Raw genomic sequence first — 142,833 nt, 5'->3', positions numbered from 1 at the left:
TATGCAAAATCTGAATTGTTGTTCTCTTTTCATTTCTAGACATTTCCCTCATCATCTTGTTGGAGTTTTTCTGTGGAGTTTCTTGCAGAAGAAAAATTGGTACTGCGTTTCATGAACGTTGTATAAGTTATCTTTAATCGAATATATTGTCCTCTTATTCACGTTGTATCAAGTTATCTTTAATCTATTAATGTTTTCACTATGTAAATGTGCTTTAGCAAAAGAGTACTTTAAAACTAATACAAGCTAGATGTCATTAATTTATAAAACTTTACTTTCCAGTTGTTTACTTAATATCAAATTGTAATGAGTCATGGTCACTAAGAAAAAATCTTCCCGTGACAAACTCAACATATTGTGTTTTTTGAAAATCACTATATCGGTTTTTTTTTTTTTTTTTTTTTTTTTTTTTTTTTTTTTTTTTTCAACCAAACATTACTTAAATTAAAAGATGACTCCCAGATTGGTTGCCCAAACCGGAGGAAAAGAGTATACAAAAGAAATTTCAGAAAATAAAGTTCTTGAAGAACGGGCTAAACAATCTGCCCTTACGTTGAGCTCGCGAGAAATCCTGGTCAGGGAGAAGGATGGAAAGCATGATCTGAGCAAAAATAATTCCTCCAACAGATTCGAAAAAGCTGGCCAATCGTCAGGGTTCTGCACCATCGCCACCAATTCTGCACAATCTGTCTCGAAGCTCTGACATACAACTCCAGCCGCCAAAAGTGACTCCATAGCCCAAATCAAGGCTTGCAGCTCGGCATGTAAAGATGTGGGACCACGCCTCTAACTCCGGGCTCCCAGAAGAAGTGTCGAATTTTCGTCACTACAGCACCACCACCCCAGACCCTGCAGAGGATCTGAACCTTTCCATGAACCATCAATCTTACAATGAGGAAACGCCCCCCTATCCTCCAAAAGGGGCGTAGAATGCAAATAACTGTTCGAATAAGATTTAGCCTCTTCCCACAGTATTTTATCATTATTCGCCTGAAGGAGAATCTCTGTCGGCTCAGCCTCAAACCCCTGAAAAACTTTTTTATTCCTGTCTTTCCATAGTGACCAAAGTATCCAGGGAAGGTGAAGAGTTACGTTAGGTTCCCCCGACTGAGAAGCTGCCCGCCAGAAAATAAAATCTAGATTTGCATAGATTGAAGCATATGGAAAACCATCTGTAACTAACGAAACCGGTGACAACTCCCATACATCGCGCGAGCGAGGGCACTCGAAAAGAGCATGATTGATAGTCTCTAGAGCAGACTCACACCGTTTGCAAAGAGTATCACACCGGACACCCCTATACGCAAGTCGTTCTAACACTGGGAGAGTGCCTGAAGCAATCTGCCAGAAAAAATGTTGGACCTTCGGAGAAACATCAAGTTTCCATGACTGGGCTCTAAGGGCCATACATGACGGTCCGTATTCGACATCCGTCATTAACTCTCTGGCTAATCGACATCTGGGTTTTATTCAGTCTACTTTAATAAAATAAGAATAATAATTCATACCATTAGAACAGATAGCCATTTGATATATAGGGGTCGACTCTGCTACACTACACCAACTATGCTGATTCTTTGATATACACCTTATACTTTTTGCCTCTTTTCTAAACTTCACAAACAATTTTTTTCTCTATCAAACATCACAAACTATACATTATCTTTTAATTGCAATACAACAAATTTAAATTGTGATTAAACTTACTAAACCATTAATCACGTTTTGAAAACCACGATTAAGGTTAATGAACCAAAGAAATGATACCACGCAATCGTCTTCTTCTTCGTAGTATCAAAATCCCAGAAAAATTTGGGTTTCTATTGTATCACCGATAGACAAATTTAACTTATTATAATTATTTTACACCATCCACTTACACTTGCCAACAATTCCACACTTGAATTCAAGCTGTGTCATCTCCCATCTTCCTTAAACAACATTATTTCCAGTGTTTAAAACGTACTGATCAGTGACAACCTCTTTAAACTCAACACCATTGAAGAACAATTATATTGATCTATATAAAATCTATCAACTCTGCTCATTATGATACTTCTATCAGCTCGCAAAACCATAGGATCTTCCTCTTCATTTGAACTGTTAGGAATTTAATTACGACCAACAGACAACTCATCAACGAATTCACTACTGAATTTTCTACTTAAACTCAAATCCGTCCACTCCATCCTCATCATCTTCGGCTTCAGCTTCACTGTCATTTTTATTTTTCTAATTACCCTCTCTTTTTCTTTTTGGTTTTTATCTGTCATTTTTGTTTTTTCATGTCCGGTTGTATCTCATTTTTGTCTTCTTCGTTCATAGCTCTAAAATTGAGCTGCCGAGAGAGAGAAACTAGAAAGGAGAGAGAGAACTACAAAAGGAGAGAGGGAGAAGATCTTACTAGACAAATTGAGAGAAACGACTACTTGTTGCAATGAAATTGATCAAAGAGAGAAACCCTTAAAAATTGGGATTTTTATACTCCGAAGAAGACGTTTGCGTGGTTCATTTCCTTGGTTCACTTAACCTAATCGTGGTTTTCAAAATGTGATTACCGGTTTAGTAAATTTAGTCGGTGTGTTGCAATTAAAAGATAATGTATAGTTTGTGATGTCTGATAGGGAAAAAAAATTGCTTGTGATGTTTAGAAAAGAGGCAAAAAGTATAGGGTGTATATTAAAGAAGCAACATAGTTGGTAGAGTTGACCCGATATATAGACATTAAGTAAATTAATATAATAAAAATTACATGACATGTTGATATATGTTAAATTTAAAGAGGTGATAATAATTGATGAATTATCCTATGATGAGACTCTCTTTGTTTATCATATATTGGATGATTCAACAAAGATCAGATCTTTTATCCACAAGAAAAAGAAAAAAAAAAAAAGAAGCAAAGATTAGATTTAATACACATATGGATGTCTAAACAGTAAATACAAGACGGTTCTTATTTTATTACAAGAGTAACAAGACGGTAAGCAAAGATTAGATTGATTAGCAACACTACTTACAAGGGTTATGAAATCGGGAAGCAAACAAAAGCAGAAAACCACATAGCACACATAAAATGAAAAAAAAAAACGCGCAACGTTCACAATCAGACTTTGACATGTGTCTTCCAACAATCTTTCCTCGATTGGGTACACCGATTACATGATGTTGCATGACGGCTTTGGATCTTGTTCTCTCCTTGTCGCCATGTTTTCCATTATACGCATCATTGCCTCGTGCATATCCAAAGCATTTACTACTTTTCTCTCCACCTGAAAGAGGACGAGAACACATTGTTAAGGACGAAATGTGACAGGAGAAATATCTTAAGCCTCTAGATATTTTAAGTAACACTCTTATAAAAAGTATACGAGTATAGAATAAGTACCATCATTGCCATTTCATCCATCTTAAGTTGAAACGACATCCTTAACTCCTCCTTCTTCTCCCTTTCTTTCTCTGCTTCTTTTCTATACCTAGCTTCGGCTTTCTTTTCCTCGTCCGTAAGCTTCTTGGTCTCTTCCTGAGAAACACAAAGATTTGTAAATAACATATGTTCTGTATAGGCGTTTCAACCAGAAACTGATCACCTTTATCTGACGGTGCATCTCTTCCGTAAACGGTCTCCCTTCGTTTTTCCTTCCAATTGCTGCAACATGGGCGAGAAGCTCCTCGATTTGCTTATCCTTCTTTTTTTCATCCTTGGTCTTATTATTAAACAAAACCTTTCTGTTGCCACTTAATGTGAAAATTCTCTGAAATAAAAAGTACGTAGATAGATTAATAAGCAGAAACGTTTACGTATAACGCAAGTTTATTATAGTAATAGTCTATCAAATCACTGACCGTCAGAAACTCAGGGCTTGTGGATAAATACGTTTTCAATGTCTGGTTGTTTTCTTCTAGCTCATCACCACCAGAGAATACAACGATCAAATAGTCAAGGATTCTACTCCCGAAGAGGCTTTGCAATGTACTAACCACGGACTCTTCCTCTTGCGTAATCCGATTCCTAGCGGATAAAACTAACACCACAGCATGTAATCCTTCCTCAACCAGAGCAAGACATCTAACGATTTCCTTGCTGATAAAGGCAGGTGTCGTTATCAAATCGAATAGACCTGTGTCACGAACCAGAGAGGAAACCAAATCATAGGCAATGGCGCAATGCGGATTATGAAACCGAGGGAGCATTGTTGCAGACAAAGTTATATCATTAAAAGATAATTTTAGGAGAGATAATATGTAAGTAAATTAATTAATTGGAAAACAAATAAAATAAAATATAACAAAAATAACATTGAGAAATCTGGACCTATGGGCTATCACTGAGAGACGAATACCACCACACATTCATTCATTTGTCTTCATAGTATGACCCCATTTCAAGCTATTGTTATTATATGGTTTCACATGCCTACGACTAAAGCATAATGTTGTATCAAATTTATAAACATACCAGGAGTGTCAATCACATTGATGATCGGCCCACTTTTTGTCACAGCTCTAAATGTCTGACATGTCATAGTAACACCTGTTGCTTGTGTTACTGAGGTGAACCTTTGTTGTCTAATGAGTGAGTTCCCTGTGGCGCTTTTTCCGTTGCCTGCACGCCCCACTAGAACTATGTTTTTTATTTGCGCTGACCCAGAAGCCATGGACTGGTCACTCATGTTCTACAAAGAAACGACAACTTTAGATTATTATTCGAACATATGTATAGGTGAGCGTTGTAAAATATTGAAATTAGCACCATAGTGGGGAAACTCACGAGCTTTCTTAGCCTTTCTCAGTACTTGCCAAACAGAGTAGAACAGAAAAAAATTGATAAGCTAATACCCACAATGATCTATTTGAAGTTTCATTAAATAGGAGATCGTTATGTACAATATTATGTGACGACCAAGGCATTTTGGAAATTTACAAGAAACTTCTTTCTATTTTATAGTTGGAGTATAAAATGATATAAATGTAATACTGTAAACTGCTAGCTTTATTAGAATATGTAAAATAAGAAAAGGTGAAGTAACGAGAATCGGCAACAAGACGACTTTATGGGATTGACTCTGTAATCTTTTGCTGGCAATCTTGTCCTCCCTGGAACACCATTCGAGAAGATTCCGTAAGATGAGACTAAGCCTCAATACTTCAATTCGAGAAGATTCCATTTAATTTTATCCAACCTCAATACTTCAACTCTTTATAGAAATCAGAAAGCCTTACAACTTCACAGGAATCACAGATTAGTATTATTTTTTTAAATGAAAACCACCATAAGAAGAATCATGCAAAATAGTATAACACACTAAATGGGGCATAACGAGGAGAACAAATGAAGAAAATAAAAGAATGCACGGCTTTTAGTCCAGAACAAGTTTACAACTATAATTTATAAAATGTCGACTATATTATGTAGCACTACTTTATCGAAACCATTTTTTATATAACTAGTCTAAACCTCTTTTTTCTTTTTTGTTCAGAATCCTTTTCTGAAGTAAACGAAATGTTTATGGAAATCACTTTCCATACCGAGAATGTTCCGCCTTGTGCTGGTCAAAGCACTTATGATATGTAACTATATTTTTTAAGATGGTTGTGTGCTACTAGTTGCATAAACATTTGGAGACCAAGTACAGCTACTACGATATTACGAAATTACCATTCAAAATCTAAGAAAATATATATTATTAACCGATAAACACCGATTTAGTCCAGTTTCTATAGAATTGGACATGTTAAAAGGTTCAATCCGTAAGCTCCATATAGCAATATATATACAGAGTTCCAGTTAACGACGTTTAGAATCTAACATAGCAAAAAAAAATTATAGAAATGGCGAGTAAACGCTATTATATATCTTTTTTTTTACGAGTAAATTTTATAGAAATGACAAAGTAGAACCATGTTTAAAATTAAAGGTGTATCCGTGTTTGTTTTTTTTTTCAAAAAATCTTCTCAATAGCATAACATATGATCCTCCCAATATGGTAAAGAATCCGAAAATAAACTATGCTCGTTGTGACACCCCAACCCTCAAATACACCAAAAGAACTCCGACGACTTGCGTTAAACTCTCTAATCAAACCTGACCTGAAGGAAAGAGAAAAGAGGGGTGAGTAAAACAAGTTTTACTCAGTGAGAGCGATCCTGCCTGTCCACAGGACCGTCAACACAAAACTAAGCACACCAGCAAGCGCATACACAAAGTCTAAGAATAAGCTATCAATAAACCTCCTAATATCTCCAACAATCAAACATGCTTCCTCAACAACATATAACCTATATATTTCACTAAACACAACTCATATTTAAAACATTAAATCATGCCACCACACAATATCATATAATAACTCGTAACATATGCAGGCACCATTGACCATACATCCCTTACTCATGTTGACACAAATGGTCATACATCCACTTTACTCATGCAGACACTAATGGTCATACATCCTTTTTCCTCATGCAGACACTAATGGTCATACATCCACATATCAATATCAAACACTCACGTAACACATATCTGTCCTTAGTATACATATCATCACTAATAAACCTATATCATACAAACAATCAAACAACTTATCCCTAAACCAAGCATAACACGGTCAAAATAGCTTAGTGTTCAAAATCCACAGATCACACCCTCACCTGACTTTGAGCTGGTGAGAACTGATAGGAGAACGCTGGAGTAGCTAGCAACAATCTGAAACTTGCAGCAGAAGAAAAACAATTCAACACGTATTAGGGTTTCTGGGTTTTTGACAGAAGCAGATGATTCTTGACCGACAAGCAACCAACGCAGAAGCTAAGGTTTACCTTTTCCGGTGATAATGATAGCTCAGGTGGCTTCCCTAACACTCCTTCTATCTGTATAAACCGTCGAACTGACTTGAAGTTCTAAGGTAACGCCGGAATTCTTCCACCAAAACCTCAAGTCGAAACTGAAAACTGATTCTGACACAGTTAATTTCTGGGTTCAGAAAACAATGATTTTTCACCAACTTGAAACTTGAACTGCGAATGGAGTTTACCTCGTAATAAAGAACCGAAAGTTGCTACTTCTTCCTTGCAGATCGTGATCTGGGTCCTTCAGATCCGACGGTAAACGGATCACCAAAACCCCTACTTGACAATGTTTCTGAAATCCTCTTCTTCACTAAAACCAATTGTGAAGTCATAAGCTACAAACTCAGTAACCAATAGAGACATAATCAATGGAATAGACCATATCCATGATAGATTTGCCTTACCTAAACAAAGCCGGTGTTAAAAGATGAAACCGAGACGTACGTCCAACTCTTCTCTCCGCTTAACGTGATCCCAAAAGATACGCAACGTCAACTCTTGATCACTAATGATGGCGATGAAGGATTGAAACCAAGGAGATCTGATGCTTTAGGGTTTCGAGTTTGCAAAGCAAAGAAGTGGCTGGAGGTAGAGGAAGATATATACACCCGTACACATACGCATGTAGGTTTGCGACCAAAGTTGCTGGGCCTTTAGTGAGCTGGGTTTCTTTTCAACAAAAATAGGAGTTGGTCCATAGATGGATTGGGGTGTTACAATTCTCCCCCACTTAATTAGAATTCGTCCTCGAATTCATCATTCCTTGATGTACTTTATTTTCTTTCTTAATTAGTTGAGATTTGAATACATAATTCTTGAAAACAATTCTGTTGTCCATTAAAGAATCGAGTAACAGATAATGTCTCAAACTCACTAATTTTAAAGCTAAAAATAAAAAAAAAAAAAAAAAAAAATCAACCTCTTAGAATCCAATAAATGAGCTGGAAAACCGAAAGAAAGCAATTTTTTTTTTATCTGATATGCTTCAACATTTTACGGCCTTAACCCCTCATTTGTTCTTCTTCCATGCCATTAGTGGGTTTTTCGCCCTCTTGATTCCCCATAACAAATACACGAGCCCCTTGTGCTTGCCTCTTTGGTAATGGTAACAGTTCCTCTCCATCTCGATTATTTTGTTTTTGTCCCACCCATGACGTTCTACAGTTCCTTGCAACATGACCAGGACGTCCACATCGATGACAAGTATCTCGTCCTTCCGGACAGTCGGGCCTAATATGTCCGGGTTTTCCACACGTGAAACACACTCCCATGTGTGCCAAGCACTCTCCAGAATGTGTCTTTCCACATGTGTCACACAATGGGGCTTGATTCCACATTCTCTCATCCTTTTGGTTGTTCAAAACTCGCTTTTGTGACTCCCTTCCCTTAGTTTCCCTCAGCTGAGTATTCCTTAGGTCATTAGCTTCCTCCTCAAGTCCCCTCTCCACTGTAGCGGCCTGCTCAACAAGCTCAACCATGCTAGTACAACCTCGAACAGAGCAACGGTTACAAATATCAGCCCTCAATCCCCTCATAAATCTGCGAATCAATTCCTGCTCACTATACTCTCTCCCAATAAACCTCCTTAGACGAGTGAACTCAGCATCATACCCTCTAACAGTCATCATACCCTGACGAAGCTCCAGAAAATCACATTCTAACTGGTCCATAGCTTCCTGAGGAAAATACTTTTTATTAAACTCCTCCAAAAAATCCTCCCAAGTAGGCACATAACCAACAGGTAAGCTCCTCTCAACATTCCTCCACCAATTGTCTGCATCTCCATGCAAGTAATGCACTGCAAGATCCGTCCTAAACTCCACCGGACATCTAGCTGACCTGAGATTCTTCTCCAACATCTGCCTCCAATCATCAGCCCTGACCTGATCATTTCCACCAGTGAAATACTCTGTGTTCATATTACCCATGAGCTTCATTGTCTCAAAATAAGAAAACTGAAATCCTGCTGGTGGCTGAGGTGGAGCAACCGGGGGTGCAGGTGGTGGCTGGCGAGGTGCGGGTGCTGGGGGAGCATAAACTGGTCGATCCAAAATTTCTTGCATCATGTTCCGGAGCTCTTGCATCTCTGCACGAGTTGCAGCAATCTCTTCTGCATTAGCGGCAACGGAATCCTCTTCTGCTGGTGGTTGACCTTGCTCATTAGCTGGTGCATCACCAACTTGGTTTTCTCTGGGGTTTGCAGGACGCCTTCCTCTTCTGTTTGGTGCCATTCTCTGCTTGCATAAGATCAAAATTCAGAACCACTACGCAAACTAAAACTTTACTCAAACAATTCTAAACGCAAGTCTATTTCTTTTGGTGTTTTTTTTTTTTTTTTTGAAAAGTCCCAAACCCCTTTTTCAAATGCTAAAAAAAAAAAGAATTTTTTTTTTTTAAATCGTTTTAAAACTTAGCCTTCCGGGTCAGAACCGGCTTGGCTTTAACCTGGCTATGATACCAAAATGTGACACCCCAACCCTCAAATACACCAAAAGAACTCCGACGACTTGCGTTAAACTCTCTAATCAAACCTGACCTGAAGGAAAGAGAAAAGAGGGGTGTGTAAAACAAGTTTTACTCAGTGAGAGCGATCCCGCCTGTCCACAGGACCGTCAACACAAAACTAAGCACACCAGCAAGCGCATACACAAAGTCTAAGAATAAGCTATCAATAAACCTCCTAATATCTCCAACAATCAAACATGCTTCCTCAACAACATATAACCTATATATTTCACTAAACACAACTCATATTTAAAACATTAAATCATGCCACCACACAATATCATATAATAACTCGTAACATATGCAGGCACCATTGACCATACATCCCTTACTCATGTTGACACAAATGGTCATACATCCACTTTACTCATGCAGACACTAATGGTCATACATCCTTTTTCCTCATGCAGACACTAATGGTCATACATCCACATATCAATATCAAACACTCACGTAACACATATCTGTCCTTAGTATACATATCATCACTAATAAACCTATATCATACAAACAATCAAACAACTTATCCCTAAACCAAGCATAACACGATTACGGTCAAAATAGCTTAGTGTTCAAAATCCACAGATCACACCCTCACCTGACTTTGAGCTGGTGAGAACTGATAGGAAGAAGGCTGGAGCAGCTAGCAACAATCTGAAACTTGCAGCAGAAGAAAAACAATTCAACATGTATTAGGGTTTCTGGGTTTTTGACAGAAGCAGATGATTCTTGACCGACAAGCAACCAACGCAGAAGCTAAGGTTTACCTTTTCCGGTGATAATGATAGCTCAGGTGGCTTCCCTAACACTCCTTCTATCTGTATCAACCGTCGAACTGACTAGATGTTCTAAGGTAACGCCGGAATTCTTCCACCAAAACCTCAAGTCGAAACTGAAAACTGATTCTGACACAGTTAATTTCTAGGTTCAGAAAACAATGATTTTTCACCAACTTGAAACTTGAACTGCGAATGGAGTTTACCTCGTAATAAAGAACCGAAAGTTGCTAATTCTTCCTTGCAGCAGGATCTATCCAACAACACCAAAATCGTGATCTGGGTCCTTCAGATCCGACGGTAAACGGATCACCAAAACCCCTACTTGACAATGTTTCTGAAATCCTCTTCTTCACTAAAACCAATTGTGAAGTCATAAGCTACAAACTCAGTAACCAATAGAGACATAATCAATGGAATAGACCATATCCATGATAGATTTGCCTTACCTAAACAAAGCCGGTGTTAAAAGATGAAACCGAGACGTACGTTCAACTCTTCTCTCCGCTTAACGTGATCCCAAAAGATACGCAACGTCAACTCTTGATCACTAATGATGACGATGAAGGATTGAAACCAAGGAGATCTGATGCTTTAGGGTTTCAAGTTTGCAAAGCAAAGAAGTGGCTGGAGGTAGAGGGAGATATATACACCCGTACACATACGCATGTAGGTTTGCGACCAAAGTTGCTGGGCCCTCAGTGGGCTGGGTTTCTTTTCAACAAAAATAGGAGTTGGTCCATCGATGGATTGGGGTGTTACACTCGTCCCAGTTGTTGTGTTGAACATTTACGTAAAATGGAGATTGCTCGTTATCCTCGCAATCAAGTGTCTTCTCTGCACCAAACATCTCTCAAATCCGTCCTTAGATACACTTCTCCAACTTCGGAGGTGGATCATGTTCTAACTAAACAACATGTTATGTTGTTTCCACGATACAAAACATCGATGACAATCTAACCAACCTGATTTCGTCCACATTTCAGCTAAAATAATACAAAATATACTATTTTGAAACTTGTTCATCATATTTTTTGAATCACCGGAAAACAAAAATATGATTAAATTGCGACTTAAAATATTAAAATATAAGTGACAAATCAATACAATGATACCACTTTTCATATATATCAATTTAAGAGTTACGAAACGAAACTTTTTTGTTTTGCGCAAAACCAATCCAAGGACACGTTGAAAGAATCGATCTGGACTTATTCTGCAAAAACCAAAATATTTCAATTATTAGAATTTCTAAGAAATTATGAAAACAAAGGAAAAACTTGATTTAATTGATAAGATCGAAGCCAACCATAAAACCAGATTATGAAATAATATAAATATAAAAGTCCAAATATATTCTACTAGATTAAAGACAATGATATAACTAATTTTTCTTAAGAGATGCTAACAAATTTGGTTCCTTTGTTATAAAAGTAAGAGCTATAGCTCTAGGTTAGAAACAGAGAGAAGGAGGCTCAAAGATATTTCTTCATTGATAATTTCTACAGATTACATCGATTGTCTTTATATATGAGGAGATCTGATGATCTAATGATTACAAAAGTAGATAGATGACTGACAAGTGTCTCTATCAGTTGCACAAGATTGGTGAGACAAAAGCAGAGAATTGGTTCATTGTTTAGACCATAGTGTGAGCTATGTTTGGCGTCATATCCGTACGTTGCAGAGCACATGGGATGAGCTCATTTTCCTTGTTACCGTTAGTGACCAAGGTGAATAAGCAAACTGCAGTGGGTTTGATCATTTCTTCAAGGTCCAACTTTGTTTGTTGGACTGAGTTTTCAGTGATTCTACTTACATCTCCCCGCAAACTTGGAGTGGGTGGAGAAACCTTACCAAGTTTGAACCTGAGATCAGTGAAGACTTGAAGCGGCAAGGATTTAGTGAATATGTCCGCAAGCTAATGAGTTGCAGGAATGTGATAGACGACCATAGATCCCTCTGCAACCTGTTCTCTCACATAGTGATAGTGAACTTTAAAGTGTTTAGTCTTCTTGTGAAGTGTCGGATTTGCTGAGAGATATACTGCAGACAGGTTGTCGCAATACAATTCAGGAGCATGTTTGAGAGGCATGCCAATGTTCTCCAGCAGATCCTTTAACCAATTCACCTCTGCTACAGTATCTGACAAACAACGATACTCTGCTTCAGTGGAGCTGCGAGAAACTGATGTTTGCCGTTTTGCAGACCAGGAAATGAGATTGTCTCCGAGAAAAGTACAGAACCCTCCGGTAGAGCGACTGGTAGTTTGACAACCGGCGTAGTCACTGTCACTATAAGTTCTTAAGGTGAAATCAGCATTCTTTGAGAAGGAGATACCATAGTCGACAGTACCTTTGATGTAGCGAATTATTCGCTTGAGCAGACTGAAGTCAGCAACAGTAGGAGCGTGCATACGTTGACAAAAAGGGTTGACCGCAAACTGTATATCTAGGCGAGTAAGAGTGAGATATTGCAATTTTTCAGCCAGACTGCAAAAAAGAGTAGGCTGATCAAAAAGGTCTTCCAGCCATTTGACATTTTGGAGTTCGAGAGGTAGTGGTGTGGATGTTGGAGCACAATCAGCCATGCCAGCCGCCAAGATTAAATCCTCTGCATACTTATGTTGATTTAGAAACAAACCTGCAGGGTGATAATGAGTCTGTAGACCAAGGAAGTAGCTGAGCTGTCCCAGATCCTTCATATGAAACTCTTCATTAAGAGACTGTAGAAGCTCAGTAATCAGTTGAGGATTGTTTCCAGTAAGTGCCATATCGTCAACATATAGCAATAGAATGATGATGTTGTTGTCTTTGAGGTATATAAAGAGAGACGGATTTTTGAAGCTGCATTCAAAACCAAATTTTAGAAGAATGAGCTGAATTTATCGAACCATGCTCTCGGAGCCTGCTTTAATCTATAGACGGTTTTGTTGAGTTTCCAAACATGTGATGGATAGCTACTGTCTTTGATACCAAGAGGTTGTTGCATATAGACTATTTCAGTCAAATCGCCATGAAGAAACGCGTTTTTAACGTCGAGCTGCTTGATGTCCCAGTTATAGGCTGTTGCAGCATGAAAGACAAGTTGAATTGTAGCATTCCGAACCACAGGACTATAAGTCTCAAGGAAGTCTACACCCTCCTCTTGATCATATCCCTTTGCGACAAGACGTGCTTTTAATCTGTCCAAACTGCCATCCGCTTTAAGCTTTGACCTGAAAACCCAACGACAGCCCAAAACGTTCATATGTTCCTGATATGGAACCAGGGAGAACGTGTTTGTGTCAACGAAGGACTCGACTTCATCACCCATAGCTGCTGTCCAACCAGGATGTTTTAAAGCAGAGGCCACTATTTTTGGAGCTTTTTCAGTGGTGTGTGTTGCGTGGAAGGCATACTTTGGATTGGGTTTGCGAACTCCATCTTTTCCTCTCGTGACCATGTTGTGAATATTAACAACTGGCGCAGGAAGAGGAGAAAAATCATTCTCTACAAATAAAGGAACATCCTGGGGATCATCGGTGGTGTCATCAGTTTCAGTATCACTCGAAGTAGAAGCAGAACTTGAAGGTTCTGCAGATGTTGTCGAGACAGGAATTGCAGGTGCAGCTGGAGCAACTGTGTCAGTGATTTCAGTGACAAACACCACTGAGTTTTGAGGGATTGGATCAGTGGAAGGAGTTTGAGGAGGTAGAAAACTCTTTTGCCAAGCTGACAGTAATGGTGTAGTTGCAGCAGGAAGAAGACTAGAGTAATCTGATTCAAACGGATAGACACTCTCGTCAAAAATAACATGTATGCTGATGTAGACACGACTTGTAGGGGGATACATGCACATGTAGCCCTTATATTTTTCATTGTACCCAAGGAACACACACTTCATGGACTTAGGATCAAACTTATTTGCACCGTAGGCTCGAAGTGTAGGATAACAAGTGCTGCCAAATATCTTGAGATACGAGTAATCCGGTTTAGCTAAAAAAGAACTTCATAAGAGCTTGCAGAAGCTGGATGAACAGATGTTGGAAGAAGATTTATGATGTGATTGGCAGTGAAGAAAGCCTCAACCCAGTAGCATTGTGGAACTTTACTTTGGAACATCATGCTAAGACCAAGTTCAGACAGATGTCTATGTTTTCTTTCAGCTAGACCGTTTTATTGCGGTGTGTGTGGACATGATATAAGTTGTTTTATGCCATTGTTCGCAAGGTGAGTAACAAATTGAGTGCTAATGAATTCACCTCCTCCATCACACTGAAACATCTTGATTTTCTAATTAAACTGATTCTCAACAAATCTTTGGAAAAGCAAGAAGACTGTGTAGAAATCTGATAATTCTTCAAGGGATAAAACCAACATAGCGAGAATAATTGTCAACAAAGATCACATAATATCTAAAACCTTGAGTTGAAGTGACAGGAGCAGGATCCCACAAATCACAATTCAACCTCTCAAGAGGCCTACTAGCTACAAATGTAGAAGAAGAAAAGGGAAGTTGAGCACTCTTCCCAAACTTGCACGACTCACAAAGCTTGTTGGTGTGTTTATTGACTGATATTGCTGCAGTAGAGGAGAGGTGTTGAAGAATCTCTGCACTAGGATGACCCAACCATTTGTGTCAGACATCATCACTTGCGGCGAGTTGTCTTGTAGAGCAGTGAGCCTGGAATGCAGGATTTTTCAACACAGTGATTGCTACTCATGTTTTCTGTTGTGAGGAGCTGCTTGGTATGCTTGTCCTTTACACGCACACTATCAGAGTCAAACTTAATGGAACAAGGATAGTCTGTACAAAGCTTAGAGACTGAAAGCAAAGATTTTGTAACATTGGGACAAACAAGAACATCATTCAGAGGCAGATATTTACCTGAGAGAGTCTGCAGAGGGACAGTACCAATGTGTGTGATTGGCAAGAAGTGATGCAGACATCGATCCTACCAACCAAACCGTTGAACCAAATCCTGTACCATATCCTGTACCAGAAGTACGAGAAGGCCCTGTGACACGATCAAAGGCTAAACAGCTAAGGAAGAGGTTTAACCTAGCCATTCAAGACATCATAAGCTCTCTAGAGCTGAAGGACGTCAACTGGTCTGTACCATCATCATGCCGCCACAACATATATGATCACATTGCCGAGGAAGAGCTTCCTGAAGCCTTCACCCAAATGAGCCTTGATCAAACCAGTTCCCCAGGTAAGAAACCTCCTTTTTCAGGTCAAGGAACCTCAAGAAGCCAAGAGAAGACATCGGAGCTGCAAGAGACGTGTGATACAAGCTACACCTCTGAAAGCGATCAAGATAGCAAAGATCAAGACCAAGACACAGAGGGCATGGACAAGCATCAAGAGACTGAAAAAGATATTCTAGAAGGATCCCAAGAAGACCCCTACTTCAAGAAACAAGTACAAGACAAGACGCCTGAAGTAGTTCAGCGAGTACAAGAAGTGGTTCAGAGAACATCAACTGGGCCTAGATCGCATCCAGGTAAGTCTTATTCAATATTTTCGATCCTTGCAGGTCCCACCAGCCCCAGCTAGAAGACTTCCTCATCAAGAGAGATCAAGTCTAATTAGCGTTTTCTTTTATTAGCTTATTTACTTTCCAAAAAGACAATGATTTGTGTTTGATTTTATTTTCTTTCCTTGTTGCATTTTCTGCATTTATTTTTCGGCCTTAAGGCTAGCTGAAGGACTCTTATAAAGTCCCCCTGCAGCAGTTGTACGAATTTCACCTTTGATTATCAATAAAATACTGAATTTTCTTATTTTTCTCTTTAAGTGTTCTTAAGAGAATTAAGCTTGTTCTCTGTCTTGTGTGTGAGATTCCACAAGGCTGAGTTCGTGTACTGTATCAGAGACCAATCACATCTCTGTGGTGTACTTCAATCCGCCAGCACTTCCCCCTCTACCGATCCCACACGAGAGAAGCGACCGCCATCGTGTCAGATCTCCACCATCGACCATCTTTCCTTCACAAGAGAGAAGCGACCGCCAGCTTGTGAAGCCATCAACTCTATCCCGGTATAAGACTCACCACCGAGTCTTGTATCATCTGGTATCAGAGCACAGTTCACGCTGTTCCCTTGCCAAGTTTATCTTTTCCATTTACTTTCATTCGATTTGTAGCTTTTGTTTTATTTTTATTTAAAAAAAAAAAATTAAGAACCCTAGTTTGCCGCAGCTTGGTCTCTAGGTTGTTTAGTTTATTTACAAACCATAAATCAAAAAAAAAAAAAAAGAGTTTGTTTCCATAAGTCGTCTGTTTCACTGTTTCAGTCTCTGCATTAGATCTTGAACTAGTTCATCTCGCATTTTTTAAAAAAAAAAAAAAAAAAAAAAAAATTTTGTATCCTTTTCAGCTTTCGTTTCATAGCTTTATTACTGCTATTCATTCGTAAAATTTCAAAAAAAAAAAAAAAAAAAAAAGTTTCCTTTGATTTTCTTTGAAATTTCTTTCTTTTAAACTTCTGTGGTACGTTGATCCTTTGTTGTTTTTGTCTAAGTACAGAACCGTTCTAGACACTCGATATGGGAGAAAACGCAGAAATACCCCAAGACGCCATGATGCAAATGATGAGAACCCTCACAGAGCAGTTGAGAGGACTCGGCGAAAGAATCGGACGTCTGGAGCAACCTCAGGCTAGGGTTAACGTTGGACCAGATCCAGAAAGAATGAATGTCCGCGATGAGGAGAACGAATCCATTGACATGGATGATGAAGATGATCCACCACCAGACCCATTAAGGCGACAACATCAGCGGAGAGAGGATCCTTTGATGCGGAACCGCGCTAGAGAGGTAGAACCACGAGAACAAAACCGAGATGTCAAACTAATACCTCCTACTTTTGCAGGGAAATCTAATCCGGAGGTTTACATGGACTGGGAGAGACGAATGGAGTACATATTCCAATGTTATGGCTATGGAGAAGCTCGAAAGGTAGCCCTTGCATCGGCGCAGCTCACCGACAATGCCTTGTCATGGTGGGATAGGACGGTAGCTGATAGGAGGAGGCAGCGGTTTGCTACCATCAGCAGTTGGGGAGATATGAAGTATCTCTTGAGGTTGAGGTATGTCCCTGATCATTATCAACGAGACTTACAAAAACGTTTTAGAAAATTGTCTCAGGGAACAAGGACCGTGGATGAGTATTTTGAGGAGTTTGAGAAGCTCATGAACTCTTTGGAGCTAGAAGAATCGAGTGAGTCCCTAATGGCTCAATTCATTGATGGCTTACAAGAGCGTATAGCCCGAAAGGTGGAGACATCGAACTACAGCAGCCTGCATGAACTACTTCACAAGGCTGTACAAGTGGAGCAGCAAATCCAGCGTAAGATGTCTTTAAGGAACCGTACTCAAAACAACACGCCTTGGAATGCAAGCAACAACCGGAGCATGGACAAAGGCAAAACTGTAGACAATGACTCTAGGTTCAAGAACAAGTCTAGTGAGGCACCTAAAACCTCTAAACCCGAACCAGGTAAGTTTCCTAACACTAGTCAATCCCGTAGCCGTGACATTACTTGTTTTAAATGTCAAGGCAGGGGACACATGGCGAGAGAATGTCCGAACCAAAGGGTGATGATTGTCACCCCTAGTGGAGATTATGAGTCTCAAGATGAGCAAGACGATGACCAGACTGATCTGGAGAATGACGTGGAGTATCCCGATGTAGGAGAACTCCTTGTGATCCGGCGTATGCTGAGCGTGCTTGTCGACCCCGAGGAGAAAGTTCAAAGAGAAAATATATTCCACACTCGATGCACAATCAAGAACAAGGTATGTAATTTGATTATTGATGGAGGTTCTTGTACTAATGTTGCTAGCAAGTATATGGTGGACAGGTTAGGTCTTCAGAAAACAAAGCACCCGAGGCCATACAAACTTAGGTGGCTTAATGATGACACCGAGCTGAAAATTGCTGAACAAGTCACTGTATCATTCAGCGTTGGGAAATACCAGGATCAAGTCGTTTGTGATGTAGTTCCAATGAGGGCCGGACATCTTCTTCTTGGAAGACCATGGCAGTTTGATCGAGCTACAACTCACGACGGTCGAACAAACCATTACACTTTCACGCACAATGACCGTAAGTTCAACCTTGCCCCTCTAAGTCCCTCTGAAGTTCATGAATTGCAAAAACACATGAACAAAGAGGTCGAGGTAAGGACTTCTAATCTTTATTTGAGATCCAATGAGATTTGTAAAACCATGAGTGCCCAGGGCACCGTGCTACTAATGTTGTTCAAAGAATGTTTAAGTACAGGTACAAGAGAGCTTGAACTACCCGCTAAAGTACAAGCTGTGCTAGATCAATACAAAGACGTGTTTCCAGAGGAGATACCCCCAGGATTACCTCCTATTCGTGGCATTGAACATCAGATCGATCTTGTACCAGGTTCTGCTTTACCTAACAAACCAGCTTACAGAATGAATCCAGAGGAATCTAAGGAGCTAGAGAAACAAGTGCGTGATCTCATGGATAAGGGATACATAAGAGAGAGCCTCAGCCCGTGTGCAGTACCAGTTCTGTTAGTTCCAAAGAAGGATGGAACATGGAGGATGTGTGTAGACTGTCGAGCAATCAACAACATAACTATCAAGTATCGACATCCCATTCCAAGACTAGATGACATGTTGGACGAGTTAAGTGGTGCAATCGTCTTCTCCAAAATTGACTTGAGGAGCGGCTATCACCAGGTCCGAATGAGGGAAGGAGATGAGTGGAAGACCGTGTCAAAACCAAGCAAGGTCTCTATGAGTGGCTTGTCATGCCATTTGGGTTAACCAACGCCCCAAGCACTTTCATGCGACTAATGAACCAGGTTCTAAGGTCATTTATTGGTAAATTTGTTGTTGTTTATTTTGATGACATACTTATTTACAGTAAGTGCCATTCTGATCACATTAAACACCTTGGGTTAATTTTAAAAACGCTTCGGAAGGAAGGCCTTTATGCTAACCTAAAGAAGTGCTCCTTTTGTACTGATCAGTGTGTGTTCTTAGGCTTTGTAGTGAGTAAACAGGGCCTACAGGTGGATGAGGAGAAAATCAAGGCAATAAGAGAATGGCCTACTCCCACTTCGATTGGACATGTTCGCAGCTTCCATGGTCTCGCAAGCTTCTACAGGAGGTTTGTCAGGGATTTCAGTACAGTGGCTGCACCAATGACTGCCGTGATCAAGAAAAACGTGCCTTTCTCATGGGGAGAAGCCCAAGAAAAGTCCTTCAACACCTTGAAGGAGAGGCTCACGCAAGCACCAGTCTTAGCCCTTCCAGATTTTGAAGTCATGTTTGAAGTAGAATGTGATGCATCAGGTTTGGGAATTGGAGCTGTACTACATCAGAGGAAAAGACCTGTGGCTTTCTTCAGTGAGAAGTTGAGTGGAGCTACGTTGAACTATCCGACCTATGACAAGGAGCTTTATGCCTTAGTTCGAGCACTGAAAACATGGCAACATTACTTGTTATCCAAGGAATTCATCATTCACACCGATCATGAAACCCTCAAGCATCTCAAGGGTTAGACTTCACTTAAGAGGAGACATGCTAAGTGGTTGGAGTTCATTGAGACGTTCCCATATGTGATAAAGTATAAGAAAGGCAAGGAGAACGTGGTTGCTGATGCTTTGTCAAGGAGGCATGCTCTTATAGCTACTATGGAGGCTAAGGTAATGGGTTTTGAGCATATCAAGGAGCTGTACAAAGATGATCCAGAACTAGGAGAGTGCTACAAGGAGTATGGCAAAGGAGCATATCAAGCATTCTACTTGCAAGATGGGTTTCTATTTAGAGACAAGCGGTTGTGTATTCCTCAAGGTTCCATGCGAGAATTGATACTTACCAAAGCACACGGTGGAGGTTTGATGGGTCACTTTGGTGTCGACAAGACCTTGGCCGTGGTAATGGAACATTTCTTTTGGCCCCATCTCAAGAAAGATGTTGAGAGATTTTGTGCTCGATGCATTGTCTGTCACAAAGCCAAATCCAGGTTACATCCTCATGGTCTTTACTTACCATTACCTATTCCTAATGCCCCTTGGGTAGATATTTCTATGGACTTTGTCTTAGGATTACCAAAGATCAAACACAAGGATTCAATCTTTGTTGTTGTGGACCGGTTCTCCAAGATGGCACACTTCATTCCGTGTGACAAGACCAATGACGCGACTCAAACCGCAAATCTGTTCTTCAAGGAAGTGGTGCGCCTCCATGGAATTCCAAGGACTATAGTCTCTGATCGTGACACCAAGTTTTTGAGCCACTTTTGGAAGACACTTTGGAGAAAGTTAGGTACCAAGCTTCTATTCTCAACAACTTGTCATCCCCAAACGGATGGACAAACGGAAGTGGTAAACCGAACTCTCTCTACTTTACTTAGAGCCACTCTTGGTAAAAATATGGTAACATGGGTTGATTGTATTCCTTTTATCGAGTTTGCTTATAATCGTGCTGTCCACTCGGCTACAAAACTATCTCCTTTCGAGATAGTCTATGGAATTAACCCTTTGTCTCCATTAGATTTAGCACCATTGCCTCAGATAGAACAGGTTTGCCAAGATGGACTAAGAAGAGGAGAAATCATCAAGAAGTTACATGACAAGGCCAAAGCAAATTTGGAAAAGAAGTATGCCGACAACAAACGCAAGGCTGATCGGGGAAGAAAGGAGATGTTGTTCAAACCAGGAGATTGGGTTTGGTTGCATATGAGGCCTGAAAGATTTCCAACACAACGAGCCTCTAAGTTATCACCAAGAGGCGACGGTCCATTTAAAGTTCTTGAGAAGATCAATGATAACGCTTACCGTTTGGAGCTGCCAAATGAGGTAAAAATTTCTCACACTTTTAATGTAGCTGACTTGTCTGCTTATGATCCAGGAGATTCAGTTTTGAGGACAAAACATTCTGAAGAGGGAGGGAATGATGCGGACATCGATCCTACCAACCAAACCGTTGAACCAAATCCTGTACCATATCCTGTACCAGAAGTACGAGAAGGCCCTGTGACACGATCAAAGGCTAAACAGCTAAGGAAGAGGTTTAACCTAGCCGTTCAAGACATCATAAGCTCTCTAGAGCTGAAGGACGTCAACTGGTCTGTACCATCATCATGCCGCCACAATATATATGATCACATTGCCGAGGAAGAGCTTGCTGAAGCCTTCACCCAAATGAGCCTTGATCAAACCAGTTCCCCAGGTAAGAAACCTCCTTTTTCAGGTCAACGAACCTCAAGAAGCCAAGAGAAGACATCGGAGCTGCAAGAGACGTGTGATACAAGCTACACCTCTGAAAGCGATCAAGATAGCAAAGATCAAGACCAAGACACAGAGGGCATGGACGAGCATCAAGAGACTGAACAAGATATTCTAGAAGGATCCCAAGAAGACCCCTACTTCAAGAAACAAGTACAAGACAAGACGCCTGAAGTAGTTCAGCGAGTACAAGAAGTGGTTCAGAGAACATCAACTGGGCCTAGATCGCATCCAGGTAAGTCTTATTCAATATTTTCGATCCTTGCAGGTCCCACCAGCCCCAGCAACGGCTAGAAGACTTCCTCATCAAGAGAGATCAAGTCTAATTAGCGTTTTCTTTTATTAGCTTATTTACTTTCCAAAAAGACAATGATTTGTGTTTGATTTTATTTTCTTTCCTTGTTGCATTTTCTGCATTTATTTTTCGGCCTTAAGGCTAGCTGAAGGACTCTTATAAAGTCCCCCTGCAGCAGTTGTACGAATTTCACCTTTGATTATCAATAAAATACTGAATTTTCTTATTTTTCTCTTTAAGTGTTCTTAAGAGAATTAAGCTTGTTCTCTGTCTTGTGTGTGAGATTCCACAAGGCTGAGTTCGTGTACTGTATCAGAGACCAATCACATCTCTGTGGTGTACTTCAATCCGCCAGCACTTCCCCCTCTACCGATCCCACACGAGAGAAGCGACCGCCATCGTGTCAGATCTCCACCATCGACCATCTTTCCTTCACAAGAGAGAAGCGACCGCCAGCTTGTGAAGCCATCAACTCTATCCCGGTATAAGACTCACCACCGAGTCTTGTATCAAGAAGTCACCATTTTCAACCATGACCATGTTGTTACCACGATAGGATTGTGAGTGTTGCAGGTTTGCAGTGGAGTTGGTGATGTGAGAGGTGGATCCACTGTCAAGTAGCCACTCAGTTCCGTTGCTGTGACAGTCACCATCAGAGATACGCATGGCAGCTAAAGCAGTGGTTTGTTGCTGAACATAATCCTCATTGAAGCTATTGTAGCAATCATACACACTGTGACCATACTTGCCGCAGATTTGACAGGTTGGTCTAGCGGATCCTGATGTCTTATTGTGATTGTCTTGTCCTTGTGAACCACGACCATGTTGCTGAAAGCCACGACCACGAGTGGAGTAGTTGCCTCGACCTTTGTAACCTCCACCAGATCAACCACCTCTGTTGCCTGAACCCCCTCTATCAAAGTAACTTTTCTCAGCCTGAAAGGCTAGATGAGGAGTGACAACCGAAGCAGAGGAGTAGGTCTTGAGATTTTCGTTAAAGGCGGTGACTTTAAACACCACGTCCTCATAGTAATGACCAGGAACAGAGTCCATAGAGTGCTCAACAACAGTGGAAACAGACTCATATTCTTTTCCCAAGCCAGACAGTAAACCGTGAATCTTTTCCAAATCAGTCATAGGAAACCCGATGGAGTCAAGCTGATCAAAGAGTTTCTTAAGTTCACTAAGATATTCCTCCATGGTTCAGCCTAACTTAAGACAAGCACGCAGACGGTTCTGAAGTTCAAACTTCCTAGTGGTTGAAACCCGATTAAACTTTTTAGCAAGAGCGGTCCATACCTCTTGTACAGATTGCATACCATAGACCACCCTCAAAGCAGGTTCAGACAGAGAACCAAAGATCCATGCCATGACAAGCTGGCCGTTGCGAATCCACTTGGTAAACTCCGGATTTGGCTATGTGGTGACTCCAGCAGCACCGGTGACAGAGCGAGTAGATTCCGAACGAGTGAATGAACCATTGACATAGCCAAACAGCAGTTGCGGTGAGAGAAAGGACTAAAACTGAGTCTTCTATAGCAGATAGTTGGACTATATTAGTGATATGCCATGGTTTTTGTGGTTTTTAACCATGATATAAGGAGTCTTTTAGTGTCTTTTCATTTGTTTCTAGATTTTTTTTGAGTCTTTACAGGTTTTTAGCATGAAAGAAGCAAAATAGAGCAATTTGGATGATTCTGGAGCATTTAACCGGACGAATTTAATTTGGAGTCTGATCCTATGAGGAGCATCGACCAACACCACACAAGAGGGCATCGATCGACACCCCTCTCTGCCGACTCCAAGCCAAGTTTTGGAAAATTTACAAAAGTTGCCCAAAGTCTTCCATAATTGCAACATAAGTCCCTGGCGTGTTTTAGGACATATATATATAGTTTTTAGGTTTTTAAAACCTTTAAGTTGTATTCTAGCAAGTTTTATTTTTCCTGCAACCCTGTGAGATTTTGAGAGCTTTTTAGGAGAGAGAGATCTGCTTTGTAGAGAAGAATTCTTGAACTCCCTCTTTACTCTTTTAATTTCAATTGCTTATTATTCAAAAATCATGTCTTGTTCTTCATTGATTATGTCTGAGTAGTTTGCTTGTTAGGTTTAGGGTTTTTCACAGGGATTTTATGAATTATTAGATCTGTTTATTTAGGATTCTTTATCTTTCTAGATCTTCATCATAGGTTGTTCTTCATATTAAACATTGATTGGCCATCTAGAATTAATACCCTAGGAAAATAAATTGATATGAGAATATAATTGATTTTCCTGATAAAACCTTTTGATGAGCAAAATTATTTCTTGCAAAGAGATTTGATTTAATAATTTTGTGAACAATCTAAACCTGATTTATTGCTGATTTTTAACCTAGAATTTTACAAAGAGATTTGGATTTTCTGGTTTTAAATTTAGATATTATTTGCAGTGAGAACTGATTTAATTTACAAAAGTGTTTAGAGTTCTAGATCTGTTATTAATTGTTTGAATCCTATTTATTTCTTGATTTAATATTTCATAATTTCCTGAGAAATTCCCTAGGCCTAGCTTTTTTATCTTCTGAATTTACAATAATTTTTATTTAATATTTTGCATTGCTTTTATTTTAATTCAATTTAATCTGTTTAGCATAATTATAAAACTCTATAATTTATTGTGTAGACTTGAGTTCTTGTGGAATTCGACCCCTAAGTATTACAGTGATCTCTTAATTTGAGAGAGTAGCTCAGGGTTAAATTTGAGCATATCAATTAGTTTAAGATTCTGTTGTAGCCATTGCGGCGTACTACTAGAGCTCTGATACCATAAAAGCAAGAGCTATAGCTCTAGGTTAGAAACAGAGAGAAGGATGCTCAAAGATATTTCTTCATTGATAATTTCTACAGATTACATTGATTGTCTTTATATATGAGGAGACATGATGACCTAATGATTACAAGGGTAGGTAGATGACTGACAAGTGTCTCTATCAGTTGCACAAGATTGGTGAGGCAAGAGCAGAGAATTGGTTCATTGTTTGGATCATAGTGTGAGCTGTGTTTGGCGTCATATCCCTACGTTGCAGAGCACATGGGATGAGCTCCTTTTCCTTGTTACCGTTAGTGACCAAGGTGAGTAAGCAAACTGCAGTGGGCTTGATCATTTCTTCAAGGTCCAACTTTGTTTGCTGGACTGAGTTTTCAGTGATTCTACTTACATGTTATTGTCCTTGGCAACTCTAGATTTGTCTCCGGAATAATTCTCTTTAAGGCATATGATTACCCAAACATGCAAAAGTACAAATATATCTTGTTATATATTGCATGTATCTCTCAACTAAATGTTTGTATAGTTCTAAACTTTAGTGGTATTTACATCAATAATTGTAACATTGTGCGTGTGTTAACTCTTGTACTATATGTATTTAAGAACTCATATACATTTATACATGTATGCTCTTATATGTAGAAGATGAATCTTGTATTATACAGAAGACTTTACACAGCTATATATACTGGTACATGGAATACCCTAGAATACAACTATAAACAGAATGTTCTATAAGTGACATGATACGAGAATGATACGAGAATATTGAGCTATTGAATAGTGTATCATTGCGTATCTCTTACACGCCCCCTCAAGATAGAGGGGCTGGAAGCACTCCAATCTTGTTACGCAAATGTAGAAAGTGTGTTCGGGGAAGCGGTTTGGTTAGTGCATCAGCTAACTGATCTTTGGTGTGGACATGAGAGACACGAAGAAGGCCTTGTTGAATCTGCCCTCGTACAAAATGATAGTCTAGCGCAATGTGCTTCATTCTGGAGTGAAAAATGGGGTTTGCACATAGAAACGTCGCGCCAACATTATCGCAGTATATAAGCGGCACCACTCGAAGAGGTATCCCAAGCTCCGTCAAGAGATTGCTTATCCAGCGAAGTTCTGCGGAGGTGTTGGCAACTGCACGGTATTCAGCTTCGGTGGAGGAGCGAGCAACACTCTTCTGTTTCTTTGCAGTCCATGACACCGGATTTGTACCCATATAAACAATGTATGCATTTGTGGAGATATAGTCGTGAGTATCACCTGCCCAATCGGCATCAGAGAAGGCGTGGAGAGTATGATCATTTTTGGCCGAGAAGAAAATCCCATGAGTAGTTGTGCCAGCGAGGTAATGTAAGATGCGTTTGGCGGCTTGCCAGTGGTCTTGAGTAGGGCGATGCATGAACTGAGACAAACGGTTCACCGCAAAACTGATATCGGGACGAGTAAAGCTGAGATATTGTAAGCTGCCAACGAGTTGACGGTACTCCTTGCCATCAGGAAGAGCAACGCCGGATTGAAGATTGAGTTTAGGAGAGGAGGCCATCGGCGTGGCAACAGGCTTCGCATTGAGTATATTGTGACGATGAAGAAGATCAAGAATGTACTTGCGTTGAGAGAGATGGAGACCGGTATTGGTACGATGAGCTTCGATCCCTAAGAAGTAGTTAAGGTCCTCTGGGTCCTTGACAGAGAAACGATCTGCCAAGAGCTGAAGAATGTGACGAATGCTGGACTTATCATTGCCTGTAACAAGTATATCATCAACATAGACTAGGAGATAGACATAAGTTGTTCCACGACGCAGGATAAACAGAGAGGTATCAGCAAGTGAGTTGAGGAACCCGAGACTGAGTAGATAGGATTTTAATTCAGTATACCAGGCACGGGGAGCTTGTTTCAAGCCATATATCGCTTTGCGGAGACGACATACATACGACGGATGATCAGAATCAACAAACCCCGGTGGTTGCTCCATGTATACTTCCTCGTTTAGGGTGCCTTGAAGGAACGCATTGTTAACATCTAACTGAAGAATCGGCCAAGAGCGGCTTACCGCAACATCAAGAACTAAGCGGAGGGTAGTAGCTTTGATCACTGGGCTAAAGGTCTCGGTGTAGTCACGACCATATTCCTGGTTGTAGCCTTTGGCGACAAGCCTTGCTTTACACCTGCTAAGAGTGCCGTTAGGCAAAAATTTGTTTTTGTAAACCCACTTACAGCCAACAATGTTATGATTCAGTGGTCGGGGAACAAGGTCCATTGTCCGATTGCGCGCAAAGGCATCAATCTCACCCGACATCGCATCACGCCATACCTTATCCTTCATAGCTTGGTTCACGGTTAAAGGTTCAGTCGGGATGTTGGGAGATAAAGCTGCGGAGAGATTTAGTTTCCGTTTGGGTTTCACAATATTATTCTTACGTCGGGTTTGCATGGGGTGTATATTTTCAACGGGAGGTTGTGGAGGTTGTGGAGGTTGAAGATGTGGAGAGGGAGTATCGGGGATAGAGGAGGAAGGTTGTGATGAAGATGATTGGTTAGACGGGCTTGGTTATTGAGAGGTTATTGGGCTTTGATCAGTATGGGCCGGAGAGTTGATTGGGTTTATTATAGGAGAAGCTGGGTTTGTGGTAGCTGGGCTAGTGGATCGAGAAGGAGAAGAAGAGGAGACATCTGACATCGGATCTGCAATGTTACAATTCGGAGAAGAATCACTTACCGGTGTGTGGGAAGGAGTCTCCGACGGTGCAGTCTGGTGAGAATCAGAGCTCGTGTGTCCCGGTAACGGAGGCGACGGCGAGGCGAGTGGCGACGGCAGGACAGGCGGTGGTGTGGATGAGTGAGTTGTTACTGTCGGGTAGAAGGAATGAGAGGATGGTGGAGCAGAGTCGGAGGGTGACGGTGGTGTTGCAGGAGGCGAACGAAGAGAGGCAAAAGGAAAGGTTGTTTCGTCAAACTTGACATGGCGGGAGACGTAGACACGGCCTGTGCTCGGTTGAAGACAGAGGTATGCACTTTGAGTGAGAGAGTATCCCAAGAAAACACACGGAGTCGATCGTTGTTCAAGCTTGTGAGCAGCATAAGGACGCAACCAAGGAAAGCAGAGACAACCAAAGATTCGAAGTTTAGAGTAGTTGGGCTGAGTGCGAAAGAGCTTCAGGAAGGGAGACTCCATGTCAATGACCGGTGTAGGTAAACGATTGATGAGATATGCGGCGGTGGCAAAGGCATAGGTCCAGTATGTGGTAGGAAGACCACCTTTGGTGAGGAGCGAGAGGCCAGTTTCAATAACATGTCTGTGTTTGCGTTCGGAGATACCATAATGCCCCGGCGTGTGAGGCGGTGAAGTGAAGTGTGATATTCCAGCGGTGGAGAGAAAGGACTTAAGAGGAACGAATTCACCACCATTATCCGAGAATAAGGTACCAATACGAGTGGTGAATTTGTTTTCCACAAGGGCTTTAAATGCAACAAAGGTGTCATGGACTTGAGATTTTGCTTTTAGAGGATATAGCCAAGTGTAGCGAGAGTAATGATCAACAAGGACTAAGTAATACTTGTAGTTGTCAACTGATAGAACTGGGAATGTCCAGACATCTGTAAAAATATATTCAAGAGGACGGGTTGAGGTAATGGACGTTTGTGAAAATGGTAGTTTGTGATTTTTATTAATAGAACAATCAGAACAAAACAAAGTTTGAGAAGGAGATGTAGAATAAGGAAGAGAGTATTTGGATAATAGAGTTTTGAGGATAGGAGAATTAGGGTGGCCTAAGCGATGATGCCAGTTCACTAATGTTGGTGTTGATGACGATGAAGCAAAGAAGGCAGATACAGTAGACGCCGGCCACTCATAAACCTCGTCTTTAGGTCGGCCTTGGAGTAACGGGACACCCGAGCTCAGATCCTTCACCTGAAAGGCAGCAGGAGCAAATTCAACAGACACTTTGTTATCATTGCATAACCGATAGACAGATATTAGGTTTTTGTGAATATTAGGGACACATAGGACATGATTAAGATTGAGGTGACGAGAAGAAGAGGGTAGAGATAGTGAACCAGTATGAGTGATAGGGAGAGCGGAACCATCACCAATGAGAACAGAGTCAGCACCGTGATATGGGCGAGGCGAGGTGAGGCTGTGGAGATCACTAGTCATGTGATGAGTAGCTCCACTGTCCAAAAGCCACGAGTTTGTAGAAGGCGGAGCAGTGAGAGCATGATTAGCACTCGGCTGCCATGGACGAACAGGTGTTGGAAGCAGACCACCGTGGGGAGAGCCGTGAGATTGGTATAGTTGGGAACAACGTTTTGCGCTGTGACGAAAGACACCACACAACTGACACTTGCCTTGATAGCCGCGAGTGTCTTGACGTTGAGAGTTGTAGGTGTGATTGTTTTTGTTGTTCCATTGTTGTTGTGGGCGCTGGGTGTGTCGCTGTTGATGCTGACGAGGACGAGACGTAGCAACGTTGGCAGAGACATGAGTAGAGGAAGACACCATAAGAGCAGCGGTGAGTAATTGAGCCTCTTTGTTGAAAAGCTTTTCATGGACTTCGGTGAGCTTAGGAGATACTTCACGTCCTTCAACTTGATCAGCAACGGATTTGTAGTCGTCTGGAAGACCACGAAGAACAGCTTCAATTTGCTCATCAAGATCGAGAGGCTTACCAAGAAGTGCAAGTTTGTCGAAACGAGTTGTTAACCCTTGCATATACTCGTCGACGGTCTTGTCACCTTTGGAGAATTGTTGTAGTTGAAGACGCAGCTGCTGAATATGGCCTTTGCTTGGTTTGGCGAAGATGTCTGCAACAGTACGCCACATCTCCGCAGCAGATTTGGTGGTGGTGACAAGAGGTTGAACGGAGGGAGAGAGAGTTCCGAGAAGACCGCTGTAGATCAGCTTGTCTTGACGGCGCCACTTGGTGTAGTCAGGGTTGGGAGAGGTGACACCAGCGGAGACCACCGTCGGAGCCGGAGGAGGAGTAGATCCATCGATATACCCGGCTAGATCGTAACCATCGAGCAGAGAGTGGACTTGGAGACTCCAAGTGATGTAGTTGAGAGAGGTGAGCTTAATAACATTACTCATATTGATGTTAAGATAGGATTGAGTGGTATCAATGACCTCAGCAGTATTAGTCATGGAGAAAATAGAAGGAGAAAGACGAAACAGAGAAGAAGGGAAAAAAAAAACAGAGTAAAAGCGAAGACGGAGAAGAAAGGAGACTGAAATTTTTTTCTCTTTTTTTTTTTTTTTTTTTTTTAGATCTTGTACTGCTCTGATACCATGTAGAAGATGAATCTTGTATTATACAGAAGACTTTACACAGCTATATATACTGGTACATGGAATACCCTAGAATACAACTATAAACAGAATGTTCTATAAGTGACATGATACGAGAATGATACGAGAATATTGAGCTATTGAATAGTGTATCATTGCGTATCTCTTACATTATATATCAAATATTATATATATCTTATCTTTTTATTATTTTGAAGGATTATGTTATATCTTCTTTTGAATGTGTCATAAGAACTCATTTACATTCACACTTATAACTCTGTAATGCGGGATTTTACCCGAACGGTTTCTGTCTCAGTCTCTGTAACGCGGACTTGTTGATGATTAATTCGATCACTTGCTCCCTTTCCTTTGTTCTTCTGCTCTCTTTTTTTACAACAAGGAGAAATCCATATCCCAAATGCAATTAACAACAGCAGCCCAACAGCACCGAATACTATTCCGACGATACCACCGGTGCTTAGTGACTTGGACTTTCCTACTTCTGAAGCACCTCCAACATCTAAGAAAAAAAAAAGGAAATGCAAATGAGTTATATGGAACAATTATATAGTTGCTTTATTGTGAGTGACCGGTTTCATCATACCCGAGAAGTAACTGTACGGATTGGCTTGAAAAATGTAAGGACCAAATATCTTGGGAGGCTTGTAAGTCTGGTTGCTAAACGCAAAACCAAGAATTGCCATTTCTGTTTGATTAAAACTAATTTTTCCCAATGGGAAGACCAAGAGATCTATTAGAAGCTGACGATCAGTTGTATCCTCTCTTATGTTTCTGATAGCCACCGACTCAACCGGATAAACGAACTTCTTAAAGAACTCTACCATTCCCTGCTGAAGATTCATGAAGTTGGTGGAGTTGAAAAACCCTGAGAATGAAGGAGATCTGAAGAAGAGTGTTCCTGTGATTGGATACACACATTGGCACGTGGGACTCGTTGTCTTGTTCATAACACATGGAGCACAATTCAATGGGAGAGTTGAAAAGGAAGAATTATGTTTGACAATTGAGCAGTAACTCGGTTCGTTCCCCAACTCCATGCACACCGGATTATTTGCTAATCTGTGGGACTATCAAAGAGATATGTAACTGGTTAAAAAGCTTACAAAAAATGTTATTTTAAATTTGTAACCAGTATATACATACAATACTTGGATGCGTTTACTAGATGTTGGTCTATAATGGGTTATGTCATTACTTTGCAAATCCACAAACTCCAACTGCTCGCTATAATTGGTACCAAAGTCCAATGTTTCGTTTATACCATTGCGCTTTAGGTTACTGCAAAAGTGAACAAAAGAAAATTAAAACATCTCAATTACTACAAATTTCACAAGTTCGACTTGATCTACCAATCAAAATTTTAGGTATTACTCACATAGTTTGTAGTTCAGTAGGGCTAAAAAGGAAGATTGGTATTGGACCTTCAAGTTGTATCCCTTCCATCCTTCTGTCAAGGAGAAGACCATTTGTTCTTTATAACTACTACGATATACAAAATATATATCTTATATAATGAGAGAAGGTTTCTTCTAAACTTTGTTTGAGGCGATGACATCTGACGCTTTATATAGTTGACACTTGTCCACTGCTAATTAAATATGGTAATAATTGTCAACTTATTCCCTTGGTAATTAAAAAATTTGCCTTAACAAACAAACAAATGGGATCTGAACATGCAGCCCCTATGTTTCTTTTCCTCTCATACGATATTTAAATTGAAGCTTGAATTTAGTTTTAGTTTTGCATTCTGCTTTTGAAAACGTAACAACTTGCCATCAAAGTAAATTAAGTCATTTGATAATTGCTTTGTTATTTATTTCCAATTAAATATTAGTAATCTATTTTCAAAAAATTATAATCCAATAGAATTCAATTTCTGATTACTTTTATTATTATTATAATCCCTCTCCCTCAATCTACCGGGAATCAACACCCCCACCCCAGGTTTCTTCTAAACTTTGTTTGAGGCGATGACATCTGGCGCTTTATATAATTGACACTTGTCCATTGCTAATTAAATATAGCCACAATTGTCAACTTAATCCCTTGGTAATTAAAAAATTTGCCTTAACAAACAAACAAATAGGATATGAACATGCAGCCCCTGTATTTCTCTTCCTCCCATACGGTATTTAAATTGAAGCTCGAATTTAGTTTTAGTTTTGCATTCTGCTTTTGAAAATGTAACGTATTGCCATCAAAGTAAATTAAGTCATTTGATAATTACTTTCTTATTTATTTTCAATTAAATATTAGTAATCTATTTTCCGTAAAATTATAATCCAATAGAATTCAATTTCTAATTATTATTATTGTTATTATAATCTCTCTCCCTCAATCTACTGGGAATCAACACCCCCACCCCACACACTAACTACGCTTTTAAAAATGTTACAACCTAAAAAAATTGCTCTCTACTCTACTCTAGAGTTACTCTCTAACGATCACCACTGGTAAAAATAGGATTGTTTTTGGGAAGCTCCATACTTTACAAGAAACAATCTCTTACTCAACTTTAAATGTCTCTTTCTAGACGAAAATATAAATCAACTACCTAATCCACACCACACCTATCTCACCTACTGTATATTAAAAACTTCCTCTTTAACTATTTTTTTACTTGCTTTCAGACATGCAACTCGTCTATCTAAGTTCGAAGATCTGTTGATTCGGGGAAAGCAATGTCTCTCTTTGGGAAAAACATGCCATTGAAAACATGCCAAACTTCTTACACTTTGGGCATACTATTTATATTTGAATGCAACATCGTCAACCAATATTTTTTTAACTCCAACAATTCTGCAAAAGATATTATATTTCATATACATCTGGTTAATTATGTATTTTTTCCCCCATTCTCCAACATGTAATATATATTGCTTCCAATTAAATCAGTTTTTGTCTTACTTTTCACATCAGTTTTTCCCAATATTCGTACAATAATATTTTAAAATGAACAACAATCTTATAGTCTTTAATATTTTCCCCAGTAACTATTTCAAGGCAAGTAATGTCCCATCAACTTTAGTTGGCAAAATTTATTAAGATCCAAAAGATTTGTACATGATTGAACAAATAGAGAGTTACGTCAAACAACAAGGATGGAGGCCAGGTAATACGACCAATTTATATTTTATTTTTACTACTATTACTTAAAACATCTTCTTGATATTTTTAAGGAACATTTGTTTTTGGTGTAAAGCAAAAGTGGTTGAAGTTGTGTATTGTGAAATAGGTGGCACTACATTTCATGCACTAACTGTAATTTGAAAATGAAAAATTTTGGTTTGACCTTGACACGTCACACTTTCTCTCCATCCGAAGCTGTGGGAATACTCCGGTGTGTTGTTTTCAATGAGTCCAGAGCGTGGCATCCGTTGTTTCATAGTTCTTTTCATATGTTTTTTTATTTTTATTTTGTGTACTAACTATTTGAAGGTACTATTTAAACTAAAATTGCCAACCCAAGTCACTTTTTTATTCTTAGGCCAACTTAGATGAATTGGAAAACAAGGTGGCTTAGCTCATCAAAGACTTTATAGGGAAGATATTCTATTCCAATGTCAAAGAGTCTACATACAATTTCACGGCTCTATGTACCAGAGTTTCACTGTTAGTCTGTCACAGCTATCAAAGACGATCAACACCACTTACCCTTAGAACTTGAGACACACATGTGGAAAAAATTAAAACAAGGAATCATAAACCATTTACGCTTGAATTTTAACATTTTCAATTTTACATTTTTCCCGTTGTTATTTTAACAGATAATTACTGATGATGTAAACCAAAGCTTAAAACTGAGGTTGAAGTCTCTCCAAGATTTGCAAGGGATAAAGGCATTGATTGGGGTTTTAACATTACTGGTCTATTGTTGACAGGAAATACAACAACAAAAGTAAAGCAACTTCTGATGTTGGGAGAAACCAGCAGGAAAAGGGAATAAAATCACTTGTCGTTTCATCTGCAAAGCAAAGACAAATATGCCACATAAAAAAAAGACAGTACAAATTTCAAATTTCACCGTACATGTATTACAAATTGGTAGCATCCCAAAACAACACATTCTAATTGTAAAACAGAGAGATATTTTAATCTTTTATACATTTTGTTATTTAATAAATTAAACAAGACTAATAAATTAAATTATACATCAAGGTTTGTTTTTAGTAATGGAGTGTCGGTTGGGGTTGGGTATGGATAAATTATTATTTATGCTATGGATTGTTCAAATTTCCTTGTGATGATGATGTCAAATATCGACAATTAGCCTATCTTTTCATCAGAATTGAATAATTTTAGGTTTTTAGAAATTGATTTGTTGAATTTTATATTAGATATATCTCTTAAGAATAATATATGTACCAAGTTAAATTTAAAAGAACAGGAGGTTTCTATTTTTCTCACTTAAGCTTGTGGGTAACTCTTTTTTTGAAAAAAAAAAAGAGTTTCTTTCAATAATTTAACATATGGGGTTTGATTGTATAATAAAAATAAAAATAAATCCGTGCGTAGCACGGAATAACCTCTAGTATATATATATATATATATATATATATATATAGAGAGAGAGAGAGAGAGAGAGAGAGAGAGAGAGAGAGAGAGAGATGTTCATACAATGTTGATAGGAAGCGTAACGACGAAAGCCATGATGGAATGACTGAGAATTCCAGAGTATTATTGCTCACATATCTGTGACATTACAATCACATAATTAATGTAACTAGATTAATGAAAATAAGGGTTTGAGAAGGGTAGTGATGGTTAATTATGCAGCAAAAGAGAAACTTACAATGTGTAGAGACTGTTATAACTGGCTAAATTTGGAAGACTGCCAGTTAATCTGTTGTTGGCCAAGTATCTGTAAATGATTCAAACTATAAACTCATTTTACTTCTTTCATTAATATATACAAAAAATGATTTAGTTGCTCACTTACAATTCGTTAAGATTTGTCAGATTATTAAGACTCGAAGGAATATCTCCACTTAGTTTATTTCTGTCGAGACGTCTATACGTATGAAAAGACAAAAGAGCGTATGAGATAACTAAAAAAAATTTAGATAACTAAATGTCACACTAAACCAATTAACACTTACAACACTGCCAATGATTTAACAAGGCTGAGGCTGTCCGGGATTTTGCCCGTGAATTGGTTTCCATCAAATAGCCTACCGATAAAACAATCAACAATGCCATCACTTTGTTAGTTACTACTCTCAACTTTTGTGTAAAGAAGAATAGAATGTTTGTGTTCCTATTCATCGGTGATTGTACAAAGTATATATACAACATAGATAAACCCTAACCTAAAGAGTGCTGACCAAGCAACAACTATACAAGTCGGTAACTATATATTGGTAAAACATCGAGGCCCATTGTATATCGGCTCAATACTCCCTCTCAAGATGGAGCGTGTAGGTCACAAACGCCCATCTTGGACATCAAATTAAGAAACTGCGGTTTACCCAACTCCTTAGTTAAAACATCCGCCAATTGCTCTTTAGTACCAACATGTGCTGTAGTGAGAATTCCTCCTTTAATGGCATCACGTACCCGATACAATCAATCTCTATATGCTTCGTTCTTTCATGAAACACGGGATTCGCGGCAATATACAGTGCAGACTTACTATCACAAAACAGCCGAGCCGGTGTCGTTGGTGGAAAACCCAAATCGGTAAAGAGTTGTCGTAACCACAATATCTCACGTGTAGCAGTAGACATAGCACGATACTCAGCTTCACAAAAAGAATGCGACACCACCTTTTGTTTCTTAGTCTTCCAAGATATCAGAGACCCACCAAGCAACGCAACATAGGCTGTTAAAGACCTCCGTGACAATGGACACTTACCCCAATCGGCCTCGCAATAAACTGAGAGTTGTAAATCAGACCGAGAATTGAGCAAGATACCTTGTCCCGCTGTTCCTTTAAGATATGTTACGACTCGTAACGCCGCCGCCATATGCCTTTCACGTGGCTTTTGCATGAACTGCGACAAGATGTGAACAGAGTATGATATATCAGGACGAGTATTAGCCAAATAAATAAGCCGTCCTACTAGCCTTCGATAAGAAGCTGGCTCAGGAATGAGAGGACTCGTATCCGAAACTAAATGATGATTCTGCTCCATTGGTGTATCAGCCGGTCGGGAACCAAGGAGACCAGTTTCACGAACTATATCCAAAGCATATTTTCTCTGTGTCAGCATAAAACATTCCTCATTACGAGCTATTTCAATACCCAACAATATTTAAGCTTGCCCAAATCTTTCATATGGAAACACTCGGCTAGATATGACTTAAATTTGCGGATTGCTTCACTATCATTTCCACAAACAATAAGGTCATCAACGTAAACTAAAACATGAATCTCCACACGTCCACGAGTGTAAGTAAATAAAGAGTAATCAGAGTAGGACTGAACAAATCCGGCTTTAGTAAGGGCTGTCGAAAGTTTTTCATACCAACAACAAGGTGCTTGCCGGAGCCCGTAAAGTGATTTATGAAGACGACACACTTTATTTGGTTCAGGATGTGTAAAACCTTGCGGAAGCTTGATATACACTTCTTCATGAAGATCCCCGTGGAGGAAAGCGTTATGGACGTCCATTTGATGCACTTCCCAATTATTGGCAGCTACAATACGTAACAAACTCCGTACGGTTGTCATTTTTGCCACCGGTGCAAATGTTTCAGCAAAATCTTGACCTTCAACCTGCCAATTTCCTAACACCACAAGACGCGCCTTATACCGCTCTATACTTCCATCAGAGTGATACTTGATTTTATACACCCACATTGTGTCAAGAGCAACTTTTCCGAAGGTAAATCAACGTAACTAAACGTGTTGGTTTCCTCAAGGGCACCAACTTCTTTACCCATAGCATTTGTCCAACGTTTGTCTTTAATAGCCTCTTTATAACTTTGTGGTTCCACCGATGCAGTCACAGCTGCAAGAAAAGCTTTGTGCCGAGTCGAGAAACATGCATCAGTGATAAAATCTGTGAGAGGATATAGTGAAGTACCTTGGACCGTGTCGAGAGAGTTGCTGATGGAGTGATCGGGAAGAACGTGATCAGATGGAGTGCTTGCCACAGCATTATACAACATGTAATCTTGCAAACGAACATATGGTATTTTCGTACGCTTACCCTGTCCCAATTCCGGTTCGGGTGGAACCACAACAGTACCACTATCAACGGTATCAGCCACAACACGAGTAGGAGATGGTGTAGGTGACACAATTGGTCCAACTTCTAGAATCGCATCATCAAGAACAGCAGGACTAACTTCCCTTTCTGCTGTCGCAACAATGTTAGCGGGTAAGTCCTCCTCATTGGAAGAAACAACGACACTCCCCCTGTTTCCAATATTTCCCGATACGTCAAGGAGCCAATAAAAGTCACAATTTTCAACGACACGACTAGAAGCTTCGGAGTCTGACTGAGAGGAGAAAGGAAATTCAGTTTCCATGAATATCACGTCACGAGAAACAAAAAAATCATTTGTGTCCAAGTCGTACAGATGTCATCCTTTCTTACCATATGGGTAACCAACAAAGACGCACTTTCTACTACGGGAGACATATTTGTCCTTGTCCCGTATCTGTTTGTGAGCATAGCACAAAGACCCAAACACCCGCAGTTCATCATACGAAGGCTCTGTTCCAAACAACACCTCATGAGGACATTTGTGATGGAGAAGTTTTGTTGGTGATGTGTGCTGCAGTCAATACAGCTTCTCCCCAAAATTTTGTAGGCATATTGGCTTGAAACAACAACGACCTTGCCACATTCAAAAGATGACGGTGCTTTCTTTCCACTCTACCATTTTACTGCGGGGTTCCCACACAAGTTGTTTGATGGACAATACCTTTTTCCCGAAAGAAGGCCGATAAACAGAGAAATTCTCTTCCATTATCACTTCGAACCATTTTAACTGCCTTGCCAAATTGTTTCTCCGAATAAGCACAAAAATTTTGAAGAACAGTTTTAACTTCTGATTTTTCTAACAACAAATACGTCCACACAGTACGAGAAAAATCATCCAAAATTGTCAAAAAATACGATGCTCTGTTAGAAGCTTTAATACGATATGGACCCCAAACATCAACGTGGATTAAAGAAAAACAGTCGGTTGTTTTATTAATACTCTCCGAAAATGAATCTCTAGTTTGCTTAGCCCAAAAACATGTGTCACACGGACTTGGACTAGCAGAAACAGAAACACCAGAAAACAAAGGCATAGTAGCTAATACTGAAAATGAGGGATGACCTAACCGCTGATGCCACAACTGTTCATCAACCTTCCGAACTGCCTTGTTTACTCGAGCAGCTTTGTCATCCGCAAAATAATAAACTCCATCACGTTCTTTCCTGGCTCCAATCAGCGTCCTCGAAAACCGGTCCTGTAAAACACACACCGCGTCGGTGAGAAACGCAAAACAATTAGAATCTCTCAAAAGCTTTGACATCGAGACTAAAGAGCAATTTAAATCTGGCACATATAAAACATCGTATAAACTAATACGATCCGACAAACGAAACACACCCGTTTGTCGTGACGATGTCGTACTCCCATCTGCAAAACCAATCGTGTAAGGTGAACTATCTTTGAGATTTGAAAGGACCGACAAATTTCCCGTCATGTGATGTGAAGCTCCTGTTTCAAGAATCACATCTTCACATATCTTACCAATTAACTTGTCACCACCACCGCTTGATTTTTCTTTCAACATTTGAGACAGCGCATGTAACATTTGCTCTGGGGTGAGGTCGGAAGGTCCTCCAACGTTTGGATTTGCACTTGTTGCATAAGCAACATTAACTTGTCCTCTTCCTCTGCCACCAGAAAAACCACCACGACCATCGCCTCTGTTTGAACCACGTCCTCCTCTACTGTTTCTCTCGGAGAACCACTCTGGATATCCCACAATCTGCCAACATGAGTTCTTCTTATGACCAGCTCTATCGCAGTTGGAACAGAGCCGATCACGTCCTCTGTTTCCACCAAAACTACCTTCTTCACAAGAATCACGTCGAGCTCCATTTGCTTCACCACTCCCTTGTTCACGACGAGCTACAAATCCAACTGCTTCATGTTCTTGTTCACGTACTTTTGCTGAATTCAGCCTATCTTCTTCTCTGATCACCTTGTTGTACACTTTCCCGAGATCAGGCAACACGTCTGCCTCAATAATTGCAGTCACCACATGTCCGAACCTCAACTCGTCGAGACCCATCACGAACTGATGAACTCTTTCATGTTTTCTCTCCTTTTCATACGTTGCTACCGCAGAACACGTACAAGCCGGTGGTGGCCAATACGTTTGCAGCTCTTCCCACATCTTAGCAAGTCGACCATAGTAGTCAATCACCGCTTGGACATCTTGTCTACATGATGCTAACTTAGCCATTAGTTGATGCACACGAACTTTATTCCCAACTGAGAATCGTTCTCTCAAATTATCCCACAACTTGTGAGCATCGGTGATAAACGTCACGGTTGATCTAACACACGGCTCGATCGACGTTTGCAGCCACCCAACAATCATTGAGTTCACACTAAGCCAAGACTCCAAATCGACATGTCCTTCAGGTGGTTTCGGCAAAGACCCATCAATGAAACCACTCTTCCTCTTGGCTTGAAGTGCGTTTAACATCTCCGTAGCCCACTCGTTGTAGTTATCACCTTTCAGCTGCACCGATGTGATCATCGCCCCTGGATTGTCAGACGCGAACACCGAGTAGGGAGTTACAGCAACCGCTTTCTCCCCATACCCACTGGTCGCAACAGCCTTCTTATCATCTTCTCCCATCTCACCGAACAAGAGAAATACACAAGGAACAAAATAAAAGAAACTAGGAAAATAAAGAAAATCAGAAGCTCAGATCTTTAGAGAGATCGCTGATCTGATACCATGTAAAGAAGAATAGAATGTTTGTGTGCCTATTCATCGGTGATTGTACAAAGTATCAATACAATAAAAACTGAATGTGTTTCTCTCCAGTGTTGACACCTCAGCTTTTTAGTTGAAGGAGGAGTTGACACATCAGTTAAAACAGTTAGCTAATCAAATTATAAGGATTAATACAGCTTAATATTTTTGTCCAATAATAATCTTTCTCTATTCCACATCATTCCTTCTGATTTCTGTTATGGGTCCAGCCCAATTACAATAGTGTCCAAGAAAAACAGTAAAAGAATCCAAATTAACCTTAGTATGGTATGGCAACCGAGGAAGGTGACGATTAAGGGACACAAGGTTCTTTAAACATCTTGATTACATATTATTTGTAATCTAACATCATTTTGGCAGTTTATTTTATTCTAAATAACAATCCGCACTATGTGCAGAATAAAATAGTTAATAAATAATTTTACTGTAATTTATATATACAAAATCTATAATATTTATTGGTAAAATTATTATTTGCAATCTAAAATTTATTTGTGTAGTATATATATATTTTAGTTTTATTTGAATATATAAAATTCTTGTATAATAATTAAGATTTAACTTATGGAAATTATTATAATATAAATTTTATATTATCTCACCATATGAATCAAAAGGTCTTAAAATTTTATGGAAATGTAAGTAAGTGATACAATTAAGTTATAAAAAATAAAAGAATTAAATTTGGGGTGTCATTTTAGAAAAAAACTATACAGTGGTATGTACATAGAAATACTATTAAAAACTGAGGACAAATAAAAAAATCATTTCTCGAGCTTTGTTAGCGCAACATGTCAGTATTTTTTTGTTTCTGTGAGAAAACTTATACATATAAGGGATATAAACCAAACTAGAGTAATCTCTCAAGCGTGATTGGAGGATAAACTCTCTTTCTGAAGCATACATAAACTAGAGTAAATTAGTTACATATTATCAAACAAAAATTCTCATATGTCTATCTTATTGCTTATGCATTTACTATGTGATTCCTTTTCACAGTGATGATTGCAGTGTTTGAATTTTGGCGTGTAATAACAAAGGTTCCTTGCCTCTCGAGATTTACATATAATAACACCAGTGACAAATTAAACAATGTTTAAGATCGAAAACCAAATGTTTTAATTTAAGAAAACTAAATCATCTATAACTTTTAAAATAACTTTGACAATTAACATAATCCTTATAAAATGTTGTATACAGTTTAACATAAGTATAATATTTAAATAATAACACAAAACCAAACTAAAGTAAAAATATGTCTATTTACTTTGACATATGTGGACTTGTTATAAAAAAGAATAGGTAATTTACAAAAGGAGACAAACAAATAATAACATAACAAAAACACAAACTATATACACTTAGATGATTAAATTTGTAAACTACCAAAAATAACACTACACTAATATATCTCCAATAATAATAGGAGAAAAAAACATAGCATATAGTAGAGTTAAGCCAATTATACGAGTAAATGATTGTAATAACGAATACTATGGAGTTACAAACCATTGTAGGTTTTTTTCGGTTCATTTCTATATCTTAGCATGGTGTAAACCATAATTTTCATGATTAATATAATTTCAAAAAATTTTAAATCATACAATAAATATCAAATGTATTTCAAAATATATAGAATAACATCTCGCAGCATCGCGCGGGTCTAACCTAGTATATACAACATAGATAAACCCTAACCTAAAGAGTGCTGACCAAGCAACAACTCTATACAAGTCGGTAACTATATATCGGTAAAACATCGAGGCCCATTGTATATCGGCCCAATATTTTGCAAACTATCAGGTTTCATATGTACTATTAGTGAGACTTACATATGGATCAAAGTCATGTTAGAGCTGAAGAGTTTTTCGGGGATTTCACCTGAAAGCTTGTTTTTTCCGAAATGACTGCCAAAAGAAGTGAAGGACAATTTCATTATTTAGGAAATAGAAAGAGTGAGTGTGTAAAATGTAATAAAAAGATTTGAGGAGTATATATATACAAATGCTTAGTTTCAAGAAGCATGTCAAGGCGATCCTAAAGGCGATCCTAAAGGCGATTTAGGGTTTTCCTTGCGTAAGGCTCACTCCACCGTGCTTGGTGGCTACGGCCGCCAGTCCCTCCGTCATGTCGGTTCCGGAGGATTTGCCTCCAGCCGCAACCTCTTCTCCACCTTCTCCACAGCTTTCGTACTCTGATATTGTTACTAATCGACCATATCTGAAGCAACATGATTTCAATGTCTCTGTTGTGAACGGTGACCATGTTGTTCAAGTGCCTGACGAGATCCTGGATGGATCGACCCCTCTGTGGGATGACTTGATCATTGGGAGATTCCCCTCTACTGCTCCTCACATTGCCAAAGTTCATATTATCGTAAACAAGACTTGGCCGCTGAGAGATAAAAAAGTTAAGATCGATGCGTACGAGGTTAACGCCAATACCATTAAATTCAGAATCAAAGACAGCTCGGTACGGTCTAGGGTTCTACGTCGTGGGATGTGGAACATTGCCAATATGCCTATGCTTGTTTCTAAATGGTCTCCGGTGATTGAGGATGCTCAGCCTGAGATTCGGACTCTGCCTATGTGGGTTACTTTGAAAAACGTACCCCACACAATGTTTTCGTGGGAAGGTATTAGCTTTCTCTCCAGTCCTGTGGGGGTGCCAAAGCGTCTGCATCAGGAAACCGAATTATGTAAAAGTTTTGAAGAGGCTAAGGTGTTTGTGGAGGTCGATTTGACAAAGGAATTACCTACCTCGTTTCGGTTTCAGTCGGCTAAAGGTCTTGATGCGGTGGTTGAATACAAGTATCCCTGGTTACCGCCACGCTGCTCCACATGTTCTAAGTGGGGACATTTGGTAGATGTTTGTTTACAAACCAAAGTTGCAGTGGGAACCTCGGTTCCTGAACCATCAGTCGCTCCACCAGTAATCCCTGTTCTGCCTGTTACGGCTGTGGTTCCCTCTGTGTTGCCAACAAATGTAGCAGTTCCTGTTTTGCAGGCCCCTGCAGCTGATGTGGTGCACTTACCTAATGATCAGACCAATACAGAAGTAGCTTGGCAGGAAGTGTCACCTACAAATATTAGCCGTTCAAGGGTTTCTACACAGGAACAAACTGATCTGATAGTTTCTCCATCTCGGTTTGCAGTACTGATGGAGGAGGACACTGGAGAAACAGAGGAGGGGGAGGAAGAAGGTGAAATTGTTACTGAGTCGACATCTGCGGGAACCTCTGCTGTCTCTGATAATCCGAAGACTGTAGAATCTCAAGGCACTCGTCAATCTCTTCCACGACTCTCTAAGTCTCAGCATAAGGTGATTTCAGACCCTGCTCTTAATACCCGGATTCCGAGTGTTTTGACAAAAAAGGGTACTACTCGAAAGCCTTAAATGACGAGCTTCTCCTGGAATGTTCGTGGTCTCAATAAAACTTCAAAACATTCCGTTATACGTAGTTGGGTAAATAATAGTTCAATGCAGTTTGGTTGCCTATTGGAAACGAGAGTTAAGGATAATAGAGCAACAAAGATAATTTCTTCGGTTTTTCAGGGTTGGTCAACCTTAACCAACTATGAATCACATCCGCTGGGTCGTATCTGGGTGGTCTGGAGAGACACGGTACGGCTCACCCTTGTTTTCAAAAGTAGTCAAGTGGTCACCTGTTCAGTTCTTTTAGAAGGTGGAACAGAGGAGTTCTTCTGTTCTTTTGTTTATGCTTTGAATACTCCAGAGGAAAGGAGGGCTCTCTGGGACGAGCTTCGGTGTCACCATGATTCTCCATTGTTTACAAATAAACCATGGATGATTTGCGGTGATTTTAACGAGATCTTGGAAAGTGGGGAACATTCCTATCATGATACGCGGCAGTTTAGCACATTGGGAATGCGTGAGTTTCAAGATGTGGTACGCCACTGTTCACTGACAGATCTAGGCCATCACGGTCCCCTCTACACTTGGTGTAACAAGCGAGATGAGGGTCTTATTTGCAAGAAACTTGATCGAGTTATGGTGAATGAACATTGGGGAGATCGGTTTCCGCACTCTTACAGTGTGTTTGAGGCTGGTGGTTGCTCTGATCATGTCCGGTGTCGAGTGATTTTTGAGGCTGAAGCAACGGGTGGTCGTAGGCCGTTTAAATTTGCTAATGTTCTATCCAAACTCCCTAAGTTTCAGGAGGTGGTTGAGACTCATTGGAGTGCCACAACGCCGTTGTTTCCGTCCACCTCTGCCTTACATCGCCTCACAAAGAAGCTTAAAGATTTGAAACCAAGTTTACGTTCTTTGGGCAAGGAACACCTTGGTGACTTATCCAAAAGGACACGTGAGGCTCATGACACTCTATGTGCGAAACAAACTGCAACTTTAACGAATCCGACACAGCAGGCGCTGGAGGATGAGGCTACTGCCTATACCTTGTGGCACCATCTTGCTGAGCTCGAGGAAGGCTACCTCAAACAAAAAGCTAAGCTCCATTGGCTAAACGTGGGGGACATGAACAATGCTTATTTTCATAAAGTGGTGACTATTCGGAAAATGCAGAATTCAATCCGTGAGCTTCGAGGACCTAACGGGGAGATTTTGCGAACTAGTACTGAACTCAAAGCTGAGGCAGAGAGGTTTTTTAAGGATTTCCTGAACCAGCAGCCGAGTGATTTTGTTGGAATGTCAGTAGCGGAGCTCCAGGATCTGTTACCTTTCCGCTGTCAGGATGCAGATCGTGATATGCTTACAAAGCAAGTAACTTCTGATGAAATTCAGCAGATACTATTTGCGATGCCAAATAACAAATCTCCAGGTCCTGACGGTTATACCAGTGAATTCTTCAAGGCTTCTTGGTCCATTATAGGTAATGATGTTGTTGCGGCTATTCAGTCTTTTTTCATAAAAGGTTTTCTTCCCAAGGGTTTGAACACCACTATTCTTGCTCTCATTCCAAAAAAGGACGAGGCTACTGACATGAAAGACTACAGGCCAATTTCCTGTTGCAATGTGCTGTATAAGGTAATATCCAAAATTCTGGCTAACCGACTCAAATGCCTCTTACCGAGATTCATTGCCCAAAATCAGTCTGCATTTGTTAAGGAGCGTTTGTTAATGGAGAATGTGCTGCTAGCTACAGAGGTTGTCAAGGATTACCATATGGAGTCTGTGTCTCCTCGATGTGCGATGAAAATTGATATTTCAAAAGCATTTGATTCAGTACAATGGGATTTCTTGTTGAACACTCTTGAGGCTCTGCACTTCCCAGCTCAGTTTATTCACTGGATCCGTTTATGTATATCGACTGCCACTTTCTCTGTCCAAGTGAATGGAGAGTTGGCTGGGTTTTTCAACAGTTCTCGAGGGTTAAGGCAAGGTTGTGCCCTTTCTCCTTATCTCTTCGTTATTTGTATGAACGTTTTATCCCACATGATAGACCGAGCAGCCGCAACGCAACGCATTGGATACCATCCTAAGTGTAAGAATATTGGTCTCACGCATCTCTGTTTTGCTGACGACTTGATGGTCTTTGTGGACGGTCAACAAAGGTCCATAGAAGGAATCATTGAGCTGTTTCAGGAGTTTGCAGGACGGTCGGGTTTACGGATCAGTCTCGAAAAATCGACCCTATACATGGCAGGTTTGGCAGACCACCAGCGTGATCAAATCTCTGCTACTTTCCCCTTCGCCACTGGCTCCTTACCGGTCAGATATTTAGGTCTCCCACTCTTAACAAAGCGAATGACAGCAACTGATTATGCACCGCTTTTAGACAAAATAAGACTGAAGATTAGTTCATGGACGGCTCGTTCATTATCTTATGCTGGTCGACTCACTCTCATCTCCTCTGTTCTTATGAGTATCACTAATTTTTGGATGTCAGCATATCGCCTACCTGCAGGGTGTCTTAGGGAGATTGAAAAACTTTGTGCTGCTTTCTTGTGGTCTGGTCCGGACCTTAACCCCAACAAAGCAAAGATATCTTGGCGAGAAATTTGTAAACCGACAAGAGGGTGGTTTGGGTCTGAAATCTCTGGTTGATGCTAATAAGGTGAGTTGTCTCAAATTACTCTGGAGAGTCCTCTCGAGACAACCTTCTCTGTGGGTTAGTTGGCTCTGGACATATTTACTACCGAAGGGCTCATTATGGTAGGTGAAGACTGGCTCTACTGTGGGATCCTGGATGTGGAAGAAACTTCTCAAATACCGTGAAGTGGGTAAGACAATGTACAGGGTAGAGGTTAACAGTGGTGCCTCAACATCATTCTGGTATGATGTTTGGTCGCCTATGGGTCGATTCATTGATCTTTTGGGTCCAAGAGGCTTCATCGACCTGGGAATATCACAGGAAGCAACTGTCCAAGATGCTCTGCTCACACATAGAAACCGACATCATCGGGTAGCAGTGTTGAATGACATTGAGGGTGCGATTCGGGCTGTTCAACAACGTCCCACTAGGATACAAACTGGTGCTGATGTTCCATTATGGAAAACTCAGGGTGGCCGTTTTTCCAAAAAATTCTCCACTCGACACACTTGGCACAATATTTGTCACCCACAGCCACGGGTAGATTGGTACAGTGGGGTTTGGTACCCTTACTCCACACCCAAGTACTCTTTTTTCCACTGGCTTGCAATTCATAACCGCCTATCCACTGGGGATCGCATCAAAAACTGGTCCTCGGGACAACAGACGAACTGTGTTCTCTGCTCTGCTACGGAAGAAACCAGAGACCACTTGTTTTTCACTTGTCCGTACGCTGCTGCCATCTGGAATGATCTGATGCAACCTCTACTCTTGTCTCAGTACTCCACGGATTGGAACTGTCTGCTACCGCTGCTCACCTCGATATCCTTCAGCTTCATTCAACGCTTTCTGCTCAAATATGTATTCCAAGCAACCCTCTATCACTTGTGGCGCGAGAGGAATGCTCGGCGACATGGCGAACCCCCCTCCCCACAAGCAAGAATCATCAAACTCATCGACAAAAACATCCGCAATAGACTCAGCTCAATCATGGATCACCGCTATGATGAAGGTTTACAACTTTGGTTCTCCACACGAGCTTATGCTCAGTCCCCTATCCTCACCTAAGCTCAAATTTTTTTTTTAGCTTTTCTTTTAAACTCTTCTAAACTAATGAAGCATTTATTGTAACAAAGATTTTTTGGGTTGAATATAATTTTACATTCATTCAAAAAAAACAAGAAGCATGTCAAGTCCAGGTGAAGTCCCATTAGAAATTGGAATGTTTCCTCCAATCTGATTGTCAGCTATATCAAACCAATATAAATTTGATAACAGTCCAACTGACGCCGGAATTGTTCCTTTAAATTGATTTAAATTCAAGGATCTGTATGGAGAGACAAAACTAGTAAGTTTTAGGAGCTTAGAGACTACAAATGGAAAAATATATATGTTATATAGTATATCCCCAATTACCAATATAGGTCAATCGTATGATTGATTTACGGTTTTCAGAGATAGTAAAACAGTAAAAATTGGCAATTTGGAGGGTTTTTGAAAAAACGTAAATCAAATTTTGGTAGTAAAGTTTTAAGAGTATATGTTCTAATGTGTCCAAAAAATCATGGTGTTTTCAAGGTGGAAGGTTAACAGTGGAAATTTCTCAATCTTATCAGAGATAGCTAAGGATTTCTTGGCTAAGCAAGTATCATTTGTTGCATCCGAGAGTGCTTTTAACACTAGTGGCGGAGACTATATCCATATAAGGGTTGTTTGACTCACTATATGATAGAGGTTTTGGAGTGCACAAAATAATGGCTGAAGGATGATCTTCATTTCACCGAAAATTGAGTAGTCACCATTCAACACTAATTGCTAAAGTTGAACTGCGCAATACTCTTGAAAAAAGTAAAAGATTCTTATTCTCTTTAATGTTTTATTTGTTGTATTAAAATGTTGTTAAGTTTTGTTATTCAAACTATATAGAGATTGGAGTTTTTCACATATTGAAGCTTTTGGTTGCTTTGGATAACATGACTCGGCAATCTCGACTTAATGGTAATGGCAAAGCTTTGGTCCAGATACGACTTGGTTTTTATTTTTCTCTTATCTCAGCCTAATGTGTGTGTCTTTTTTACTCTTTATGTTTGATTCATGACTGTTTTGGTGGTCATTTGAAACTTGGTTTTCATTTTCTTGGATCTTGGTCATTACTCATTAGAACTATTTTGTTGTTTTTCTCGTTTTTAGTATTTTGTTTGTAGTTTGCATCGTTGCGAGTTGTGGGTCTGGTGTTGTTGTAACATCCCCATATTCTATAGGTGTTGGCCTCTTTGAATTTCAGTCCATTAACGGCCCAATTGGAGAAAAATCTCAAAATCAACAAAGGGTTTTGTGAGTTTGTATGTACGTATATCTATATCTTCGTCAATTAAGAGGTGTCGCTCGTAAAAGAAAAAAAAAACCCTAAGAGCCTACGATGTGAGAGAGTTGGAAAGAGAAGAGAGGACATGAAAGAGAAGAAGACAATATGGAGCCGGGAGATGGAAGTGGAAGAAGAGATAGAAAAGGGAGAGAAGGGGAGAAGAGGAGAGAGCGGTAGTCGTGAAGGAGAGGGAAGAACGAGACGTTGCGGCGGTAGTGGAAACAACTGGTGGTTTTGTGTAGTCATGAAATAGCTGTGGAAATCCTCGGTGGTGGTGGAGGAGCAAAGCCGGAGTAAATCAGAGGTGGAGAAGAGAAGAACAAGATAGAGTAAGAAGGAAATAAGATCAGTTTGGAGAGACATCTTTGGAGGCTCGTTGGTGCCGGAGGTGACATCGGTTTACGAATCTAAAAACACCGGCGTGATCACCATCAAACCATGAGCTCGTAGAAACTGACGGAAGTCTGATCGGAGTTATATTCAAGAAGTTATGTGGGTTGCTTCATGCGCAAGAAATATCTGAAACAGTCCGTACCTGCAACTCTAGAAATCAGATTCGAGGTTGGTTCCTTGGAACAGCGGTTGGTGGTCCAAAACTTACCCGACGGTACTACGAACTAAATATTCAACGGTGGGATTGTGATTTTAACGGTTAGTTAAAGTTTTACCTGTGTGTTCCAGAGGCATATTTGTATGGAAATAAATGGTGACATTGTAATGTTTGGTTGGCAAACGAGGTTGGATGGAGCTGCTGCTTTGTAGGAGTGTTCATGAATCTTGGGTCTGACATTAAAAGGAAAAGGAGAAATGATCTCCATCATCTAAGTGGCAAAGGTGAGGGTGGTAATCGCGAAAACATAATGATTATTTTCTAAGCATGTTCTTCATGAATTGCTTGTATAGGTTTGGAAACTATGTGATTGGATATGTCTATTGTTTGATATTGCATGATATAATTATAATGTATGATGACATGGTATGATGATATGATGATATGATGCATGATAGAATGAGTTGATGTGTAACATGATAATTGTTAAATGATGATATGAAATGAGATTATGTGATGGGGGGCGTGAACATGAGATTTGTTTCGCGTCTCGTGAGGGTGCGAACATGAGATTTGTTTCGTGACTCGAGATGGGCAAACCTGAGATTGGTTATGTGCCTGGTGATTGGACGAACATGAGATTTGTTTCGTGCTGTGTGATTGGACGAGCCTGAGATTGGTTTCGTGCCATGCTAAGCTGATGAGATTTTGGTTTAGCGATATTGATGATGAATGTGTGTATTGATGAATGCGTTGGTGTTTAAATATGGTTTAAGTAATGTTATGAATATGCTAGGTTAAGTATTATGTGAAACCGTTATGCTGGTTGGATGTATGTCAAGAATGTGGAGTCTAATTCTATGCTATGCATTGATTGGTGAATGTGATTAGAATGTCGTCATTGTGTACACCCTTTTATCTTTTCCCTCAGGTTAAAAAAACAAGATTGAAGAGTTTTATTTTTAAGGAAGAAGGATTTTGGCGGGACCATTTGAATAACACCTTGTCTTGGCCCATAAGGCGGTATGGGTGTTACAGTTGTAAAGAGAAGAGAAGAGAAGAAAGCTATCGTCTCTTTGACTCTATTCTAATAAGGCTCAAACTAGGAAAAGAAAAGACAAGCTCATAAAGGAGCTAAGAAACTAAATCCAAAAATAGAACTGTAAATACAATTTTTTCAATCAAAGCGAGCATTTTCTTATATTTTCTCTCATTACTAGAGTAAGTGAGAGGAACAATACAGAAACAATAGTTATTTCAAAGAAATATAAGTTTAACATAAAGGAAAGAAACACATTATAATAGCCATGTTACATGACATATATGCATTCATAGAGGAGAAAAAGATATCCTTCTCTTCAAAGATTGGCTAGTTCTTGAATGCTCATGGGGTAAGAGTAAGCTCGGGAGTTGAAATTAGATTTCGCAAGCAATATGTTAGCAGTCTCTGTCGGATGAAACGCATCCCAAAAGAGATACTTGGTTCGGTCAGGACACGGGGTCTGCAGCGGCAGACACGTTATTTGACCATTGTTCCTTCCCACCCCACAACAACCTTTGTCCACAACCTCAAATCCTGTAGGATCAACGTAAACAATAATAAGACATTTTATGAAAACATAAGACTAATATACAGTATATACCATGTGTTTAAAGGTGTAACTCACCGTAAGCGGCTCCATTGGCAGCGAGATCATAGGTACTCTTGTAAGAATCAAGGTAAACGAACTTGGCTCCTTTCAACTGACCTTTGTTGAAACGGTCCACTAGGTTCTTGACTTGAGAGTTGAACAACACAATTGCATTGTTGATCCTTTCATTGCATCTTCCGGAACTGTTGTTACGATTATTGTAGCGGGCCAGCTGGTAAGGTATGCAACCGATCTGTCCGACTCCAGTCACAACCACTTTCCGAGCTCCAAATTGGTACAATCGCTATATAAAAAAAAATAGAATCAAGATAAATATAATGTATTGAGACATATTATGCATATTCCTGATCAACCCTTACAGTGAGCTGTTGTGTGTAGTCTTTAATGAGGGAATCTGCAAAGGTTTTGTCGTTGAAAGTGGTACTGGTTGAGTAGAAGTCAGGCATGAAGTAATTGTTGAGATAATCGTTACTTCCCATTCCGGTATAAAAGATACAACGGCTTAAGTATCTTTGCAGCTCATTTGTGTTTCCTCTGAAGTATCTAAGCATCTGCTCAACTGCGCTCGTGTACAGCTCTACCTGCTGGTTCATAGAAGTATGTGCACCCTACAAAAACATTTTGCAGTTTAATTATAGGTTAGTGTTTAATTGTTTATAATAGAATTGATGTTGCTTTTAAACTTTTGATGACAGATAAAAGAAAAAGAAAAGAAAAACTTATAGTTTGTGTACCAAGTTGTCACCGGTCTCATCTCTAATGCCAGCTGCACCAGATGCGAAATTTGCACCTCTTAGCAAAGCCTGGCCACGAATCCTAGAATATGGTGGAATGTAAGTCCGAAATCCAAAAATTTGAGCTACAAAAACAAAGAAAAAAATGTTAACTCATTTAGTAAACAAACTAACAAAATATGAACTTTAAAATGGTTTTAAGTTCCAAAAAGTAGCTTCTTATAATTATTAACTTATAATTCAAATTTTGGGTATATGTAAAATATTTTTACTAGTGTTGAGCCGGCCTTGATATACATATTTGTACGATACTTAATGCAAAACGCTTGGTACATAAGAAATGCAGATAAATACCTAGTGCATCAACGTAGGTGCGACCGTTGGTGAACCGTCCGGTTGAACCTTGGGGAAAGTCAATTCCGTAAGGTCGGTAATTAGCCCTCGCAAGCGAAATCAACCTGCATTTATTCAAATTATTACTATGAATTTGTGTAAAATAAAAATCATAGTATATAATGAAAATGCATAATTGAACCAACCTGTTGTTGTTTCCATTATCGACTAATGAGTCACCGAAAATGAAAAAGCAAGGGACTTGTGCCTGTTGTGGCTGTGACACGGTCGTTTTCAAACCGAACAAAACCAATCCCAAACTAACCAGCAACATAAAACGGAGGATACCCATTAAACTGAAAAATATTGAAATGCTGTCAATGGATCTTAAGAAGAATGAGTTTGAATAGGGTTTGAGTGGAGTTGACAGTTATATACTGAACAAGTGTGATTGGTTGGTTGGTTGGTTGGTTTCTATAATTGGTTTCATGTGCTGATAGATTTGTGACAGTTGGTTTCTATTTTTAATTCTTCTCTCTCTCTCTCTCTCTCTCTCTCTCTCTCTCTCTCTCTCTCTCTCTCTCTCTCTCTCTCTCTCTCTCTCTCACTAACATACTTCTTTTTAGCTGCGGCTATATTCACAGGCGTCTCATGCATGCAATCTCGTGATGGGTCTCAAGAGTCTAATGTGTTGCTTTCCAGTTGTTTGTGTCACAAGTCAATTCATGTAACAGTTGGCACATTACTCATCAAAGACAGAGAAAACTATTTTAGGCAAAAAAACTACGTAAGATATATAATATAATTAATTGTTAGTTACTTGTAAACTTTCAATTGTTTTATAGAATTCCAAAACTTTTCCACAATGGAAAAATAAGAACAACCATATCTGCAATTGTGGAGCAATTTTGTTTTACTAATTTCTTGTAGATAGATTAATCTAGATTATTTATCAAGAAAAGTAAATCTTGAGACAAGTATTAGATCAAACATATTTGGTGAATTTAAGACGTCGCTATGAGATTATCTTTATAGAGCCTGTAATTATAATTACATTAAATTGTCTCTGTATCGACAACGTAGCTGCAGGTTAATTAAAACTGCATGACAGGTTTAAACATTGGGTACCAAATTAGAATGTTAGAACTAGATGGATAGGGAAGGAGCCTCGCCCACTGCCACAAACGATGATGTAGGCCCTCCTCCATTGGGGAGAGTGGAGACCTTAGGCTAAGTACCTTCCTTAGTGTGCAATGGAAGTCACAAACCTAGGCCATGAGTCCTCTTAATCACTTATTGACTCTATCCAAGTAAGTATCCTTCAGCATTACCTCTACCCTACCCTTTATCATCTACCCTCTCACTCTCTGTACTAGACTACTGCCAATGGAGCTATCGATGTGGCATTCTAATATTCTTGGGGAAAATGCCATTTCAGATGGCTTATGCTGGGACTGTTTAGTTATCTATCGACCATTCAATCCCCCCATCTGGTACCTTAGCAACGTGAACTGTCAGCAGAGTAAACAGATGTATCAGATTGTTCCAAACTTTAAACTGTTGGGGCTATCATAGCCCGGCTATGGAACCAAGCTAGGGTTTAAACCAAAGTGGTATATTTTGATGGAAATCAGAAGCCTAATGCTAAAATGGAACTTGGAAATTTCATTGTATTGTGGAGAATTTAAGACAAAACATCTCTTTGAGGACATATTTTAATCATTCTAACAGAGCTGGGTTCATTCACAAGCTTGGATGATGGCCACATCTCAACGAACACGGCGAGCTTTATCTTCCTGCCCCAACCCCAGAGACCTCTGGGCATTTGCAATGCCTTCAGGATCTGCATACCACATCAACCGTTAAAACTACATACCAGCACAATAGATCAAGGGTCATTGACGGGGTCAAGGTAGAAAAACACTGAGATTGTCATCACAACTTTTATCACACGAGTACACGACAAGAAAACATTTGACTTAACAGATGGTATTTGGAAAATCATGCTCACCAAAGAACTGAGTGAAAATGCGGGTGAAGAAGCTCAAGTTGCGAGAGACGTTGAATCCCATGGCAGGAGGAAGAGGCTTCACCAAAGTGTCTATAGTGAATACTCTTTGCAGGAACTGTAATAGAGAGGCAGACTGCACAACTTAGGAAAAGGATTTTGAAGATACAAAGTTTCTAGTCTGAGGTTACTATCTAAAAAAAGAAAATCAAAGCTATCCAGCAAATTGCTTCTTTATGAACACCCTGTAAATGCATAAAATATGTTTTCTGAATGTAAAGATGGTTCGAGATGCATGCAGTGTGTCATGATTCAGATTCTATTAGAAACATACTCATTCATATATAAATAAGCAGAAAGGAATGAAAAAACCATTTGAACAGAAGTAGCGTTAAAGTATCTCCCTAACAATAGAGAGGTTCACAAACCTTACCAAGCAACTATTAAACTCTCCAGAACTACCAAAGATAGTTTTCGTAACGAATTGAAGTATATAGCCAAAGAGAGGAAGGTTTACATCAAAATTACACAGTTTTGTTCCACTAAAGCACACCAACCGCTCTTAACATACAATTAATCCCTTAAAACCAATCTTACATATATGGCAGCTGTTCTTGAAATGTGAATCTGATATATGAGATTCTAACCAAGCGAGAATATGAACCATTTGCACTCAATCCATTAACTTGAATTCGATACAATGTGTAGGAAATCGTAACTTCATGTAACAAAAGAGAGTGAAAAAATCCATTCTTTTCAGCCTTCACATAAGGCTTAGATTGATTGATTGTGTTATCTAATCTTAGACACAAAACTGTATAAGAGAATTGCATAAACGTAAAGGATGAATCTTTTTCGCAATTCTCCAATACCCATTTATCAAAAGATGTGAGAAGATGTAACAGAGGCAAAGATAACACTGTTCACTACTAATTTTCCCCAATTTCCTAAAGGCAGATACAGAGAGGAGCAAATTCACTATACGAAACCTAGAATTACAATAAAGAGAGAGAGAGGGTTTCAGAGACCTGATAGTTGCGATTGAAGCTGTAACGAAGCTGAGGATCAATCTCAAGTAAATCATCATCATCATCGGCGAGACTACCTTTTTTGGCACCGCGGCTAGGGACGTGCATCTTCGACATACCATCAGAATCCTTTGTGACCTTAAGCTTTGCGCCGCTAAACTTGTCAGAGTCATCATCGTCGTCGCCTCTCCACGGGGCTTTTGATAACAGTTCCTTCTTCTTCGCCATTGTTGTCTTTACCCAATCCTTTGAGTTCTTCGTGTGTGTTTGGTTTATGAGTGGGATAAGGCCCTAAAGATGGGTGTTTGGTTGCAGAGTTAAACTTGTTACTAAACAAGATATGAGTTATCAAAATGTCTTGTTTGGTTATATTGTAGGATGTGTTACCAAACGGGATATGAATTTCTCTCCATTAAACTGATTAAAGCTAGGTAAATACCGTAATACGAATTTCAACGCAATACGTATTTTTATAAATCAATACGAATTTCAAGAGGTAATATGTACTGTTTTCCAATCTAAAAACATAAAAATTGATTGTTATCATTTAATAAAATTTTCATAACAAATTGTTCCATTTAAATTTGGACATTTAGTATATAGAATATAATTTGTGCATATTCATATCCAATTACTATAAAGGAAAATATATATTTTCTCAACATCCGCGATTGATATTTAGGAAGATCAGGTGCAGGCAAAAAAATATAAAAAATAAAATATATAGGAAAATCTTGTAATAATAATTAGAGAATGTTTGAAACAGTTTTTGTCCCAAACTAATATTTAAAAACCAAAAAAGCCTTTCTTCATATACGACCTAAATCCCTAGAAAAGCTCTTCTCAATGGACCGATCCGCAACCAAAGTAATTGTTGTTCTCCTTACGGATCTCTTCTTACTCACTCTGTTAACCTCTATTCTTCTCTATTAATTGGTTTCTTCACAAGAACAAAAATATTCGAAGTGTTAAAATTTATGATTAGATCTTTTGTAATTTGTGCCTTTAGGGTCTGGAATGGAACAATAATGATGTAGCATACGTTCCAGAAAACGAGTAAATTTTTTTTATTTTTTAGTTTAAAATTTATGGAGATCGAGTTTGTCATGTTGATAATAAAATAATATCCTAATTATTGCAGTAACATCGGCCGGGTGCAACCAAATTATCACAGTAGCAGTAGCATTGGCTGGGTGCAACCGAATCATCACAGTAGCAGTGGCAGTAGAAGTGGCTGAATCTCTAAGAGTGAAGTAGGAGTAGAGTTTGGATGAGGAGCCTTTCTTTTCCCATTGCTGATTATGTCGGACAGACTTCCAAGTCCATAGGGGTTCCCTTGGCATCTGTTACAGTAGACTAACACATAGAAAGAGTAGCTTGATTAATAAAAAACCAATTTAATGAAAATAAACAGAGATAAGCAAGTATCACTCTTAAGCATAAGTCAAAAGTAATGCAAGTTTCATTCGCAAGACAAACATAATGCAAGAAGAAGAATCATGATTATAAGTTTTATGTCAAAATCTTACACAAAATCACATATACACGTATCACTCAATCAGATTATCAACTCATATAGAATCTTAAGCATTAGTCAAAAGTATATCAATCAAATCAGATACATAAGTTAGCTAAATAAGACAATCAACATAAAACAAAGAAATGTGAGTAGAAGTAATTACCTTCAGGAAAATGTCATCTTTTTCTTGAATGGGAAGGGTTGGGTGAGACGAGGGGTCTGTAGCATCAGAACCATCAACTTCCAGTTGAGAGATGACCTCTTCTATGTTCTTCTCATATTCTTCAACCACTTGTTTTGCCTTTTGATCAACAAAACTTCCATCTGGCTTTGTATGTGTTGCGACAAACACCTCTCCAGCGATACAGGACGTCCCAGTTTTTCTTCCTACAATGGATAAGAAGAATGTTAAGTGTGGAAAATGAAATATTTAAATGAAAGAATTTTAGTTAGTTTAAAGCATTTACCAACTCTTGTTGAATTTGCAAGTAAGATTTCTGGCCGGATAGATGTTTGTGGAGTCCTAGACCGTCACGATCAGAATTACGGGCAAGGGATGCATTAGAACTCTTCTCCTTAGCTTCGGGTGTGTCCCAGTGCTCCCACATTCGTCTCCAAAGCGTTGGTTTGATCCAAATCGGTGGCTCAGTATACGTCTTTGCTTGGCTTACAATTCCTTTCATTCTTTTTTTTGCTATCTTCACAAATCCTTCTCTCACAAGCTCAGCAATCGCAACATCCCAGTTGTATTTCCCCTACACAGCACAACAATGTAAAGTAAGTGTCAATGATAGTTGACAGAAGACAAACTCATTAAGTTAGAATAGTAAAAAAAAAAAAAGAAATTTCAACATATTACCGCAAAGGATCTAAAATATCTCTCGCGTATGTGTAAGGGGGTAACCTTCCAGCTGAAATATGGACCATCAAACTTTCTTCTTAAAATCCCAGAAATAACACGAGATAGCTTTCCTTTATCTCGTCCAAACCTGTTACATAAATATGAGAGTGCTAAGTTATAAAGGAGAAGCCATCAAACATAAACGAATGACTCACAAAACAATAATCACAAAACAGATGATACAAATAATCACAAAACAATAATCTAATGTAAAAGACAAAAACAATAACAATGTTCCATTCGGTAATATAATTCACATTTTATCAAAAAAAAAAGATATTCAAATGATAAAATAAAAGAAAAAAATAATTTACCATATACTGTCAGTGTCGGGGATGGGAACCGGACTCAACAACGGTAGATGCTGTCGACCAGGAAGTGCAAGCAAAGCATCAAGCTGCTGTTGGAAGTCTTGATTCTCCTGATTCTGAGCCGGTGGTGGATGCTCTTGATCCTCCTGATTCTGAGGCGGCGGCGGTTGGAACCCTGGATTCTGAGGAGGAAGCTGTTGATACACCGGATGCTGAGGAGGCGGCGGCTGAAACCCCAGATTCTGAAGCGGTGGTGGATAAGCCGGATGGTGAAGCGGTGGTTGATATCCAAGATGAACCGGCGGTTGGTATCCCGGATTCTGAGTAGCCGGATGTTGATACGGCGGATCATGTGGTTGAGGTGGTGGTGGCTGCTGCATCTGGGAGTGGAGCTGATGTTGAAAGCCTTGGTGTTGGGGCTGAGGAGAAGGTTGTCGAGAGTACTGTTGCATCGTTGCCGGCCTATACTGAGATGGAAGCGAGGGTTGAGAGTGTTGTGAGTGTGTTGAAGTCACGTTGTTGGAGGAAGGGTTAGAGGACTGAGACGACGAAGCAACATCTCGGCTTGGTCTCGAACCGCCGCCAGATTTACCAACGCCGCCAGATTTACCAACGCCGCCAGATCTACCAAGACCGCCAGATCTTCCACCACGACCACCACCGGATTTAGAACCACGACCACCACCGGATTTCATCGCAGAAGATTTCAGAGAGTTAGGGTTTCGGAGATGTGAAAGGGAAATTGAGAAGAGAGGGTGAGTTTAGAGAAATCGAGAAGAAAGAGGGTTTGGGGAAATAATTAAAAGGGTTAGGGATTTAGGGTAATTTGGTTTGAGGGTTTGTGGTTTAATTTGATGGGGGGAATTATTAATGTTGGGGGGGGGGGGGAAATAATTACTGCTCATTATTTCACGAAAATTTTGGAGAATTTTTCAATCCGTCGGGAAAGAGTAACAAAGTAGTGGTACTTAACGACTATTTTGTGACTGAAAAGAATAATTTTTTAAAACTAAACAAAGTGGCTAAACAGTAGCAAATAATACATTAAGTCACACTACAGTCTCAAAATGTGACTTATTTATGACACTGAAATATTAGTATAATTTTGTGTTTGCATTTTATCACCACAAACATATTGGGTATGACTCTCTGATCATGTAAACTCTAATTTAAGAGTTTACTTTTGATAAAATATCAAACAAAATAATTTGTCAATGTTTTTTGTAAAGATATGTCACCTTACCTACTCTTCCTTTATAAAACACATGTAACCCTAAAACATGTTTATGAGGATATGAACATAATTGTAAAATTTGGTGTTTTATTGATTTTGTTTTTAAAATTTAGTAAATAATATATGTCAGGTGTAAGTAGAAATGTATAAGGATACATGTTTTGTATTCATATTAGAAAAATTCTTAAATTAATTTTAAACAGTCGCTAAACAGAAGCAACTCCATCACAGTTTCAGGTTGTAGTCACAAATTAACCCGGATTCAGTCGTATTTCAGACTCACTTTAAGACTTAAACAGGACGAATGCCGTAAATATTGATTATATTTTTTTCCGTATTTTTTAAAAGGAGCAAGACACCGTAGTCGTAAAACAGTTGTACTTTACGACTCAATTGTGACTAAGTGTTATATATGCACAATCAAGAATGTCGTAAAACAGTCGCAAACAATCCCATCGGTCACACTTTAGTCTCAAACTGTGACTTATTTGTGACTCTAAAGTATTAGTATAATTTTATGTCAAGATTTGATCACCGAATACTAATTGGATATGACTCTTTGATCTTGTTAACTCTAATTAAAGAGTTTAATTTTGATAATATATCAAACAAAATAATTTGTATATGATTTTGTAAAGATATAGCACCTTAACTACTCTTCAAGTATAAAACACATGTGACCTTACAACATCTTTTGGAGAATATGAACATAATTGTAAAATTTGGTGTTTTTTTGATCTTGTTTTAAAAATTTAGTAATTAATATATGTCAGGTATAAGTAGAAATGTATAAGATTACATGTTTTGTATTCATATATGAAACATTAATTTTCAGTCGCTAAACAGAAGCAATTCGATCACAGTTTCAGGTTGTGGTCACAAAGTAGTGGTAATTTATGACTCTTTTGTGACAAATAAGTGGAGAAAACAAGTAGGAAATTTCAATAAAACTACAATAACACAAGTGTTTGAGATTTCAATAAAATTACAAAAACACAAATAATGAACATGATAATTATTCATATTCCTCATTTTCAATTTCATCATCTTCATCCTCATCTGAAGACGAAGACGACGATGAGTAGTTGCCACGAAATTCGTCTTCTGGTTCAGCATCGTTGATCTCAAAATCAATTTCTTCATTAGGATGATTACCATCTACAAAACTGTCAATTACGATCTCCTCTATTGTATCTGTCATTCCATCATCAACTGTTTGCTGCAATATAACAACCTCCTTTTGTTTTAAGTTTCCTTGTACAACAAGCCTCTGATTAACTTTGAGAACGTTCAGCCATAGTTTTCGAGGTCGTTTAGTGTGAGGATATGAAAGATAACAAACTTGATCAGCTTGAGATCCTACACATAAAAAAAACAGGTCTCCAATTAGATGTATATATATATATATATATACATATCTATAAATATATATTTAAAATAGAACAATACCTAATATAAACGGTTCATAATGTCGGTATCTCCTTGACGACAACACGTCAACAATGCCTCCATCGCGTATTCGAGTGCCTTTGTCAATTGTAGAGTCATACCATTCACAATAGAAAAGTGTGACCCGTAAATTCAAAAATCCTGGATAGGTAAGCTCTATGATATTTTCAATGGTCCCGTAAAAATCGTCCTCGTCAGATGTATCAGAATAAGTTTGTCCTCGGACACATACCCCATAATTCATTGTTTTTTTAGTGAGACCGTGAGCTTTTGTGTGAAACAGATAACCTCTTGTAAAATATATAGGCCATGACTTGACTTTATTTTCAGGACCGTCCACGATTTCATGGACCCATGGAGGAAAACTTTCAAAACCAGCACGAACCTGTGCAGATCATATATACAAAATTTTAGAAGATAATATTTATCATGTTGATATAGTGAATAGGTGGATAGTAAAACATACATATTGCTTAATCCATTCATGGAAATCTTCTTCTCTTTTCGACCTAACATCTTCATCAGATAGTCCTGGATATTCATATCGAATTTGCGCCTCCAACAATCTATGTTTTATCAACAATAAGTAATATTGTCATGTTTACCAAAAAATATATGGTTATAAATAGCCTTGGTAAATCAAAAATACCTCTCATGTGGCTGGAAATAGGCACAATTGCGCAGAACATATGCATGTGCGCATTTATAATCTTTTTCATTTAACCAAAATTCACTACTTTTACCGCTTGGACGACCCACTTGAGTGAATATATCTGGTACTGGTATAGGATATACAGGTATTTCACCTTCTTCATGCCGAATTTGCCTGTAAAAGTTTATTTTGTAAAATTTTTTCTCAAGTTTAGACGTTGATACAAAAGTTCAATAATTATATTTAGAGTTTTACCTTCTTCTGCTTGCTGTAGAAATGTGTGAAGCGAAATAGTGTTCTGAGAAATAAGATATCTCATCGTTCAAGTCTCTGTCTCGTAGTATGAACCAGTAGCTTGATTACCCTCTGGTAAAACCTCCGTAAACAATTCAGCCCAATCGTCCATGCATACCTCAGACAAATTATTGTCTACCTTGATGTTCATGAACCTAGACGCCAATGATAGTTGCGAATGACCTTCATGACATCCATCATAAAGTGGAGTATTTGCAGCATCTAACATGTCGTAGAACCGTTTCGCCTCTTCAGTGGGTTCTTCATGGATATGATCATATCCATGATCATATCCACTTTCATATTCATGATACTCATTAAAAGGGGTGGTACCATGAAATGCATCATTCACCATCTCAGCATATACATTTCCCTCAAATCCTATTGGTTGACTACCAGGTTGACTACCATGCTGACTACCAGTACTAGTATAATCTGTATTAGGATAATGACTACTGGTTCCTACCCCTAGCACGTCATAATCTTCACCATGTTCAGACCATACATAATAATTTGGCATAAATCCTTTACTATGCAAATGATTAGATATTGTCGTACCATGCAAAAGAACATCGTTCTGACATTTTACGCAAGGACAGTAAAACCTACCTCCACTGTTTTGTGCTATAGGCTGGCTGTTTGCGAAATTCATGAACTGCTCCACCCCCGCCAAAAATTCTTTAGAGATATTATTTGTTCTTCCATCGATCCGATTATACATCCACTCTCGAGATGAATTCCACATATTTTTTTAACACTCTTTTTTTCTTTCCCTCTATAAAAAGACTCTTTTTTCTTTCCCTCTAAAAAACTATTTTTTTATCTTCTCCTCTAAAAAAACTCTTTTTTTTTTCTTCTCCTCTTAAAAAAACTCTTTTTTTTTTCTTCTCCTCTAAAAAACTCTTCTTTCTTATGTCTTTCTACTTATACACTAATGGAAGTGATATGAATGGAAGGGTGAGAGCGTTGTGATATATATACTATAAACTTTGCGACTCTTTTGCGACTTAAAAGAATACGTCGCAAATTACGACTCTTTTGTCACTTTCTAACCACATAATAGAGACATAATACGGGTCGCAAAAGTTCAGTACAAACGCAAACTTAAACATGTACCACGTTTTTTGCCGACATCACTGACTGACTTTTTTGCGACGCCTTTGCGATTACAAACAAAACAGTCACAAACTACGACTGGTTTATCACTCTTTTACCACATAATAGAGACAAAATAAAGGTCGCAAATGTTCAGTACAACCGCAAACTTTCACATTTCCCACGTTTTTTACCGACATCATTGACCGACTGATTTGTGACTACAAATGTTTAAGCAAACTAGAAGTGGCAAATCCATCGTGATTTTCAGACAGTTTTGCGACTCTTATTGCCGACTAAATCTTCAGTCTTTAATTCGTCATAAATTGCGATTATTTTGCGACTAAGGATTTATTGTCGAGACATTGTTCCAAAACAGTCGCATCGTAGTAACGCTTTTGCGACTGAAATTTGGTGTTGTACATTTGCGACTCCTTTACGTCTACTACTTTTGTCGTCGTTAGCCCGTCACAAAATTGTCGTAAAACGGTCACAAAAGTTTGTGACTAAAAATTCAGTCACATAAAGTAGTCACAAATTACATGTTTTCGTGTAGTGGAGGCTCAAACGATCGCCGTGGCAGGTCTGTGTCTGCTATACCTCCACACAACTCTTTAAGTTATTATTAAGTGCTAATCTTTTTTTGTTGATTTTTACAGAGATGCTCTCGTTTACATTCTTGGAGAAGACGCTTTAGAGAAGGCCATGGAACTTGTTGGTGGATGTGACGGGGGAGCATGGAATATTGCAGTTGCTTTGGCTATGCCGCCACCAGGCGCAATGATAGGATATGACCCATCATCATGTACGTAAAGTTGCTCTAGATTATTTGTTCTTTGTAACAAATTAAAAACCTCCTCACCTAAATTTTGTGGTTTATTTTTTTAGCTTTTTCTTTACCTATAAAACTAAGAGGATGAAGAAGAAGACCACTATGGGGTAGAAAGTTTTCTCTTGGAAGAAGATCGAAGCTCTTTGATGTTTCTAGCTTGTGATACAATATACAATGTCTCAGTAAAACATCTTGATTTGGACTTTAGTTATGTTTATTACCCCCATGTTTTAGGTTTAGGTTGGTATAGTTTTTTAGGGTAGTTTATTACCCACGCATATGATGTCAGTTTATTATTATTTTTTTTTTTGTCAAACTATGTCAGTTTATCATTTACTCATGTATTTGTGCTTTGATTTACCTTTTAAACTCTTAACTAGGATTTAACCCACGGTACACCGCGGGACAATATTTTAATTTTAAAAATTAAAAATTTATATTGTATTTATTTGTTATTTTATTATTATTTTATTAATTTTTAAAATATAAAATTTTACAGGTATTTGATATAAATATTCAAAGTATAGAACTTTTGTAGTGTTTTCAAGGTTTTAACCCGTGTGGTATATGTATAGTCTAGTAATACATTTATCTCCTGGTACACATCTAAAAGTGTTTTAAAAAAACAATTCCACTTAACTCCTTACATGGGATTAATGCCAACCCGTCTCACCAAAATCAAAATAAGTTTTTGCGTAAAAAAAAATAATTAAAATAAGTTTTTTTTATCAAGTTTAATTATGTTAATTGTTTTACCAAATTAACATACTTTTATAGTTTATAATTTTTCCATGTCAATATATATAGTTTATGATAATTAATTGAATTTTTTTTTTTTGATAATTCCTCAAAAAATAAAAAATAAACCAAATTATATGGGGGGGTTTTCAACATATTTAATGTGACATTTTATAATTGGATTTTCGGTTTAGGAAATTTATTAATGTTAATATAATTATTGATATTGTAAACTTTTGTTATGGAAAATCTGTTGTATATCATTTAAATTTGAGAGATTCTAGCATCCATAAAAATAGTTTTGGAGATTTAATGGGTTAATACTTTAATGGATAGAGTTATTTTTAGAAAAATCGGAATGTATAAATGTTGTTAAGATTTTATGGCAATAAATGTATTAAATGTTGGTCAATTTAAGAAAGTTTAGTATTTGAGTTTCTCTGCAATGTTATTTATAGAATTGTTTTAGGGGGTTAATATTGTAAAAAATATAAATAAGTAAAACTTAAAGGACATAAACCAAAATATACTTAAAAAATGTTAATATAGATAAGCGAATAAACAAACCATCGAATCCAATTTTGCTTCTGTAAGTGATCAATGACCATTCCGGATAATTCCTTATTTGTATTCATTAATCACAATAATGAAACCACAAATAATTATGCGAATAGTACTAGTCTTTTAATATACCGATTTCAGTAAATGCACTACAATCTTGAAAACCGTATTCAAATCAAGCAAAAACACAACCAAAAATTAATAAATTGCCAACTAAGCAAGTCCCTCAAAGAAAGACCACTAGGTAAATCAATTTACCAGCCCTGAGTCCGTTGACCGACCAACGACGCTGAACTGCATAAATCTCTCGGCACAAAATTAACGGCGGCGATCAACATCCACCGGACAAAAAGGTCGTCCAGCTCGAGCCCGATGGCTAGGAATAGTAAAATGTCTAAGCCTCCCATTTTGCTCCCTCATGTAACCTTTACACAAGAAAGTCGCCGAGAACTCATCTTCCACGGGACGGTTAACGTCGTGAACAAAAACATCAGTTTCACCATCTTCACGGTTACGAGCCAAAAGCCCCGCCGTATAAATAGCACTCATCCTCCCCGGAGCTTCTTCATGGTAACCAGTTGGAGCATCGACCATGATCAGATCCCATTTCGTATCGTAAAAATCCGACGGGAAATCTTTCAACGCAAGGTCACATTTAGAGTTTCTCGGATCAGACACAGATCTACACTCTTCTGATCTTCCTAGCTCCATGAGTTTGTCTGAATCTTTGACTTTTGTGTCGTAAACTACGTGGTAAGATTCCAAGTTTGGGAACTTCTTGGTTACTATAGCAATCCAAGCCTTGTCTTCCTCAATAAACACTGAAAAAATCAAACTTTTTACTAATGAGGGAATCGAAAATTTTCATTAGATCTGTTTGAAACAGAGGAAAAAACAGAGTACTTACAGGTACGACCACCATGGTTGAGAGATGCCCACATTAAGCTGTCGTGACCTAAGCCAAAGACGAGGAAGTTACAAGGAGACTTCTTGTCCAAGACTCTCTTTGAGACAGAGACTTCATCGAATGTTTGCTGTGGAGTGACGTTACTGGTGACGTAGTGAACCAATGCGTCGGATAAAGAAAGTGGCATCTTTGTGCATTGTTGTGATGTTGTTGGACATGCTTCTGGTTTATGGTGATGAGTTGGTTCTTCTTCTTGGGAGAGATTTGTTTTGGAGATTGGCTTTGAAGAGGAGATGTTTGATCTTGCAAAGAAGATGATGAGAAAGATCAAGATTGAGCAGCCTATGAATATGACTTTGAGATTAACGGAAGATGGAGGTTTGGTCCTCATTTTTTCTATTTGGGGTTTTTCGGATCGGTGAATGAGGAAGATGTTTTGATAATGGTTAGAAATGTATGTATATAGAGAGAGAGGTTACGGTTTTAATGATTGAGGAAGTTGAGGAGGACATGAAAGCTACTAAGGTTGCTGTTCTTCCAATACAACAGAAGTTGGTGGTGAATACATATACTAACTAATTTGTTTTTTGTTTTTTCATATTATAATGTGTATATTTATTTATATAATCATGATAACTAGAAGATGTGTAACGTAATGGAGACATTTCTGGTTATAAATTTGATGCTTGAAAGAGAAGAATCTGATGGGCAAATATTGTATAGAGTGATCCAAACGAGACAGGTGTTAAAAAGGAACCAACATGGTGGTTGCAACTTTCTTATTCCTTATTTTTTAAATAACCACCCCATGTTGGTGTTTTAACAACTTTGGTTTTTTGTTTCTTGAACATTAATATTTGTCAAACTAGGAAAAAAAAGGCTTTCATTTGCACAGTTCCAAAGGTGTCCAAATTGTGTCGGTTTAACTAAACCAACAAGTTGCTCCCAAAATTGAGTTGAAATTTAAATTCAGGTTTTCTTTAGCCAAGAAAACATATGTAACCAAACCGAAACCGATTAAACAAAAACTTAACAGATTTTGTGCAAGTCTGGTAATAACTTTCGAGTAAGAAAGTTAATGATTAAGTGTTAAGACTTAAGACAAAGAGAGTCATACATCATCATTAGTCGTTAGTCCACGGGTGGTGATGAGGCAGACAAAAAATGATAATACCTTTTAAATTACATCCTATGAATCCTATTCGTGCAATGTCGTGTCTGCAATATTGTTCAATTCTACACAAAAAAAAACAATTCATATATTTCAGACATTCGTATAAATGACTCGTGACATTATTGATAACTCTCTCATGCATAATCTTTTTTTCCTCAGTCTCTAACTATAATTTATTTTAGTATTCTTCAAAGTGATTTTCATTAATTATACACGTTGTTTTACGTATCTATATTATTATTTTTGCAGCAGTTTCGTCAAAGTAGTCTTGAAGTTTGAAGGTATTTACAACTAATGCCATTATCATTAAAACATTTTTTAAAAAAATTAAAAGATAATATCAAAATATGCAAAAATAAGGTATGTGAATTAAATATCATCATATCAATGAAGTAAAATGTTTCTAAATTATCTCCACCTCCGACCCTAATTTTCTGCAAAACTAAACAAAATTTTTGCCATTCCAATATAGGAAAATCTATATTCGCTCCAATCAATCATATTCAATTACTTCAAATTTTTTAGTTTTGTCTAAAATTTTAATGTTATTATCTATATAGCTAATTAATTTTTATAAAAGGTTTAAAATATATTATTTAATAAATTTAAATTATTATGGGACGGGTTATGATCGATATTCTTATAAATTTAAAATGTCAATAATCCATCGCTACGACAATCAGTTTTATATACTAAAAAGTAATAAATTTTTATAAATATAATTTATATAGAAAATATAGGCATGCGGTGTACCGTTAAAAGAAGGTCCTCACAATTAAGTCTATCGGGATTACAGATTTTAGCAAGGTACGGCTGCGGTTGGCGGGTTATCCCGAAAACTACAAATATATAATTAAATTATAAAATCAAACATAAAAAATATTAATTTTTTTAAAATATTTTTTTTAAATGATACATATTAATATTTGAAATGTTTTTAATTTAAAATAAATTTTATCGTTAGACATTTAGTTTAGTAATCACATTTAACTATTTATTTCATCGTAAAACCATAATTCACTTCTTCATAGATTACAGTTAAAATTTTAATTTTTAAAAAAAAAATATGAGCATCATTTGAGATAATATGTATATTGGTTAGTATTCTAAATTTAACAATAAAAATAATCAGTAAAACAATGAGCTAACATCCACAAAAATTTTGCAAGTCCAAAAATATCCTAAATATTATTCTTCTATATTTCATAACTTCATAAGTAATACTTTTGTCAATTTTCATCAATTAACAAAAATTCATTCGTACAAACTCATTTTTCCAATTTTTTTTTCAGGTTTCTCATATTACTACGTGCATTAAAATCTTTAAAATAAAATATGTAAAACTATACTAATACACATCATGAATTGAAATTTTTTCTTTTTAAGTTCGTTATTCTTTCAAAGTTTTGTGTACTTACTTACAATAAAAATTTATATTACAACGATAAATACATTTATATCCGACTAAAATTATGTTAAATATATTTATTGATTAATATACATGCTTAATATATTAAGGTTTTACTTACACATGTTAAATTTTATTGAGAATACACTTATAATATAATTAGCATAAAATGGTAATTCTATTGATTTTGTTAGTTTTCCTTTTTGATTTAGAAAAATAATTTTTTAAAAATAACATGAAAATTTTTGTGAATATAATTAGATGTCCTATTAAGTTTATATAAAAAAAATTTGATATGTGTCAACATCTAATCAATATATTTGACACTTGTCACGATCTTGGTAAATCTATTAATTTTGTTAGTTTTCTTTTTTTATTTAGAAAAATAAAGTTTTAAAAATATAAACATGGAAAATTCTGTAAATATAATTAGATGTCCTACTACTTTATAAAGAAAGAAATTTTTTGACACTTTTCCATATTATATATCAAAGTCATTGAAGAAAATAAGATATTTTATAATATGTATCAATATTTTATATCACTTGTCACGATCTTATTAATGAGTAATTTTGACATCAAACTTTATATAATGTAACACCCGCAAACCTTTTATTGGTATTTTGGTGAGGGTGTCGATCGACACTAGTTGTAGTCGGTTTGGTCGGTTCGATTTTTAATCGTCCGCTTTGCGTGGTTGGTTTAGGAAATCCATAAAATCAAGTTGTAAAAGGGGAAAAATGACCTAGGGTCGTGTTTTTGTTTTGTTTCGCTGCTTTTAGAGAAAAACAAAAGAGAGAGTTGTTGCTTGAGCTTTTGAGAGAGATTGGTGAGATTCCTTGCTGTTCTTGGGAGATCTAAGGCTGGGAAGGTGCTAGAAGCTTGCTAGGAGTGAGGGAATTCGTTTTTATTGGTCAGAATCTTTATGCAGAGAGGTGACTGCATGACCATGACTAATCTAAGCCTTTGATTCCCTTGTTCTTGCTTGTTTGTTGCTTGTTTATGTGTTTTTCTTGCTGGGATTGGTTGATACAGGTTCCTACGGATGTATAAGGCTTGGGTTTTGAGAATTGGACGATTTGGAGGAGATTTGGGAGTGAGATTCCACTCTCGACTTCGCGCGGATTGCAGTTGCAGAAGGAGTGTCGATCGACACAACTTGGTGTCGGTCGACACCAGCAAATTGGGCATCGATCGACACTGTGGGGTAGTGTCGGTCGACACCAAGGCCAGTGTCGATCGACACTTGACTGGTGTCGGTCGACACCTCCCTTCCAGCGAGACGATGCTTGATTTCCTGCTTTGTGTGTTTTGTGTGATGCTTGTTGGAACTTTGGAATCATTGTTGCTTGTGTATATAGCCCAGTAGATGGGAGGATTGCCTCACTGAGTGTTTATCAAATACTCATGCATCTCAATTTGTGTTTGTGGTGCAGGTAAAGGCAAAGTGTGATCGTGGAATCAAGACAATGAAGAGGAGGATGTTCTAGGGACTCGATTGGATGTTCTCTGGCATTGCTAGGTTGCTAGAATTGAGTCATTAGAAATATTGCTTGGTTGCTGCTTCCTTGTTTCTTGTTGTTTGGTATTTGGATATTGCTTATGCTATGATATTGGATTGTTATTGGATTATTATTGGTTTATTATTGGATGGATATTGGTTTTGTTATTCCGCTGTTGATTGTGAATGTGGTTAGGTGGCTAGTGGGTATGAGACCACTAGTTGTAGTTTATTTATATATATATATATATATATATATTATTTATTATTTATTAAAAAAAAAAAGGTCGGTCGTTTCATTTTGGTATCAGAGCCATTACGGTTCTAGGTTTGGGTTCACTAGGCTTTGTGCTGTAGATGTTTGGGATTGCATGTCTTGATTGATTATGTGAGTTAGTCAATTGTGTGTGGCATGGAGTCTTAGAACATCCTCTTCGAGCCGACAGTGTGATTCCACGGTGAGTTTGTGTTTTTGTGTTATGTTAAGATTGCTTGTTAGCCTATGTTCTTGGAAGTGCAGTGGTTAAAGGTGTTTGAGTTGTTGGTCGTGGACGGGGACATGGTCATGGTCATGTTCGGGTGGGTCCCGAGGCCAGCGAGTGTGGGGTCCAGAGTTCCACGAGGAGGTACGTCAGAGGGTCGCAAGCATATCAGGAGGGACCAGAGGGGGTTAGCCGGTGAGCGTGCCGGGGGTGCTGGGAACCCAGAGGTGGGGTTGCAGCAGGTGTAGCCCAGGGTTGGGATGATCGCTTGGCGGATCTGTTGGCATGCTGGTGGAGCGGTTACCGAGAGGGGTACCAGTGCAGGCTCCAGTTGTACCTCATGTGGCGGGGTGCAGCCAAGGGCTGCGGATGTTGAGGAGTTTTCATCCTATGTTAAGAGGATGGAGCAGTTGTAGATGACCGGTATGAGATTATTCTCAAGAGGTATCGGGCCTAGAGAGGCGGATAGGTGGACGTATGCAGTTGGAGCATATATTTTCTCTGTTTGGTGGGTAATCCAGTGGGATATTATAAGTTGAGTGGGGAGGTGTAATATTGAAATGTTATACTCTGACCACAGGAAGTACTTTTGGTCGGGAGATATTTATAGTGATTAAGGATTGTTTCTCCTGAGGGGATGGTGATTCTCCTGAATACCGATAGCTCGAGGGGCTGGGGGCTCCGAGAGTGGCAGAGGGGATTATGTTCTCCTGAGGGGATGAGTAGTTCCCATGATACCGAGATCTTGAGGATTGTGGTCCAAGAGTGAGACGGTATAACTCGAAGACGCTGGTCTGAGAGTGAAATCGGTATGGCTTGAAGGTTGCGACCTAAGGGTGGTGGATTTGGGAGCAAGCAATACCTAGGACGTGAGTATAAACAACCCGATTGAATGTTGACCTCGAGGGATTGACGGTGGTTTAATCTCGGGCTTTAGATGTGTTGACCAATAAGTCATGTTTTTATAAACCAGAGCGGTTATGAATGTGTGGCTGTTTTGCCAGGATTGTGAGGCCGATAGTGCTGCAGTCCCGGGAAGGGGAGCTACAACAGGTGTGAGCTGGGAAAGGCATGTTTGCCAGATTCATAAGTTCACGAGAAGCCTTCATAGCAGGATAATCTAATCGTTGCGACGATGTTGGATTACGTTCATTCGAGGTGGACAGGGGTGCAAGATTCAAGGTTTTGGTAAGCTTGCTGAGGGAGACAAGGCAAGAGGTTTGAGTTGGCGGCTTGCAAAACATTTGATGCGGTGAATCAGAATGTGCGAACGTATGGTACTTGTTTGTTTTATTACGTTTGTATTGATGATTTGCTGTGGAGAATTGCTAAGCGAAAAGATAACTTTGTAAAAAGCTATCTTGTGGAAGTTTTCCTAAGAAACAAGTTACTAGAGGTTCTTCAATGGACAAGAGATGTTGATATCCGAGTAGTGGTGTGTTGATGTCGGCTTACTTGATTTTTTGTTTAGTAGAACTGAAGACGCAGCTAGAGGATTTGTTGAGCAGGGGACTCTTTTGTCATATCACTTCACTGTGGGGAGCGTCGGTGTTCGTCAAGAAGAAGGACGAGGTATGGGTTTATGATTTTGTGGCGATGTCGTTTAGGTTGACTAACGCACCAGCAGTGTTTATGAGGTTGATGAACAGCGTGTTTCAGGAGTTTCTGGACGTGTCTGTCATCATTTTCATCGACGTTATCCTAGTATTTTCTAAGAGTCTTGAAGAGCATGCAGTGCATTTGAGAGCAGTTCTGGAGAAGCTGCGGGAGCAGAAGTTGTTTGCCAAGTTGAGCAAGTGTAGTTTTTGGCAGCATGAGATGGCTTTCTGGGTCACATTGTTTCTGCTGAGGGGGTTTCTGTTGATCCAGAGAAGATTCAGGCTATCAGAGATTGGCCTAGACCGCAGAATGCCACAGAGATCAGGAGTTTCCTTGGGTTGGCATGTTACTACAGGAGGTTTGTGCAGGGTTTGCGAGCAGAGCACGTCCTATGACTAAGTTGACAGGGAAGGATGTTCCTTTTGTATGGTCACAGGAGTGTGAGGAGGGCTTTGAGAGCCATAAGGAGATGTTGACTACTGCGCCAGTGTTGGCTTTGCCTGAGCAGGAGGAACCCTATGTGGTTTATACAGATGCATCTAGAGTTGGTTTGGGGTGTGTTCTGATGCAGCATGGGGAGGTGATTGCCTACGCTTCGTGGCAGTTATGGGTGCATGAGGGCAACTATCCTACTCATGATTTGGAGATGGGTGCTGTAGTTTTTGCCCTGAAGATTTGGAGATCTTATCTTTATGGTGCAAAGGTACAGGTGTTTACAGATCATAAGAGCCTGAAGTATATATTCACTCAGTCTGAGCTGAATTTGAGACAGAGGCGGTGGATAGAGCTTGTGGCGGATTATGATTTGGAGATAGCCTATCATCCTGGTAAGGCTAACACGGTTGCAGATGCTCTGAGTCGGAAGAGGGTAGCTTCGACTCAAGAGCAGGAGATGGAGTCTCTGGTAGGGGAGATCAGTGCTTTGAGCTTGTGTGCTGTTTCACAGGAATCGTTGGGTTTGGAAGCAGTTGATAGAGCAGATCTTATGAGTAGGGTGCGGTTGGCTCAGGAGAAGGATTTGGGGCTAGTGAATGCCTCTAAGGATGTGGATTCAGAGTATCAGGTCTCAGATAATGGTACTATCTTGGTGTACGGTCGGATTTGTGTGCCCAAGGATGAGGAGTTGAGGCAGGAGATTCTGAGAGAGGCTCATGCGAGCAAGTTATCTATTCATCCAGGAGCGACTAAGATGTACCGTGACCTCAAGAGGTATTATCATTGGGTCGGGATGAAGAAGGATGTGGCTAGTTGGGTTTCGAGGTGCGATGTGTGTCAGCTAGTGAAGGCTGAGCATCAGGTTCCTGGCGGTTTACTGAAGAGTTTACCCATTCCTGAGTCGAAGTGGGATATGATCACCATGGATTTTGTGGTAGGATTGCTAGTGTCACGGACCTTTGATGCTATTTGGGTAATTGTGGACCGGTTGACTAAGTCAATACATTTTCTAGCCATTAAGAAGACTGATGGAGCAGCGGTCTTGGCTAAGAAGTATGTGAGAGAGATAGTCAAATTGCATGGGGTGCCAGTGAGCATTGTGTCTGATAGGGATTCTAAGTTCACTTCGGTGTTCTGGAAGACATTTCAGGCAGAGATGGGCACTAAGGTGCATATGAGTACAGCTTATCATCCCCAGACAGATGGACAATCTGAGAGGACGATCCAGACACTGGAGGATTTGCTGAGGATGTGTGTATTGGATTGGGGTGGCCATTGGGCAGATCACTTGAACCTGGTAGAGTTTGCTTACAACAACAGTTACCAGGCGAGTATTAAGATGGCTCCTTATGAGGCTTTGTATGGGAGACCATGTCGTACACCATTATGCTGGACTCAGGTGGGGGAGAGGAGCATGTTTGGTGCTAGTTTTGTTCAGGAGACCTCATAGAAGATTCGGGTTCTCAAGCTGAACATGAAGGAGGCTCAGGATAGGCAGAGGAGTTATGCCGATAGGAGGAGGAGAGATCTTGAGTTTCAGGTAGGAGACAGAGTGTACCTCAAGATGGCCATGTTGCGGGGTCTGAACAGGTCATTGTCAGAGACTAAGTTGAGTCCAAGGTATATGGGTCCATTCAGAGTGATTGAGCGGGTTGGACCATTGGCATATAGACTGGAGTTACCCGAGGTTATGTGTGCATTCCATAAGGTTTTTCATGTGTCTATGTTGCGGAAGTGTCTCCGTGAGGGTGAGAGAGTGTTGGCTAAGATTCCTGAGGATCTTCAGCCTAACATGACTTTTGAGGCGAGACCAGTGAGGGTTCTCGAGAGGAGGATCAAGGAACTTCGGAAGAAGAAGATTCCTTTGATGAGAGTCCTGTGGGACTGTGATGGTGTTGAGGAGCAGACTTGGGAGCCTGAGGCAAAGATGAAAGCAAGGTTCAAGAAGTGGTATGAGAAGCAAGCCGCGACTTGAGCTTGTTTAGCCTGGTTCCATCTGTAATCCGTGGCTGGAGCGGGAATGGAGTATTCTAGCCCATCTCTCTTGTTTACTCGGTCGCTTGGGGTGGTTGGTTGTGCGACTCAGTAACAAGATGAGGTGGTGCTCGGGGTACAAAGTTTCCGTGAGGCAGGGTTTTTGGAGGAAAGTTTTCTTGAAATAGAAGTTTCCAAAAGTAGAAAGTTTCCAAAAATGGAAAGTGCTAAATATGGAAAGTTTTACGGGAGTTAGAATTTGTCCATTTTAGCGGTGGAGAGCCTTGGAGGGGCTTGTGTGTGGCCTTAGTGGCGGACTTTCGAGTCAGTGTGCCCGTGTGTGGCGGTCTTTTTAGACATTGTGTGGCCTTTGTGGCGGGCTGTTTAGCCGTGTGTGGCCTTTGTGGCGGGCTGTTTAGCCGTGTGTGGCCTTTGTGGCAGGCTGTTTAGCCAATTTCATGGCCTTTGTGGCGGGCTGTTTAGCCAGAGTGTCTTTGTGACAGTCCTTCGAGACATATGGTCTTTGTGACGGTCCTTCGGGACGAGTGGCCTTAGTGGCGGTCCTCTTTAGGATATTTGTTTGGCCTTGTGGCGGTCCTCTTTAGGACATTTGTTTGGCCTTGGTGGCGGTCCTCTTTAGGACATTTGTTTGGCCTTGGTGGCGGTCCTCTTTAGGACATTTTGTTTGGCCTTGGTGGTGGTCCTCTTTAGTGCATTTTGTTTGGCCTTGGTGGCGGCCCTTGTGGCATGTATATGATCCTTGTGTGGTCATGAGGTATTCCAGTGAGGGGATATGTGGTTGGTAGGACATTGAGATGTTTTACGCGAGCCACGAGAAGGAAACCTAGATAGGGATAGGACTCAGACATGTTCAGAATCGTTTGCTCGCGACTCATGGGGGACTTTGGTTCTCCTAGTACTGCCATATTCAGAGACTTTGTGGCTTGGGAGTATGATTGGTATATCGACTTCGGATGAAGGTCTGGAGGCGCGCTGTAGGGTGATGACCCGAGAGACGAGTTTGGATTTTTCCTTATATATTATGGCATGCGGGTTTAGGCCCGATGAGGAGCCAACATTTGGCATGCAGACTTAGGTCTGATGAGGAGCCAATAAGAACTCAAGGTCTAGGCCTATGAGTAAAGGAAAGTCCAAAAGTCGAGAGCAAATGACGCCTGGAGCGTGAGTCTATCACCTACAGGTGACCTTCTGCAGATCGGTCGGAGGAGTGCGGGCCGTGGAGACGGTTGCACGGGAGTCCTTGGCTGATGGTTGTTCGAGATTCGAGGACGAATCTAGATTGGTGGGGGAGAATTGTAACACCCGCAAACCTTTTATTGGTATTTTGGTGAGGGTGTCGATCGACACCACAGGAGGTGTCCATCGACACTAGTTGTAGTCGGTTTCGTCGGTTCAATTTTTAATCGTCCGGTTTGCGTGGTTTATTTAGGAAATCCCTAAAATCAAGTTGTTAGAGGGGGGAAAACGACCTAGGGTCGTGTTTTTGTGTTGTTTCTCCGCTTTTAGAGAAAAACAAAAGAGAGAGTTGGTTCTTGAGCTTTTGAGAGAGATTGGTGAGATTCCTTGCTGTTCTTTGGAGATCTAAGGCTGGGAAGGTGCTAGAAGCTTGCTAGGAGTGAGAGAATTCGTTCTTATTGGTCAGAATCTTTCTGCAGAGATGAGTGCATGACCATGGCTAATCTAAGCCTTTGATTCCCTTGTTCTTGCTTGTTTGTGTGTTTTTCTTGCTGGGATTGGTTGATACAGGTTCCTACGGATGTATAAGGCTTGGGTTTCGAGTATTGGACGATTTGGAGGAGATTTGGGAGTGAGATTCGACTCTCGACTTCGCGCGGATGGCAGTTGCAGAAGGAGTGTCGATCGACACCACTTGGTGTCGGTCGACACCAGCAAATTGGGCATCGATCGACACTGTGGGGTAGTGTCGGTCGACACCAAGGCCAGTGTCGATCGACACTTGACTTGTGTCGGTCGACACCTCCCTTCCAGCGAGATGATGTTTGATTTCCTGCTTTGTGTGTTTTGTGTGATGCTTGTTGGAACTTTGGAATCATTGTTGCTTGTGTGTATAGCCCAGTAGATGGGAGGATTGCCTCACTGAGTGTTTATCAAATACTCATGCATCCCAATTTGTGTTTGTGGTGCAGGTAAAGGCAAAGTGTGATCGTGGAATCAAGGCAATGAAGAGGACGATGTTCTAGGGACTCGATTGGATGTTGTCTAGCATTGTTAGGTTGCTAGAATTGAGTCATTAGAAACATTGCTTGGTTGCTGCTTCCTTGTTTCTTGTTGTTTGGTATTTGGATATTGCTTATGCTATGATATTGGATTATTATTGGATTATTATTGGTTTATTATTGGATATTGGTTTTGTTATTCCGCTGTTGATTGTGAATGTGGTTAGGTGGCTAGTGGATATGGGACCTGATGTTCATATATTTTACCTTGTTTTCCCTTAGTTTTTATTCACATCTTTTGGATCTTTTGCTATCCATTTTAACCATTATTGCATAGCTTTAGGACCAATCATGCATTAGAGTTTAGTTGCATTGCATTTGCATCTTTTCATGCATAAACAGGTGATTTTGGAGCTTAAGGAGCATGGAAGCAATGGAGAAGAGATGTGAAGCAATCATGAGGAGGAAACAAGGGAGTTAAGGCTGAAGAACCAAGGTCCAGAGTCCAACTCGACCGCACACTCGACCAGACACTCGACCGTGTGCTGAGGAGGACTCGACCGAGTGGAGGATGCACGAGAGAAGCCAGCTCGACCAGCCACTCGACCGAGCACTGGTCGAGTTGACCGAGCCGTTGACTACTTTGACTTTTTGTATTTTTAGGGCTTCCACCTCCTCTCCTATATAAAGCCTTGTACCTGCAGCCAAAGGAGTCCAGCTTTTTATATATTCTCTAAACCTAGTTTTTACCCATTTAGGAATTATTCTTTTTGCACTTTTATTTTTTTTCTTAGATCTTGTACTTGAAAAAGACTAAATTCCTCAATATTGTTGGTTTCATAACTTTCTTAATATTGAGAATTTGAGTTTGATCCTTTCATCAATATTGAAGATCTTTGTTTCTTCTTTCTAATAATGCAAGTTTCAATATTTTCTGGGTTTTTGACTTTGTTCATCATGTATTGTTGTGAGTAGTTTGCTTAGGATCTTGAGGATGGGTTAGGATGGATTGATCTTGTGGTTTGTGTGATTTGGTCAAGCTTGATTGTTGTAGATCTCTTCTAGGCTAGATGTTCTTAATGCTGATCCTATATCTGAGAGGGTAGGATCTGATTTCAAGCTTCTTAGCATCACACCAATGTTTAAGAAGCATAGATAAGGCTAGATCTAGAGCTTACCATTAGGCTTGCTAAGAGATTAGAGGTCTTGTTTGGTTTGAGATGTATTGCTTAATGCCTGCTTGTGTAGATTCTTTACTGTGTGAGAACAAGTCTAGAAATGCATAGGTTTGATTGTTTCTTGCCATGAGAGAGGAAGAAACTTGTCTTAGATTTATATGTCTAGAGGTTAACTCAAAGTTTGGTTGAAATTTGTTAACCAAGTTAGATAACCACAATGATTAGTTCATCCCATGAATGGCCTCAGGACCTTCTTTGTTTATTGATATCTAAGTCTTAATCATGCTGCTTGCTTGTTGTTTGATTCGTATTTGCATTGCTCTGTTTTTATTGTGTTGCTCTGTTTCCCGGATTATTCTAGCTCGACCCTGTACTCGACCTACACTCGGTCGAGTGCTTGCTCGAGTTCATCCCCAGAACTCTTGTTTATGATTTGTGATTGTCCTATTTCATTCCTGTTTCATTCCAGTTGCATACATTTAGTTTTCAGTTCATTGATTGTCTTGCATTAGTTCATTAGTAGTAGTTTCTATTTATGTTCTTGCTTCATTACTGTTACAATCATTCAGTTTCATTTGCATTTAGTTCTTAGTTCTTGTAGTTTACTTTCTGTATCTTTACATTTTCATCTTAGGATTGTTAGTGACAAGCAATCTTTACATTTGTCTTAACTTAGATTCATATGCATATCTTAATTGCTCACAAACACTCATTTAGGATTGATACCTCTTATACTGCAACAGCATAAGGGAAATTGAAACACCCATCCATCATTCCATTCATATCTCACCATTGCATACATTCATCATCATCATTCACCCACCATAAAAACCTTGTTTCAATTTGGCGCCGTTGCCCATTTGAGTGTGTTTTTGTGACATTTAGGATCCATATTAGTCTAAGATTAATTTCGTTTATACACTTGAATCTTCTGTTGCTGGGTTGAAGTTCCATTTCAGGTACCACTCGACCAGTCACTCAACCACCACTCGACCGAGCAGTGATCGAGCACTTGATCGAGTCAGACGCCGTGTACGTTTGGACACCACTTCCCAGTCAACTTGACAGCCCAGACGAGCCTGAGCTCAATTGTGAACATGTTCGAGTCTGTACTCGCGTTTGTTGATGCACACAAGGTCTAAGGGGAAAGACAATCTTCAAAGGCCTATTGACAACATCCATAGGAAGCAAAAGGGTTTGGGAAATCAGAGAAAAAGGGTAGTTCAAGTTCAGCAAGAGGATCCAGTGATCATGGAGCAACAAGCTAACCATGAGCAGAGACCTAGGCACATTGGTGCTGGAGATGCACCCAACACCCACAACCAAAGGGCTGGTATTGTGCCTCCAACAGTGCCAAACAACAACTTTGAGATCAACAGTGGATTGATCTCCATGATTCAAGCTAACAAGTTCCATGGGTTGCCAATGGAGGATCCACTAGATCACCTTGATGAGTTTGACAGAATCTGTGGTCTTACAAAGATCAATGGAGTGACTGAAGATGGATTCAAGTTGAGGCTCTTCCCATTCTCACTTGGAGATAAGGCACACCTTTGGGAGAAGACTCTTCCTACTGGAGCAATAACCACATGGGATGCTTGCAAGAAGGCTTTCTTAGCCAAATTCTTCTCCAATGCAAGGATTGCTAGATTGAGGAATGAAATTTATGGATTTGCTCAAAGAAACAATGAAAGCTTTTGTGAAGCATGGGAGAGGTTCAAAGGATTTCAGACTCAATGTCTTCATCATGGCTTCAGCAATGAGTCACTCTTGAGCACATTGTATAGAGGAGTGCTTCCCAAGATTAGGATGCTTCTTGACACAGCTTCTAATGGCAACTTCCTAAACAAGAATGTGGAAGAAAGCTGGGAATTAGTTGAGAATCTTGCTCAGTCAAATGGCAACTATAATGAGGACTATGACAGAACCATAAGGTCAACATCAACTGATCAAGAGGACAAGTATAAGAAGGACTTGAAGATGGTCAATGAGAAGCTTGACAAGATCCTTCTTAGCCAACAAAAGTCTATTCACTTCATTGGTGAAGAAGATGTTCCAGTTCAAGAGGGGGAGACTGAATTTGCTGAGTTGTGCTACATGCAAAATCAGGGAGGATTCAAAGGCTACAACCAAGGGGGTTTCAAGAACAACAATCTCTCTTATAGGAATACCAATGTGGCTAATCCTCAAGACCAAGTCTATCCACCTCAACAGCCTCAACAACAACAAAACTACATCCCCAAACAACAACATCAAGTGTTCCAGCCTCAGTTGTGTCCCCCACCAGGGTTTCAGACTAACCAAGGCCAAGAACAAGACTTAAGAGCAATGATGCAACAATTGTTGATTGGACAAACACAAGGTAAGATTGAGGAAGCCAAACAATTTGCTGAGTTGAACCAAAGGTTAACATCTACAATGATCTGAATATGAAGTTTGAGGGTCTTAATTCAAGAGTGAAGTATATGGAAAGTAATATAGCCTCTACTTCAGCTCCAAAACCCAACCAACTCCCTGGAAAAGTTGTTCAAAATCCAAGGGAGTTCACAGCCAAAGCCATTCAAATTCATGAGGAAGAAGTCACTGAGGACAGTGAAGTCCAATTTTGGGGGAATTCATTAGTTACTGAAGGCCCAAGTGACGTTTGTGCAAAGCAACAGGAGCTTGCACGCGAACTCGACCAGGAACTCGAGCAGCCACCCGACCGAGTGCATGCTCGAGTGGTCGATCGAGCTGGAGACTCCGAAGCTGTCAAGCCTACTAAGTACATTCCTCCTGCTTACAAGCCTCCACTACCATTCCATGGGCGTTTCAAAGCACAGAAGATCAAGGAGTTAAGGGAAATAATTGAGAAAAAGGAGATGTTGGCTAAGCAACAAGAGGAAGAAAGGGTTTTGAAAGAAGAAGCTTTGGTTGAGAAAAAGGAACAAGTGTCAGCCATTCAAGAGATCATCATAGCTTACCAAAAAGAGGAGAGAGGACCTGCCTTGGAACAGTATGAACCATATCCTCTCTATAGGGATTTTCTGCTTGATTTGTCAAAAAAGAAGGCTCAAGCTCAAGATGAGAAGGATCTTGAGAACCTTGGAGGAGTGATCATCCCACTTAAGCTTAAGGATCCAGGGCCATTCTATCTGCCTTGCACAATCAGTTACCTCCACTACAATCAATGCCTTTGTGATTTGGGAGCTTCAACAAGTGTGATGCTATACTCCATAGCTCAAAAGCTTGGGAGAACTGATTTCAAATCCACCAACCTCCATGTTTGCCTAGCTGATGGGACAAACAGAGAAGTAATTGGAAGGTTGGAGAATGTCCCACTCAAGATAGGGAAGGCAAGGGTTCATACAGATTTTGTGGTAATGGAGATGAACAAGGAGCCTGGAGATCCAATCATCCTTGGGAGGCCATTCTTGGCCACTGTTGGAGCAGTTATAGATGTCAAGGAAGATCTTGTGACCTTGAACATTGCTGAAGATGTAGTTATGAAGTTCAACATCTACAATCCAACCAACCTTCCCACCATTTATGACCAGCCTTTTACTATCAAGGACAAAGGTCGTCAAGGAGGCTTAAGTGATAAGGTAACTCCAAAGGCTGAGCTCTCACTTCAAGAGGATTCTTTGGAAAAGCTTAAGAGGTCAGTTCAAGAGCTGACTAGTATGGTTGAGGATCTCCAAGTTAAGCTGAACAAGGGGTCTTTGAGGAAAGCAAGACCAAGGCTCAAAATCAAGAAGAAGTATGGTTTGTGTGCTAAGGGTGAGGTGATCAAGGATCAACTTCACAGTGACCAAGAGGTTCCAGGGAGGATTTCATCACCTCCTTGGTATCTAGATCAAGTCTAAGAAGGAAACCAAAGTCAAGCTTAGTGACTTTAAACAAGCTCACTAGGGAGGAAGTCCCTAAGGTATCCTTTGTAAATATGCTTTAATTTCTTAGTAGTTTTGATGTGTTTTCTTTTATGTTTTTGTTGGACATGCCTTTTAGTGAGAATGTAGTTGGTTAAAGAGAGATGTGGACTTAGAGAAGGAGACTCGCAAGCCCACTCGACCAGGCCATGAGAGGTACTCGGCCGAGCTAGATAAGAATTGAGGCCCATTCGATTCCCATTCTTCTAGAATGATCGAGTGGAGGGAAGAACAAGGAGAAAAATTTTGAAATTTCAAATTTGGTCAAGGTGCTCGACCACGTGCTGGTCGAGTGTGGGGTCGAGTGGCAGCCAAAAGCAAGTCAAAGATTCCCAATTCAAATTTGAATGGTATGGACGCTCCACCCTTGTCTCATTGTCCCCTTAGCTTCTTTATATAGTCCTTGCACGAGATTATACTTCTCATATTCTCTCATTTGCTCAAAACATTTAAATTCAAGCTTTAAAATCTTTTTCAAAGTTCATCTCTTGCTCAAGCTTTGTTCTTTCAAGTTTTTGGGTCACTAACCTATTAACTTTGAGCTTTGAGTCTATTCCCTTCAGTTTCTTTTGAAAATGTCTTCCAAGATAACCAAGAAGTCTCACCAAACCGCTGCAAGCTCCATGGAACGTCGTGATACTGACCTTGAATCAAGAGGTGAAGCTGGGAGAGCCACTCGACGGACCATTCGATCGACCACTCGACCGAGTGGTGGTTCGAGCAGCCGGTCGAGCCAGGTGCCGTGTCCAAGGAGAGAGCCAGTTGAGGAAGATCCTGAGAGGACTGAAAGTGAGGAGGAAAGAGAGCCTACTCTCAATGAGTTTATGAGGAGACACAAGGCCAAAGGGAAGAGACCAGCTGTTGAAGTTGAGCAAGAAGAGAGTGAAAGTGAAAGTGAGGAAGAAAGTGAAGAAGAAGAGTTGATGGATGATGGAGAGGCTGAGTCTTGTGGGCTGTCAAAGAGGCAGCTTTATGATGCTTTCATGAGGATGGAGTTCTTGGGAACTAGGTATCCACATAAGGAGACCATGGAGAAGCTTGCCATTGATGAGGATGTGGAATATCTCTTTGAGAAGAGCAATCTCACCAAGTTTATGGGGCTTTGCATGGAGGGCTACAAAGAAGAGAGTTTTTAGTTCATTGCCACTGTCAAGCTGCATACATATGCAAGGAAGAATCCTGATGTTGGAGCTGGGCACATCTCCTTTACTATCAAAGGGAAGAAGCATGAGCTCTCAATGAAGAATATAGCCAATGTGTTTGGTTTTGAGGTTGGGAGCAAGAGGAGTTTGATGGTTCCAAGAGAAGAGTTGTATGCTGTGTGGGAAACCATTGGGGACAACAAGCTCTACTCATCCTCCAACTCCAAGAGCTCAAGGATAAGGAGCCCAGTCCTAAGGTACTTCCACAAAGCTCTTGCCAACACCTTCTTTGCAAGGAAAGAAACTGGGAACATCAATGAGGGAGAGCTAAAGATGATTGACTTGGCTCTTAATGGAGTGATCTTTCAAGCAAGGAATGGTACCATCATCCTTGGGAGCACAGTGGAGACTGACCTAGGAATGGTGCTCATTGACCACATGATTCAATTGAGAAGTTGGGTAGGAAAGTTGGAGAACAAAGGGTCAAGAGGAGCACTTACCATTGGAGGCATCATCACTCCAATCCTTCAAGCTGCTAAAGTTCCACTTAGAGGAGAAAGTGTCTCACCAAGATGGATTGACTCAAGCTACCTCACTTCTACTCTCATCCTAGCCAAGGAGATGCATCAAGGGAACCACATCTTCAACTTTGAGCTTCCAACACTTGGGAAAAAGCAATTCATATTGCCTAACCAAGAGCTCACCACCATTCAAGAAGGAGCCAACATTGACTTTTGGCCAGCTGAGGAGCATTAGTTTGATGGAGTAGTTCAACCTAGAGTTGAGGAAGCTGGGAATGCACAAGTGGCTGATGGGGATGAGCAGTTCTACTCTGAAGATTATGAGCCCAACCCAAGAGATAGTAGAGGAGTGAGGGAGAATGCCAAGAGGTTAACTCTTTTGCAAAAATGGGGCAAGTGGAATGGGAAGAGGTTTGATAAGCTGAAGAAGAAGGTGACCAACATGGCTAAGTCTATCAAAGGCTTAAAGAAGGAGATTGCTGAGCTGAAGAGTGGAAACTCATCTCCTAGCCATTCAAGCCCTTTGAGGAGAAGTAGCTCAACTAGAGCACTTTCAAGGGTTGCGAATCCTGTGGAACCAGCTAGGGCTTCAATGTATGAGCCAAATCAGAGGAAGAGGAGCTCAAGTACCCGAGAACAACAATTTTCGAGGCACTCGACCGGGTCACTCGAGCACCCACTCGACCGAGCACCTCCAATGCACTCGGCCGAGTACCAGCCTAGATCACCCTATGGTTTCCCACCTCCAGCTGCTTATCCAGGTTATCCATTTTACCCTCCCATCCCACCTCAATACTACATGGATCAAGCTCTCTACCAGCAGTTTTGCCAGCAGCAAGGTCAACATTTTGACACTCGCGGTCCAGCTTGACCCCCCCACTCGGACATGCACTCGACCGAGTCATGGTCGATGGCCATCGTCGAGCTGTCCCAAAGTCCATCTCCAAGTCACCAACAAGACCCCAACTACTCCTATGACAGCATGTAGATGGATGTGGACAACTTCTTCCACAATCCCTAAGGTACCAACATCACCTTACCTTGTAAATACCATTGCATTTGACATTGTGTTTGGTTTTGTTTTTAGTCTTGAATCCTCTTACAAATTTTTTTCACACAGAGGACTGTGTGATTTAAGTTTGGGGGAGGGTTTGAGATAGCATTTGACATTGTGTTTTGTGTTCTTATTTCAAATTTTTATCATCATCATGTTAGCACTTGCATAAGCATCTAAGGCATAGAAAAACCATAAAAATTTGAAAAATTTTGAAAAAATCTTCATAAAAAAAGAGTGTTCATGTAGTTTGCATGCATATTAGGATCTTGTTTAGCATGTTTCATGTAGAATTGTATAATATTTGCATTAGGGATCTATGATGAGTTTGCCCTGTTAGCTAGCTTATTTACTATACTAGGATCAATGCCCAAGTTAATAGTACTTTGATGCTAGTTGAGTAGTTAGAAGCATAAGATTGAACCAAGCCTTGAATTCTTGCATTGCATTTGGTCTAAATTGAAGCATGTTGAGATTTGAAACCATTTCCTATTTATAAGAACCTAATATTGACTTATAATTATCAATGTGTGCATTGCTTTAAACTCATGGATACCATATACATACTTGGATCATCTTTCTCCTTTTTACCACTCTTGTTGATCCAAGTAGCTGATTAAATCATTAAGATCAGTTCCCCTACCCCTAAACCAAACCTTCTTTCAAGCCTTGTTTATTCTTGAGTGTGTGAGGCCTATTTTTGGGATTGAGCTTGGTAGAAAGTGTTAGGTTTGAACTGACAAGAGTAAGACCTTGTGTAGTTCTAGTTTGCATTTTTTCAAACTAGATAGGACTAGGTGGTTCACTTGTTGGATTTGGGACTTGGCTATTATGAAAAGAAAAGAAAGAAAAGAGAAAGAAAAAAAAAAGGGTAGAGTCTTTAAGAGGAGATTGTGTTTAAGCAAAGTCTAGTGAAAGGATGGGAAGTAAAATGTTGTTTAAGATGGTTCTAGTTAATGAAAAGAAAAGGAAGAAAAAAAAAGTTTAGCAAAATGCTTATATGTCTTAAGAATAAGAAGAAAAGAGAACCATAGCAAATAAGTAAGAATCCCCCATCCCACTAGAAAGATCAAATAAGAAAACATCTCCTAAGACTTGAAAACCAAAAGAGAAAAGGGTTAAAGAGAAAAGAAGAAGTAAAGGGTAGCACTAGGATCAATTGAGTTTAGATTGCTAGGATAAACACTTTGGGTGCCTTTGGGTAGACAAGGTTTTGTTCTTGTATGTGTCTAAGTGTTCTTATCTTTAGCATTCTTCTAAAGCTCAATCCATTTTCATGAGAGAACCTTGATATTGACAAGCCCCACTCTAAAAAGAGACCATCATTGTCTCAAAACCCTTTATTACCAAGCCAAATGAGTTTAAGCATTGCATAGGATTGATTCATGTTCTTGTTTAATGAATGTTAAAGGAAATGGTTGATTTGAATGCATGTGGATATCTAAGGCTCAAATCAATAAAGGTTGAGAAATGCTTGTCTAAAGTCTTTAATTCCAGCTCATTCAACTTGCATCATAGTATTAGTAACTTGGACATTGATTCTAGATGGTCTATTTGCAAGCTTTAGGAGCTGAGATCCAACTTTCAAACCTCACTTACCTTCTTATGTCTTGCTTATTTGCTTGAGGGCAAGCAAAGACTAAGTTTGGGGGTGTTGATGTTCATATATTTTACCTTGTTTTCCATTAGTTTATTCACATCTTTTGCATCTTTTGCTATCCATTTTAACCATTATTGCATAGCTTTAGGACCAATCATGCATTAGAGTTTAGTTGCATTGCATTTGCATCTTTTCATGCATAAACAGGTGATTTTGGAGCTTAAGGAGCATGGAAGCAATGGAGAAGAGATGTGAAGCAATCATGAGGAGGAAACAAGGGAGTTAAGGCTGAAGAACCAAGGTCCAGAGTCCAACTCGACCGCACACTCGACCAGACACTCGACCGTGTGCTGAGGAGGACTCGACCGAGTGGAGGATGCACGAGAGAAGCCAGCTCGACCAGCCACTCGACCGAGCACTGGTCGAGTTGACCGAGCCGTTGACTACTTTGACTTTTTGTATTTTTAGGGCTTCCACCTCCTCTCCTATATAAAGCCTTGTACCTGCAGCCACCAAAGGAGTCCAGCTTTTTATATATTCTCTAAACCTAGTTTTTACACATTTAGGAATTATTATTTTTGCACTTTTATTTTTTTTCTTAGATCTTGTACTTGAAAAAGACTAAATTCCTCAATATTGTTGGTTTCATAACTTTCTTAATATTGAGAATTTGAGTTTGATCCTTTCATCAATATTGAAGATCTTTGTTTCATCTTTCTAATAATGCAAGTTTCAATATTTTCTGGGTTTTTGACTTTGTTCATCATGTATTGTTGTGAGTAGTTTGCTTAGGATCTTGAGGATGGGTTAAGATGGATTGATCTTGTGGTTTGTGTGATTTGTCAAGCTTGATTGTTGTAGATCTCTTCTAGGCTAGATGTTCTTAATGCTGATCCTATATCTGAGAGGGTAGGATCTGATTTCAAGCTTCTTAGCATCACACCAATGTTTAAGAAGCATAGATAAGGCTAGATCTAGAGCTTACCATTAGGCTTGCTAAGAGATTAGAGGTCTTGTTTGGTTTGAGATGTATTGCTTAATGCCTGCTTGTGTAGATTCTTTACTGTGTGAGAACAAGTCTAGAAATGCATAGGTTTGATTGTTTCTTGCCATGAGAGTGGAAGAAACTTGTCTTAGATTTATATGTATAGAGGTTAGCTCATAGTTTGCTTGAGATTTGTTGACCAAGTTAGATAACCACAATGATTAGTTCATCCCATGAATCCATCCTCAAGACCTTCTTTGTTTATTGATATCTAAGTCTTAATCATGTTGCTTGCTTGTTGTTTGATTCGTATTTGCATTGCTCTGTTTTTATTGTGTTGCTCTGTTTCCCGGATTATTCTAGCTCGACCCTGTACTCGACCTACACTCGGTCGAGTGCTTGCTCGAGTTTATCCCCAGAACTCTTGTTTATGACTTGTGATTGTCCTATTTCATTCCTGTTTCATTCCAGTTGCATACATTTAGTTTTCAGTTCATTGATTGTCTTGCATTAGTTCATTAGTAGTAGTTTCTATTTCTGTTCTTGCTTCATTACTGTTACAATCATTCAGTTTCATTTGCATTTAGTTCTTAGTTCTTGTAGTTTACTTTCTGCATCTTTACATTTTCATCTTAGGATTGTTAGTGACAAGCAATCTTTACATTTGTCTTAACTTAGATTCATATGCATATCTTAATTGCTCACAAACACTCATTTAGGATTGATACCTCTTATACTACAACAGCATAAGGGGAATTGAAACACCCACCCATCATTCCATTCATATCTCACCATTGCATACATTCATCATCATCATTCACCCACCATAAAAACCTTGTTTCAGGGCCACTAGTTGTAGTTTATTTATATATATATATATTATTTATTATTTATTATAAAAAAGGTCAGTCGTTTCATATAATAAGATCTCACTATTTTTTTAAAAAATAAACAATTATTGCCGGATTATCAATGTAGGTAGATCAACAGCTTTACGTTCTTTCCATTTTTGGAGATTTCTCTATTCGTTGTAGAAGTTGGTTAGAAAGCTTCAATCAGCCTTCAATGTTTGATGCCATGAAAACCATATTTGATTTCACACATCCAAGTTCAAGTTTATCAATGTAACAAGTAACTTTAACTAGATTAAATTCTTGTCAATTTTGTTTTGTTTTTTCCTAGGCTATTTTTATTTATTTGAAGATTAATTCATCATGATTGAAAAAAACTTGTTCACAAAACTAAACTGATAAGATCAAGGGAAGTATTTATCTTTATCGATGGGATCTTGATTGATGAGATCTACATGAGCACAAAGGTAACCAAATACAGACTTTTAAAATCCAAATAGATGTAAACTAGTGATCTGTATAAATATATCTCCGGAAGTTTGTTATGTCTCCTAGATCTGATGGTGTGCGGTTTTTTCATAAACTTACAGCCTAATATTCACAGGCAGAACTGAAATTAGGAGAAAAGGAGATCATTAGAATGTAAACTCAAAACTTTGTAAGAATTTTAATTTTTATTCAAAAAAAAAAAGAAACAAAAAGTGGTATTTTCATTCTTCATGTTCCCTAATATAATGCATATGATTTAGGATAAACACCTCAAATAAAATACTATATTCCCCCTAAAAAAAACTAAAATATACACACCTCAAATAAAATACTATATTCCCCATTTCCCCCTTAAAAAAATATAAAAAAAAACAACATAATAATTTTGTCCTCCACGAAATTGTAAACCAACAAAAATTGGTTATAGGATTTTATTATCAAATGTTCAAATTCAAAACCAAACATATACCAAAAATCAAAATAATAGATTTTGATTTGTAATTTTTAAAAATATTTTGTAATAGTTATTTGTTAATTATGATTAAAAATATTATTAAAATTGTTTTTAATATTTTTGTATACACCACTCCATACTATAGTATAATTTTTACCATTCATAATGGTATGATGTTATGCATACTATTGTATGGTGTTGTGCATACCAATGTTTACTCCATACTACAGTCCACTCTACTCCATACTAAAATGTTAGTATGCACTATATAGTATGGTATGCAACAACCATTCAAAGCCTAGTTCATAATATCGTTATTATAAAATTAAAAAAATAAATCATAATATAGTTGTTGGGTTATATCTGTAACCAATTAAAACCCATGAATTTCTCTAGTAGTAACAAAGCATATTCCCTTTTTTTTATTATTCCACTTTCGTTGTTTCTCTCTCTCTCTTTCTTACAATTTTATTATCAGGTATTATTATAATATACTAGACTTAAATACATCTAACTTTTGCTTTACGGTGGATTCTTATATGTTCTTCTATATATGTTTTCAACAGCTTATGTTGACTTACAGTCAAGACACAACCGACTCCACAACACCTTCATCAAAGCGGTTATATGCGCCTGATGTTGAGTCTTCTGATCAAGCTTCCACCTCAAAAAAGTTGCGTACACCGTTGATTGAATTTGAAACAGGAGACAAGGAGTTTCTTTTGAAAGGTGGGACTCTAGATTTTGAAGAGGGAGACAAGAAAGATAAAGTGATACCTAATCAAGAGAAGGTCGTTATGCCTATCTTGGCTATGCCACCTAATGAAGAGAATGTTACTAAGCCTACAGCAGTGAGGCCTAATGAAGAGAAGGTTACTAAGGCTACAGGAGTGATGCCTAAGAAAGAGAATCCCACTAAGGTTGTCGATGAGAAGAAAACCAAACCTGTGGTTGTTAAGATCGAAAAGAAGGAGTGATCCTACTGTCTACACTATGGATTTCAAGTTTATTATTTCTTTTTAGTTTTATTATGTTGTTTAAGACTATCAAAATGTACACCAATTTAGAGGAGTTGAATGGAAGCTGAAATACCAATTGGTGTACATTTCCTGCTTTCTGAAATAATTTTGGTCATGTACCAAATTCCTTTCGGATTTTAATAAAATTGGTGACAGTTTGGTTTAGTTCAACATATGTCTCATTATTAGCTATCTTATTTTTGTATATTAACTGTCAGAATCCAGTTTACATCAGAATCTAACTTTACCAAATTTAAGCTAAACCAAATTAATATTTTAGACGACGCCTCTATATACTATGACATAGTAATCTTCTGCTTAATATATCTAATACAATTTTCTTATGTATTATTTGAAACTTACTTGAATCTATGAGATGAGGCTGTGCACCGGATTACGTTATTCAAAATCACCCAAATATCTGCAACACCAAATCAAAAATCTCTGTATTTAAAATCATAATCAATAATCTCAGTAAAATCAGTATTATATAACCATATATAAGTGATTTATTTATATAAGTGTTTATAAATAAAATCAGTAATCACAATTTATCTACTTTACCATATATATAAGTGATTTGTGTTTTAACATTCTATTCTAGGGTTCTACACCACTATCTTCCCATAGCCGTCTTGGTCTTCAGACATTAGTAAACCTACCATTAGTAAACCTACCACTCAATCATGAAAAACTAGGATCACATAGCCTTCAAAGAGCATAGAGTCAAAATGCCACCTAAAAGATTGAGGGAAGAAGCAACATCTACACCTAAACGATGGAAACCGAAACATGGATCATCAAATATTGTTCCTTCTGTTCCTTTAAAGTCAGTTTTCAAAAGAATCATTGAAGATCTATCCAAAACAAAGAACAAATGTTTAACCTCTGCAAATGCACACAGTGAGGGGATCATTCATCAATCAAGTCAAATCCTCTCACCACAAGGTTAGAACAACCAAATTTCTACTTTCGATGTCAGACAATAAAAATTCTTTATAAATGTTGGCTTTCTCTAACATAATATGTCCATAACATTATTGTAGCAATCACACCTACTAATAGATCTACGAAACGCAAAGCAGACCAAGTTGTGCTGAATGACATAACTAACATACAAGTGGTGGCATCAAGAAGATCTTCACCATATGTGGGTATTGATTCATCGCAAAGTATAGGTACAAAACCAAAAAAAATGAAATTACACTAAGCTCACATTGCACATCTCTAATATTAAAAGAATGAAATTTGCAACAGGTTTATTGGGAACATTACCTAAATCATAGACCAAGGTCAACCAGAATGTTTTGTACTCCCCCATAAGTCCTATACAGAGTATAAATTGTCATTAGTTCTTAAAATAATATACACAGTACGTGAATACTTAATTAGTATTTCAAAATTTTGCTACCTCTTTTGCAGACAATAAATGTACACCAATTCCATCTCAGCTTCCATTCAACTCCTCTAAACTGGTCATAAGGGACATCACCAATATTCATTCGAACTATCAAACGCAAGAACACATTCAAAGAAGAGAAACTCCATCTGAAAAGAAATTATCCAAAGGTTAGTGATAGCATATACTATATTAATTACGAATGAATAAAGATATTAAGGGGCTGTTATTGAATAATGGATTTTAAAAGAATTTAATGTATTTTGGAATCCAGTGTTATTCAATTAGGTATTTAAAAAAGTACATTAAAATCTGCTGTTATTGGATTATGGATTTATTTGATGGATTTTAGAATTCTTTAAAAATACTGTTATTCAATGTCCATTGGATTTGGTGTTATTTTAGATTTCAACGTATTTCACTTCAAAAAGATGAACAAACATAATCCCACATATTTTTCAAGTATTTCAATCTCTTTATCTTTCTCTCTTTTTTCAAAATTGATTCAAGAGATTAATCTAAGAATTAAGAAATAAAATATAGTTATGGCCAAAAGACCACTGTGATCTTTCATTTTAGGGTTTGACACAGTTTGCAGATCCTCAGATCTGATTCTGCCTATCAAATTAACTGTTTACACAATTTCACTGGTTTTTCTTATATCTCTGGTTTCATTTTGATTGAAGATGTTTGTTCCTCTTGTTTTTGTTTCATTTGATTGAAGAACAGGAGAGAAATCACATAGAAAGAAAACCTTAAAAGATTGATTTTCCATCTCAGATCCAAAAAATCAAAACTCTTAACAGCTGAATCAAACAACAAGAGTCTCTAGCAGAGATCTACCACCATAAATCAAGAAGAAACCCCAATCAGATCTCCAACTCAGATCGACAAAACCAGAAAATATTGCCGGGACATATTTTTGTTTTATTTGATATAATTATGAGTAATTTATTTTATTTTTATCTAATTTCAAAAATAATAAAATCTAATGACTTTCAAATCCATTAGTAATGTCATTCAAATCCACTAATAATGACAACAATATCACGTTAAATGAATTAGAAAAGTTTTGAATTCTAAAATCCACTAATAATTGAAATCTATTAAAATCCTTGTTCAATAACACCCCCTAAAGTTCATTGGTGCATTTCAGGAAAACAAATAACAGAACCTGCTTCATGCCTAACACAAAAATATACACAAAAGACCAGCGGGATTCATGACAATGATAGACAGACTTCATTAAATCTTCCCAGAAAAAATTTAAATGATGATTTTAATAATGCATTTCCCGTTCTGTCAATCGAAGGTAATACTTGAATTTTGTTATTCTCTTTAACCCTACTGTGTATATTAATCATCAATGGTTTACTATCAATATATTTTTGATTGCTACAACGTAAAACTTTCGAATCTCAAACCAATATAGGTTCTTTTGACGAATATGATGAAATGGAAGGACACTGCACATATAATTACAGTGGAGACGAAACACAAGCACAAACATATGACTATAGTAGCCAAGAAGATGATGATCAAGAAACTGAGAGTCGAAATGAACCAGCTATTATCAGCTCAATTATAGTGGACGTGGATTCAGAAACCATAGATGATGTGGTTCGGGTGACATCAACCCCCAAAAAGAAGTCCGGGAGAAGAAAACGAGTGGAAACAAAGCCAACGAAGAAGAAAACATCCACATCAGCTAAAAAAATATCAAGCAAAAAACCCCCTAAGACTACAAAAATAGGTACATTATCTTACACTAAACACATTGTTTTTTCTTTTGAAACATATAATTAAAACTAACATTGTGTTCTCAATTGAAACAGATTATCTTGACCATGGTGATCCTACATATACGTGTAAGTTTTGTGGGGCACTAATGTGGTATGATGAGCGCATAAACAAGAGGAGGAATCAAAAGAACCCAATTTTCACTCTTTGTTGTGGACAAGGGAGTGTTAAAATTCCCTTCCTTGCAGAATCACCAGACCTTATCAAGAAGTTGCTCTCATGTGATGATCCACTGAGCAAAAACTATGAGAAACACCAACATATATATAATATGGTGTTTGCAATGACTTCACTTGGTGGGAAAGTTGACAGATCAATACCTAAAGGTAAATGACCAAACATGTTTCGCTTACAAGGACAGAATTACCATTGAATAGGAAGTTTGAAACCAGAAAATGGTGATTATGTAAAGTATTCACAGCTATACATTGCCGATACTGAAAATGAAGTTGATAACAGAGCGACTGTGATTAGGTAAACATATTTTAAACTCGACCTACATTTAAAACTCAACAAATTTCAAACTGTTATCTGATTATATGTTTATTCACTAAAAATTATAGCAAAGGAAAAGGCAACCCTCCAGATGGTGGGAAAAATAACTTGAAGAAGGAAATAATTGAATCCATCATCCAAATGCTCAACACAGTCAATCCTTATGTCCAAAACTTCCGTTCAGCGAAAGATAGGTTTGATTTTAGTACTGATGAACCGTTTCACATGAGAATTGTTTCTGATCGTGTTGGAGTTGATGGAAGAACTTATAGCATGCCTAAAGCATCTGAGGTTGCAGCATTAATACCAGGCGATTTCAGGAAAGAGATGCCATCCAGAGATATAGTTATAGAAGAAAAAAGTTCTGGGCGCCTACAGAGAATCAGTGAAATTCATATATCCTACTTGGCTCTACAGTATCCGTTGATATTCTGTTATGGTGAAGATGAGTGGAGGCCTGGTATAGAAAAAGCTTTCATAGGAATAAACAACCAGAACAAGAATAAATCTATAAGCATGCGACAATGGTTTGCCTTCCGCATTCAGGAAAAGGAAAACGATTGTCAAACACTCATACGTTCTAAGCGATTGTTTCAACAGTTTCTCTGTGATGCTTACACAACTATTGAGACAAATCGGTTATCTTATATAAAGTATAACGTGTCGAAGAAACGTTGTGAGAATTACACCACCATCAAAAATGCGATGGAAACTGGAAACACTAATATGAGTGAGCAGGGCAATCAAATTCTCATCCCATCATCATTCACAGGAGGTTCACGTTACATGGTGCAAAGTTATTATGATGCTATGGCCATATGTAAACACTACGGTTTCCCAGATTTGTTTATTACCTTCACGTGTAATCCAAAGTGGCCAGAGATAACTAGGTATGTCCAGAAAAGAGGGTTGACAGCAGAGGATAGACCAGACATAGTTGCTAGAATTTTCAAAATCAAGCTGGAGTCGCTATTGAAAGATTTGACCGAAAAGCGATTGTTGGGAAAAACAAAGGCTGGTAAGTATTGTAATTATATACTATCACTATCATCTATTTTTGAGTGGGATGAATTAAGTTCTAACTAAAATTGCTATACACTTGCAGCTATGTATACTATAGAATTTCAGAAAAGAGGACTTCCACATGTTCATATTCTTTTATGGATGGATGCAAAAAGTAAGTTTCCAACTGCAGATGACATTGACAGGATCATTTCAGCAGAGATTCCAAATAAAGATGAAGACCCAGAACTTTATGAAGTCATTAAATATTCAATGATTCATGGGCCATGTGGTGCAGCAAACACAAATTCACCATGTATGAAAGACGGGCGGTGTTCTAAACTATTCCCAAAAAAATACGAAGATATAACCAAGGTTGGAAGTGATGGTTATCCTATTTATAGGAGGCGTCGTTCAGAACATTTTGTAGAGAAGGGTGGCATCAAATGTGACAACCGGTATGTGGTACCTTACAATGCTAAATTATCTCTTCGTTATAGAGCTCACATAAACGTGGAGTGGTGCAATCAAAGCAGTTCAATCAAGTATCTTTTTAAGTACATCAATAAGGATCCAGACGGTGTCGCTGTCATTGTGGAGCCGGCTAACAAAACCACTAACGAAGATACTGATATTGGTGGACCAACGGGTCAAACTGAAAAGAATAAAAACGAAATCAAAGATTTCTTTGACTGCAGGTGAGTTTTTGTTATTTCTCTCGCTTTTGCATAAATTTTTTTGTTTTTTTTCAATATTAAACAAGTTTGTGTCATGATTTTGTATGATATAGATACGTCTCGGCATCAGAAGCTATATGGAGGATATTTAAGTTCTCCATCCAGTACAGATCAACCCCTGTCCAGAAGTTATCGTTTCATGTAGAAGGAAAGCAACCAGCATATTATGATGAAGATGAAGAAATAGAGGATGTTTTAGACCGTGTGACTAATCAAGATTCTCAATTCATGGCTTGGATGACTTTGTGTAGGAATAATGCAATTGGAAAAAATGGAAAACCTGCTAGAGAACTCACCTATGTGGAAATTCCCGGATACTTCACTTGGGATGGGACGAATAGGCAATTCTCTAAAAGGAGTCGTGGATTTTCATTGGGTCGGATTCATTATGTGCCCAGAAAACTAGAAGACGAGTATTTTTTGAGAGTATTACTTAATATTGTGAAGGGTCCAACCTGTTTTGATGACATCAAAACCTACAATGGTGTTACCTACAAATCATATAAAGAAACATGTTTTGCCCGTGGGATCATATCTGATGATCAGTTTTGGATTGATAGTCTTACCGATACAAGTTACTGGTGTTTTGGTGATTACTTAAGGAATTTTTTGCAATGCTGATTCTTTTGGACTCTCTATCAAGACCAGAACATGTCTGGGAAGAAACATGGAAGCTTCTATCAGAAGATATTGAAAACAAGAAGAAAGAGGAATATAACAATCCAGGTTTGTGCCATCCAAGTTGTTTTTCTTGGAGTCTTTACCTACTATTGTTTCCAATGGCTGTTTTATTTGTATATTGTCATGTTTTGCAGATCTTACTTTAACTGAAGCAGAATTAAAGAACTATGCATTGCAAGAGATAGAAAAGATAATGCTATCTAATTGAGGTTCTCTGAAAAATATTGGAGACTTTCCACAACCATCCACAGAAGGAATAGATAATACCAACCGCTTAATTGCTGAAGAGATGAGGTACAACCGTGATGAATTACAAGAAAAGCATGACGAATGGATTCAAATGCTCACAGATGAGCAGAAAGGGGTTTATGATAAGATAACTGGCGATGTTTTCAACAATCTTGGTGGAGTTTTTTTTCTATATGGTTTTGGAGGAACAGGAAAAACTTTTAGAAGGTGGCATCCAGTGGCATTGCTTCATTGTTGTTAGAAGGTGGTAGGACTGCACACTCTAGATTTGCCATACCTCTCATAGTTGATGACTATTCTCTATGTAAAATAAAGCCTAATTCAGATTTGGCAAATTTAGTCAAAAAGGCATCTCTTATCATCTGGGACGAAGCACCAATGATGAGCAAGTATTGTTTTGAGTCTTTAGACAGAAGCTTTTCTGACATTATAGGAGACGTTGAGAACAAAGTATTTGCTGGAAAGGTTGTGGTCTTTGGAGGTGATTTCAGACAAGTACTTCCTGTGATTAATGGTGCAGGACGGGCCGAAATAGTCTTATCAGCTCTAAATTCTTCTTATCTATGGGATCACAGTGAAGTTCTAAAGCTGACGAAGAATATGCGTCTACTAAAGAAAAATTTGAGTGTGGAAGAAGCTAAAGAGATCCAAGATTTTTCAGATTGGCTTTTAGACGTGGGTGATGGTAGAATTTCAGAACCTAATGATTGGTGAAGCTATAATTGATATACCAGAAGATTTCTTGATTACAGAAGCAGATAATCCTATTGCAGCTATTACTAGGGAAATCTATGGTGATCCAGCATTGTTGGGAGATAATTGTGAAGCATAATTCTTTCAAAAAGAGCCATTTTAGCACCAACTAATGATGATGTCAATACAATAAACCAGTATATGCTAGAGAAAGTAGATAGTAAGTTTTCTGATTTATACACATAATTTAAAATTTTAACATTTACATCTATAATGTCATACATTGTGAAAACTTATGTTACTAACACACTGTCACGTTAATATGCAGGTGAAGAAATGGTTTATCTAAGTGCTGATAGCATTGACCCAACAAATTTAGACTCTCTAAAAAATCCAGTAATTACATCAGATTTTTTAAACAGCATAAAGCTGTCAGGTTTGCCACATCACAGCCTGTGTTTGAAAGTTGGAGCTCCTGTGATGCTGCTTAGGAACATTGATCCAAAGGGTGGGTTATGCAATGGTACTAGACTTCAGATAACTCAAATGGCGGCACATGTTGTAGAAGCAAGAGTAATAACAGGGGATAGAATTGGTGATATTGTCTTGATTCCACAGATTGTTCTCACACCATCAGACACCAAACTCCCTTTCAAAATGAGGCAACGACAGTTCCCATTATCAGTGGCTTTTCCTATGACTATTAACAAAAGCCAGGGACAATCTCTAGAGCATGTTGGATTATATTTACCAAGACCAGTGTTTTCTCATGGACAACTATATGTTGCGTTATCTAGGGTAACTTCAAAAAAAGGGTTGAAAATCTTAATTGTCAATAAAGAAGGGAAGATCGAGAGGAAGTTTTTCAGAATTTATAGATAGATGTTATGAAAAGGTATGTCTTTGTCACAATTTTAGCATGCCTATACAATGTTATACTGATCAGCAACTAACTATATAATTTCGTATTGTAGGTGTTATCACCCAACATAAATTTTTCCTCTTTTCTTTTACCAGTTTTTCATAAACAGTGTTTCGCATAACTTTTTATTTCCAATTACCCAACAGAAATTTTTTCAACCAATCAAGAAAAACAGTAGATACAAACAAGATGAACTCAAAATTACCTTTATCTCGGTTGTTTTAATAAGACAATTTTGAAGTTTGCTCGAATTATAACCCGTGATGATGATAAGTATAGAATCACGAAGATCTTCTCTATTTCCTGAAATCAGAAGACGTACGGTTTATTGAAGACTGTCTATATGGATTTGAGAAGTTATGTACTAAATACTAAAAAACTATGGATTCCAAAAAGAAATTAAGAACCGATCATACCTGGGTAAAGAGATCGAGTTGCCAACCTTCAATAAATCTCCCACAGACCTCGATTGGTTTCAACAAGTGGCCAAATCAAATCTCTTATCTATCTTAACAAGAATTAGAAGAAGAGAGACGAAATCGTGAAGTGATTTTGTGTAATTCAATCGTTTTTGAAAGAAGACGAATAACTTTGTGTAAAGTTCTTTCTCGCAGATCTAAACGCAAGAAAATCTAATTTCTCTATTTTTTTAACGGTACCATTTTATATTTCTATATCTTACTCTTATTATAATAAATGTTAACATATTAAAATTTACCTGTGGAAAGCTATGGTGTGAGAGTCTTTAATTAATTATCTGCAACATATTTGCTTTAAATTACTTTCTCCATTCCAAAAATTATATTAAGCAAATTTACATTAAAAAAATAAAATATTAGGATACTTCTACATGTATATAGTTCAGTAAATTCATAAATATATATATATATAGTTAGTTATATTAAAAATCCTAAACACATATAATGTATATATATCCAAGTTACATATGTAATTATTTTGAAACTATAACATAACTTTGCCAATTATATAAAAAAATCGTGGAAAACCAATTTAGAAAAAAAACAATTGCCCCGTGGCATAACACGGGGTAGATCCTAATTATAAAATTAAAAAAAAAAAAAAATCATAATATTGTTGTTGGGTTATATCTGTAACCAATTAAAATCCAGGAATTTCGCTAGTAATAACAAAGCATATTCCCTTTTTATTATTATTCTACTTTCGTTGTTTCTCTCTCTCTCTTTCTTACAGTTTTTTTTTTTTTTTTTTTTTTTGGCTTCTCGCAATCTGTTGCCATCAATCACAGATATCTTCAGCTTCTTCTTCTTCTCTCTGGATTTCTAAACATTCTTCTTCTTCTTTTCTCATCATATCGCTTCTTTTAACTAAAACAACACTTCTTCACTCTCTTATCGGAATGGATCTATGGACCCTTGACGTTGCGATCCGAAACCCTCTCTTCTCCTCTTCCCTTAAATCATTACCGATCCCTGAGAAATCATCATCATCTATTTCCGGGAAACTCGGTGAATTCGACTTTAGGTTCCTGAAGCGTAATTATAAGGTTTCTTCTTCTCCGTATCGTTCTTTGGTTGTTAGAGCTACCTCTAAGAAGAGTAACGACGATTCTTCTCCTTCTTCTGGTATGTGCCTTCTTCTTCTTGCATGTGTTAAATTACATAATACTACTAGTCTTTCTTGATTTCGTTTACCGAATTAAGCAAATTAATCAAATTACGATTCGATCAAAAATTAGTATCTCTGTGTTTCTCGATCTGATACTGTAACTAACTTATTTGGATCTTTCATATATAACAAAAGCTTTTGCGTTCCAATGGTTACATTGACTTAGCTTATTTCCTTGACACTAGTATTACTAAACTTAATATGTTGGTTTGGACATCTGAGATATTCGAATGAGATTTGTTATTTGCTTTGGTTATGCTTGTGAGGATCGTCGATATTGAAGGAAGTGGTCTTTTCTGATTCTTAACGATTGTGGAGCTGTTTTTGTTATCCTGAAGGAGATGCTTCTCAGGAGAACAAGTCTTCTTATAATGGAAGCAAATCAGGCGACTCCGCGGCTGCGAAATCGTTTGGTTTAAGTACGGATTGGAGAGAGTTCAGAGCAAACTTGTTTATGAAAGAACAGGTAATAATAGGCTTCTCCTCTAGATGAAGTTTGGCGTCGTTCTTGAGTAACTTATATAGTATAAGACAATAGGGTTTATGCTTTGAATGATGTTACAGGAAGAAAAGGCTGAAGCTGAGGGTCATAAAGCAGCTACAATATCTCATGAATCGGAACAGATAGGCTTGAAATGGGCACATCCGATTCCTTTTCCTGAGACTGGTTGTGTTCTAGTTGCTACAGAGAAGCTAGATGGTTATAGAACATTTGCGAGAACTGTTGTGCTTCTTCTTAGAGCAGGAACTAGACATCCACAAGAAGGACCGTTTGGAGTTGTTATCAACCGTCCCCTTCACAAAAACATCAAACACATGAAATCGACTAAAACCGAACTCGCTACCACGTTTTCAGAATGTTCCTTGTACTTTGGTGGACCTCTTGAAGCAAGCATGTTTCTTTTGAAAACTGGCGATAAAACCAAGATACCTGGTTTTGAACAAGTCATGCCTGGCTTAAACTTTGGTACTCGGAACAGCTTAGATGAAGCTGCAGTACTTGTAAAGAAGGGAGTTCTTAAGCCACATGACTTTAGATTCTTTGTTGGTTATGCCGGTTGGCAGCTAGATCAGCTCAGAGAAGAGATCGAATCAGATTACTGGCATGTTGCTGCGTGCAGCTCAGATTTAATATGCGGGGCTTCGTCGGAAAACTTGTGGGAAGAGATTTTACAGTTAATGGGCGGTCAATACTCCGAGCTTAGCCGGAAACCCAAGCTCGATATCTAGACTTTTATGAATTTGATGCTAGTTTTCTAAGAGAACTTGAGGTTTCTATAGCTTATATATATATTTTCTCTATTAAGCCAATTTGTATAGCTTACTTCATTGGCTTGTATGTGAGAATAATGCACTTCTATGCAATTTATAAAGATTTGCTTTCTCTAAACCCCTATTATGTATTCTGCTAATAGCTAAAGAACATCTATATCTAATAAATTGAAGCAGTTTGTTCTACATATACACATTTTTGTTTGATTCCCCTAACCAAAAGAAAAGAGCAGAGCATGAAACAGAGGTTGCTATGTGCAAAAAGACCACTACAAGTCCTGAAATCGTCTAAGTTTCATACTTCACTAAGCACATGCTTTGACAGAGAAATCTTTCTTCTTCTTTGTTGCAGTTTTCTCAAGGCGGGACTTCCGTACAGCTTCTTGGATTCGTCTCTCGTGATCTTTCATCATGTCTTCAATGTTACCACCAGGAGGCATCAAAGGACCTGAACAGTGCATTCTGTTCTTCTTTCGCATGTATGTCTGAAACCACACATTAGGAAACATCTTAGAGTCCATTATATAAAGTGAGAAGAGAGTTTAAGAGTTGTTGAATCAACTTTAGTTACCTTTGTGGGTTGTTGTTTTGAAACTACATTCTCCTTTTGAGAAGAACTAGCTAAGTAGTCTTCCATTGTAACAGGCACGTTGTTGGACCGGCTAGCCTTCACCTCACCTACATTGCTCCTAGAGCTTGGATGGATCACTGAATTGGTACCCGAAAAGCGTTTTTCTTTCTTGAACGCTGGGGTGTTGATTGAGACATTTGAATGCCCTGAAGCAATGAAATCTGGTGTTACTTTGGAGTCTCTTGAACCTCGTCTAACAGATTCGTGTCCACGCCACTTCACAGCTTCAGCTTTTTTCCTGACATTTTCAAAATGAAAAGTGTAGTTAGGAATCACGCCTGCATCATTTGTACACGAATATGCGTTCTCCTTGGGTACTGACCTTTTCGATTCTTCATCCCGAACCTTGGCATCAAGTTCCTTGCTTGGCGGATACTTAGGCAAACTTGATATGTGACAAGGGAGAGGCTCCGTTGTAAAAAACTGGAGATGTAAATGAGACAATCATTTATTAGTATTCTCCGGGAGGTTGATCAAGAATGTTAATGAAGAAAAAGAAAGCTACTATACCTCACTCAGTAGAGTAGAAGACGCTGACCATCTTTTCTCTGGTTCTACAGATAGAAGCTTGTCAAGAAGAGCAAGAGAAGAAGGTGGTAAATTCTTGAACGTCTCTAGAAGGACTCGCGTATAAGGCTGCTGCGGTTTGTAACTTGTTGCCTGTGGGAACTTTGTCGTTTCCCAAAACTCTTCAGATGGCGAACCGCACAGCTTAAAGATCTTATGCATTTGCTCCACCTTGAAGAACATTTTCCGATTATGAAGATCAGTTGGAAATCAAATGGAACTATATAGGCTAAGGCAGTACGGATTCGAAAACTCACCTCTGTTCTTCCCGGCATGATTGGTTTACCTACAAAGAGTTCTGCTAGAATGCAACCAACGCTCCAGAGATCAATGGCCGGTCCATACGCTGTAGATCCCAGTAGAAGCTCAGGGGCTCTATACCACAAGGTGACCACACGGCTAGTCAGCGGTTGATCTTGATCTGGATGATAAAAACTCGCTAGACCGAAATCTCCAATCTTGAGGACTCCATCATTATTTACCAAAAGGTTTGAACCCTTAATGTCACGGTGCAAGATTCCACGGCTATGGCAGTGTTCAAGTCCATATAGCAGTTGCTTCATATAACACTTGATCTAAACAAAACAAAAAACACAAGGGAGTTGATTGATAGGCCAGAGAAAACACAACAAGGTGATTCGACGAAGCAAGCTTTTTAAAAGTTACCTCTGGCTCAGTAAATTTGACACCAGGCCTAAGAGCAAGACCCGAAAGATCATGCTCCATGTACTCAAACACAAGATGCAAGCTACCTGATAGCTTGGAAGTGACAAGACACTGAAGCTTCATAACATTTGGATGGTCTAGTTTCCGTAAAATGTTGATTTCTCTAGCCATGAACCTAACACTTTCCGGATCCATATTAGCAAATCTCACCTTCTTCATTGCCACTATTTTCCCCGTCTCAAGATCCCTAGCTTTATACACAATACTGTAAGTCCCTTGTCCAATCTGCAAACACAATGTCCATATATATCATTACAATCCACTAAACCACTCCAATGTATGATCTACACATATCAAAATTGAAAGAGACTAACTTTGTCAAGCTTCTCAAAGGAATCAGCACGTCTTGGAACCCAACCTTTAATGGCTTCACCAGCAACAGAGGTTAACCAATAAGGCCAACCAGCTGCAATAAGCTCTGCCTCAGCGCTACGTGGAACATTAGAAATGACCAACCCACCTCCTTTGCCATTATCTGAAACTCTCCTTCCTCGATTAGAAGACCTTGAAGGTCTCTCTACAATAATCGTCTTACCATCATGACTATCATCAATAGGAACAATCAAACCACTCGCTCTTCTTCCACCACCAGAGCTTCCATCTACAGCTTTATGTGAAAAATCGTCTTTATTCGAAGGCAGAGGAGCAATCAATTGAACAGAAGAAGATTTGTTCCAATACTCATTTGCTTTCTCACGTTGATAAGCAACATCTTCTTCATCTTCTGCTGCTCCTTTTGAACAAATGCAGCCCATAATAAAACCTGCCTTGTTCCACAATCTACCAACTTTGTAACGATTCAACGCATGGTCTTATGCGTCAAACCAAATCTTTATATATCCTGATTGATCCCTAAGCATCAAAACCCAGGAATCTTCAGGTCTTTCACAGATGTTTATTGCAAAATCTCGGCTTTATTGAAGGCAGAAACCAAAAGGGTTTCTTCTAAACCCCAAAAAGATTGTGATTTCTTGAACAAACGCAACAAGAGTTTCTACGGTTCAAGCAACCAAAAAAAAAAGTTTTTGTGAGTACTGCAAAGATTGAGAGAGAATGGGGGGTTTGCAGCAGAAAACGGAAAATGCGGGGGAAAATAAGGAAAAGAAAGATTGTGAATAAGAGAAATGGAAAGAAGAATGAAGAGAGAGATATGGTTTGTTTAATGAGTAAAATCTGGAGAGCGCTTGATTCTTGGGACAACACAGATCACAAAGTCACAATAAAGAATTGTTCTTTCTCTCTTTCTCTTTCTTTAGAAATAGTCCTCAAAAACCGTTTTGCATGAGAATTTATATCCTTACCATTAATGTGTTCTTTGCCTTGTAATAGATTCTATTACCAAGGATATAAAGATTCTTCATATTGCCAACCATATAAAGATTCTTCTTATTGCATATGAAGATTATAATATATCAAAATATTTAATCATTTTTGTTTTCAGCAAAAATGATTTATATTAATGAATTGTGAAAGTCATTACACAAATAGCTTGTTAGCCAAGTTGGAGGAATCAATTGTTCAAAATAAAAATTACTAGATGTACAACCATGTTTTGCTAAATTATGAGCAACTGAATTACAATCTCTTGGTGAGTAGACAAAGTGACAACTCTGCATCTGTGAGGCCCAATATTTGATGTCGAGAGTGATGCTTTTTATAGATTGATCAAATGACTTGTTATTTAGCATTTTTGTAAGCGTTCCATTATCCCCTTCAAATATCATTGAGGTGAAACCCCTGATCCATGTTTGTTGCAGTGCAACTAAAAGAGCCTTGGTTTCCGCTTCTAGAGGAGACATAGTGTATCCAATGATGGTAGCTCCCCAGCCATGAGTACTTCCTAGATGATCTCGTAATACCCATCCACATTTTGATTGATGTGTAAGAGGATCAAATGATGTATCATAATTACATATTATAATACCATGGGGTGGTCATGTCCATGTTTTCCTTCTACATTGTGTTCCCTCTTGTACTTGTTTGTTAGACAAATGATGTACTTGTTGGCACCATTCACGCATATCCGATCGTGCTCGTATGACAAGCGTATTTGGATTTTCCTATAAACCTTCAAAAATGAACTTATTTCGAGATTTCCAAAGATGCCATAATATCCAAAAAGGAAGGAACTTGAGGTTAGATGGCGTATTGTTGTTCTCATAAAACTCAAAAATAGATGTCAATAGAGTGTCAGTGTCTAAGTTAGAGTAATATAAGAAATCAGCCTGTATATTGGTTTGTTGCCAAATGGAAGCAGCATAGGGGCATAAAACCAGTATGTGTTCTATCGTTTCATCATTCTGGAAGCACCTTGGGCATATTGGATCTAAATTCATTCCTCTTGTCGTTAATCTTGTCAATGATGGTAGTGCTTTCGATAAGGCTCTCCATAAAAAGTGTTTCAGTTTTGGCATAATATTAATATGCCAAATCTTTTGTTTCAAGGATATTGATCCATGCGGTCTTGGAGGCAGATTGTTTGATTCGGTGACATTATTCCTTGCTAACCAGTAGCCCGATTTTACTGTATACTCACCTGTCTTTGTATAATGCCAAACTATTTTATATGGAGGATCATTATGGGGTAGATAAATTTTATTGATGTGTTCCTGATCTTCCTCTACAAAATGAGAACCTATTTTTTCTGCGTCCCAACAATTGAATGTTCCCCATGATACCATTAGGTCCCTTACGCAGGCATTGCTCTCTATAGATGCACTATAAATTGGCTTTGGTGGGTTTGTAATTGTAACATTGTCAAGATTTATGCGTACAGATTCACCATTTCCTACTTGATATCTATATCCTTCTTTTATGAGTTTGAGTCCCTCTAAAATAGAGGCCCAGCCGTAAGATTGGTTTGCTCTCTGTTTAGCATCAAGTATATTATCATCTTTGTAATATCTTGCCTTAAAAATCCGAGCAAATAAAGAATTAGGATATTGTATTAATCGCCATGCTTGTTTTGCAAGCAAGGCATCATTAAATTTTGTCAAGTCTTTAAAGCCTAGACCACCTTCTTTTTTCGTGTATTGCAGATGCTTCCATGGTATCCATGAGATGCCTCTATCCTGATTTCCTTTCTCCCACCAGAATTTTTGTAGTATTGATTCAATCTCACTAATAATTCCCATAGGTATTTTGAAACAGGACATAGAAAAAACCGGTAGAGCCATAGCAACAGATTTAATTAAAATCTCCTTTCCAGCTTGTGATAGAAATCGACCGCGCCAAGAAGATGTTTGTTCTCGTACTTTGTCTATAATGTATTGGAACATCTCAATCTTTCTTTTATCAAACTGTTCTGGTAATCCTAAATACTTACCTCCACCACCATGGTTTGGTATTTGAAGAATAAATTTCAATCTATTTTGTAGTTGTCCTGGAACGCGAGAACCAAACGTGATTAGCGATTTACTGGTGTTTATTTTTTGGCCAGAATAGAATTCATAGACTTCAAATGCCTCCTTAATTGCTCTGCAGTTCCTAGCATTTGCTTGACAAAAATAAAGAGAGTCATCCGCAAACTGTAAATGTGTAATTGGTGGTACTCCATTCCTTATGAGTACACCTCTGATATCTTCATCTGCTTCCCTTGTTTTGATTAAATGACTCATAATATCAGCACAAAGAATGAATAAATATGGTGATAGGGGGTCTCCCTGTCGTATGCCTCTCTCTGGAACAATCATGCCATATGGAGTTCCATTAACAAGAACAGAATAACTAACTGATCGTACTGAAGCCATTATCCAGTCAATCCATTTGGTTGAAAAACCAAATAAGTGCATTGTTACTTCTAAAAAATTCCACTCAACCCTGTCATAAGCTTTAGTGACATCAGTTTTGATTGCCATGTAGTTTTGTGAGACCCGCTTCCTAGTCTTTAAAGAATGCATCACCTCATGGGCGATCATGATATTATCTGTTACTAATCTCCCAGGGATGAAAGCTGCTTGCGTATCAGAAACTGTGGAGTTTAAGTGTTTTTTGAGCCTGTTTACTAGACACTTAAAGATGATTTTATACAAAACATTGCAAAGAGCAATAGGCCTATACTCCGAAAGCATTGTGGGTTCAGTAACCTTAGGGATTAAGCAAATATTGGTATGGTTTATTCCTGTTTTCATGTAAGCAGTCTCAAAGAATTCTTTAACCTCTGCACATACATCCCGACCAATGATGTTCCAATAATGTTTATAGAATCTTGCTGTTAGTCCATCTGGTCCAGGGGCTCGGCCATCACCAATATATGAGACTGCATCATATATTTCTTCATTTGTGAAAACCCGTGTTAGATCATCGTTTATATCTTGCGTGACAGTTGAAGGGAAGTCACCAAAATCAATAGGTGAAACCGGGATTCGACTTGAAGTGTAGACCTCTGAGAAATAATGTTGTGCATGATCTCCGATATATTTATCCCCTTCAAAAACATTATTTTGTAAATCTTCAAGTCGGGATATATAGTTCTTGGCGTTCCTAGTTTTTGTGGTGGCATGAAAGTAACTTGTATTGCGATCACCACAATGTAACCAACGATTCCTGCTTTTCGTATGCCAATAGAGTTCTTCATCTTGGTAAGCTTTAGTTAATGCATCTTGCAATCGTGGTATGTGACGTCTGTGACCTCTGTTTGTGCTCTCCATGGCTAAATGTAGCTCTTTTTGCAGAGTTTCAATCCTCTTTGCTGAATTTATGTTTTCTCTATGTTTCCCTTTTGACATTGATCGTCGACAGCTTGTTATTTGGTCACAGATTGTATAATAATTATTTGTTTTACATGAATTCCACCCTTTTTCACTATATTTGCAAAATCTTTAACCTCTGTTAGTCTTTTATCAAAACGGAAGGGTTTGGTTGGCATTCGGTGTAGTGCCCTGATTGTTGTAAGGATTGGTTTATGGTCTGAACCATTAAATTCTAAAAATTCAGCCTCTGCATTGGGATATGATGAGGTCCACTCTGAGTTCACCATAGCTCTATCTAGACAGCATTTGATCGTGTACTGATGTCTCTCACCCACCCATGAAAACCTGTCGCCTTTGTGTTTTAAATCGGTTAAGTCACAAACTGATAACATGTGATTGAATCTCCTGAACGTCCAGTCTTCTCTAGGAGGGCCTCCGATCTTCTCCCTGATATTAGTTATTTCATTGAAATCACCAGACAATAACCAAGGGCACTCTCTAGTTGTTCCTATAGTTTCTAATAAGCTCCATAAATGATGTCTCTGGCTTGGAACAGGGTGACCATAAACACCAGAAAAATAGAAATCATTATTATTATGTTTGATGTGAGTATCAATGATACGATCATCTTGGTACAAGGTGATAAAGCAACATTATCTATCCACATCATGGCTAAACCACCACTCCGACCACGGGGGGGGGTTGAGTTACAACATTATTAAATCCTAATACATAAGCAAAGTCATAAACAATAGAACAAGAGTTTAGAGTTTCACACAAGAAAAGAACATGAGGTTGTAAAATACGACATAAACGTTTTAATCTACATTGATTCAGCGGCAAGCAGATGCCCTGACAGTTCCAGGAGACGACTCTCATGGAGGCGTTGGGGGAACCGGCCCCCCTGCGGCTCCATTTGTCATCTGACCGCTGCAGGACCCCTCGGATTCCACTCTTCCTCGTTTCTTGATCTGGCATAGGACCGCCAAATCTTCTTGAGCTTTGCATTGCTGATAGTAGAGTTCCACGTCCGACTTCTTCCTCTTATTTACATTGCCAATTGCTATCTCACAAGCCATAACGTCCGAAGCTTCACCATTTGATGCAATGTCCTTACCCTTATTAAACTTCATCAGTAGATAACGAAGTCTCTCCGCAGTTAAGTCAGTATCTTCAAAGACACTTGGAGAAGAGGATCCATCTGATTCTGTTATCAAGAACTCCTTTGACTGACTCATCTTTTGGAGTCCAGGAATATAACCGTCTGGTGCTATTGTCTGGAGGGTGTTTGTTGGAGATTCGAACATGTTAGTGGTGTAGTTGTGATCGTGATCATGATCATCAGGGTCATTGTCACTCGGTCCGTCATCATGTGCAGGGTCATCATTTGGTGGATCATCATTAGGGAAATCATCATGGTTCAGAGGACAATCCTTAGCGTCATGGTTGAGCATACCATATTTTGAACAGAAATTCTTCAGACGCTCATATCGAAACTTTAGCACTGTGTTTTCTCCTCCAGCGAATTGAAAATTCCTCTGTAATCTTAGAGGCAAGTCTACATTCCAATTAACACAAATCCTAGCAAACTCTACCAGATTTCCATTCTCATCAAAATTAACATCCACAAGAGGGCCTATTCTCCTGCCAATGTAATTGACCATAGCGGATGTGAGATATTGTACCGGTATGTCACGTACCTGGATCCAGAAAGGGATGAACTTCAATTCTTCATCTGAGATGTTGGGGTACCATCGGTGATCGGTGAGCGGTTATCATCCAGTCATTGAATGCCCATGGACCGCGACGAAGCACCAGGTTCAATGTTTCCTCTGTTTTGAAGATGAAAAGAACTTTGCCATTCCCCAGGATACGACCACGGCACGAATCCGAGAAACCCCAGATTTTGGGCATCTGACTTGTAATAGCACGAAGATTCTGTTTCTTTGGATTGAGAATAGTGACAATCAAAGAGAAACGATTCGCATTGACTGCGTTACCACACAGTTCTGGTGGAAGGGGGATTGGGGCATCATTGATACCCAAATCGAGATTCTGTATATTCTTACAGATGTAATCACTCATAATTCTTGGTCGGAAGAAGAAAAGGATGGATGAGAGGGGAATTGGTTGTGGAAATTGCTTCATGTGTAGTCGATATTTATAAGGTCGTTGCCATGGCGGTTTTCCCGAGCAGTTATCAAACGAGAAAAACGGGAAAAACTGTTACCAATTAACTGTAACAGATTAAAACCGCCAAAACAATTCCCATGAAAAGATTTGTTTGTCAGAAGGAAACTCCAAATCGGAGAAGGAGGAGGGCGAATTCCTAGAAGAGAATCGCCCAGAAAATCGCCATCAGAGCGAAAAGATGCCATCACCTTAACTTTTAAAGAAACGTGGTCAAAATATTTTATCATTATTTAGACGAAATATAAATGAAAATTTTCTTTCCATTCAAAAATACAATAAATTCTATTAAATGAAACTACATCTGATTTGTGCACATCTAAGTTACACTATCACATAGAATTTTTTTTTTTTATGTGTTAAAATAATAAAATAAACTGAGATTATGTGTTAGAGTTTGATAGAACAATATATATTAATTTATAATTAATATATGGGCAATTGACAAAAATAGCACCATTTTAAGTTTTTCTTCTACAATTAGCACTGTTTTCAAATGTTCCAAAAGTAGCACAAAATTATATCTTAAAACAATATCAAAGTCCAGATCGTAATATTGCAACCACCGCCTATTCTCTCTCACTCTTCCTTCTCTCCGTCCAAACCTAACCGATGATTGTGTTCCACCGATGAACCCAATGGGATCTGAATCGAAGGTGATTCATGAAGTTAATTGAAGTCAGTGATTGAGACACCGCAGAGGAGCCCAAGCATCGATAATATTCAATTCGGATGAATTTAATTCATGTAAAAGTTGCATAATCGATGGGAGAGGAGAAGAGGAAGTTTGGTTTTTTGGTGCTAGGTCTTTTCTTTTCTATTGTCTGTTTCATTCTTCTATTTATCACCCTCCATTGCCACAATCCTCTACACTTTTGTTTGATGTGAGTCTTGGTTTTAGAGCTTTCTCTAGTGGTAGTTCCGATGTTAGTGATGGTGAAATTGAATCTGAAGATTATAATGATGTTATTGATGAAATTGGGGTCAGTGGTGTTGAATCGAGTACTAATCCCGAGGAAGTAGATAATGATCTGATCAAAGTGGTTTTAGAACAGTTTTGACATACTCAGAAACCTGCAATTATGTTCTTTTGTTGGGCTTAGCTCATGATTCAAGAACCTGCAATTTTTATGTTGTATTATCTGTTGGGCTGCATAGAAATTCAGTGATGAGTATTATAGCAAAGACTAGACAGTTTGATGGGTTTGGTTCTTGAAGAGATGGGTAGCTAAATGTCTAGGATCTATTTTAAACCATGTAACTCTTGTTCTATTTTGTTTTTTCTTGTGACGAAATTTATTGAATTGATGAGAAAAGGAACACATGAGGCTGCAATTGCTTGCTTGAGGATTTGTGTTGCTTCTTGTGCTTTGATGCTTACTTGGTACTGGAAAATTTCATCCTTTCTTATTAGGGAAATTACCTAGAATATTACATAAAAGTATGTTTATTACTAGACTAACACGTTGAGATTTCTGTCTTACTAGAATAACACATAAAAGTTTGCAAATTACTTCTATACCTGAGTTGTGTGTTTTATTACGTTTTATGTCATTCTCTTTTAAAACGAAGATCTTAAAAGGGGAAAATAAAAAGATCATAAACCTAAGTCGATCCCTTGAATCTTTGTGTTGTTTGTCTTACAATAGTTGGGTTGAGATCGGCTATTTTTAGATAGCTTGCGGCGTGAAAAGAATCTGTGTGGAGGACGTTTGGCTGGAGGACCACTGACGGCGAGTTGACGGCGAGGTGGTTTGAAGTACAGGAGGAGGGAAATATAGCGATTTGCTCTGAGGTAAATTTCTATATCGTGGTTTAGTCTCTATTGCTTACTGTTTTCTAAGATTTCGAGTATTACATAGTAGGCCTTGTATTTTGTGGAAGGTAATTTCTGATGAAATTCATGTTAGTTTTCTGTATGTTGTTGAGCTCTGTTTTCGGAAGATATTTGTGTGGCTTCATGTTGCTTCGTTGCTAATCTAAGCAACAGATGTTTTGTGATATTGAATTAATAACAAAACTAAAGCTTCTGTCGTAGATATGGGGTCAAGCAAGAGGTATCCAAGTAGGTTGTATGGGGTTGGTAATTTTCCACTCCCGATGAGAAGCATGCACCACGATTGTAGTTTGTCCAATCTTGCTGGTTTGAAAGTCTTAGTTGGTGATGAGGTGTACGACAAAATAAGAAAGAATTCGCAGCTGGGAGTTCTATTGGATCTAGCGGAATCTGACTACCTATTTTGTGGGAAGACCATTCATTATCTATTGTCCAATCAATTGGCAATAAACATTCCATCGGAGGTATGGTTTTTGGTTGGAGGAAAGCCGCCGAGGTTCTCTCTATATGAATATGAAGAAATTAGTGGTTTGAATTGTGAGAAGATTGATGAAACAGAGTTTGAAGTCGATCATACACTTTTATGGGCGGCTTTAAAGGTGAAAACTTTTAATGGACCCAACTGGGAGGAGCTAGTTGACGGTTTGAGAAGCTGCTGTGGGTGGTATGATGAAATGAAGACGCAGATTGTTCGGTTGTATCTTGTTCATGTTGGAGTGCTTGGTTTATCAAGGAACAGTCGGATACCTCTGGAATACGCTAAAAGGGCGTTGAATGAAGAAGCATTTGAGAGTTTTCAATGGGGTAGGGAATAAGCTAAAATATTATACATTCCATCAAAGTCCTTGGGTTACCTAACAATGCTTATACCCTCCATGGATGTGTCCATGTATTGCTGATATGGGCATTTGAGAGCATCAAGGTGCTGGGGGCTAGCTACGGGAATGTAAGAGAAGGTGTATATTTGCCTCTGTTAAGGTGGAGAGGAGGGAGGCCAAGGAAGGATATCGAAGCCTTCATATCCGGGAGCAAACTCCTTAATAATGGGGAGGTATGCCTTCAATTTACGTATACATTATTTGTCTGCATTTTTTCTTTGAGATAGAATATTAAAAGTTATGGTATCTGAAATGCAGCTTCAGGTGAAGCATTTAGTACCTAAACCTTTGGAGTTCATATATCCAGATTGGCCAGGACAATATCTGTGTATGGTGTAGGGGAAGGTTTGAAGAAGAAACTGGATAATCTGCTGTTAGACGTGATCAATGGCGAAGTGGATGAAAGAGAATGGGATTGTGTAAAAAAAAGGAAGGGGGAACATACGAAGAAGAGGGAGAGGAGGCAACATGTTGCAGGGGTAAGTGATGATGATTTCCTTGAAACAGCCCCAACCAGCATCCGTAATGTCCCCAATAATGCGAAGGAGCAGAAAGAAAGTGTTGGGGACAAATGTTCAGCAGAGAAGGCGTCTGGAGATAAGCATTCAGGTGTGCAGGGTGAAGATGGTAGTGGAAGGTTATTTACTATGGTTGAAACACTAGGGGCGAAAATGGATAATATTCAGATATCGTTTTCTAGAGCAATAGCAGAAGTTGTGTTCAAACTTCAAGGTATGGAGAGTAGGATGGGTAACTTTGAGAGTGACGTTCAACTATTGAAGAAAGTTGTTATCAACTCAACGGATGGAGGAGCGCATACGCAAGGACCTCGTACATTAAGAAATGATGAACCAAAAATAGAGGAGGTATGATCTGCATACCGTATTGATAAAATTGTTATTAGATATCTATTGTTCAGCATGAAGTCTTTGTATTTATCTATTCGAGGAAACAATATCAATTTCAGTATTGTGAAGTTGTATAATTTGTAATTATTTTGATATATGATTTTTTTCGTACACACAATTTAGCAATTTGTGTACTTTGTCTCTAGTTTAACAGCGTCATATTATATTTCAAATGTCTTGTATATAACGTCAAATACATGTCTTTTTTCAAGTCATGGCTATATCAGATAAAGCATTCGGACAAGGATGGTTACAAAGTTGCTAGTTGTGTTAGGAATCCGTTAGCCATTAAGGATAAGGTCATGTGGTCTGGGAGTATTAAAATCGAACCAGAGGACAGTGTAGAGCGAATTCCAAAGCAGATGGTAGACAGTGTACAGCGTGGCAAAAGAGTACAGAGTTGGGAGACAGAGGAAGGTGATAAAAGAGCAAAGTATAATGACAAAGTAGATGGAGCAGGTGCTCAACCCGTTCCTATTAATGTTATCCATCCGATAAGTGGTGGTAACCCTGGCTCATCGGATCGAAAGTGCGAATCTGTTGTGGATTTAACCGAGGGGACCAGTACTCCTGCATCATCTCATACACTGAAAGATAAGGAGAAAGCCAGGTATTTTGCATATTTGTTACAAAAGGTGTTTCCTCCATCAAGAGAGCTTGATATTCTATTAGTAGATCCAGTGGGCACTAACATAGGGTTAAACCCTAATGACAAATCAATGCGAGCTGCATTAATTACCCGACGTGAAAGCCACATTGTAGTCCTATCTCCCGCAGTGTACGATCCTTTTATTGAGGCAAGTCCTGAGAAAATTGCAAAGCTGATGTCCTTCCTAACTGATGATTTGTAAGTCTTCATTTAGAGTTGTATATAATTAGTGTCTATATTCGGATTTGAGGACTACGATCTATAACTGATTTGTTAATTTTGGTATTCAGGGCTAAAGTACCTTGCACTGGAAATGCCAAATTTTATTTTCGCCTCCTGACCCCTAAACAATTGTGGCCAACTACAACATTCGGCTGGTTATGGGATGCGGTAAGCTTCGTAGCATAACATTTGACGCAGTTAACTATGGTATACTAATGCTTGATAGATGTCACTCGTGTTGTAGCACATGGTTACATGTATGCATATGTTCCGTATTAGGGGGACGCAAACGCCATCCCCATATAAAACAGATCGTATTGCTTTTCTCGATCCTTTGTTTGTTAGTATGTGGGCATTCGAATTCCCTAAAATGGAAGCCTCTAATCAATGGGTTTTTGGAGAAGGTTGTTTTGAGACGTACGTGGGAAGGCTGCCAAAATACGGAATGACAAACAAGGTGTGGGTTGACGATGTAGACACCCTACTCTTCCCATACAACCTCGATAACAACCATTGGGTAGCCATCGAAGCTGACTTAGTCCAGCAAAGGCTAAGAGTTTACGATAGCATAAACAGCGGTAGAACCAACGAGACTCTACAAAAGAAGTGTAAGCCGTTCGCAAAAATGATCCCACGCTTGATACAAGCATATAACCGGAGGTACAAAGATGAGAATATCGGGGCGGCGGCATTTAGTTACTACCGGGTGAAAACACTCCCACAGAACTATCAACAAGGTGACTGTGGTGTGTACATGTTGAAGTGCTTAGAGTGTATAGCTCTTGGACTAGATTACACAGGCCTATGTGATGCGGCCATGCCTTCTATTAGGATGAAACTTGCTGCAGACGTATTTGATGAGGTCCCAGACCGAGACTGCTTTCTCCAACTAGATGCTACGTCGGAGACAGTAGATTATCCGGAAGCTGAGTTCAACTCGGGATCAAAAAGTTGAAGAAGTTAGGTTCCATGTACATTACAGGAGCAGTATGATTTTGCAAAATTGAAGATTGGTTTTACGCGTGTTGCTAAAAGAAGATGCATTTGGTCATTTTTTTGGTAACATGTGGGATTTGAGGATGTCGCTCTTAGATTATCCGAGGTCTGGTCACTCACATAGCTCCTACGGTTGTTTGTAAACCCTCTTTAGGTGTAGTGTTTTTTGTATATTGCAGGGTCTAGATATGTATCATTATGACGTCTTTCTAACCAGTATTAGTATATGTTAGGCCTTTATCAGATGTGTACGTACCATCAACTAAGTAACGGCCTTATTATGGTCTGTGTACACACGTACGTATATTCATCATTGTACGTACAATCGATTCTCTAACGTTATAGACTTTATTTTTAGGTGCATGGTTGGTGCTTAGTTTCTCTCCATTTTAAGCACACTAACTTGTCCCTACTGGCAATCCTACGTACATTGGTAGTTAGAGGTAAGATATGATGAGCGAGGCAATTAAATTGTATTTGAAGTCAGCGAACCAAACTCATCCTAACAGACTGTTACTGATCATATGGACCACCTGCGTGAAAGTAATAAGTACAACCAGGAAGAATGTTTATTCGCTACTTAATTTATCGGGCCAATACCAGCTTCATAGACGTCCATCGCGAACGTCTTTCGGAAATTGTCAATATTGTTGTCGGTGATCTTCAAGCAATCAGTCATCTGTTTACCCATGCTCAACAGTTCTAAAAACTTCATAGTAAAAGGTCACAATCTCCCGTCCTCAAGTTTTGTCCTACTTGGCTAACCCTTTCAGCGGTAAACGGATCGAGAGGGTAATTGACATCGATAACCCTCTGAAGTAGGTACGGTGTCATCATAATCACCGGCTTGATCCGGGACATTGCAAGAGTTTCTCTGGCGGAGGTCATCAATGGATCGTAAATGGAAACATGTCTCATTTTAAGATTTATGCCCACTCCTACCCAATGCATACATTTTCAGTTCATTGGAGCATATATAACGTCAACATCTACAACCCACTTCAACCGTGTTTTGTAGTGCATCCATTCCCCATTGACGATGTCAATGAGTACTTTTTCCCACCTGAAATTCCGTTTTGCCGTGGACCTGTTGAATGCTTGGAACCTTCTTGTCAACTCGTAAAGAGAACAGAGTCCAAGATTACGGTCCTTTGTTTTATCATTTCTTCTCCGTATTTGTGCCACAACGTGAGGGCAATCATCTCCATGTGCTGCAGATGCAGTTAAACACAAACCGGTCGAATTTAAATCCAAGAACACACCTAAATCGTGTAGTTAAAGTGAAAAATATGTACCTGACTATGGACCCATTTTTGGCCCGATATAAGAGTAGAGAAGAATAGGTTATCTGCCTTGCGGAATCCGAAAATGTGGTGTACCCTGCGAAGTTTTGTAATTATGTATATACTCTATCAATGGTTGAACGTGACCAATTATGTCATCTGAGTAATATATACTACACTTACACATTATCTTGTTTTATCAACTCAGTGAATTTGGCGAATTTCCCATCATCAACATCTTCCATCGGGTCGTATAAACCAACCCTGCATTTATCACTATGGCTTCGGAAAGTTGATTCGCACGTATCTCCATCATCACTTCTTCTGCCCGTCCTGTTTCATCCACAACAATAACCGACCGCGGCACTAAAATATCTGGGTCACCGGGAATAAATTCCTCCCCTGGACTTTTATTTTCTACTTGACCTCTAGTTTCTTTACAGCCCTCTTCGATATCGCTTTCCTCGTGCATTGCTTGCTCTCCGTCCTAATATGATGTACGTACATCGAGTATTGTGACGTACACTAGACCATCTAAGTAGACACTATATATTTTACAAATTATAGAAATTAAAAAAAAAAGTTAGACACTTGCTAGTGGTTGATCGTCAACTGTAGTTTCTATTTGTACATGTCCATTAGTTTTGTTACAGCCCTCCTCGACATCGCTTTCCTTTTGTAGTGCTTGGACTTCGGCCTAATAAGATGTACGTACATAGATTCATACTTACGTACACTAATGTCACAAATAATCGAAATCAAAAAATTTAGACACTTGCCTCTTGTTGAGCGTCAACTGCAGTTTCATTTTCTACAGGTGTTTCGGTTTTGTTACAACCCTCATCTGACACGCCTTCCTGATGTCTTATGTTCCCTCTATTACTGTTAAACCACTCGACTTTTCCGCCTTCTTGATGCAGTTCTTCCCCATCCACCTATTCAAAATAATAAAACTTTTAAGATCTTGGTACAAAATACATTTTTACACGTTTAGATTGGAGGATATAAACAAATAACTGAATATATATGAAACCCACGGATGGTTATCCCTTTTATGGTTACTTCCTGACCTACCATTTTGTTACAATGCAGATCAGGTTCCATTTTAGTATTCAGCTGCATCAATATCTGTTCAATTAAACGTGGACAATGATTTATTACGAATATAGTGTTTTAATCTCCATTTCGTGTCAAATACTTACATTGGATACGGTTTTAGTTGGTGATAGCTCCACATCAATGTCCCCCGCGTCATAATCTTGGCGACACTCATTAACTCCATTGTCCGGGGATGGTTCGTTCATGCCACAGTCGTAATTATCGGTTACCCACATATTAATATGACTACGGGTTGTACCCTATAGTCAAATATATAAAGCGTATATGATAGGTGCATAAACAAAAACACCCACATTAATTTGATTGAGCCGCATTCTAAAGAGGATCTTGTTGTCCATTACCTGGCCTCTAACTGAAGAATCACCACTGACAGAGTGTTGACCATCTACGGCATCCTTCGAACCATTAGTATTCCGATCACCCTGTGCACACCAGGATAGCAACAAAATTTAATATATGTAAGTAGCGAAAAAATTACAACCCTTAAGCTATTTGTCATGTCAACCTTAGCAGTGTCAGCGCATCCCCTGTTTCTGACCTTCTCTCCCTTTTTTTTTATAACCATTACTGAACTCATTCTTCGAAACTTTTTCATAGCGATCCCTCTTCTTTTTTTTGTATACTTCTTCTCTGAAACTGTATGCGAAGCATAAGAAGGTTCCCCATATTCGTTTCTTTTAAGATCCAATAGTGCAGCTCTTATCTCCTTGCGGATCTCTGTACGTACGAAAACCTTCATGTTTGCCTGATTTTCCTTTATCAGTGCTTCTTGTTTCCTGTAGAACCGGCTTAGTTCCGCCGCATACCTTTCAAATTGATGACACCATAGACACGATGTGGCAAGTTACTCACGTCGAACGAAGAATATTGGTGGACGATCCAACTGCTCCACGGTTTGCCGAGAGAACCCGGTTGATACGGTTTCATTGACGAATTTTGAGTGAGTCGTTTTCACGATTAGTAGCTTTCACACACTTTAAATATATAACGGGCTATTAACGTAAGGTGTCTCTGTGGGTAGGGGTCATCACTTGCAATGTGTGGGTTATGATGAAATGGTCGATGATTTCGCCCGCAATTTTTGGCTATGCGGAGGCAAACCAGTTGTAGTCTTGCGATTTTGGAGGCCCAAGTTTAAGGATGGAGGTACGGATTAGGCAAACGTATTTAAAAAAATTCAATCACCTTTTAAATATAAGTTTGCTGCATAAAACTAATTTTGGTTACCCTTTTTCCTTATTTTTCCACACCGCAGGAGGGATGGAAGTGGTTAGTCAACCAGGTGTCTCTAAAGTAATATTTGAACCACCCTTCACTGAGGTTAGAGATTTCAAACTCCGGTTGGAATACTTCGACCAGCGCGAGCGGACTGACGACGATTCGTAGCCTATGTTTCCATTTGTCAATGTTGCTTACATTCCAAACTTCTAAACCACGTTGCGGAACTCTTTATATTATCTTCATTACCTACATCCCAACAATCTATCTTACGTGGATAGGAATAATTTGATGTAAAATGTTTGTGTGTATTACGCATGGTTAATTATATATTTTTATTTTTATTTGGTAAGCATCTTCCTAATACTGCCAACCTTTAATGTTAGACGTATGTGTACATTTGTGTACAAATGTTTATGTTTAATTTCAAGGGTTTGGTCGATAATAATAACACGACAACGTTTCAAACAGTCTTTTTTTAGACGATAAAAAAATGTGACTAAACCAAATATAACGTTTAAAACTTGATGTTAAACAATTAAACCACAACCCAAAGTACTACTAATAAAACGACCAAACTACTTGAAAAATAGGTCATTGTTGCTAGTATAACCAAAGTCGCAACAAACACATTGGTCAGTTTTAATTCCATAGTTAATCCATCACTCTTGTACGCAATCAACGCCTTCATCCTTTCCAACTCCATCTGATTTTCCTTGTGCATATTTAAGATGTTAGCAATCTCCTCTTTTTGTCCCTGAAGCGCTTCACGCATTTGATTCAAACTAGTTAACTTTAGAAGATCTTCCTTCACTGTTTTCAGTTCCTCCATCATAGCTTCATCCCACCATTTAAAAATGTGATAGTACCCATCCTGCATTTTTTTTTTTAATTTTTTAAACGAAAACCTCAAGTTATGCAAATAAATCTGATCTTTATTCAACCTTGGGGAAACTGTACATCACTTACCTCTCTATTTCTACAAGTGTAGTGGAGCCTCCCTGGTTTTGTCCTTGTAAAAGAAGGTTGTAGGTTTGGCCTTTCACCACAGTAACAAACAGCCAGGATCCCATACTCCGCATCGTCATACTCGACTGGACTCATGTTTGCCAAATCAGACATTAAGAACGAAACTGATAACGTAATTGAAGGAGGGAAAATAAAGAAAAGAGGAACGTTAAACTATTAACCGAATATCCAACTCTCTAAATCTAATCCAACATCTATGGCAGCGGCTCTCTCTGTTTCCCCCAAATCAGTTCAATGAACCCTAATTTCCCTGAATCTTATAAGATATCGATTATATTCGGTTAGCTTTTATAGAACATTCTGTTTTGTGTCGTTTTTTGTATTGTAAAACAACATGAACTTTTCCAAGTTGTGTCGTTTTCCAATAAATACAAACGGTGTCGTTAGCTTGATAGTCAGTGCCGGTCCTGACCTAAAGCCCGTAAAGCAAGGGCTTTAGGCTACATATTATATTAGCGATTTTAGGGGAATCAATATCAAAAACGGTGCGGTGGTACAGTGGTAGGATTGGCCTTTACTGTCCTTCAGTGTCACGAGTTTGAGACCTTGTATAGTTGTTTTTGTAACTTTTTTTTTCTAATGTTTGTTAATGGGCAAAATTGGTTGGACCGGCACTGTTGATAGTTTTGTGTGTTTGCCCGGTGAAACAAAGTACACGTCGTCTATACGGTGGGTTCAAAGCTAGGGAATTGCCATTTTAGACCCTTTTCGGAATATAAGGAGCAAAACGACATCTATTAGACATTTTCCGAATAAAAGGAGCAAAACAACCAAAACGGCAAATATTGGCATACACGTTAATTAACATCTTCATTACATAGTAATTTAATTATCTAATGAAACATACGTGGAATTGAAACGCAACACAGAAGTGAACCGACGATACACCTAAAGGATTTCACATATAGATTTAGCCACCCACCACACTCCGCAATTTACACAGATGATGTCATAATAATGTGTGTTGGTCGATAACATGCCCCATTTCAAACAACTATGCATGGCACAGTCCGGGATAGGGATCAACGAACTGGAGGGATATACAAAAGAATCTGTGTACGTTTTTTTACGCGCCGTCTTAAACATTCACAACCGTTGGAACAGATCTTCTCCGATAAGCCGTACTCCCTCTGATTGGAGTGGATAGTGATGTGCATCAAATTGGTGAAGAAAACGAACCGCCATCTGCTCGTCCCCATATAACATAGAGAAAATTCCACATGCAAGAGTGGACTCGGCTTATTCGGGAACGTTTTTTTTAGTAGTGCGATACCGCGCTGAATGTCTCGCTCCTCGGCAACGATCCTAGCCCCTCATTGTAGATTGTTATTCTGTTCCCTGCGTCTAAGCATTTTTTGAAAATACGCCTGTGAATCCCTTCTTCCTGGCGTTCACCATTTGGCTTCCTTGTCGTTTGAAATGAAGAAGGATGTTCACAGATGTGGTAGATGCTGGCAACCTTCAGAACTTCGGGGGCAAGCACCGTTTGCACTCCTCGCTGACCAGCCTTTAATAATGGGGCAAGGAACCACAACCCATCAATTACGAGATGCTGGGCTATTTTTATCAAGATCTCGTCTGGGAATTTGGCGAAAATCCTGGGAATTTATACTAGTTTCTATATGACGTCGTTTTAAATTAGCCTATTGTTAACTACTTAATTACGAAGGAACCCATTTTAGGTTTATGAGCTCTCATGCACGCCTACTCGAATAGAATTACTAAAACAAATAAGTAGTGCGAACCACGTGTCAGTTTCATGTTATCGGATTTCAAATTCATTATATTCGAATTCGTTAAATATCGGCTGTAACTAACCCATCAGCTAACCCTAAGCTTAGACTATGACATTTGTAGGTTCTCTGATGTGACAACTTCGAAGTGAGTCGTATTTATTGTTGCTTAGATATGATAGTTTTCTCATCATTATGTTTATTTGATGTGTATCCAGTTACGTAATTATCATCACTTCCTCTCAACGAGATCAATCCAAAGGGTTGCTATTCACTTGTTTTGATTGTACGATTACTTAAGCTTCTGTACGTAGACGACTACCACAATATATTATGACTCCCAACGTACATCAATTATGGTGAGGGGAATAAATTATCCTTCTGATCAAACAATACAACATTAAAGATTCTACTTATTATTAGGAGATAGTACAAGCATTCGGTCATTTCTTTTACTTTATAAATAGAAACTTAGTTCATTTTATTTGGACATTAAAAAAAGGATGTCATTTTATATCTTTAAATAAATTATTTTTGTGATATAGATTCTAATAATAACAATTTTAATATTCAAAATTCTACATATTATTTTCTATCTCAATTTCAATAATTATTAGAATATAAAATAAAAATGATAGAGTAAGTTTTAAAAATAAAACCATTGTACATAGTCTGACGAAATTAAACCAATATTTGAAATAGAAAACAACATTTCACTTCTATTTCTAGTCATTTTTTCATTCCTCGTTCCCCGGAAAGTCTGACGAATGGCTGCATTGTTTCTGTATGGGTTCCGGAGCTTTCTCCTTCCTGGGCAATTGTTTCAATTTTTGTCCCATCGTGTCCCATTACATTGTTAATGTGGTAATGTGCTGTAAACTCACTTCTATAAGTTAAAAAAATGTACATGTGAGACTGTGAACAGATATGTACATGCTTTCATCCCAATTATTAATATAATATCAACTTACATATGCTTGTGATGTCCAAGTCCTTCGAAATCTGCTCGAATGAAGATTCTAGAAGACGCTTTGGTGTTTACAAGACATGGTACGCCTACACACATTTACGTAATTGAGTTGCTAGACAAATTACATGTAAACCCTTCTATCATAATATCAATTTACTCTGACGTACCTTCATAACTCCCAACCTTAAAGAACCGGAAGACACAAAACACTGGTTCGGATTTGTGGAGAACATGACATCCCTTTGATTCCCAATCAGAGAGGAATTGATGGGCATAGAAGTCTGTGAGACGACATTTGACACTTTCATTCCTGCATTAACGCACAGTTGCTATCAAAGTTAAATCTATGAAGTTCAAATATATATATATATATATGTATATTACTATGTTTATAGCATAATAGGTTTTTAACCTGCCATTCAGGAGAGTGAAGACAACTTCAATACACCTGCCATCGTGACGTCTTCTTATGAAGTCCACATTTACGGATGCACCCACAAACATCTAGCGCGGGGAAAAAAAAATTCTAGATGTAACGTTTATTTTGTACTTTTGCAAATGATACACTTAAAACCACGTTCTAAACTGACCAAACGACCACTAAATGAATCTCAGCAACCATTGCAAGTTCATAATTTCACGGACATTAATATATACATATTAAAGAAATTATAGATAAAACATACCGAAAGATACGGGATGAGTAACTCTGCCACTAGTTATATCATCGATATCCTCGAAGCGAAAGTAATTTTTGTGATTCAAAGGTTGGATCACATCCATGGTTGACTCATGCGTAAACTTGATTTGGTATGGGTGATGAGTATTCCTCTCCTTGAGAGTTGGATTTATTAATTTAAACTCCCGAATATGATACCAGGTACCGATTTCAGGGTTCGGCGGGATATTTGGGTATTCACCCTGTAGAAACGCCACTTCGATTGTGGAACCGTTCATAACAGATAAATTGTTATACATCAAAAACTGTTGGATTTAGCGAAATAAGAAAGACTTGTTTAACTAACCTCTTCATCCACAAGTAGGAGAACCCGTTTTACAAAGCATTGGCGAATCAACCAAGCGTTCAACACCTTGGCATGGATACACCAACACCAATTCCTTCTCTCGCGGTCCAGTTCAGCAATACGATCGGTTCTGAAGCTCATGGTGATCTCAGATTTTGGATCTCTCTTACTTTAAACCGTGTTAGGAAAGACGAAGGTTGAGAGCAATTTAAATATTTACGGAGAGCGACACCTGGAAACGATGTGGCTTTTCAACTTTCAATTTGTGACGGTCCTTCGGGACAGATGGTCTTTGTGACGGTCCTTCGGGACAGACGGTCTTTGTGACGGTCCTTTGGGGACGAGTGGCCTTGGTGGCGGTCCTTTTTAGGACATTTTGTTTGGCCTTGGTGGCGGTCCTCGTGAGGACATTTTTGTTGGCCTTTGTGGCGGCCCTTGTGGCGTATATATGATCCTTGTGTGGTCATGAGGTATCCCAGTGAGGGGATATGTGGTTGGTAGGACATTGAGATGTTTTTACGCGAGCCACGGGAAGGAAACCTGGATAGGGATAGGACTCAGACGTGTTCAGAATTGTTTGCTCGCGACTCTTGGGGGACTTAGGTTCCCTAGTACTGCCATATTCAGAGACTTTGTGGCTCGGGAGTATGGTTGGTATATCGACTCCGGATGACGATCCGGGGGCGCGTTGTAGGGTGGCAACCCGAGAGACGAGTTGGATTTTCCTTATATCATTTGGCATGCAGACTTAGGTCTGATGAGGAGCCAATAAAAACTCAAGGTTTAGGCCTATGAGTAAAGGGAAGTCCAAAAAGTCAAGAGCAAATGACGCCTGGAGCGTGAGTCTATCGCCTAGAGGTGACCTTCTGTAGATCGGTCGGAGGAGTGCGGGCCGTGGAGACGGTTGCACGGGAGTCCTTGGCTGATGGTTATTCGAGATTCGAGGACGAATCTAGATTGGTGGGGGAGAATTGTAACACCCGCAAACCAATTTTTGGTATTTTGGTAAGGATGTCGATCGACACCACAGGGGGAGTGTCGATCGACACTAGTTGTGGCTGGTTTGGTCGGTTCAATTTTAATTGCCCGGTTTGCGTGGTTGGTTTAGGGAATCCCTAAATCAAGTTTTTAGAGGTAGAAAACGACCTAGGGTCGTGTTATTTGGGGTTAGTCGCCGTTTTTGAGAGAGAAACAAAAGAGAGAGTGTTCTTGAGCTTTTGGGAAGAGATTGAGAGATTCCTTGCTGTTCTTGGGAGATCTAAGGCTGGGGAGGTGTTAGAAGCTTGCTAGGAGTGAGGGAATTCGTTCTTGTTGGTCAGAATCTTCTTGGAAGAGGTGAGTGCATGACCATGGCTTATCTAAGCTAAGATCTCTAGATTCTATGTGATTTGGTGCTTATGTGGTTGTTTCTTTGAGTTCTCTATGTTATTTCGTTGCTGTCTGGGCTGGGTTTGGCTTCTGGGAGTGCAAGGAGCGGATTGGAGAAGCTTGGAGGCGAGATTCGGAGTTTCTGATCGAGGGAAATCGCTGCTCGGCATCGGTGTTGGTCGACACCAGTTGGGGTGTCGGTCGACACCAACGCGAGGACGGCTCGGGACTTTAGCGAGTGTCGAATGATGCCATGTGGAGGTGTCGGTGGATGCAAACTAGGGTTTTCGGGAGTGTCGGGCAGGGTGTCGGTCGACACCAGTTTGGTGTCGGTCGACACCAGATAGTCAGTGTCGATCGACACCATCTGGTGTCGGTCGACACCCCTTGTTCAGTTACGATGGACGTTGCATGCTATGTATATTGCCTGGTTTGTTTTATTGATTGTTGTTTGTGGCATGTAGAGATCTTATTGCTTGTGTGTATAGCCCAGTAGATGGGAGGATTGCCTCACTGAGTGTTTATCAAATACTCATGCATCTCAATTTGTGTTTGTGGTGCAGGTAAAGGCAAAGTGTGATCGTGGAATCAAAGGCAATGAAGAGGAGGATGTTCTAGGGACTTGATTGTATGGTTATCTGGCATTGTTAGGTTGCTAGAATTGAGTCTTAGAGCATTGTTAGGATTGCTGGTTGTTTGATTTATGCTGTTTGGGATTAATGCTGGATATTACTTATTTGGTTATTGGATATTGTTTTATTGGATATTTATTGGTATGTGGTTCCGCTGTTGGATTGTGAATGTGGTTAGGTGGCTAGTGGGTATGGGACCACTAGTTGTAGTTATTTAATTATATTATTATTTATTATTTATTTATTAAAAAAAAAAGGGGTCGGTTGTTTCAGATAGAATATCGATCACCTCCACAATTCTCTCCCTTCTTGACATAGGTTCTTCGGACCAAAAGTCTCCATTACCTTCATCCCTTTCTCTCTCGGCCTCCGGCACTATGGGTTCAATCTCAATTTCATCCTCTCTCTCCGGTACAGCGACTTTCCCATCGTCCTCGTTAGTTCTCTCTGGTGAGCGCGTCTCATCCAGCATAAATAGGATTCTCGTAACCGCCTCGGGTCTCTCCTCCCCAGGCTGTTCCGCACCGCTAGTGCCTCCGGTCTCGGGTACCACTCCTGCACTACTAGCATTGCCTCCTTCCTCCGGCACATACCCATCTGTCAAGAAATTTAGAATCTTCTCGACTGTCTCCGGGTACTCCCTCAAGTGCTCCTCGGGACTAACATCGTCGGACTGATCTTCCACAAGATCCAACAGCAACTTCTGTAATCTTTTGGCGAGCTCCACCTCCGCCTCTCCATGATCTCTAACAGGTAGAGTTTCAAACTTGCCTTGCGCGTCCATTCGAACTTGAAGACGGCTCGGCTCTCCAATTTCCAACCCAACAGTCTGATCCTCCCGATCAGTTTCCACTTCCCCCGTTTCATCTAAACACTCGGATGGATCGGTCTCGACAGACCAACTGGTGTCGGCCGCATCGAACACCCCGTCCTCATCCCAATCATTCAAATCATTTGGTCCTTGACCACTATCGGACTTGTCGACAAATACCCATTGTGATGCCCACAATCCTCATGCCTCGGCCCCTCATCCCCTGAACCGTCTCCGCAACCTGAATCACCTGAATACATTCTTAAACCCGCAAGAAACAAGGTCAGATGCTTAGTTCATTCTAAGGTTCCACTTAGACTAGACAAGCAAACGACCGGATAAAATTTCATGCTCTTGCGACACATTACTCAATAAAACATTGAAATGCACAAGTGCTCGCGGGTTCGAAAACACCGCTCTGATACCACCGTTGTAACGCCCCCGAACCGTACTATGACCACGAAGCCCATTGGACAGCCACGGGACGCCACTTGCGGAATTGCACCAAGGTGATCCGGTCGAGGGACGGAAGCTGCAGACTTTCCGACTGGTCCTCCCTAGCACAATCCCACCCGCAACCGAGGTTACTTAGGCTTTTCAACCCTTGCGGCCTGGTGCGTTGTGTTGGCCCAGACAAGGCCGTGTACCATTTGCAACTTGCCATGCTTTCCTGAAAACCGAATATATTACTTTAATAAAATATTTCATCGAAAATATATCATCAAAGCAATATATATAGATAGTCGGAAAACTTTACACTTATTCGTTTAAGAAAATATAGGGTTTTACAAGAAACACAAGAAAACCCTATCCGGTACCCTAACGTTTGCTCCGGCTCTAGACTCACTTAGGCTTCCCTGCAAAACCACAACAAATGAGACATGAGTAATCTAAGATTACTCAGTGAGTCTGGGTACCCCTTCTATCCTAAACAGGATACTACTCTCCCCAAGCCGACTACCCGGCAATCAAAGAAAGCTAGCAAGCCACAACAGCTAGCAAACTACATCAAAGCAACGCAACAGAAGCCATAGCGGAAGCTTTCAGCTTACAACCAACATCCATGCAAGAGAGGTTAGATCACCGCGATCTATCTCATACGGTCTCAACTCGCCACCTTAGGCAGAAACAACTTTAAGGGAACAAAAGAAATCAATTGAGTCGTAGACTCGTATCTCCCCACACGCAATTGACTAAGACGTCTTAACACCAGACTCTTAGACATCACACAACAACATGCAAAGACGACTAGACATAAACAAGGGACACTTGAATACTCTAGACTCTTTACACCTAGGGCCCTTCGATAATCTGTTCCGTTCCAAAACTTCCCATGCCGAGACCACAAAGTTCTCCGGCATGAACCCATCAATAGCTACATCGTCATGTAGCGGTTACGCTGGTAGCTAGCCAGCCGTAACATGGTTCCCGCGTGAGTGGTCGTTGGGAACTCACGCGTGACCTACACTTTCGGAAACAGAAATATCGACACACTAACCTAGCCAAGACTCGAGAAACAAATTCAAGAGGCTAGGCTACATCCACACACACCACCATAAATTCAAGCGATGATTCATCAAGCTCGTTAGCATGAAATCACGCGAGAAAATCAACATGCAATAATCAACAAGAAGCTGGAAAATAAACCAAGCAACTTAAGATTATTCTTCATGCATGCAAACAATATAATCAACTTAAGCAAATCAATGCAACAAGTTCTATATGCATGCAACCGTTTATACTCAAACCACTCAAATCCTTAAGTCCACTTTACGCATGTAGGTCCAGTTGCTTTAACCACTTAAATCCCTTAAGTCCAATTCATGAATGTAAGCTAACCGCTTAATCATTTAAGTCTCTTAAGACCAAAATTTGCATGCAAGTCCAACCGCTTCAACCACTCAAACCCTTAAGTTCAAATCATGCATGCGACCATCTTCAACCAATATTATGCCTTAAAATGCATAATACTTCACTCGCTAAGTCAGGTATGAACCCGATCTTTAAACAAGACTTATCAGTTTCAAAACCCTCTAGGTTCAATCATGCATGCAACTCTTAAACCAAATTTTAAGAGTTTTACTTCGTACTTCACCCACTTTCTTCTTTAACCGCATATCAAGTGAATCCCCCTTATTCACCATGCAAATTACCTCATTCTCGCATGCATGCAACAAACTTTAACCACAACCACATGCAACGACTCTACATGCTTACCACAGTCCCACCTTTACGCGTCGATGATGATTACCCGGACTTCACTGCACCACTCGATCAGACAATCTCCGCGTCAACAGCTTCCCGCCTCTTGACCGTTCTCGTACCACCAACTCTTCTTCGATCTCGCTCTCGATCACTCTTGATCTTTCTCTCAATAACTCTCTTGATTCCTCTTGATTTTTTTTTAGGTGAGAAAGGGAGCTTAAGGACTTAAGAAAATTTGGGAAATGAGAGAAAATGAGAGAATGAGATCCCACACCCTCTATTTATAGGCTCAAACTCTCCTCTCTTCCCTTAGTGCTTCTTGACAAATGGCGCTCTCCCCCCTTGCATGTCGAGCGTGCGTCTCACTCCCAATCAAGGATCGCCAAAAATCTCACTAACTCTCTTCTATTAGTGCATGTAAACCCTTCCATTAGTGCATGTTGCTTAATGGCACATTAGGGTTAGCTCTTGGCCAATAGGATTCCACCATAATACTTAATCTCCTTGATTAGGTTAATCCTCCACTCACTTCCTTAATCTCCTTGAATTTTTAATTCTTCCCACTAACTTCACCTTGATTAATGTAATCTCCCACTTTCCTCAATTCTCATTGGTCGAAATTTTGAGGAAAGAGTAATTTCCTCACAATTACTCAATCCCTCGTCCAGCACCTTGGACATTCTCTCTGGGAGTTCTCGACTCATTCAGGTCATTTTCTCGACCGTTCGGACACTCCGCTCGGCAACACTCGGCAACTCTCGGGCAATTCGGACAGTACGCCTCGGCGATACGTCTCGGGCAACTTCGACTACGCATCTCGGATGTCTCGACAATTTCTTGGGTCATCGGCAGATTCCCTCGAGCTCTCGACAATTTTCTCGAGTACTCGGCAACTCCCTCGAGCTCTCGACAACTTTCTCGGGTCTTCTCGACGGATTCCCTCGACGAGTTTTCTCGACCTTCTTAACGGATTTCTTCGACCAATTTTCTCGACCTTCCCGACAAGTTTTCTCGACCAATTTTCTTGACCTTCCCGACAAGTTTTCTCGACCACTTGTCTCGGTAAATTTTAGGGTCTCGACCGTGCGTCCGGTACTTCTGTCTTGGCTCGGCCATTCTCCGACTCACCAATATTCCTTCGGACTTCCTTGGGTCATTCACCTTTATTTTCCTTCTTCTTCTTTCTTAGGTCTTTTCCGTCCCATTTCCTCGACCTTTTTGTTTTAAAATTTCTACTCTTGGTGAGGGTCATTACATTGACGCTGGGAACAAGAAGGCAATCTATTACGAAGGTCTCCGGGTTGTTGCCGAGGAAAGCGACATTGAGGGAGGTATTGCACTTCTAACTCGTAACGTACCCGCAGAAGATGATGCCACACTAGCATGTGGGTTTTTTCTATGTTACATGGGAACCTCGACATGGCGGGTCATTATCTTTACCTGTTTTTTGCATACCACTACCATCTAAATACAACTCAAACAAGGATTTTGGGCAGGGAGTTGTTCATGTTGCTGGGTAGATATCAGACGGCGCGAGAAAACATGTACAAGGATACATTCGTCTATCTGATTGCCCCTTTGATCCCTTCTCCGGAATGTGCTAAATTGTGTTTATTGGAGCATGGTTTGTACTCTCTCAAGTATCGAGACTATGACATGGTGTGCAACAATTGCGGCCTTTGGTGGTTGGCGAAATCTATATCCGAGATCCTTTAGTTATATTATCTCTTTAGATGTTTCGCCCTAAACATTTCATCTAAATGTCTTCTGTTATAAACGCCGTACTAATATCTACGTCATAGGGTGTACGCGCATTGAATCCGGCCTTTTGTTTCCATGGTTCTCTTCTAGTTATTTTTCCATGGTTTTTTAATCATGGTTTTCTCTTCTAGTTATCCTTTCCTTTTTTACTGTTATATCTTGCAAAACAACTATACACAATTGATATATCTGCCTATTGTGTATGTACAAAAAAGTGTGTTTGGGTACATGGCTGCTTACGTTTGGTACGAGTAATGTATTGTTTTGTTACAACTGTGCATTCGGTTGGTGAAGTCGGATGTGTACACATCCCTATGATACATAGGTATCGGGCCTCAATTTTAGTAAGCCCATTCGGTAAGGATTTTTTGGTTATTTTCTTAATAATAAGGCCTCAATTTAAGAGTTAGTTTCTTTTGAAAGGCCTCATTTTAAAAATTTTTTTTCAGATAAGGATTCGTTTTAAAAATTGCTTTGAGTTGAGGCCCCATTTAAAAATTAAAAAATTACATTGGACTTACTGAGAAAAAAACAATTTAAAAGAAAGCAAAGAGTCGCGCTTATTAGAGAAGGAGAGAGAGAGAGACTCGCTAGTAAGACACAACTACCAGTGGTGACGCTTTGTTTTATTTAAGTAGCATCTCCCTGTCTCCTTTCCAAACCCAGTGGAAAAACTATTAACTGGAAATTATCAGAGAAAACCATGGAGTTTAGAGTTGATGCCATCGCTGATCTTAGACCAGGAAGAACGAATTGGTGTATCCAAGCGAAGGTCTTGAATTCGTGGTTTGTTACTGAGTTCTTTCAAAAGCGGGTTCTGCTCCTTGCTGATACACAGGTTAGTCCATTTTACTTTGTAAAATTTTTGCACGAGGTTCTTTCTTAACCTACCAGTTGCCTTAAACACAATTGATATGCAATTTATAGGGTAACACAATCGAGGTGGCGTTTTTACCAGAGACCTACAAGAAAATGAGAAAGTATATCTATGATGGTGATTGGTATGAAATTAGGATTTTCAAGGTCATCCAGCCAACACTTAGGGAGAGGAATACACATCATCCTTTCCAAATCAAATTTACTGATGAGTCGACGATGGGCCTGTTCTCACCGGTGAATCAAAAACACTACTTCCGTTTCGAGGATTTGGATGATATATCTCGAGGGAGAATTACCCATCCCATATCATTCGGTACGCTTATCTTCAATTTTCAATTACACAAATCGTTTGAAACAACGTTAAAAAACGTTTGCAAATCAATATATTTGTGATTATCACTAGTTTTTAGGCCTGATACTAAATAAATAGGTTAGTAGACAATTTCATATCAAAATACATAGGTCGTAACGTTTAAAGTATGTGTCTACCCCGAATCAGATGTCTGTGGGTGTGTAGTTGGGGTGGAAGACAGAAGATTGCTCGAGGGGGCAAATGCGGCCAATGAAGTTGTCCTCACCCTACTGAATGGGAGGTAAAGGAGATTTGTGCTACCTTTTCAATACATTTACATTTAAAGTTTTTTCCTATTCCCGTTCTATGTTAACATGGGAAAATTGTAGGAATGAAACCCTCAAGTGTCGTGCCCTAGATGATTATGCTGCTCGCTTCATAAATGCTTGGGAAGCACTCGGGTGTCATCTTACTTTTACATCCGAACCCGTCTTTTGTATTTTGCGGTTCTGGAAGGTTGGAAGCTACGAAGGTATGTTCGATTTGATAGATCAGATAAGGAAACTAGCCTTGTGAAACCATATACATCTAATTTTGTAAATGTTCTGTAGGTGCTCCTTGCCTCTTCGCAAATCTATATAAAACCAGATTTCGAGGGAATGGAACATCACAAGGCGATGTCAGCTGTTTGTTTTCCTATTAAAATATCTAATTGTATATACTGTAAAACGTTAATACACTTTCTATATTTACCGCAGATCTGAAAACGCTGGACATTACTATATAGAACATATAATGGAGCACGTAGGGGAGAATGCAGTACCTTGAGAAGAAAGGAACTAGATGGGCGAAAGGGAGGGCTTAGGGAGTTTAGCATATTTAAAGAACTGCCACAGATTTATGCAATTTATTAACTTTTTTTTTCCCCGGTGTGTTTGTACTTTTGAGTGAACCCAATGTTACGCTGATTCTGGATAATATATGGTTATGTTTTGTCAACAAAATATAAAATTTAGTACTCTGTAATATATGTACGTACATAACAATAGTTATCTACGATAAGTGTACATGTCAACACTATCCTTCCATCGCATTATGTCCTCTCTAATGGACCATATAAAGTACACAAACAGATATATTTCGCTTTTCTAAGCTTCTTATTCAAACAAAAACCCGTTTGCTTCATATTTCTAAAAAGCCCACACGAGTAATAGGCCCAACTAGGACAGCCGGGGACAATTTCTCCAACAATTATAGTTAAACAGCAATGTGGGCTTAGAAATTAAAAAGGTCCATCATTACAAAAAGCTATGTTGGCACTTAGGAAAAAAGAGTATTATCCTCACGCCAAGAAAAGATAACACATCTATTGTCGCCCATGCACTACGTATTAGCTGGACATATTGTACGGTTGTGGCCAACCTGTTGCACTGAGAACAAGCATGCTGTTTGCGGGGCCGCTTCGTCTCCAACGCAACCTCGACAAAAGACTTCATCTTCGACATCTTTGGCCTTCCTGGAGGATTCCTAACAAAAGGCGGTTTACATCTGGACGGTGTAATATTAGTAGGAACGATGCAGGATGTATCTATCGGCATTATCGCCTCCGCATACCCACTGTAGAGGCTGTCTCTGCGGAAGTATGGATGGTGCTGGTTTATAACTGATACGTTGGCCGTATATGCGGCTGTGATAGCATGTATGCATGGCATCCTCTCTAGATCAAAACGCCTACATGAACACCTCTTATACCTTAGATTGACAACATGCGTTGAGGTACCACCATTTACTTCAAATCGATCTTCATCAATTTCTTGAACCTTTAGACGCCTTGAATGTCCAATATGTGCCTATGAGTAAATGAAAGCGTAAGTTCATATAACTAAAACAACACAACATATCCACTAACATTTTCCAGGCCTTTCGTTAACATATATATCGATGGATATGTTAATGAATGTCACACCTGTAACAGGTTCTCCACTTCTTTGGTGAGTAAAGTTGGCATTGCGGCAGCTTGTTTTCTCCTTGTAGCAAACCAACATGTCAACATATTCCGAACATCTTCTAATAATTCTACAATGGGATAGGCTCTCGCAGGATTCAGTACTTTGTTTAGCGATTCTGCAATGTTGCTCGTGGTGAAGTTGTACCTATCACCAGGAAAGTGCGCCCTGCTCCACTAGGTTACATCTGCATGCACCAAGTAAGCATGCAGTTGCGGATTCGCTTCTTGGATTTGCTGGAAGATTTATTCGAAATCAACTACACGGTATGCTGCAGCTGCTTTTTTACCAGCCGGAATGTTTCGCTCCCACTAAATCTCAGGATAATATTCTTGTGAAGATGATAAGTGCAGATTCCTCGACTTGCCAGGGGGTACACTTTAGCGATAGCTTTACCAATAGATTTATGCCGGTCAGATATCAGTGCAAGCTCTTCATCATCAGGAATTACACTACTTAATTGAGTAAAGAACCATTCCCACGACACGTCGTTCTCTGTATCAACAACCGCATACGCCAGAGGGAAAATATTAAAATTCCCATCTTGTGTTGTCGCTATCAGAAGAGTCCCTTTGAATTCACCTTTCAAAAAGGTTCCATCTACAACTACAACTTTCCGCATATACCTGAAACCCTTAATGCATCCAGCAATCGCAATGAAAACATACTTGAATCGGTCTTCTGCATCAACGACCAGTCTAGTAAGGGTCCCCGGATTAGAGGACCTCAGCCTGTATAAATATGCAGGTAATTCAGCGTATCCACTTTCAGATGTACCCCTAACATACTCCCGCGCCTTTATAAGTGTACGATGTGCCTTCCAGTAGCCAAGCTATTATATGAAAATGGTTAGTAAAAGACATCAGCACTAAACAATATCAACAAGATCGAATTATATATATGTGCAGTGCAGGCCATAAAATCAACTAATTTCTGACAAACCCAACAAACTTAAGCTACGATCTGTTTGTACACCCTATAGACCATCACATACACAGAGCCAACCATAAAACAAACATATTAAAGTATTCCAGTAGCCAACCTGTACACCATATCGTAGGTTGAGCCCATCCCCAACAAGATTTGGCACAACAGAACCTGCAACACCACCAACATAATCCTTGTATAATTGAGCTAGGATTGGTGGTTTATCATTACGACTACGGCCATATCGTTCCGTAACAGAGCAAGTATGTTCACGACAATATTTGCGAATATGAAACACCGGCGAATCACCCATGGTTGAAGCCCGTATTCTCCATTTACAACCTTTTACCCAACACTCAACGATTAACAAAATGGGCGTTGAATATCGTACATTGTAATCATATTTATCTAATACACTCAGCACCCTCAACTGTGCCACCAACGTTTCTTTGCTATCAAACTTATCCCCCACAGCAATATCACCACCTCCGTTTTCTATTTTGCGAACCTCCTTCTCAATTGGATCAGCTGCAGAGTTAGTCTTGCGGGTACGTTAATTTGATTCTGTGTTACACACATTTTCCTCTATACAAGACCCACCCCCAGGTCCGTCGTCCAATGATTCCTCTGCTTCATCCGGGGCGAAGTTGGAGTACAGCAGATAGTCTTCATCCCCTGAACTTGCACCATCGCTGTCGTCACAGTAATCAAATCTACTGTTGTCCTCGTCATCTGCTTCATCTTCATCTACATCATTTCCTACATTATCTTCACCGTCTTCCTTCCGACTCTCGTACTCATCATCTTTCTGTCCCATTTCCTCTACCACGCCTACGAAATCATCTACAACGACTTGAGGGGTCTTGGGTGTTGGTTCTGGGGTTTTCGGTTTAACTTCCTCGAACAAGGTTTCACCAGATTTAACTTCGATCTCAACGCATAGCCGGATGAGTTCACTCCTATGCTGTTTGAGAAAGTTTTGAAACTGCCGACCATTCGAAACAATCACCGGTGGCATATAACATCCGCTTTTTTATATCTATCTAACATATAGCTCAACTTTATGGCGGAAGTTCTTTCACATAAACCAAAGTCATCGTACACCATAGCAGTAAAGTCTTCAAACTTTGTTTCTTTATCGGCAACTATAATCCTGCACCCTTTCCTAGTATCAACATCAAACAACCATCACTTTTTGTCTACCCTCCACCTCCCACACGCCAAAACGATATCTTGCTCTTCCATGGATGAACCGAGAGGAAAGATTTACGAAACTGAGTAGGAAAAAGACGTTTGCTCCGGCCGACAAACAGAACACGATTGATGAATCTGCTACAAACTTTATTACATGAACACCATAGATCGAAAGAACAGGAAAGGTGTTTAGATCTTCTTCCAATAAGTCTATCGCAACGCTAGACTGTCTTTGCCAGCTCAAACAAATTCGTGTTATTCTGGTAAGACTTTACAGCTGTCAATCTTGCTTACTAAATCTACCACGTACAAGAAGCCTACCACAACACTACGAATACTATTTCAAAAAACAAACAAAGTATACCAAAAATATCTGTAAGGAGAGAAGGCTGTCGCATAAATCTGTCGCAACAGGCCATTAGTCTACCATAAATATCTTCCCACCCTTTTACGTTTGCCGCTACACGCGCTAAAAACAAAAGTCTATCATCAAAGAGAAATTCCTCTACCAACTTAATCTAACGAATCGATTTCATATACGTCGACCGATAAGTGTACCAACACTACAACTAAGTGTACCATCTACGTCGACGGTAAAGTGTACCAGTACTACAACTAAGTGTACCAAAAATATCTGACGTACACCTTTAATCAGTCCACGAGTATAAATCGACCATCAAAGGATCGGTAGACTTAGTCCCAACTTCCAATGTTTTTTTTATTTTACTAATGGCATTAGCCGTAATTACATTTTTTCCCAACACTGGTTTCAGGGGTATCAAGGGTACATAGTTTATTCTAGTAATTACCAACAATTGTGTGTTACTTTTGTAAAAAGGAAGCTTTTATGTAATATTCTAGTAACTCTCCCTTCTTATTATATTGTCTCTCTTTTTTTGTACCCTAATCTTATGTTTTCTTAGATTCTTGATCTCTTTGTTATTATCTTATGTTTTTTTCTGGGATGGTCTTGCACATACTGTTATTTGTTAATATGTTCTGATTCTCGTTCTGGTCGCGTCCTCGACGTAATCACGAACGAGGTTGAGTGGAGATTCCCTTTGATGGTCGTCTTTATTGGCTCAACTTGTTTGAACAAGCCTTCGCCGGTTGTGGAGTTGAACACGCGGCCTGACTCTTCCTTGGTCTCGCCTAGAGAGTTGTCACGCCTTCCGAAAGAAGGCTTTTGCAACACGTCCTGCTCCGAGGGTGGTGGCTGAACGTCAAGTCGGCCTTGGTCAGAAACGATGATGACTTGGTCTTGGTCCGCGTGATGGTAGATGCTAGCTCCTCCGAGTGCATGTGATTGGTGTCATGAAGTCTGTCTCCGCATGGGCATACTAGAAGACCAGGTAGGAGCGCTTCGGTTGCGGCCTTGGTGATCACACGAGCTCCTCTCGATCTTTTGATGGGTTGTTGTCGATTCAATCCGGTCAAGTCTGTCATTGAGATCTCAAAGCGTGTGTTGGAGCGAGTTCAACGCGTCTTCGGTGCTGGGTGGCTTGGGGATAGGCTCCTTGATCCTTGCGGTTCGTTGCCTTGGCTTCTTGTGGTTCATCACCCAGTCTTCACTATCGGAGTCGTCATAGAGCCTCACCCTTGGCTCATCAACACGAGTAGCTCGTGACATCAAAGGCCAATAACAGTCTGGCGATCCATGTTCGAATTCTTCTCGTTCCGTCTCCTCGCCACATCCTTCCTCGGACCAATGTTCATCTCCGGTGGCCTCTTGCTCCGGTTCCAGGCCGAGATCTTCATCACACCACAATTCAACCTCGGATTCATTTCCATCAAACTCCATGCTAGTTCAATGTAGGATCAAGCGTTGCGTGTTGTTCGCGGTTTTGGAAACGGCTTCGGGACGAGGCGTGGTTGATGGTACGGATGGCTGTTGGAAGTCGTTGGAGGTACGGTCGGCTTGGTCGGACGGTTGACGGTGGCAAGGCAGAACGACCAGCGATGGTTGGAGGCTGATTGTTGATGCGGCTACACGATCCAATTTGACTCTCGAACGGAGACGTGACGTGAGGTTGGTGCGTACGGCCTTTGGTGAGGTGTAGCTCCTTTATGCGGCTTGGGCTTCAAGTTAACCTCGCAAGACAAAAAGTATAATACAAGACGCGTGAGTATCACGATTCAAGGATCACACACCAGATTTTGTCTTGTCGCCAATGGTTGATGACAGCACACCAATTCAAACCTAAGACTATCAAAGCAAAAGCAAAAGCAAAAGCAAAAGCACAAAAAGACAAAAATTGCTTTAAGACCAAAAGAAAAACACAAATCCTAAAAAAACTCTAGTACATTTTCAAACAAAATGCAAACAAAGATGAACAAAGGTGCAATAAAGGTGAACAATGATGCAACAAAGATGAACAATGATGCAAGCTAACAACCTAGATAAAAGAAAACAAACCCACACATGCACAAATTAAACCAAATGACGAGATGGAACAAACTAACAAGATGATGCAAACAACCTAAAGAATACCTTAAACAAGAGACACAACTCTATCTACTAAAGCCAAAAAGCAAAAGAGCATCCAATGGTTGGATGGCAAAGATACTATAAGCCAAGGTGACAACTCACCCATGGACCACAAGGTGCATAGGGAGCTATCCACGTCCATATTTTTGTGGTCTTGACCAAAAGCACTTTAGAGGTGGCTAACCTCTCACCACACAAGAAACTAATCCTAAACCACACAAGAAATTCAACACGGTTTTGACCAATTTTGAATTTCAAAAGACTTGGCTAAAAATTAAAGAGGAAAGAGCAAGTGGTAGTAACCAAATGTCTTTAACCTTTTATAATTACCAACGAAAAAGATAAAAACACACTAAAGCAACAAAAGCAAAGCACAAGCGAATCTAACACCCTATAACAACAAAACAAAAAGCAACTCAACCTTTAAAAGATCTAGACAAAACAAACCAAGAACACTCAAGAACAAAAACAAGAACAGAAAGAACACAATAAACGAAACTAACAACACAACTCAACACGAATTTAAACCAAAAGAACAAACTACACAACGAGACAAGATAAAGCTAACACAGCTAACACAGCTAACACAAATGCTCAAGATCCAAACTTTGACCATAAGAGATAAGTTTCTGGGTTAGAAAAACACAACCTTGAAGTCAGGAGCTTTAAAGTGGAATCGATGATAGACTCGAGAGCTGGTGGAGGAGAACTCGAGATTGGGACGGTGGGACAAAAGAGATGGACAATGGAATAGAGGTGGTTTGATGCGACGACACAAGAGGGCTGGCTCTTCTCTTGATACGGTCACTAATAAGCCATGAACCTGGTTCAAGGCTTGCTAGGGTTCTTTCCCTTAGACAATCCCAGATTGACTAATGAAAGGATGGAGACAAGTTCAAGAATCTCTCTTGAGGAAAATTTCTATTTCTTTCAAGTCTGACTTTTACATTGTAGGTTTAGGCCTTTATATAGATAGGCTTAGAAATGGAGACTTTTAACCCTAGAAGGCGTGGCCTTGATCTAAACCACACACTTGTCCTCAAAAGTAAAAGCAAAAGATAAAACAAGGCAATGACCAAACAACGGTCATAGAAGAGTCTAGACTAAATTCAAAAGAAGGAAGGGGGGGTAGGGTCGCCACGTCATTGGTTGAGACGTGGTGATTGAATCTTCACTTTCGTGGCTCCTAAGCATGTCAATATGTTTCCAATTCGTGAGCCAAGTGGGATCGAAGTGGAGATGCACTAGAGTTTGCTGCCTCGTTAAAACCTCTTTGGTAAACCCATTGGGACAAACCCAAAGTAGGAAAAAGAGTACAGCTCCTTCTAATGGCTTAGGGGTGTCTTCACACTAGTGTGATGGTGAAGACACGCGAATCAAGCTTCCCAAAGCTGGTCAAGACTCAAGGCTCTTCATTGGTGATGCTAGCCATGAGCCATTAGGGGGGGGTGAGCTTGGGTTGAAATGTCCATTGGTGACTTGTCTTGCTCTGCCTTGATGATCTTTGGGGGTTGAATGATGCCTCTTTGGTCGCCTACACTAGCTCCTGATCGCCAGTGCAGGTTGTCCGAGAGTTTGAGAGGCGTCCGAGTGGTGGCCAGGTAGTGGCCGAGGGCTGCGAGTGTTCTTGGCCGAAGGACCGACCCCGTGATCACATCAAAGCGTGTCTCTTACGTTTGAGGCAATGATGTCTTATGTTACCGTTTTAGGAGAGCGCCTGATATGTACGATCGCTCGTGGTCCTTCTGTAGAATGGTGAGGTGCCGCATGCGCAAGCTCTTTAAACACTTTGGACTCATTTAATAGACTGATGGGAACAAGTCCTTCTTGATTTGATATCTACACCTAATAAACTAGGTGGGAGCCCGCACTACGTGCGGGTTATTGTTTTCGTTTATGTTATTATTTTTTTGGTTTCGTTTTTTTGTATTTTGACATTTGTTTATTGTATGGTTTGTGTTTAATTTTTTATGTTTTTGTGTGTTTAATATCGACGCATCAACCGATATTTTAAACTCAGCAATAGATGCTTGAAGAATAGTAGGATACTAATTCCTTTTTCTCGACAACCGCACAAACAACAATATCAAACACAATCTTTTCAGCCGCAACAGTTTCATCTGCAGCAGTCAGCAGCTTGTACATCAGTTGTATCTAATTGAAATGAGACATAAGTTATAAAATAGTAATTAGTCAAATCAATTGATTGTATTACTAAGTTGGTTCATAATAATCCGTTAATAACTTTAGAAGAAACTAATAAGATAATTGAAAAAATGTTATTTAAATTTTCTTACATTATTTATTTATTTGTTTTTGCATAAGATTTTTAAATAGGTAAAGTGAGACTGTAATTATAATTACAAAACCTAACCACATTGTCTTTTTACAGAGTCCAATTGTTTGCTAAAAATCCCAAATTATTTTGACAAGTTAAAAAGTATTTAAATTGAAGTAAATAAAACACTAAGTTGTAGCAATTTTTTGAATTATCTATATTAAAATTTATTAAGCAAATTTGGTGTTCTAACCTTTGAATTATACTTATTTACAAATTTAATCCCTAAAAAATTGCACAAAAAAAAAGAAAATCAATTGGATTCCTAAAATATCTCTAACAATTTGCGTTATAATTTCCTAAAACAATTTTTATATTAAAAAACTTATTACACTTAATAACATATTCCAAATATATATATATATATATATACAATATATTTATTATTTTCCTTTAAAACTAATATTTGAGAATAACTTTACTGTCTGATATGAAACAATTAATTTTTTAATGGTTATTAATATGCTGATAAAAAATGTAAGAATAATTCTTTCACGGGCTATATCTAATAAATTGAACTTATGTAATTGAACTTAACCTGCAGTATACCTCATGATAACATTTACAGATATAATTATTTCACGGGTTAAATCTAAAAACAATTAACTTAAGAGTTAAATTTAACAACACTAATATTTCTTTAAAAATAATAATGTAAGTATAATTCTATCTGTGGCGTACGTACCTTCGTATCGAGTAGAAGGAGATCTAAGCTCATAAGCTCACCGTTTCGTTTAAAATTATGAGCTTCCGACATACGCATGAATCGCACAGTTATATGATGTATAGAAGTTCCGATTGTAAGCTTGTTTATATCAATGGTTTCAAGTTGTCCTTTTGTAGATGGTGATTGTTTTACAGCCATATTGCTTTAGAGTGATTCTGATTCTGATTTAGCAATACATTGAAAATCAATTTATTAGTTAACCTGCCATGGATAAATTTTCAAGTAGTCCATACGGGGGTTTATATTAAGAAAAAAAAAAGGAAAAACCTAAATTTTGAAGATTTACGTACCTGCTATCTCACTAATTAAGAATGTGAAGGTTTATGCTTGAGAATGTGTGTGATGCTATTTATATTGGTAATGGTGGACAACATAACGTTTGAATTTTGATGATATATAAGTTCAAAACATTTTTGTATAACTAATAAATATAAACAGTATGGCTTGGTGTTTAAGTTTTGTTTATGTAATGTCCACATATGTAATGTAGCTTCGTAATGGCCTAGTCGTGGTTATGGGATTTAATGTGTCTTTTGAGTCGTTACAACCTAATCATGGATATATGTATTTATTTCAATTTATTAGTATTTCACTACCGTATTTGTGTATTAATATTCTCCAAAGTCTGCGCTATTAATAATTTGGATGTTTAGAAAACGAAAAGGTTTAGTAGTTCCAAACTTCGTATTTTAGGTCCTTTATTACTGCCCTTGTAGATAACAGTTTCCAATTTAATAGTTAGTAGGTTGTCTACTCGGTTTAAGTCATTGCTTGTAAATATAAACAGTATGGCTTGGTGTTTAAGTTTTGTTTATGTCATGTCCACATATGTAATGTAGCTTCGTAACGGCCTAATCGTGGTTATGAGATTTAATGTGTCTTTTGAGTTGTTACAACCTAATCATGGATATATGTATTTATTTCAATTTATTAGTATTTCACTACCGTATTTGTGTATTAATATTCTCCAAAGTCTGCGCTATTAATAATTTAGATGTTTAGAAAACGAAAAGGTTTAGTAGTTCCAAACTTCGTATTTTAGGTCCTTTATTACTGCCCTTGTAGATAACAGTTTCCAATTTAATAGTTAGTAGGTTGTCTACTCGGTTTAAGTCATTGCTTGTAATGTATTTGTTTGTTTTTTAAAAACTGTTTAATTATTTACATGAATACCCGCGCTACGCGCGGTTTAAGTTTTATAAATTTTCATACTTTTTACTTTTTGTTAAAAAAACTGTATGCAGATATTTTCTTCTAATCTTTGTTTTCATGCGCTAATGTTGAAAGTTCAAATTTACATAGACATCAGTTTTTGTTTTCATATTGCAATGAACATTGATGTCTTCTACATTTCGTGTACCTTTTGTTCGTTTTGCATAGTGATGATCATTTTTCCAACAATTATTATTTTTTAACTCCTTTTATTTTTAGGTTTATTTCTGCTCCTTAAGTTGTATTAGTAATTCAATTAAAATGAGTAAATGACCAACATAGTTTAATCCATCGATCATTACATTGTAAGTGGAGAGTGTATTTTATAAATTGTAAGTTTTGGAAATGTCATCAATAGCATGATGGAGCTTAGATAGATCTTATTAGATGTTTAAAGAAACATGTAACGTAGAAGCGAGTGAAATGATTTCAAATTGTGAGTAGTCTCAAACAAATGAATCTCAGCAATCTAATCGAAAGGAGTTTTAAGAAACTACACATCAGAGTCAAAATGAAGATGATTTAAACGAAATAAACTTAAGATCGAACACAAATTTTTAATTGATATTGTAATGTTCGAGTGAATATAACAAAATGCATCATATTTTTTGTTTTTATTTTTAATGATATGTTGTTACAAAAATAGAGATAAAGAATAGACCCAACCACCATATTTCAAATGGAGAAGCGCACGTCTTGTCTCATATATGCCTCGGATGTGGATTCAGAGTATCAGGTCTCAGATAATGGTACTATCTTGGTGCACGGTCGTGTGTGTGTGCCCAAGGATGAGGAGTTGAGGCAGGAGATTCTGAGAGAGGCTCATGCGAGCAAGTTGTCCATTCATCCAGGAGCGACTAAGATGTACCGTGATCTCAAGAGGTACTATCATTGGGTCGGGACGAAGAAGGATGTAGCTAGTTGGGTTTCGAGGTGTGATGTGTGTCAGCTAGTGAAGGCTAAGCATCAGGTTCCTGGCGGGTTACTGAAGAGTTTACCCATTCCTGAGTGGAAGTGGGATATGATCACCATGGATTTTGTGGTAGGATTGCCAGTGTCACGGACCTTTGATGCTATCTGGGTCATTGTGGACCGGTTGACTAAGTCAGCACATTTTCTGGCCATTAAGAAGACTGATGGAGCAGCGGTCTTGGCTAAGAAGTATGTGAGAGAGATAGTCAGATTGCATGGGGTGCCAGCGAGCATTGTGTCTGACAGAGATTCTAAGTTCACTTCGGTGTTCTGGAAGGCATTTCAGGCAGAGATGGGCACTAAGGTGCATATGAGTACAGCTTATCATCCCCAGACAGATGGACAGTCTGAGAGGACGATCCAGACGCTGGAGGATTTGCTGAGGATGTGTGTGTTGGATTCGGGTGGCCATTGGGCAGATCACCTGAACCTGGTAGAGTTTGCTTACAACAACAGTTATTAGGGAAGTATTAAGATGGCTCCTTATGAGGCTTTGTATGGGAGGCCATGTCGTACACCATTATGCTGGACTCAGGTG

At 39.0% G+C, this 142,833-nt stretch overlaps 13 protein-coding genes, 1 long non-coding RNA gene, 1 other non-coding gene and 2 pseudogenes across 15 annotated transcripts in view; 6 read left to right on the top strand and 11 right to left on the bottom strand.

The window, feature by feature from the left end:
- The window catches only part of LOC104757733 (uncharacterized), a 16,825-nt gene extending 16,637 nt beyond the window's left edge, over positions 1-188 (top strand). Inside the window, exon 5 of the transcript XR_015587301.1 lies at positions 1-188. This exon is cut by the window's left edge and continues 188 nt beyond it. The gene's annotated coding sequence lies outside the window, so the exon portion shown is untranslated.
- Positions 189-3,158: 2,970 nt separating this feature from the next.
- Positions 3,159-4,670, bottom strand: LOC104757734 (immune-associated nucleotide-binding protein 1-like). Its single transcript, XM_010480501.2, has 5 exons — positions 4,460-4,670; positions 3,847-4,121; positions 3,591-3,755; positions 3,389-3,523; positions 3,159-3,272 (listed from the first exon to the last, which is right to left on the bottom strand). Exons 1-5 carry the CDS (start codon positions 4,656-4,658, stop codon positions 3,159-3,161), a joined length of 888 nt encoding a protein of 295 aa, XP_010478803.2. The 5' UTR covers positions 4,659-4,670.
- Positions 4,671-7,850: 3,180 nt separating this feature from the next.
- On the bottom strand, positions 7,851-9,117 carry LOC147923635 (uncharacterized). Its single transcript, XM_087496503.1, has one exon. The coding sequence runs from the start codon at positions 9,078-9,080 to the stop codon at positions 7,851-7,853; it is 1,230 nt and encodes a 409-aa protein (XP_087352629.1). The 5' UTR covers positions 9,081-9,117.
- Positions 9,118-30,053: 20,936 nt separating this feature from the next.
- Positions 30,054-48,831, bottom strand: LOC109129921 (leucine-rich repeat receptor protein kinase HPCA1-like). The gene is made up of 12 exons (XM_087496502.1): positions 48,813-48,831; positions 46,968-47,149; positions 41,769-41,791; positions 41,599-41,673; positions 34,905-34,976; positions 34,745-34,816; positions 34,598-34,666; positions 34,423-34,497; positions 31,181-31,252; positions 30,949-31,083; positions 30,389-30,864; positions 30,054-30,304 (listed from the first exon to the last, which is right to left on the bottom strand). Exons 1-12 carry the CDS (start codon positions 48,829-48,831, stop codon positions 30,054-30,056), a joined length of 1,521 nt encoding a protein of 506 aa, XP_087352628.1.
- Positions 38,172-39,625, bottom strand: LOC147923634 (uncharacterized). The gene is made up of 2 exons (XM_087494949.1): positions 38,503-39,625; positions 38,172-38,215 (listed from the first exon to the last, which is right to left on the bottom strand). The coding sequence occupies exons 1-2, from the start codon at positions 39,623-39,625 to the stop codon at positions 38,172-38,174; spliced, it is 1,167 nt and encodes a 388-aa protein (XP_087351075.1).
- Positions 48,832-49,284: 453 nt separating the features above from the next.
- On the top strand, positions 49,285-49,439 carry LOC147923633 (uncharacterized; annotated as a pseudogene).
- A 493-nt stretch (positions 49,440-49,932) lies between these two features.
- On the bottom strand, positions 49,933-51,908 carry LOC104757735 (GDSL esterase/lipase At1g33811). Its single transcript, XM_010480502.3, has 6 exons — positions 51,620-51,908; positions 51,435-51,538; positions 51,081-51,205; positions 50,706-50,954; positions 50,362-50,629; positions 49,933-50,270 (listed from the first exon to the last, which is right to left on the bottom strand). The coding sequence occupies exons 1-6, from the start codon at positions 51,763-51,765 to the stop codon at positions 50,053-50,055; spliced, it is 1,110 nt and encodes a 369-aa protein (XP_010478804.1). The 5' UTR covers positions 51,766-51,908; the 3' UTR covers positions 49,933-50,052.
- Positions 51,909-53,058: 1,150 nt separating this feature from the next.
- LOC104757736 (uncharacterized) lies at positions 53,059-54,857 on the bottom strand. The gene is made up of 3 exons (XM_010480504.3): positions 54,450-54,857; positions 53,425-53,539; positions 53,059-53,256 (listed from the first exon to the last, which is right to left on the bottom strand). The coding sequence occupies exons 1-3, from the start codon at positions 54,675-54,677 to the stop codon at positions 53,183-53,185; spliced, it is 417 nt and encodes a 138-aa protein (XP_010478806.1). The 5' UTR covers positions 54,678-54,857; the 3' UTR covers positions 53,059-53,182.
- A 9,227-nt stretch (positions 54,858-64,084) lies between these two features.
- LOC104759660 (glucuronoxylan 4-O-methyltransferase 3) lies at positions 64,085-65,630 on the bottom strand. Its single transcript, XM_087497162.1, has 2 exons — positions 64,943-65,630; positions 64,085-64,856 (listed from the first exon to the last, which is right to left on the bottom strand). The coding sequence occupies exons 1-2, from the start codon at positions 65,331-65,333 to the stop codon at positions 64,354-64,356; spliced, it is 894 nt and encodes a 297-aa protein (XP_087353288.1). The 5' UTR covers positions 65,334-65,630; the 3' UTR covers positions 64,085-64,353.
- Positions 65,631-78,538: 12,908 nt separating this feature from the next.
- Positions 78,539-78,645, bottom strand: LOC147923632 (small nucleolar RNA R71). The gene has a single exon (XR_015587879.1). It is a non-coding gene; the product is annotated as a small nucleolar RNA R71 (small nucleolar RNA).
- A 10,528-nt stretch (positions 78,646-89,173) lies between these two features.
- LOC147923631 (uncharacterized) lies at positions 89,174-97,487 on the bottom strand. The gene is made up of 5 exons (XR_015587170.1): positions 97,309-97,487; positions 97,098-97,195; positions 90,326-90,462; positions 90,190-90,240; positions 89,174-89,335 (listed from the first exon to the last, which is right to left on the bottom strand). It is a non-coding gene; the product is annotated as an uncharacterized LOC147923631 (long non-coding RNA).
- On the top strand, positions 92,155-96,853 carry LOC104759661 (uncharacterized; annotated as a pseudogene).
- A 548-nt stretch (positions 97,488-98,035) lies between the features above and the next one.
- On the top strand, positions 98,036-99,999 carry LOC104757738 (uncharacterized). Its single transcript, XM_010480506.2, has 3 exons — positions 98,036-98,496; positions 98,878-99,005; positions 99,104-99,999. The coding sequence occupies exons 1-3, from the start codon at positions 98,271-98,273 to the stop codon at positions 99,767-99,769; spliced, it is 1,020 nt and encodes a 339-aa protein (XP_010478808.1). The 5' UTR covers positions 98,036-98,270; the 3' UTR covers positions 99,770-99,999.
- On the bottom strand, positions 99,952-102,974 carry LOC104757737 (putative serine/threonine-protein kinase At1g09600). Its single transcript, XM_010480505.3, has 7 exons — positions 102,050-102,974; positions 101,676-101,960; positions 101,267-101,584; positions 100,953-101,180; positions 100,765-100,865; positions 100,383-100,680; positions 99,952-100,296 (listed from the first exon to the last, which is right to left on the bottom strand). The coding sequence occupies exons 1-7, from the start codon at positions 102,488-102,490 to the stop codon at positions 100,117-100,119; spliced, it is 1,851 nt and encodes a 616-aa protein (XP_010478807.2). The 5' UTR covers positions 102,491-102,974; the 3' UTR covers positions 99,952-100,116.
- A 7,682-nt stretch (positions 102,975-110,656) lies between these two features.
- On the top strand, positions 110,657-111,268 carry LOC147923630 (uncharacterized). The gene is made up of 2 exons (XM_087496501.1): positions 110,657-110,917; positions 110,999-111,268. The coding sequence occupies exons 1-2, from the start codon at positions 110,657-110,659 to the stop codon at positions 111,266-111,268; spliced, it is 531 nt and encodes a 176-aa protein (XP_087352627.1).
- Positions 111,269-129,963: 18,695 nt separating this feature from the next.
- On the top strand, positions 129,964-131,259 carry LOC104759664 (uncharacterized). Its single transcript, XM_087496500.1, has 6 exons — positions 129,964-130,098; positions 130,188-130,452; positions 130,639-130,732; positions 130,821-130,947; positions 131,043-131,110; positions 131,190-131,259. The coding sequence occupies exons 1-6, from the start codon at positions 129,964-129,966 to the stop codon at positions 131,257-131,259; spliced, it is 759 nt and encodes a 252-aa protein (XP_087352626.1).
- Positions 131,260-131,480: 221 nt separating this feature from the next.
- On the bottom strand, positions 131,481-134,382 carry LOC147923629 (uncharacterized). The gene is made up of 6 exons (XM_087496499.1): positions 133,956-134,382; positions 133,480-133,892; positions 132,727-133,269; positions 132,398-132,613; positions 131,854-132,281; positions 131,481-131,535 (listed from the first exon to the last, which is right to left on the bottom strand). Exons 1-6 carry the CDS (start codon positions 134,380-134,382, stop codon positions 131,481-131,483), a joined length of 2,082 nt encoding a protein of 693 aa, XP_087352625.1.
- Positions 134,383-142,833: the final 8,451 nt, after the last annotated feature.

The sequence above is a fragment of the Camelina sativa genome, chromosome 17 (assembly GCF_030686135.1).
Source record: "Camelina sativa cultivar CO46 ecotype springtype chromosome 17, ASM3068613v1".
In the NCBI taxonomy this organism is placed as follows: Eukaryota; Viridiplantae; Streptophyta; class Magnoliopsida; order Brassicales; family Brassicaceae; genus Camelina; species Camelina sativa.
The sequence above is the reverse complement of the archived record's forward strand: the minus strand, read 5'-3'. Positions and strand labels throughout refer to the sequence as shown.

Bases quoted from the DNA above. Each gene is read 5' to 3' on its own strand.
- LOC104757734 (XM_010480501.2), bottom strand. From the start codon at position 4,658: ATGGCTTCTGGGTCAGCGCAAATAAAAAACATAGTTCTAGTGGGGCGT. The intron at 3,756-3,846 runs GTCAGTGATTTG...TTTTTATTTCAG, and splicing joins CAAGCCCTGAGTTTCTGACG to AGAATTTTCACATTAAGTGG. The intron at 3,524-3,590 runs GTGATCAGTTTC...TGTGTTTCTCAG, and splicing joins AGATGCACCGTCAGATAAAG to GAAGAGACCAAGAAGCTTAC.
- LOC147923635 (XM_087496503.1), bottom strand. From the start codon at position 9,080: ATGGCACCAAACAGAAGAGGAAGGCGTCCTGCAAACCCCAGAGAAAAC.
- LOC147923634 (XM_087494949.1), bottom strand. From the start codon at position 39,625: ATGGGAGAAGATGATAAGAAGGCTGTTGCGACCAGTGGGTATGGGGAG. The intron at 38,216-38,502 runs GTAAGATATGTG...TGTGTTTTACAG, and splicing joins TGGTGGTGACAAGTTAATTG to GACCGGTTTTCGAGGACGCT.
- LOC109129921 (XM_087496502.1), bottom strand. The intron at 34,498-34,597 runs GTAAGTTTCTCT...GTAATGTCACAG, and splicing joins TATAACAGTCTCTACACATT to ATATGTGAGCAATAATACTC. The intron at 30,305-30,388 runs GTATGATGAAAC...TTTTTTTCTTAG, and splicing joins TCCGTACAGTTACTTCTCGG to ATGTTGGAGGTGCTTCAGAA.
- LOC104757735 (XM_010480502.3), bottom strand. From the start codon at position 51,765: ATGGGTATCCTCCGTTTTATGTTGCTGGTTAGTTTGGGATTGGTTTTG. The intron at 51,539-51,619 runs GTTGGTTCAATT...GAATAAATGCAG, and splicing joins GATAATGGAAACAACAACAG to GTTGATTTCGCTTGCGAGGG. The intron at 50,630-50,705 runs GTAAGGGTTGAT...TTTTTTATATAG, and splicing joins ACTACACACAACAGCTCACT to CGATTGTACCAATTTGGAGC.
- LOC104757736 (XM_010480504.3), bottom strand. From the start codon at position 54,677: ATGGCGAAGAAGAAGGAACTGTTATCAAAAGCCCCGTGGAGAGGCGAC. The intron at 53,540-54,449 runs GTCTCTGAAACC...TCTCTATTACAG, and splicing joins GCTTCAATCGCAACTATCAG to TTCCTGCAAAGAGTATTCAC. The intron at 53,257-53,424 runs GTGAGCATGATT...TGTGGTATGCAG, and splicing joins CATTTTCACTCAGTTCTTTG to ATCCTGAAGGCATTGCAAAT.
- LOC104759660 (XM_087497162.1), bottom strand. From the start codon at position 65,333: ATGAGGACCAAACCTCCATCTTCCGTTAATCTCAAAGTCATATTCATA. The intron at 64,857-64,942 runs GTAAGTACTCTG...TGATTTTTTCAG, and splicing joins CAACCATGGTGGTCGTACCT to TGTTTATTGAGGAAGACAAG.
- LOC104757738 (XM_010480506.2), top strand. From the start codon at position 98,271: ATGGATCTATGGACCCTTGACGTTGCGATCCGAAACCCTCTCTTCTCC. The intron at 98,497-98,877 runs GTATGTGCCTTC...GTTATCCTGAAG, and splicing joins CGATTCTTCTCCTTCTTCTG to GAGATGCTTCTCAGGAGAAC. The intron at 99,006-99,103 runs GTAATAATAGGC...ATGATGTTACAG, and splicing joins ACTTGTTTATGAAAGAACAG to GAAGAAAAGGCTGAAGCTGA.
- LOC104757737 (XM_010480505.3), bottom strand. From the start codon at position 102,490: ATGGGCTGCATTTGTTCAAAAGGAGCAGCAGAAGATGAAGAAGATGTT. The intron at 101,585-101,675 runs GTAACTTTTAAA...TGTTTTGTTTAG, and splicing joins TCAAATTTACTGAGCCAGAG to ATCAAGTGTTATATGAAGCA. The intron at 100,866-100,952 runs GTATAGTAGCTT...TTACATCTCCAG, and splicing joins CTTCTACTCTACTGAGTGAG to TTTTTTACAACGGAGCCTCT.
- LOC147923630 (XM_087496501.1), top strand. From the start codon at position 110,657: ATGGGGTCAAGCAAGAGGTATCCAAGTAGGTTGTATGGGGTTGGTAAT. The intron at 110,918-110,998 runs GTATGGTTTTTG...AATTGTGAGAAG, and splicing joins CAATAAACATTCCATCGGAG to ATTGATGAAACAGAGTTTGA.
- LOC104759664 (XM_087496500.1), top strand. From the start codon at position 129,964: ATGGAGTTTAGAGTTGATGCCATCGCTGATCTTAGACCAGGAAGAACG. The intron at 130,453-130,638 runs GTACGCTTATCT...ACCCCGAATCAG, and splicing joins TACCCATCCCATATCATTCG to ATGTCTGTGGGTGTGTAGTT. The intron at 131,111-131,189 runs GTCAGCTGTTTG...TATTTACCGCAG, and splicing joins ATGGAACATCACAAGGCGAT to ATCTGAAAACGCTGGACATT.
- LOC147923629 (XM_087496499.1), bottom strand. From the start codon at position 134,382: ATGCCACCGGTGATTGTTTCGAATGGTCGGCAGTTTCAAAACTTTCTC. The intron at 132,614-132,726 runs GTAAAAAAGCAG...GATGTAACCTAG, and splicing joins GGAGCGAAACATTCCGGCTG to TGGAGCAGGGCGCACTTTCC. The intron at 132,282-132,397 runs GTGTGACATTCA...ATTTACTCATAG, and splicing joins AAGTGGAGAACCTGTTACAG to GCACATATTGGACATTCAAG.